The 144,179-nt window shown below is 36.4% G+C and overlaps 1 protein-coding gene and 1 non-coding gene across 4 annotated transcripts; one reads left to right on the top strand and one right to left on the bottom strand.

The window, feature by feature from the left end:
- Nucleotides 1-23,826: 23,826 nt before the first annotated feature.
- Nucleotides 23,827-23,935, bottom strand: LOC116878875. Its single transcript, XR_004384903.1, has one exon. It is a non-coding gene; the product is annotated as a U6 spliceosomal RNA (small nuclear RNA).
- A 50,546-nt stretch (nucleotides 23,936-74,481) lies between these two features.
- AHR (aryl hydrocarbon receptor) lies at nucleotides 74,482-129,704 on the top strand. Of its 3 annotated transcripts, none has more exons than XM_032873845.1 (12): nucleotides 74,482-74,689; nucleotides 85,872-86,059; nucleotides 103,076-103,179; nucleotides 106,042-106,131; nucleotides 108,509-108,632; nucleotides 109,346-109,476; nucleotides 111,084-111,286; nucleotides 112,045-112,154; nucleotides 112,902-113,043; nucleotides 113,448-113,474; nucleotides 125,612-126,854; nucleotides 129,446-129,704. In XM_032873845.1, exons 1-12 carry the CDS (start codon nucleotides 74,625-74,627, stop codon nucleotides 129,590-129,592), a joined length of 2,574 nt encoding a protein of 857 aa, XP_032729736.1. In that variant the 5' UTR covers nucleotides 74,482-74,624; the 3' UTR covers nucleotides 129,593-129,704. The 3 variants fall into 3 exon arrangements, with proteins under 3 accessions (XP_032729736.1, XP_032729743.1, XP_032729753.1); XM_032873862.1 differs by lacking the exon at nucleotides 74,482-74,689 and adding an exon at nucleotides 85,542-85,619; XM_032873852.1 differs by lacking the exon at nucleotides 113,448-113,474 and having other exon boundaries at nucleotides 74,483-74,689.
- Nucleotides 129,705-144,179: the final 14,475 nt, after the last annotated feature.

Raw genomic sequence — 144,179 nt, 5'->3', positions numbered from 1 at the left:
CACCATTTGGGCTGGAATGTACTGAGCCGGGTGTTGTGTCATATTACATTACGGTAGAAGACAAAGCTAGCTCCTAAGATTTGGTTTAATATCAAACTCAAATGACAACAAATATATTTTGTTGGCCTTCCCCTTATCTTAGTGTAATTGTGCATTGAAGATTTTTTATAAAATTAATTTCATACCAACCAGCAAATTACTCTTTTTGATGCCCAATATAGTGAAACATTGTTAATGGGAGCCCTTTCAAGCTTTTCTCTGCTTTTAAAATGACTCCATTAAATTTTGAAAATTGTCTCAGTTTCAAAACATTCAACTTGATTTGTTTCCAGTTTTATTGAGATATAATTGACAAATACCATTATGTAAGTTTAAGGTATATAGTGTGATGATTTGATAAATAAATGTATTTTAAAATGATTACCACACAAGGTTAGTTAGCATATCCACCAGCTCACATAGTTACCTTGTGTGTGTGTTCATGTGTGTGATGAGATCACTTAAGAGCTATATACTTTCAGCAAATTTTAAGTATATAATTCAAATTGTTACCTATAGTTACCGTGCTGTACCTTATATCCCCAGAAGTATTCGTCATAAAATTGAAAGTTTTTTTTTTTTTCTTTTAAGATCTGTTTATTTATTTGAGGGGGGTGGGGGCAGAGAAGGAGAGAGGGTCTCAAGGAGAGTCTTCATTCAGGATGGACCGGGCACAGTGCTTGATCTCACAACCCTGGGATCATGATCTGAGCTGAAACCAAGAGTCAGACACTTAACTGACTGCATCACCCAGGTGCTCCTACAATTGAAACTTTATAACCTTTGACTAACATCTTCCCATTTATCCTGTTCTTTAGTCCCTGGCAACCACCATTGTATCCTTTCTTTCTATGAGTTCCAGTTTTTTTTTTAGAGTCCACATATTTGTGACAGTATACAGTGTTTGTCTTTCTCTGACTTATTTCATGTAGCATAATATCCTGAAGGTCCATCTGAGTTGCCCCAAATGGAGGATCTCCTTTCTTTCTATGGCTGAATAATGCTCCTTTGTGTGTGTGTGTGCGTGTGTGTGTGTGTGTGTGTGTGGTGTGTTTATACATATCTCCACACTTTCTTTATCCATTCATTAGTATTTGGATATTTAGGTTGTTTCCATGTCTTGGCTATCATGATTAATGAATAATTTTCTTCACATATATATATGTAGGAGTGGGATTGCTGGATTGTATGGCAGTTCTATTTTTAATATTTTGAGGAACTTCTATATTGTATTCCATAGTATCTGTACCAGTTTACATTTCGACCCACAATACACAAGGGTTCCTTTTCTCCATATCTTGAGCTCAAAATAACCCAGGCTTAATCTATACCTTTTGTGTTCCAGATTAAGAATGAATCACTTCTCTAGGGAGCTCTGATTCCTTTTACTGAGGAATGATATTAAAAACAAAATATCAGTCTAAATGAGTTCATTTATACTGAAGTGAAACTATATTAAGGCCATTTAAGTGGATGAAACAAGAAAATGTATTTTTTAATCATGGGTTTCTATTCAGATTTTGAATCAATTGCTAACAATTCATCAATTTTATATAACTTCTTTGATTTAATAATTATACTTATTTTTCCCTAATGCTGATAATCTTGATTTCTAATAAAATTAATAATATTTCCTAGCTTCAGTACTGGTCTTTAGCCTGTTTACCCCCAGATCTGTTTCCTACACTTTCCATACTCTGTGACGTTTGAAGGCTTCTATGTCAGTCAGTAGTACTCACTGATGGGAAGTTTTGGGTGGGGGGGTAATAGGGAGAAGGGTAAAGCCAGAGTATTTCTACCATTTCCTTCTTGTCCTGGGAGATGTCTCCAAATGTGACTGCTTTGTAGTTCCAGGACAGAGACACACCAGTTATAGCTACCAACAGGGGACCTGGTCCTCTGGACTCTAGAACTACATCTTTTATCTTGTCCCTCTAAGTCTAAAGTTGGAACAGCTTCCAGTTGGGTCTAAAATCTGGATTGCCTTACAACTTCTTCCGCATGGATTTTCAGATCTTCCATTACCTGTTGAAGGTGATTTTCTAATTTATATTCCCTTAAAAAAAATTACTTCCCCTGCTTTGGTGGGACTTTAATGATAGAACTTCTTAATAGTTTATAAATAAAGTAGTTACCAAAACAGCAACAACAAAACATCTAAAGGAAGTCTAAAATGTCTTTGTGTTTCTTTTCTCCCCGCTATGGTTTACATTCCTGAAGATGTACAGTTAAAGATCTATGTGCCCAAGTTACTTGGAAAAAAACTTTCTTTGTGATTATGTTACCCATCTACATAGTTATATGTAATCACTTAAGTTTGTTTCTAGTTTTAAGGATTCCTTTTTCACTTTTATCTCTTTAAAACAGAAACATCTATACGTTTACATAGTATGAAAGTCAAAACTATACCAAGAATGTATGCCTAGGTGCCTCTTCTGGTCTTTCTCTGTAACTTACCCCTCCCTGATCTCTGTAATTAACTCTTTTCATTAGCTTTTTGCTCATTTCTCCAAGGTTCTACTTGCAACATACATATTTCCCCATTTCATATATAAAATTCTGTGTATATACATATAAAAACAAGGTACAGTGTGTGCGTGTGTGTGTGTGTGTGTGTGTATCTTGCTTTTCATTAGGGAATATATCCCAAAGATCTCTCCTTACCAGTACATAGATAGTCCTCCTTACTTTTTATTGTTGCATATTACTCTATTGTATGGATGTATTACAATTCAGGCAACTCCATAATGTTAATACTTGAGTTATTTCTCACTTTTGTTGCACAAATAATACCCAAATGAAAAACTTTGTTCATATGTAATTTTGGACATGCATGGGTGTATTTTTAAGTTAGATTCTAAAAAGTAGGATTGGTTCAAGTATAAACGTATCTATACATCTGAACATTAATTTTGCCAACTCTCCTCCACAGCATTGTGCCATATTTCATCCTACCAACAGTATATGAGAGTACCTTTTCCCCTATAGTCTCACCAACAGAGTTTGTTATTATACATTTGGTTTTGCCAGTGATGACTGAGAGAGGATACCTCTGTGAATTTCTTTTGTTATACTGAAATCAAACACCTTTTCACATACATAAGGGGCATTTGTGTAATTTTCTCTGACCTCCATGTTCATATAATTTCATAATAACACTCTTGGAAAAATAAGAGGAACAACACTGACCAGAAGTTGGGAACCCGGGTACTATCATGACTTTTCAATTATATGGTCTTGGTTCTCAAGCACACCATAATGTTTATTGGAGCCTCAGTTTCACTCTACCACCTGGGGTTTGAGAATGAGATAAATATAGTTTAGGAACATGGTTTGGGGATCTGTAATACCTTGTGCACTTTTCTTCATCACTCAGTAATCTATATTTCACATATGACTCAGTATTCTTTCCTCTCTCATAATATTTAGACTCGTACCCTACAGCTTAACGTCATCAAAAAATCTGGAGTGAAAGCTTTCCTGACTCTTGCATGTTCAGCTTCTCAGACAACTAGTTTCTACTGATGACCATTTAAATTGGATAGAAGTCCACTACTCTAATCAGCAGTAAACAGATGTTCCTTTTACTTTTTAATGTTACACCTTTTTAGTTATTTAGATAAAAATCGAGGTTTGCCTTTCAAATATTTGATGGAGCATGTTTGCTGGCCTTCTGAAATCTGAAGGTTGGTGTAGAGATGCTAGAGGAAGATAAAAAATAAGAATCCTAATCTTAGTTAGATACTAAAAGAGACAAAAATTAGAAAAAGTATTGAACTGGCTTTTCCTGAAATTTCCATGAATTTGGGCAGTGGCTAGAGTGCATGATGTTGCCAGACTTCCTCAAAATACATGTTCTTTTGGATTACCCTTTTAGGAGTTCTTCCTGAATCAAAAAACAAACAAACAAACAACAACAAAAAAAACCACTAGATATGTGGGAAAACACAGTCTTCCCTTAGGAGATGAAATTTTCTGATAGTGGTAAACAGGCAAAGTTCTTTGTTGAAGAAGAAATGACCGCTATTAACATAAACAGCTTCCATTCATTTTAATTATTGCTTTGGCAAGGTACAAAGAGTTTAATGTTTCCAAATCCCACTGTAATGTTTGCTGTCTAAAAGATTCATCTACCATAGACAAAATCTTCATCAGCTACTTGCTATGCACTGATGGCTACTTGATATGGATGGCTAAGCTAGGTGAAAGGGTAATTAAATTAATAACCAAAGAAATATGAGATACATGCAAATCCAACTCTTAAACAGAGATTCCTAACAAATATTTAGATCATTGACTTAATTTTTGTTTGTATTTCCTGATGTAGGCCAAATATTTCATCATAACCAAAATTTCCTCATTTGACCTCTTCAGATCTAGAAGAATTAAAATACATATGGATTTTCATGTATATATAACAAAAGGAATTGCCTAAGTAAACTGATTGGGCCTTCAGGTCTTTTATATATATATATATGTTATTTTCCTGTATTTATATTTGCATACATAATTTTATAGAATTGCCCTTTTGCATACTTTCAAATTTTTAAAAAATGTTATGTAAAAATGAAAGCCATTGTTTCAAATTTGACAGTCATCAGTTCAAATAGTGAAAGAAGAGCCTTAATTTCTCAAACTTCTTTCCAAATTTTTTTCATAATTTTGTTAAACACTTATATGGAGCTTTGTTTTCTTTACTCAAAACAATTCCACTAAATTCAATGTTCTGAAAGACATATATGATATTTCTTGTAAGATTAATAAGATGAAGGAAAAGGACAGGAAAAATCCAAGAGTCTATTATACAATTTGCATTTTTTAGAGACTTGCTTATAAACCTTAACTAAAAAAATGAGTCTTAGATTAGATTAACTTAATATTCATTTAATGGAGGAAAACCAGAACTTTTTCTTTTATGTTTCATGTTTGTAGGTCAGGCAGAAATCTGCTTTTTCTTTTTCTACTTCTCAAATTCTCTGAGGCTTACAACATGAACTTAGTATCAAGAAGAAATGTGTTTGCAATGAATAAAGAGATGCGGTGTTTTAAAATTGGTTTGTTTTAATTCCAACTGATGTCTATAGGTGGTTTGGCTTAATATATTGAATAATTAGTTTAAAAAAAAAAGCTATTGGCTATGTAATTAATGAGCACACAAGTGGGGATAGGATCAGAATATAATTAATTGTATACACAATACTTAAATAAGAATGTACATGAAAGAAATTGACTCCTTGTCTTGAATGGATTTTGGAGATTAAATATTATAAAGGAATTCCCACAATAGCAAATATTACCAACATAGCAATATATTTGAATATAATGATTTAGAAATGACTTTTCTTTTTTTTTTTAAGATTTTATTTATTTATTTATTCTACAGAGAGAGAGAAAGAGAGACAGAGAGAGACAGAGAGAGAGCACAAGCAGGGAGAGGAGCAAGGAGAGGGAGAGAGTAAAGCAGACTCTCTACTGAGTAGGGAGCCTGACTTTGGCATCAATCCCAGAACCCTGAGATCATGACCTGAGCCAAAGGCAGACACATGACTGAGCCACTCAGGTACCCCTAGAAATGACTCTTAATAGAATATTAATTTGCATTATTTTCCAAATATTAGTTAACTATTTAAGCATTTCCAAATATTAGTTGAGACACAATAATGTAAAATGAAATTTACAACTTTTATCTCCATAACCTCCTGGCTTATTTCCTTTGTCCCTGTGATATCTTCAATTCCTTTTATCAACCAACCAATCAACCAGTGAAGTGGTTTATTAAGTGCCTATGACAGACTCAGTACTTTGCCAGATATTGAGGGTGGGGCATGTATAACACATGGTCCTTCAATTCAAGGGACTTATAATTTAATTGAAAGTGCAGTAAGAAACAAAGTGAATAAGTGGACATGAAAAATTACAAATCAAAAACAAGGTAGACAACAAGAATGCTAAGATAATTCAGTGAGGAAAGAATAGTTGTTTCAAAAAGTTGGTGCTAGCACAGCTATATATGTACACACAAAAGAATGAGTTAGACCTCTACCTAATACCCTCTGCAAAAATTAACTCAAAATGAAGCAAACATCTAAATGTAAGATCTAGAACTATAAAACCCTTAAAAGAATATGAAGTGGTAAATCTTCATGACTTTGGATTAAGCAATAAATACTAGGATATGACACCAAAAGTATGAAAAAATACATAAATTAGACATCATAATTAAAAGCTTTTTATCTTTCAAAGGACACTACTAAGAAAATGAAAAGACAACCTATAGAATGAAGAAAATGTTTGCCAATCAGATCTTTTAAAAGACTTGTCTCTGGAATATATGAAGAGTGCTTCCTATTCTATAATCAAGACAACTCAAGAGATCAGCAAAGGAATTGAATACAGATTTCTCCAGAGAAGATATGCAAATGGAAGATAGGCATAAGAAAAAAATGCTCAACATTATTAGCTATAAGGGACATGCAAATCAAAACTGCAATGACATGCCACTTTATACCCACTAAGGTACCTATAATCCAAAAGACAATGACGAATGGTGGGAAGATGTGAAGAAAATGGAACTCTCCAGCTATTGGTGAGAATGTAAAATAGTTCAGATGCTTTAGAAAATACACTGGCGAGTCCTCAAGATGTTAAACATAGAGTTACCACATGACCCAGTATTTCTCATGGATGTGTACACAGAGAAATGAAAATGGCTCACATGAAACATGTACATTTATGCTTTTAGCAGCAATACCCAAAGAGCCAAAAAATGCAAACAACCCAATTATCTATCAACTGATGAATTGATAAACACAATGTGGTATACCCATACAATGAAATATTATTTAATATAAAAAGGAAAGAGTACTTATTTAAGCTATGGAATGACTGAACCTTGAAGATGATATATTAAGTGAAATAAAAGGTAGTCCCAAGAGGCCATATATTGTATGATTCCATTTATATGAAATTTCCAATGTAGGCAAATTCATAGAGACAGAAAATAGACTGTGGTTGCCTAGGGCTGGGTTTCAAATAGAGGCTGGAGGGGAAATGGATTTCTTGGGGTGATAAAAATGTTCTAAATGGATTGTGGTGTTGATTGCACAACTCTGCAAGTATACTAAAAACCATTGAATTATATACTTTATATGAATTATATCTTAGTAGTTTTATTAATATTTTAGCATTATTAATATAACTAGGAGGTTTAAATGACATCTTCAGCCCTTACTGATTCTGTGAACAGAGAAATGTTCTTTTTCTTTTAAAAAGGTGGGGGAGGAGGCAAAAGAAAAGGTAGTTTTAGAGTTAGAGGGGAATTTAGAAAACATGTAGTCTAACTCCCTAAATGCTCCCATTTTTCAAATGAGCTACTTGAGCCCTAGTTAAGCCCATGGGTTCTGGAGGTAAACAGGCAGTGGGTATCTACTACTCAATGACTCAGTGCTGCTGGACTAAGCCTATGAACGCTCACCCCCATCTATAAAAAGGGGGTGGAGGATACAGAATAGGATCTACAGATATTATAGGATTAGATGAGAATGCACGTATAGGCTCCACAAGGCTGAAGTAGAAGAAGTGCTAAATGAAAGTTAGCTGTTGTTACTAAAGTGTGCCCACTCCCCCATGTCATTTGTACTGGAGCTAGGATACTAAACACTTCCTGACTTTTCTTCTTATATTCTTTCATTATACCAAAGTTTGAAAATTACTAGATTATTCTACCAATAAACAATATCCAAAACCAAATCATTTGAGAGCAATTGATTTCCTATGATTTTGACTCTACAGCCAGAATGAACCTGTACTTAAGGTTTGAAACAGGTCTTATAATTAATCTGTCATGTCTAGACTTCAAGTCTTGCTAAGACAGTTCTTGTATCTTGACCCCAGGGATCATTTTTCTTCCCTCTGGATTCTCACTCTTGCCCAACGTTCAATCTATTACGTGTGTTAATGTGATGGGATGACTCATTACATCTGCATGTCTTAGGTAATCAAATTTGAAAACAACTTCACAAAGCAACTAGCTTTTCATCTTTATCCAGAGTTTATCCTCCAAGAGAAATAGGGAATAGCTGCAGATCTTTCTTAGAATTTTAATAGCATTCTGTCCACATGGTGAATATGAGTCGGCTCCTCTTGTGTGGGTGTTTTTGAGTTTATATGATTATTTTTATTTTTTACCTCTCTAGATGTCATCATAGTAACATTATGATTAGCAGCCAAAGAGGTTCTTTCTACAAAGTTGCTATATAAGATTATCTAGATGATAATACAAAGCACTGAGGTATTCATAAGGAACACCTTATAAGTGTATACTTAAGCATTGCTGATGAGAGTGTTTGTTCACACAACCATTTTGGGGGAGATTTTGGCAAAATGTCTCAAAAGCCTTCATCCTTTGATCCAGCATTCCCATTGCCAGGAATTTACTCAATAGGAATCCTGAAACATATGCCCAAATATTCATTTATTTAAAATTGATCAAAAGTGTATAGATAGTCATGAAATTTTAAAAACAAGTGTCCAATTAATAATGGCTTAAAATTCAGTGCATTTTGTATTCTTAAAAATTCTTAAAATTCATGATTTAAAAGGATGACTACTTATAATGTCTTATGTGAAAATAATAGAATTCAAAGTGGTATGCACAGCAGGGTTACAGTATTATAAAAATGATTATGTATATACATGCATTAAGCTTTTTTTAAACTTAAATTCAATTTGCCGACATAGAGTACACCATTTGTTTCAGATGCAGAGTTCAGTAATTCATCCGTTGCATATAACACCCAGTGCTCATCATGCTTCTTGATCACTTCAACCCAATTAACAAAGCATCATTCATACACTTATTTATTCCACTAATTCATTCAGGCTCATGAGATTTGCAAATCTGTGGATATCTCAACTGAATGCCTTTCTTCAGAAACTGCTGCTATCAGAATATGAACTGTGAAGACAAATGGGAATACTTTTGTGCAGTTAATTATGGCTTGTTAGGATTACTAGTGAATTGTATTAAATTCACCCTCAGTATTCAGACTGTGACAATGTAGATGTCGTGGCAGGGTTTCTGCAAAAGTTTTTATGAGTATTTTCAATGTGAGCTATTATTAGTGTTCATTCCTTTTCATTATATCAGTCCTTGTAAAATATAACAGTTTTAAATGAAAGTAGACAAAGTGGAAAGTTTTGTCTGCCTGATGTGCTGTCGTGTGTTTGAAAGAGATCCAGATGTCATCAAGGCTGTTTTCCTAGTAACTCTGCCAACTTGTCATCCACTCTAGGCTTTGTGGCTTTGCAGCTTTGCAATCCCTTTATGTCCCATAGTACTGAAAGCCTTGTATTGGACCAACTATGCATTAGACATGACAGAGAACAGTCATTTTCTAAGTCTTGTATCTCTTCTCTGTTTCTACTTTGAGTAAAGTCTTTTGTGCTCTTGGAATGCCTGTCTCATAAAGGGTTAATGTAAGAAGGAAATTTACCTCTTGGGATCTAGTCATTTTATCCAGCTCTATTTTATCCAGCAGGGTCCAGCTCCCTGCTCAGCCTCTGCCTGCCACTCCCCTTGCTTGTACACACTCTCTCTCTCAATCTGTCAAATAAATAAAATCTTGAAAAAAAGGGAGGAAGGAAGGAAGGAAGGAAGGAAGGAAGGAAGGAAAGAAAGAGAGAGAGAGAGGAAGGAAGGAAGGAAGGAAGGAAGGAAGGAAGGAAGGAAGGGAGAGAGAGAGAAAGAAAGAAAGGAAGGAAGGAAGGAAGAGCCCTAAACTATACCTACTTCTTTCCTTTGGGCAAATTCTCCATTATGATTGAACACTTACTATGTTTGATTTGTCCATTACTTTATATATTGTGTATATAATTCTTTAAAAAAAAAAAACAGTTTCAGAGAAGCTAAGTAACTTGTTGGACATCACATAGCCAGCAGAGGTAGGATCAGGATCTGAACTCAGTTCTGCAACACCACAAGGCTCACTCTCCTTTCACAAAAGATAGTACTAATCATCCAAGAGGAAAATAATGTTATCTTCAAGTAGATTTGTAAAAAATGGTGTATGATTAAAAATCATTTTAAGAACTTTAGTGTTCTTGTGTATTTAGGACTACATGATACATTTATGCAGTCAACATTTTTTTGAATGTTTACCATTTTTAAGACATACTTAGATAAAATTAAAGAGTTGAAATTTGTAATAATAGATTCAAATTTTACAAGCAGCTGCCTTCATATTTTGGAATGAATCTCCTCTGGACTCATTTTAAAATTATGCTAAAATGTAAGAATCCCCTGAAGCTGGAATATGCCCCTAAATGCAAATGAATTTGGTTATTAGTATTCTTCATCTACTAGCAGGCCGCATAGTAGAGCAATGAAAAGAGTGAAAACATGAAAGAATAAAGGAAAGGCAGAAGGGTTATAAATGAAGCCATGAAAGTAAATTGTTCTTCTACCTTTTACTGATGCTATGTGATGTACTAGGCAGAGTACAATTTGCACTCTTTAAAAACTATCTCTACGTGAAAACATCAGAGACTTTATCTTTCCCAGTAAACACTTATGACTGTAGACCAGGATAAGAGACAAAACTGTTTATCAAAGACTAGTCCTTTTATGGAGAAAGAACAAATAAGAGGTTTCCTCGCATTGAACTGAATCAAACAAAGTAGCTTAAATGTAAAGAGTTCCAACTGAAATAAATACTTAAAAACCTTGATTAGGAATGTAAATTCACATAGTCTCTGACCACTTAAAGCATATACTCTTTCAAAGAAAAAGGAATATCTTACTCAAAAATATCGTGTGTAAAATAAGACAAGTATCCTCTTATATCAAATACTGGATGTTTTCTAAAGTATTTGGTCTGAGAAATATCATGAAATGGTATTTTAACTTGTCTTTCCAGATTCTAAATGTTTTTAAACTGATTGATTTTGGATAGTATTTACAGTATTTCAATTTTCTCAAAATGTGTGACAAATTATTTTGATAGCTACATGCCATATTATTTTTTCTAATTTATTCATTTATCTTTGAATTTAGGTTTCCACTTCAAAATCATTTAATTGTATATGAACTAGTTTATGTTTATCCTTGGTGATATGGTCAGTCATATTTATACTTGATTAAGGATTATTATTCTTTGGTCATATTTCAAAATGCTTCTAACAAGAGATGGGATATGGAAATAGAGGATTGTAATAAATGGCTATTTTATGACTGGACATAGTCATCCATAAGTGATTCATATGAAAAATATTTTGATCTTTGAGAATTGTGCTTCCCTTTTAAGTTCAAAGCTAGAGCTTATACCAATAAAACAGTTTGATGGAAAATACAACTATAAAGCACTTTACATTGACCTTTGTATGAAGAATGTGCTCAAAAATATTGAACTGACTGAAACATAATTACGTTTGACATACTAAAACCTCTCTAGGAATTTTCGTTATGATCTTTCCTTTGGGCAAATGGAACAAGTCTGACCTTTGGTACATTTTAGTTTGAATCTTATGTCATAACTCATTATTTCAGAGCAAACTGGAAGTACAATAAGAGTATCTCTTCCAGTGACATGAAATGATATAGAAGAGTTAAAACTAAGTTATCCATAGATTAAAACCTTTCAGCATTCCACCACCAAAGCTATGATTGAAAATCTTGTTCAGAATAACTATTATTGTTAGATTGTCCTTTCAGTCGTCTTCTGGCTTTGGCCCTTCAAGCCAGGCCACAGATCAGCTTGAGACAGCAGCAACACCTAAGGCCATTGTTTGGGGTTCCTCTCCCACTGCTCCCTATGATCCCCAGCTGCTTTAGCCCTTTGGTTGACCTTTCTTGACTTAACATACCAACATGCAGCTAGTAGTATTTCCGCATTTTGCTTTGGTCAGTTGTAACCAGTTTTAGCTGACTATTTTCTTTTTTTTCCTCAAGGATTTTTCTGGGCACAATGCCTTTCCGGGGCTCGGAGATCTTGCTAACATTCTTGGGTGTCTGCCTCTCAGTTTTGATTTTAACAAATGTGAATTTAAAATGTTCTGAGAATCAAATTCACTTCACCTAGTGCAAGCTGAATTTTGGGGGGTTAGGACAGATCCACACAAAGCAGTATTTCCAAACTTGAAAAGCAATTTGGATCACCAGCTGTATTTTTCCTTTCCCTTCAGAATAGTAAGACCATCTATCAGTAAGACCATCTATCTTAAAACGAGATATAGGTTTAGAGATATTGAAACTAGGAAATTCTTACAAAAAGATGGCTTGTTCCCCAGGTTTGTGGATGCGAATTTTGATAATAACAAGTCAGGTTGGGTTGGGTAATCCCAGAATGGGGTATGGATAAATGTTATTTTTATTTCTCAGAATACTATAATCTGACCTTTTCTGAAGAGTTTCATGTACTGAGTCAAATTGACAAAGTGGGAGGTCGGTAAAATACTGATGACAGCTGAGGACATTTAATAGCCACTACATATCCTTGGGTATCCCGGAGTTACTCCTGTTCACAACTGTTAGTACCACGTGTAGTATTGATGATGAATTGAAACACACCCAGAATCATGGAAGTTGGTCTAGAAATGGTACTGTGTGAGCTTGCCTAGGTCTTTTCTATAGCTTCTATTTCTTTGTTTTCCTTAAATTTGTATCTTTTCATGTACAATATATGTTATATTGATATATTAGCATTGACATATATAATGTAATTATATAAGATAAATTTATATACAATATATCCCAACTGCTCTATTCCCTTATCTATTCATTAGGTTCTCTCCCTATCTTGGCAGTTATAAATAATGCTGCTATGAACGTGGGGGACTAGATAACTCTTTAGCAATGTTTTCATTTCCTTTGGATATATATCCAGAAGTGGGACTGCTGGATCATATGCTAGTTTTATTTATTTATTTATTTATTTATTTTGGATTGTCTGAGGAAACTCCATACTGTTTTCCACAGTGGCTGCACCAGTTTACATTACCACCAACAGTGCCCCGAAATTCTCTTTTCTCCACATCCTTGCCACTGTTTGCTATCTCTTGTCTTTTTAATAATAGCCATTCTATGAGGTGATATCTCATTGTGGTTTTGATTTGCATTTCACTGATGATGGGTGATGTTGAGTACATTTTACTGTACCTGTTGGCTCTTCATATATCTTCTTTAGGAAAATGTCTAGTCAGGTCCTTTGCCAATTTTTTAATTGGATTATTTGGGGAATTTTTTTGCTGTTGAGTTGTATGAGTTCTTGATATATTTTGGATATTAACCCCTTATCAGATATATCATTTTTAAATATTTTTCCTCTTCCATGGGTTGCCATAACATCTATTTCTTTGCTAAGATTTTCTATTTTTTTTTCATTTAATTCAAGATGATTTGTATAATTGATTATGATGAGCGATTTTCTATTGTATTCTGGACATTTGGGTTATTATGTTAGAAAACTCTTGATCTTTTTTATACCTTCTGTTTCAGAAGGCAGTATAGTATAGGTTGAGCTTATACGTTCTGGGCTACTTTTGTGCTTTATTTCCAATGGCAGTTTGGTTTTCTGAACCCTTGCAGTGTTATTCTGATCAGCTTCCTTCTCTGGTGCTGTTAAGGTTATTGCTCAATCTATTCTAGTACCACTTGTGGGGATAGAAAGCACTTATTTCCTTGGGCTACCTACTGTTGCTGGGTGATTTTCTGGGGAAGATGTCACTGAGAAGTAGGGAAAAATGAGTGTATGCATACAGAGTATATACATTTGCCTGCTGCAAAACTTCCATTTGAGTCAGATAATCAGAATCATGAAGATAGATGTTAATGTTGGTTCCATTCAGAGTCCATGGAACAATCAGAAAAATTATGTCTTAAGTTTTCCACCAGCCAGTCCCAACATCAGAGATGAAGAGGGCCTCATTGTTACTGTTCTTTGTTGAACAAATATCTCTTTAATTTACATCCACCTGACTTAGATACTTTGACCTTTTCCTTGTTTATTCAACAAGGAGTTTTGGACACAGTTCTCTTCTATAAGGCATTCTAAGGCACAGGTATACAAAGTTTATTTACATGTCACTAATATTTTCTAGTGATGCATTTATTTTAAATTAATTTTCCTCTAACAATAATCATAATGTTTGCCACATGGAAAAAGATTTCAACAAAGTTACAAACAACTTAATGTATACTGGGCACTGTGCAAAATGCTGGAAATGCAAAGATCAAAAAAATAATAACAGGGATCTGGCTCCCAAGAATTATGAGTGTAACAGAAGAAAAAGTACCTGTACACATGAGCAAATTGTTACATATAGTATTATAGGTACAAATTTAAAAATACAGACAAAGCCAGAGGTTCTACATAAGATTGCATTTGATAGCAGTTGAATTAGGAAAGACTCGCTAGAGCAACTGATATTTGAATTATGCTGAGAATAAATAGGAATTAATCACATGGGAAGAGAGGGAAGGCATGCTAGGTTTAGCAAGGTTCATGTGCCAGGTCACAGAGGTGTGGGGCAGTAATGGGATTTGGGAGTTACAAATAGCTCTGTGTTGTTCAAGTACCAAAGGATATCAGAGGAAACCATGAAGGGCTCTGCATTTCATGAAAAGGAGCTTCAACTTCATTCATTAAGAAATAGGAAACATAGGATAGATTTTAAGGTGAGAAAATATGGTATGATCCAGTTTGCATTTTCAAAGAAATCACTGTTCATTACAAGTAATACTTAACACCCATTTAACACGTTTAAATTTATAAGCTCATATTTAATCATACTGCCCCTTCAAAGAGCAGAAGAGCTCTAATACCATATAAATTTAAACATAAAGAACCCCCCACTTAAGTGTCAATTATGTGTCCCCACCCCTTAGGTGGGGCTCATGTAAGAATAGCTAGAAGTGGAGAGAGAACATGGGTTCTTCTGAAAAAGAGGAAATTGCCTTTTTTTGCAGATTTTCTACTAAGCATTGATGCAAATGAAAGGATTACTACTTGGTTGCTTTCAGTTGTCTTGTCCCCCCAGCCCTTCCTAATGGAGGGGAGACCCTGCCCTCTGTAAGCATAGAGTGTGGTTGTTTGTGCTGTTAACTTAGGTTTCAAATATGTCTTCCTGACAACTCTGCATTAAGGCAGGCTTCATGCCCTATTTCCAGATGAGAATTGAATGCAAAGTACACATTAAAGGGGAAAATTTAGGTGATATGTGCAATTAAATGTATTCACCCATCACTGGTTTTTTCTTATTAATATTTAACTGTAAGGATATTTTTATGTTGCTTGATAACAGTGATTGTCAGAGAAAGGTCAACGGATCATGGCTTACAAGGTATATAGGACCTTGTAGGTGGGAGGCAACCTCTCTCCTTCCCGGTTTCAGTACTTCTCTTGCCCTCCTGACCCAGAGAAGCAGTCAGGCTGCTGACTGTATGAATGTGGGTTCTACCCCTGGTTGACACAGATTCCACAGACCATAGCTATTACTTCAAAAGCACATCAGCCTGGATTTTATGCGGAGAAATATAATTTCTGTTGGCATCTTTAATTCTGTATACAAAGTACCTTGCTTGAGGAAAGCAGCAGAACACAAGCAGTTGATAAATAGAAGAATATGGCATCTCTGTGCCTCATGGATATGACCTCCATAGATAAAATGCAAATCTCCTTTGTGTAACTGACATTTAGTCTGTTAGCCATTTTTAATAAAAGAGTAGAGAAGTTTCTCCCCTGTGGCTTTTGCTGGTACTTTTTATAGCCGTGGTGTGGTAGGAAGTAGGCCCCAAGTTCCCTTGGCAACAAGTAGGGTAGAAGCGATACATAGAAATCTGAATCATCAGTGAATCATCTGAGGATTTCTGTTTCCAATCCTTGGAAATAATTTATTGATTGTTTTTAACTATGTGATGTTTGCTGACTCTAAGTGAACATGCAGAGAGCATAAGAGTTTACTTTGGTCAATCATTTAAGGAAAGTTCTGAATGTTCCAAGTGGACCTTCATACTGATACCCAAAAAACACTTTTGTTTTTTTTTAATTAAGAGAGTACTCACATTGGAGGGGAACAGATCAGTACACCAAGGCATCAGCAGTGGGGGACGGTCCCCTTCTACAAAGAAAACCAATGTCCCCAGAAAGATGTTTCAGGACACTGCTCCAAGAAAACTAAATTTTTCTTTGTATCAAGGAAAGGTGATGTCTGTACAGTTCGATGTTAGTCATAGAGAAAATCTGCAGACACTTGAAAAGAGAATTGACGTGGCTCACATCTGAAATGTGTGCACACATACCCACATGCACACGCACAAACTGAAACTTCTGGACATCAGTTACTCAGTTTCTCCTGCCATTTTTCCCCCACTGATACATTTCTTATATGATCTCTTCATCTCCCTTTTTGTTTCTATGACCTTATTTCTGTTAAACACTTTGTCTTCTTGACTCAGATTGTCCTTTTCTTGATTCTTTGTGCAGAGAGAAAAACAACCTCCCCCCAAAATTTTTCTCGTGTCAGCATCCAGTAAAACCCATTAATGGTTCAGTGGTTTCTTGAGGACCATGGCTTACTTATCATTATATTTGCACCTTAGTGGGGGTGCCTAACCTGTAGGAGATGTTCAATAAGTAGTTCATTGAATGATTTATAATTTTTGTATTTTTGCTTCTCTGCCTCCCACATTAAACCTAAATCTACTCGGCAGTGGAAGTCTGATGTCATATCTTTGTTTCCCTCACTCCTACCATGGTCTCCATGTTCATCCAACATTTATTGAGACAGTGAATGAAATTCAAATCCTGGAAATCTTCAATTGTAGTCTCCTCTCCCTAGATGATCTCATTTGCCTACCCTCCTGTGAGGTGAGCGTTTGTAGCAGTCAGGCTCCCCTGAATCTCTGCTACCATTTCTCTCAGATGAATTACCACCACCATTGTCACTACCTACTCTTGTTCTAACCTCTTTCTGAGCCCATCCTGTCTCATTGTATCCACCATTGGAGAGACTTCTTGATCCCTCCAGTCCTTCCAGTTCTCATGTTTGTCAAACTCCTCAAGTCTGAGGGCTTTATTCAAATGTTGTCCCTCATGCATTCATCTCTAGTTTACCTCCTGTTTGCCTCCTGTTTCCTAAACCTCTATTTCTCACATGTCGATGACACTAATATCCTTCATCTCTAGCTCTATATCTCCTCAGTGCAACAAATCTTGATGTTTTATAAGCTCTTCAGTCCCAAAAATGTTCCAAAGTTGGTTCATATTGTTAAACATACTGTTAAATTTTATGGGTGCGTTAATTATTTTTAGGGTTTTGTTGTTGTTGTTGTTATAGTGAGTCCTTTTGCCCTTAGGGATACATATTAAAACAGTTAAGGATGAAATGATGAGTGATTTCACATTTATTTCAAAATAATACACAAGGTAATAAAAAGGAGTTATACTATTCTATGTACTATGTGTCTGAAATGTTTTTCTAATACAAATGCCTTAAAACTTAATTCATTGTTTTCCTTTCTTATTCCCTTCAGCCACTTTGAACCCACTCCTCCTTTGTTTTAAAGCACTCTTTCCCCCCTATTCCAGTCCCAACCTTCTGGGACATTCTCTAGGGTTTGGGAGCAGAGACTGACATGGGAAACTAAGCCAATTTAACTGCTGATGTGATCAGTGCCCAAATTGAAGATCCTGGTGTCAAGCCAAGTGGTTAAAAAATTTTTAAAGCAAAAGCAGAGAGCAGCTATGTTCTAAAAGAAAACAGGAGAACTGGGAGTTTACCCCTCCACCCCACCATGTTCTCAGTTTTGTGATTCTCTAAAAACACGACTGAGAAAACATCCAAAAGCAATGGTCATGTTGTGGTCTTTGCCTGAAGTATCTTTCCCTTCTCTTGTTATCTCTTTGGAAATTACCTACTTAAGCTTCATTTGAGACTCCTCAACCATCACTTTTTGTAGTGCTCCCTGGACTCTGCCTCCCACAGGCAGAATTAAATGCTTCTTCATCAATATTCACATACAACATTATACCTACTTCCTTTTTTACACCACTACCGTGGAGCGAAGTTATTAGCTACGGGTGTCCTTCTGGCATTGCACTGCTCTGCAGAGAGAACTCAGACTACCTGCCCCAGACTGTAAGCTCTGTCTTCCTCTCCTTGGTTCCACAGTCAGCACAGAGCTTGAAAAGAGTAGATGTTTGATGAAAGGTGAAAAGTGATTGAGAGAGAATTTACTATTTTTTAATACATGAAGCTCCTCTTTTCTGCTACTATTCATATATTGGAAGTCTTCTTTTCCAGTCTCCCCATCCAAAAGTACTCCTTCTTCCTCTGAGTTCACTGAACCTTTTCCCTCTAACAATATGTACCACGATCTGATTTGGTTTTGGTCTTCTCTCCTTTGCTGTCCATGACTTGTGAGAGCAATGACCATTCCTTTTCCTCCTCCTGCTCTCTACAGAGCCCGCTCGGGGTTTGGTTCCAGAGCACACTTGAACAATTCATCGAATTAAATATCGAAGGGTAAAAGACATAGGAAGAGTCTCCATTCCCACCTGAGGTCAGCCATATTGCATATTTGATGTCCCTTATTTGCTCAAATAATTTCATGACCTTCATTATTTATAGAGGGAATAAAGATGTCTATAAACAGACAGCCACAATTCACAGAATACAATAATTGTCCTTTAAGGCTTCCAGAACTAAGCAGCACATGCCTCCCACTTAATCAGCTGTTGCTCACAAAAACACAACAGTGGTGGGTTTGCATCTCCACTTGAGAGTTAAGGAAACTAGGGCCGCATGAGCAACAGGTTCAGGAACAGAGCTCCGAATTTCATCACAAGACTTTTAAATCCCACTCCAATGTCCTTCCCACTTATACCACAGCTTCCTGTGTGTAAATGACAGAAGAATGAGCTCCTCTGGTACATCTCCACCATTACAGGTCTTTAGAGAAGCATTATGATGGAGAGAGCAAGGAGAAAAGGTCTGATGCCAGGCTCTGTTTCATTGCCGGCTCCGCTGAGCCGCAGGACCCTGGGTCAGCCAACAGTCACGGTGGAGAGGAAAGAAACCTGCTTTATAAAGTGAAGCCTGGCACTTGATGGAAGAAACTCAGAGGCATTGCTGTGGAGGCTTCTTGCCACCTAATGTGCTTACTCTGTGCCTCAGTTTCCATATCAGTAAATTAAGCATGATAATGTTCCCTATCTGATACAGCTGTGCCGCAGATTACAGGAGCTAATAATATACACAAAGCATTTACAACAGTGCCTGGCACATAGAAAGCCCTATATGTAATGGTTTATTTTGTCCCCACTTTGATCATTTATTTCGAAATAGAGCACATGCAATGCATTTTGTACAGTATGAAAGGCAGAAATACTAAGTGACTTTTTGGGGTCAATTTTTGAGACAAGTCCCAAGATATTTGTGGTATTCACATCTAAAATCTCTCTCCTGTTCTCCACAACTTTTCCAAACACAGTTTGCAAAATCAGATTGGACATTGTACAGGAATAGCTTTTCTCCTAATATTTCAGTACTTTCGGTTCCATTCCAGCTGGAGTTAGAAATAGTGTTGCATGCAGAAATTTAAAATTATGTGAAAACAATGTGATCCAAAACTTTTTTTTTTTTATTTATTGTCAGGAAAAGTGATGGTTCATGTGTGAAATAAAAACAATACTGACAGTTATTTGATATCTCTGGAGTTTGAATTACTCACCTCATCATCATCTTGGGAGCTATCCTGATGTCTGGTTATAAAACAAAAACTAGCTGAACTATAAAAATGCTATATAACTTGTTGAATCATTGAATATTTAACAATCAGTTGAGGACTTTCTTACATGAGGCAGTATTCTAGAAGAAGGACACACAGCCCATGTGCTCTGCAGGAAGCTACTTTACAGGTGTAAGGAGACAGGAAACAAGCAGTAAACAACATAATGACAGATCTGATGGTGGAAGTTAGGGAAGAAATGTACAGGGTGATATCTACTAGATTAGTGGGAAGATGGAAGAAGAACATTAAGGTAATTTCGGACGTTTTCAGCCAAAACCTGAAAGATCAGAAGCATAATATCACGACATTATATCATGAAAGACATAGTACAGAAATATCAACCATAGAGAGGTAACTTACCAACAGGATTTTGTTGTTGTTGTTCATCTTACCTACGTATGTGTTTCCTATCAGTAAATTTGATTTGGTTCAAATGTAGTTAGAATAGCTTAGACAAAGTTCAGATATGACCCATGATGTATATCTCTTTCTCTCATTTAGTATGTGAGTAATACTCATTATTAAAAAAAAAAAAACTTTGGAAACTAAAAATTTTAAATAAAACTTACCCACAATTCAAAAACTTAAATGTAATTTTTACTCATATGTTTATCTATTCCTAATGCAGATTTTTTTGTGTGTGTGAAGTTCTGTTTGTGGTTATTTAACCTTTGTGAAATGAGGTTAAAGTAGGTAGCTGGCTCCACGTAGAAAAAAAGAGAAACAGAAGCAGAGGTCATGCTGATATTCATAGTTCACATGGTAAGAAGCATATTTTGGTTTGAAAGTTAGGATTGATCACACACACACACACAAAAACGTTGTCGTGGTCAGAACAGTGGGGACGGAGAAATGCTTTGATTTCAACTATTGCCAAGTCTTACAACCCCCAAGCAATTGAGCAAAAAAAAAAAAAGATACAAACCCATCCCACTTAGGAAGTAGTAAGCTTGAAGGAGAGGGACCTGGAGAAACTAGCCTTGTTCTCATAAGCAGAAGCTGGAGTGGGTGGTGATGGTGTTGACAGTGACATTGGTGATGAGCTTCCTGGCCTTTACACAGTCCCAGCTGAGCCCCAGCCAATGACAAGAGCAAAGCCGTGAATATCTTTGTCATTGGCGTCATTGAGACCCAGTTCCTCCTTAACTGTCAACATGCTTTCTTCCTTCTCCTCTCTCTCCACCTTTCAGACTGAGGAGAGGAGAGGTTACAATTTGCTTTTCAAGGTGATACTCATCTCACAGACTTCAGTACCACCTTCTATCGGAAAGTGTCCTGTTGGGCTTTAGGGGCTCAGAGTACACACACAGTCTCCACTTTGGCCTTGAGAATAAGCAAAAAAAAAAAAAAAAAAAGGAAAAGGAAAACCAAAGTGCAGGAGCAGTCAATTCTTCGAACAAGAGGAGCCCATAGGAAATCAGAGGAGAAATGATTGGGCTATTGTTAATTGTTCTCTCATTTTTAACTTTCCACAATAAAGAGATTTTTCACTTTAGCAGTATCTACTGTCAAAGAACCAAATTAGGCTAAAGCGCTGACATAGGGTAGGGCAGGTGAAAAAAAGTACATTGTTTTATCACAGGAGTCATTTGACAGTTATTTCTTTCCTTTCAAATAGAGGTTGGCAGGTAAGTAGGTAGAAGGCGGATGGACGCAAGTATTTATATATACGTGTGCGTGCTCATTCGTTAATATAAATGGAATCCTGTATCTTGTCTTTTTCACTAACCATAAGCATCTTCCCGTGTCATGAATTCATCTTCAAAAACATCTTACTGAATAGAAAAAAATCTATTATCATACAGATGTACTCTACAGATTGTTTAACCAAAAGTACCCTATTGCTTGGCCCTGTTGCTGGAATGTTAGTTTGTCCATGATGTTGTAAATGATGGTATAATGAATATCATGGGATATTAATCTTCCAGCTGCTACATTTTTAGAATAAATCCCTAGACATAGAGCCATTTTGAGCAGTTATTTGAGTATCTGTCAAAATTCTTGATCCACACTGTTAAACTGCTCTCCCAATAGCAATGTGAAGGAAGACCCTTCTTACTAACCCAGCAGTATTAGCTATTTTCCAAAAAAATCTTTACTGGCATTAATTTTAATAAAATTTAAGCTCTGAGTCACAGCTACTTTTCATTTTCCTTTCTATTTTTCCTATTTCTAACCTTTTGGGCATGAGGAGATCAAAATAGGATTCCTGGTAGAGCTAAAACATGCACAAAATGATCAGCAAGTGAAAAAAAAGCATTGAGTTCTAAAAATATACACAAGATTGGTCTGTGTGTTTACTTTTAGGAAAATTGTTTTCTTAGGGCCATCTCAGTGACCTTGGGTTAATACTGCTTTTGAATCCTGCACAGCCAACATTAGCTGATTTTGAGCAGAGACATTCCTAGAACTTATTTAGGCACTAAATATACTTAAAATAATATGGATCCAGGGTTAACATATGCATTTAAGCTACAAAGAAGAACGTTTGGATAAAAGTTTGCCTCTCATTATAACACAAAAATAGCATGGTTTAAATATTTTGATTTGCACTATAAATTATGCTTATTTAACTAATTTAAAATGAAATAATTTATCCTTTGAAATATTTTGAAAACATTTTATTTTCCTAAAACATAGAATAAATTAAACTTGCTTGAATCTGTAGGATTTCATCTAAACTAGGTAAAACAAATTCATTCTTTCCCATTGTTGTCAAATCAGATAGCTGTTCTATTTCTAATAGCATTTGATCTTCATATTTGTCATTTCCTTTGTAGAAATTATAAATTTGATTGATTATCCTTTCCCCACAATGTCTTTTTTAACTTATCTACCTATAATTTATCCATTCTTATACATCCTTATTTAAAATTGAAGTATTATCTACAAGGCTAATGGACCTATAACAGTAATCCTGAATTTAATCCCCTCTACACACTAACCATTGCCATCAGGCTAATATGGGTACTTTAGACTTTGTGTTCTGCATTTGAAAAAACTGATAATTATAGAGAAAATGTATAGAGGTGTTTTGGTCTTTCTTTTTTATAAAAATTGTATCATCGTATCACTACCGTGACACCAAAACCTGATTTTTTTTCTTTATCAGTGCCTCTCTCCTTCAAACTGCTGCCTTATATGCCATTCCATAGATTAGGAGTCCCTCTATGTATAGATATTGAGTCTCCTTCCAGTTCTTTGTTGTTAGAAATTTTTTATTTAAGAATACATTCCAGATCCAAACATGAAAAAGATATATATAATATAGTATAGTACTCTTATAATATTATGTTTAGATTATAATCATCTGAAATTTATCTTTATGAATGCAAGATATGAGCTAACTGTAACTTTCTAAATGAGTAAATAATTCTTCTAAAATTTGTATTAAAAAATGTACCCCTGGCATGCCTGGGTGGCTCAGTCAGTTAAGCTATCAACTTTTGGTCTGGGCTCCCATTATGGTCTCATGGGCAATGAGCTCAGGTTCCACATGGGGCTCCACCCTCAGCAGGGAGTCGGCTTGACGTTTCTCTCCTTCTGCCCCTCTCTCCTTGCACGCATGCACAGTCCGTCTCTCTCTCTTTCTAAAAGAGAATATATTTTTTAAAGTACCTCTTACCCCATTTATCTAAAATGCCACTTTAATCATGTTTTAAATTAGCATATGCTTTTAGGGCACCTTGGTGGCTCAGTGGGTTAAGCCTCTGCCTTTGGTTCAGGTCATGATCCCAGGGCCTTGGGATTGAGCCCCGCATCGGGCTCTCTGCTCAGCGGGGAGCCTACTTCCTCCTCTCTCTCTCTCTGCCTACCGCTCTGCCTACTTGTGATCTCTCTCTCTGTATCAAATAAAAAATAAAATCTTTAAAAAAAAATTAGCATATGCTTTCATTTATTTTTTAGACTCCTATCCCACTGATCTACTTATCAATTCCTATCCCACTAATATAATGTTTTTATTATTATAATTCTATTTTTCATATGTAGTAGACAATGCCATCCCTTCATTTTCTTTTATAGATTTTAATTGGTTATTTTTGCACAGAGGCCATGCTCATCCTCTCTGTATCATTCTAACTTTAGTATATGTGCTGCCCAAATGAGTACTTATTATAAGTATTTACCTTTAAATATTCACTCCTCTTTGTGGATTTTAGAACAGGTTTTAAATTCCCACAAAAATAATTTTTTACTAGTATTATACTAAAATAATAGGTTATTTTGGAGGTAACAGACATCATTAAAATATTAAACCTTCTCATTTATGAACAAAGTATTTTCCCCATTTATTTAGGGTTTTTTTTTATACCTTCTAGTGAAGTCTAATTAGGATTATTCCTAAGTGTTTGATATGATTATTACTATTATAAATAGACCTCTTGTTCTATTTTATTTTATAGTTGGCTTATGGATATGAATAAAATATGAATATGAATAAAATATGGATAAAAGCTACAGGTTATTATATGGTGGGTTTGTATTTGGCCATCTTGATTAAATTCCCTTATTTACCCCATTGAGGTTTTCATACAAATGTTGATACTCTCTGTATATTGCCACAGTTTTATAACTTCCTTTCTAATATTTGAGTCTTGTTGTATTACATTGGCTTGGACCTCAAGTTGAAGGTTGAAAACTTTTCTTCTTTGTCCATATAGGCCTGCTTCTAACAGTTTATCACTGAGGATAATTCTTGATGTGGTACTCTGGTAGATCCTTTTATAAAGTTGAGGAAATTACTTGACATATTTTTTTATTTTACCAAAAGCTTTTAAAAATTGTTATAAACATCTTGAATTCATTTAGAATGCTTTTTTCAAATCAAGTAAGATGATTAAATGGTTTTTCAATCTATAATACATTAATGTAGTGCATTCCATTGAAAGATTTATAATGTGAAGCCATTTTTGCAGTCCCAAGATAAAGCCCTACTTGGTTATGCTGCTTTTTTTCCCCATATAATACATTGTTGGATGTAATGTGTTAGCATTTTATGATTTTGAGTCTATAGTCTACCTTTTTAAAACAGAAACGAGAGGATTTGTTAATGCTTGCTCATAAAATAACCCGGGTCTATAGCTGTTGGTGAGGACTAATAGAGGGTAAGTCATTATTCATTACCATTTCAATGTCTGTTAGTACTTTTTTGTCTTCTTAGATTTTCCAGGTCTTCTTTTGCTAATTTTAGTAATTTTTAAATCCTGTATAACTATGATGTTATATAGTCTTATTTTTAAAACCTGTGCTTTATTTTTCTTAATCACAATTTTCAAAGGTTTATCCATTTCATATGACCTTTTAATGATTTTTTTTATTTTTGAACCATGTCAATTCATCAATCATTTTAACTTGCTTTATTTATTAATTGTTATATTTATCTTACTTGATTCCTTTCTTGGATTTATTTTTGTTCTTGTTTTAGATTGTTGGATTGATTGCTTGGTTCTTTTATTTTAAATCTAATTTTTTAATAAAGACATTTAAGATGACAAACTTTTCTCTGAGTACAGCTTTGTCGACATATCACAAATTTTTACATGTTATGCTCTTATTTTGAATCAGTTCTAAACATACTTTTTTCAGACTCTGCTATTAACTTCCATTTTCTTCTCTTATTTAATATGCTACAGATTAGGAGACCTTTTTATTCCTCTGATACTCAGGAGAGGTAGGATACTTACTCCCTAAAAATATAAAAGCCCTGCAGACTAGATCAATCACACAATGACTAGAGATAGAATGATACACAATATTTATGAATATGAACCCTTAACTTGCTCCCTGGAACAAATATTATACATTTAATGGTCTTTATTTTCCCCAAAAGACCTAACACTCCTTTGAGAAAGAAGAACAAGGAGCATTTGAGACTGGAACTGAATTCAAAGAGCAGCACTTAGCAAGGTCACATTATTATTATTATTATTATTATTATTATTATTATTTTCATTTCTAGGCTTTAGAAAAAGGCTGCTTCTAAGTATGCTAAAATCCAGTACCATCCATGTCATTGATTTTATTCATTCATTCATTCATTCACTTTAGGTTAATGGTTCCTTTGCATTGCCATGAATGAATTCAAAGCCCGAAATTGGTAAGGAAGTCTACTGGACTGATAGGAAGTATTTCTCAGCGCCTGGGAAAGGAAGACTTGGTTAGATGGTGTGAAATTCAACTGTGGGATTCATATCTCTGGTAGGTTATGCTATTTCTAACAAAACCATTGTGCACACTCATATCCTCTTCTTACACCACCTTAACACAGGATTCTGCTAACGTAACTAAGGTAAGTGTTTCACACAAAACCCAGTTTTGCAGACATTTTATTTTTTGATGCATTGATTATCACCTTTCAGCTCACAAGGTTTTAGAAAGCTAGAAACTCTTTTTTTGCAGTGCACAGACTTTCTGTTTCCCTTACTGCTCATACACATTTTTGAAGATGATTGGCTATGAATCTAATCTTGTTAGCACCATGACCTTTTCACCACCAAGTTTTAAGAACTACCTGTTAGACCATGGCAGGCATAGTACCATTAGGAAGTAAAAGTCATGGGGTGTATGAAGTTCTCAGGCAGAACAGTATTTGTTCCCCATTGATATGGATCTAACAAAACATTACGTAGAATACTTTCTACCGGCCTTAAACAATTCAGACTAATTCTCCTTTTCACTTTAAGATAAATAATATTTACACTTCAATTACAATTTAACTAAATTTGGCAATCTGAGGAAGTTCAGAAGTTTGTGAGAGGAGAAACCTTCATATTTTACTTGGACACTGACTTTTTAACCTTAGCTATAAAGCTACATTGGTCTGGTTATTTCCCACTTAGAATTTACTGATTCTTGCATCTTATAAAAGAATTGAGAAAGTAAATGTGACACTGGAGTTGTTGATGTGATGTTGTCCCTAACTAAAGAGAAAGAGAATACTTCACAAATAACTCACCATGCCTGTAAAGAATGTTTTGGGTCCCTGGTGGTAGAAGTAGATTGTAACTACATTTACTGATTTTTAAAAAAATTTTTTTAAATGTCCAAAATTCATTGTTTATGCACCACACCCAGTGCTCCATGCAATACATGCCCTCCTTAATACCCACCACCATGCTCACCCAATACCCCAACCCGCTTCCCCTCCAAAACCCTCAGGGTTTGATTCTCAGAGTCCACAGTCTCTCATGCTTCATCTCTCCCTCTGATTTCCCCCAACTCACTCTCTACATTTACTGGTTTTAACTGGAAAATTACTAAGCTCTCTACTTAACCCTTGACTGTTTGGTTGTATGCTGGCTTATAAGAATTAAACAGGTTTAATTTGTAAACTTTAATAGTCATTACAAAAAAAAAAAAAGACTTCGTTTTTAAGAGTGAATTCTAGATAAGAAGTAATAGCCATCATCTGGCAAATAATAAGGTCCTGACAATGAAATACTAAGAGTTCTAAGGAAAGAGATGTGTAAGAATTCTTACTGAAAGTTCTATGTTTGTATCTACTGTTATTCTTTTATGAGAAAAACAGAAACTTCTTTGATTCTTAATTAGTAAATATTATAGAATATTAACTTAAACAGGTTTTTTATTTCCACTTACGTAAAACATTTTGCTCACTTAAATTATAGTCAAGGCATGACCAAAGATCAAAATTCAAATATAGTTTTTGTCATCATTTGGTCCAAATCAGAGTAGTTGATCTTCTTTTTCTTCAGGGGGAATTTTCAGTGTGAAAACAAATTATCTTAAGCACAATCACATCCTCTTATCATGGTAAAATTTGCCTTACTTTGAGGAGAGAGGTTGCTGTGGTATCTCAGGAAATTTCTAAGTGTAAATTAAAAAGTCTTAACTTCCTTAATTTAAATACGTCCTCATATTTTTCCATTGTCAACTTATTAATAGAGGTGGTATTTTTCAAAAATGGCTTTATAATTAAAATGTTAGCCCATCTGATCTTCCCTTCACTTGCTAGTTTTATAATAGATATTAAAAAAAAAAAAAAACACCATGGAAGATAAAGTGTGAAAAAGCCTAAATTTCCTTCCCTGACATAATGAAATTGGGTTTACATATGGAAAGTAGTTCAATTACTTTGGTTAAAAAATCTTGAAGTCTCCCCAGGAAGAGAGTGCTGTGTCAGTTGAAAAGGTGGTACGGTTGATGAATGTCATCTACGCAAGCAGGTGTCACAGGAAAGATGGATGTGGTCATAACAGCCCTTTCTGTGCTCTTTGTGCATGTAGATTGTCCTTTGATTGTTGTTGTATTGTTATTGGTGATGCCTGTAGCTCCTTGTAACCCACTCCTGGAAATGCTCACTGACCCCAGTCTTGGCTCTTTTCCTCTGGCTGCCTGCCAGCTGGTATGCCAGCGGTGGTTTCTCGGTTATCTACATTTCTCTCACAAGCTCCCCCCGGAGCATCAAAACGTGTATTTTTTTTCTATCTCCATACTTAATGACTATTCCTCTGGAGTTCAGTGAACAACTGTCTGGACAGCCTGTTCACATGCAATTATTACTTGTAGGCACTCCATCAAAAGTGGTGAAGTAGTTAGCTTTCTTTCATTGATAAATCTGTCTTCTTCTCAGCAAGTAAATCATGGAATAGACCAATTAATAATGACAAGTCATTCACTCTCATAACTTTAAAATCATTCAGTTAACTCTTTTGTTCTATGTTCTTTTTGGATTTAAGTTACTATCCTTGGGAAATTCCCTGAGTGACCAAACTCACTCAGAGTTGCTAGAATCCAGGCAAATTTAGTTTGTATCTTTCTTCCCCCTCCCTTTTTTTTCTTATTTTTCTTATTTTATTTTGGAATAGATCATAAATAATTTAATCGTGTTCCATTTTTGGAGATACATCACCATCAATCCTAAAAGAAGAGCTAGTTTTAATTTCGTGTGCTAACTGCTTCATATGTACTCTTTCAAGGCAAGTCTGTGAGGAATGAATGCTATAGTTATGAGTCCTGTTTTTGCTAATAAGCATGAAGAAGTTAATAAACTACCCAATGTCATATAAATATTAAGTAGTAAAACCAGGCCTTGAATCTACTTGTCTAACCCCAAGCCTCATCTCTCTCACTCTCTCTCTCTCTCTCTGATTCTCTCTCTCTCTCTATATATATATATATAAATGAACTTAATATCTGCTAGCAACTCTTCTAATACTCTATATGTATTAACTGATTTAATCTTCATAATAACTTTTAAAGTACATAGATAAGAAAACTGAGGCCTAGGGTGGTTAACTTGCTCATGTCAACACAACTGGAAGGTAGACAAACTAGAAGCCTAAGCATTTAGTTGCAGAATCTCCATTCTTAACCTCTATGCTATATTCTCTTTCATCTGCAAAAAAATGCTCACAGTAAAAAAAATGCAATTTCTAATAATAAAAACATATCTCTATGAGGATAGACTTGCAGAAATAGAATATCTTATTTTTCATAATGTATCTTTATTTTCTACGTCTATTGCTAATATTGTTTTAATCATCAATTTACCAAGTGATAAAACCTATGAATATTTGTATTCGACATATGTTTCAGATTCATCCCCGTTAATCGTGATTAATGTTTTTCTAGTCCTTCCATTTACATTTGGCTTATTAATTTTAAAAAGGAATCAAGTAAAAAGAGGGGAGATATTTAGGTATGAGAATGGAATTAAGGTAGATGGCAACTTCAGTTTGGGGAAGGATGAAGAAATCTGTTAGAAACATAAAGAGGAGTTAAAACACCCCAGCCCTACCCGGGGTCACTTCTATAGTATGAGGTGCTAATAGATACAAACAAGTCCCTGATGGCCAAAGAGTTATTCTGAACACAGTCCTCATAAAGCCACAATTAATAATGTCTCATAATAGTAGGATCAATAATGAACTTGACATTGTTATTGTGCAGTGGAAAGAAACATCCTAGTTTCACTCAACTGTGCCTCTTTGATTCATGCTTGTCATCTCCTCCATTCTATAAATTCTGTCATTTCAGACACTGGGCCTGCTTTAAATCACTAGTGTATACCTATCATCGGTGCGTGCTCAATGTTGAGCACAGAAAAGGCTCTCAGTAACTACTGAAGGAGAGAATGAATGAATGCAGATATAATAATGACTAAAGTTCAAGTGCCCATAAGCCTGAATTCAACCCTTGTGTACCAGCCACAAAACTGACGGCACCAAGCATAAGTCCATCTCACCAGATAATGGGTCAGTGATGCCAGGAGGCTCTTCCTTTGGTGGAATGGCTAAATCATGACTAGGAAAAAAACTGACCAGAGCTGGTCGAGTCTGGGGACATTTGTCCCTGTTTACTCCTTGATTCAAACTAAAATAGTTACTGTCCCTTAGTAGATTTGACCCAGTAAATGGCTCCTTCCTTCTTAACACCATCTCTTTACTTTGTATCCAGGACCCTGTTCTCAGTTTTCCTATCGCATTAGCCATTTATTTGTAGATTGCTTGGCTGATTCCTTCTCTTCTCAGCCTCTCATCTTTTTATTTTTAAAAATAGAGTTTGTCTTTAGAAGAGCAGACTTGTAAAATTTTGATTAGATCCAGTTTGTCAGTGTTCTTTTAGGGAATATGCTTTTAGTGTCTCACCTAAGAAATCTTTGCTTAATGTGAGATCACACACATTTTCTTCATTATTGTCCTCAAGATATTTGTAGTTTCAATTTAGCAGTTAGGTCTGTGGTGTCTTTTGAGTTAACTTTTGTTTACGGGAATCTAAGCTCATTTTTATATATGGATGTCTACTTATTCCAAGACTATCTGTTGAGAAGATGGTCTTTTCTTTACTACATTACATTTGTATCTTTCTCACAAATCAGTTATCGAAGAGAGTGAAGGAAAAAACTCCCAACAGAGAGAAAATATTTGAAAAATCACATATTTGACAAGGACTCACCCCAGAATAAAAAAGGAACTCTCAAAATACCACAGTAAGAAAACAACCCTATTAAAACATGGCTTAAAAATAAAAAAGGCCTAAACTACCAGACCCTTCAGCAGAGAGAGTATTTGGAAGGCAAAGAAATACATGAAAAAAATGTTCAACATCATTAACCATTGGAGAAATGCAAATTAAAACCATAGTGAGTTACTACTGGACACAGGTTAAAATGGCTAAAATAAAAATTACTAATAATATTAAATGCTGGTGAGGATGTGGAATAACCCATACATTGCTGGTAGGACTGCAAAAATGAAAATAAGAATTTTGCAACCCTGTTCAATTTTCTTTTCTTAATTTCTTATGACAACAGATGTATCATTTTTCAAAACAACTTTAACTTCATAGCATGTACTGCCTTATTTGCAGTATTAGGCTACAAAGATAATCTATTTTAAATAGGAAGATATAGCACATATCAAGATCTATTTAAAAAAACAATGTCATATTTTGGATGTGATATAAGATAGAATAAGCAGAGATATTAAGGAAAAGAACGAGATTGATTAATTTTTCTTTGTGCCTTACTTACTGGAATTATTTGAGAATGAGTAGTTCTTTAGAACTAGCAGGACAAACGAGATCCTCCTCACGGCCAAACTCTGAGCTTCTCAAGTTCAAAAGGACTATTCGACTATTGCCTGGAGCCATTTTCCTCATTGTTGATGACAGCACATGAGTGGTTCATTTTCTCTTTCACAGTGTTATGCCCTTTAGCTAATTCTGAATAAAACTGCTACACTTGTTTGGTGAGAATTTTTTCAACATTCCTTGTTGAACATATCCATTGTTGACACCCAGATCATAGTAAGTTCAGAGTCTAAAGGCAGCTTCCAAAACACAAATGCAAAAGAAAATAAAAATGTAATAATGAGAGAGACCTTAACATTAATGTGCCACTTGGCCTTGAAGTGTGTATTAATCTGACCTTCCCTTTCCAGTGCCAGCTCAGCCTCTGTAAAAAGAGAATTAAGATGAAGATTCTGAAAAATTCACTTGTTTCACAGGCCAAGGGCCAACTCATAGTTTAAAACTTATACTTGAGACCTTACAGAATTAAGTAATGTTTTTCACAGGTCAAAATATCTGTTTTGGATGTTTTGGTGTGCTGTTCACATTCTGGTAAACATTTGCCTAACATGTAAAGAAAAAGGTTGATGAAACATAAAATAGTCATGACCTATGCAGCACCATGAGGATAAATAATCAATATTCACCACTTTGCCCGATTCTATTTGGTGCTGTTTCTATGAAACAAAATAACTTCCAGACATAAGGTTCTGCTACTTAAAATTCAGGCATAAAAACATTTTCCTGAGACTGATTCATATCTAAACTTTCCACCAATGTCCACATGTCAGTGCCCGACCATGACTTCAGTTTATTGTCAACACACAGATAGGAAAACTCATGCATAGACCATATTTATTGAATTATTTCCTATCATAGTCTCATTGAAATGCAAAATGCTTACTGCTTAGAAAAACATATAAATCAATTACCCTAATCTGGAACTTGCAGGCAGGATATCAAATGAAAATTTAAAGGTCTTATTTTATCTGGATATGAAGTTGAGTGCTGAGAAATATGAGTTTATCAAGGACATGTTTTATTTATTATAGAAACAATACAGGCTCGTGAAAAAAAATTCATATTTTTTTATGTATAGGTAACTTCTGTTGACTTTCTCATCTTTAGCTCATTTATAGTAACTCCTAACTCCTGACTTGGAGTGTAAGGTAGGAAAGAAGATGTGAGAAAAGAGAAGGGGAGTTCAGATTTGAAACGTTTGAGTGTGAGGGGCTTTGGGGACTTTAATTGGAGTGCTCAGGGAGGACTCAAGACTGCGGATATGGTGGTATTGGGGAGAAACCCAGGCTAAAATTGCAGATCTGTGTCAAAAGCATATTGGTGCTACAAGGAGCTACAGAAATGGGGAGAGAAAATCCACTATATGTAAGTATAAAGAGGTGAGGAAAGCAACCTTGGGTGCACCAAAATTTATGGGATGGAGGGAAAGAAAGAAAGAAAGGCCAAAGGAGGAAAGAGTTCAAAGAGGAATGATTTGCCCATAGTTTCATCAGGTGATGCTGAGACATAGGATAAGATCAGCATCTTAAAGTCTTCATTTATTTTACAAATTAAGAGATCATGGCTGAGGTGGGCTGGTAGATTTCAGCAGCATAGTGTGACTGGGCAATGAGTAACAGGAGCCAGTCTTTCACTTGGCCTTATGGTGTAGAGAAAGAAATACTATAATCACAAGGGGTAAAATGCAAGTGGAAGATATTTTTTTTTTCTTTGAAAGAACAGAGAGCTCTAAGCTTATTCCCTTAGAGTGAAAGGTAAGGGAGAAATGATATTCCAGGTTCTTACCTTATGTGTCCTGGGAAACAAGTTAGGCTTCCTTTAAGAAAATTTCTCTAAATAGTGTAGGAGGAGTCAGACCAAAGGAAGGCATAAAAGACGAATCTACAGTCCCTTCCAAAGAAAGTGGTGTGAACTTACTGGAAAAGGGAAAATTCTGACAGAGTCCTACTTTGGAAAGGCAAAGGTGGGATAAGGTAGAGCTTGGAAATATTTCCCTCGGAGCTTCTTTGTCAGTCTAGAGAAGCATCCTGGTGTGTCAGCCCTAGGAAACCTAAGAACAGTCAGAAACTCCACAAAATAAAATTTATGAACAGCTGAGTTTCTCCTGACACAAGGTATTATTTCTTCCTCAACTTTTACCACCACCATCACCAAAAAACAAAAAACAAAGAATAAAAAACAAACAAAAAAACGTTTCATCTAATCTTATATTTTTATTTGAGACAGTTTTCAACTGGACTTAGGCTCAACACATCATCTTTCCCAAAAAATCTTTAAAAAAAATTTAAAGCTACTTTAAAGTAGACACCCATTTAAAAAAAATAGTCCTGACTCAGGTAATTTGTATGCCGGTGTATGGCACACTATTTGATAGTATCCATGTTACAAATAAAAATCTGTGTCAAAAATAATTTTTCCTTTTAGCAACTGTAATGTAAACATAATGTTTGAAAGACTATTTTATTTTGGGGTCCCTGGGTGGCTCAGTGGGTTAAGCCTCTGCTTTCAACCCAACTCATGATCTCAGGGTCCTGGGATCAAGTCCCGCATTGGGCTCTCTGCTCTGCGGGGAGCCTGCTTCCCCCTCTCTCTCTGCCTGCCTCTCTACCTACTTGTGGTCTCTGTCTGTCAAATAAATAAATAAAATCTTTAAAAAAAAAGAGACTATTTTATTTTGTCTTATAGTACATCCTCAGTTTCTTGCATTACCGATGGATGTCTTCTAAATAAGTTAATTCTCCAGATGCTTAGCTACATTGTAAATGCCCAAATTTATAATATGGTTCTTGAGACTGCTTGTATTCTAGTAACTAAAATCTAACAGGAATAGAAGTCATTAAGATAACAGATGGAATGTGTCAGATACATAAACGTTTGTTGTGGCTTTCGTTTTTAAAAGCAGAAAGAGGGGCACCTGGGTGGCTCAGTGGGTTAAAGCCTCTGCCTTCAGCTCAGGTCAGGATCCCAGGGTCCTGGGATTGAGCCCCGCATCAGGATCTCTGCTCAGTAGGGAGCCTGCTTCCTTCTCTCTCTCTCTGCCTGCCTCTCTGACTACTTGTGATCTCTGTCAAATAAATAAATAAAATCTTTAAAAAATAAATAAATAAATAAAAGCAGAAAGAGTTGAGCTCTCTTCTTCAGGAGTGGTGCACATTCAGAATAACCTCCTGATTCATAAGATGCTGTATGAAGTGTTCTTCTGTTTCCAAATGTTTTTGTTACAATTATTCTTTTTTTTTTTTTTTTTCACACTGGCAGAGAATGGTAAAACAGGATAGGATGTGCTGATCTCTTGCTCATGGGGCCAGTTTTAAAAGTGAAGGTCTCAGGAAATGGAAGGCTTAACCCTCATAAGAGAAGCTGGCATTCTCCATGTGAGCCAACCCTCATCACAAAGATAATGTGTTCCTGATGATTAAAGAAATTGCATGGATTTTTCTGTGCTTGGAATGACCTAGAACTATAAATAGAACCATGAAGATGGTATGTCCATAGCACAAGAAGAACATCTACCCTAGTCTTTTCTCATGGCAGTAGGAATGTTTGTTTATTCAGTGCTTCTTAGTGGGGTAACTTATCTCTGATCATCTAGATAAGCTTTTTTTTTTTAACTTTCATTTTCTAAATTGTGGTAAAATACATATAACACAGAATTGGCCATTTCAACCACTTTTATATGTACAATTCAGTCTCATTAAGTACATTTATATTCTTGTACAACCAACACCATCATGCATCTCTAGAACTTTTTTATCTTCCCAAACTGAAACTGCGTACCCATTAAACAAAAACTCCCCTCCTCCCATCCTCCCAGACCTTGACAACCACCCTTTTACTTTCTATCTCTATGAATTTGACTCTAAGTATCTCATATATGTAGAGTCAGACAATATTCATCCTTTTGTGACTGGCTTATTTCACTTAGTGTGATATCTTCAAAGTTTCAACAGTGTTACATGATGTGTCAGAAGTCCTCCCATTTTAAGTTTGAATGATATTCCATTATATGCATATGCCACAAATAATGTGCTCCTTATAACTATAGATAAATGGACTTAATACCTAAAAACAGTATTAAAAACTGAGACTTGGGGCACCTAGGTGCCTAATTTGGTTAGGTGTCTACCTTTAGCTCAGATCATGATCATATGGTCTGGCAATCTAGCACAGCCTGGGGTTCAGCGCTCAGTGGAGAGTCTGCTTAAAGGTTCTCGCCCTCTGCCCCTCCCCAGGCTCATGCGTGTGCCCAGGTGCATATGTTTCTCTCAAATAAATAAATAAATAAATAAATAAAATCTTTAAAAAAAAAACCCACAAACTGAAAATTGAATTGTTGAGTTGTGTGAAACAATTTGAAGGTACAAGTCCTAAAACTACAGATTTAACTTAGATAAAAATGCTAACTTAATTTCTAACAAAATTGGAACTTTCTTTAGCTTGGATTAATTATTAGGAGAGATAGAATGATAATGAGTTTAAACTTTATAAAGTACACGATCATTCAGATCATTTTAGTCTTTTCTATAATGGCTTTAAAATGAGAAACGGCGCCAATGGCTACAAGCGTCGTGAACAGCACTGTGTGCCGCTAAATGGTACACTTCATAGTGAACAATCACATGTTAATTTTAATGCATTAAAGAAAAATGCTATAATGATGGAAACTTTCTTTAACTTTATACTGGGATTGTATTTTTCCTATAAATATACATGTGTTGGTAGACTGTTGATACATGTGTACTACAATTAAAAGGATTATTTTAATATTAATTATTATTCATAAAAGCAAAGAGGCAGGAAACGAGCTTTGTGGGAATGCCATTGTACATGCGATTCTCTCTGCTTAGAGCCCTTCTCAAGGTCTGCCCATCGGCAGAATCCAACTCATTGACCATTTTCTTATAGAAGGATTCCCCGTTGTGTAATAATTGGTTCCCCTTTTTGGTACCTCTGTATAGCATTAGGTTCTTCCTTGTTCCCCCTGCTAAACTCGAAGTTCTTTGAGGCCAGTATCCTCCTTTCTTCCTCTTTGTATTTATCAGTCATATACTACATGCCCAGTCAATGCTGGTTCTGTTGAAACTCTTTGAGTTGAATTAATTAAAACTGATGCTCTTGCTCATTGGATTTTGCAAGCCATTGTTTCACTGTAGTTTTTTCTCAAAGGCTTCTTCCATTTGAAAAAAAAGGAAGTGGACATAGAAACTTGAAATTGGCCCTGGCTACTTTCCTGAGATCCTATGAAACTTGAGTGGAAACACGTATTTGTCAGCACATTCTCTTTAAGGAGCACACATTTATTGCTTTACTTTGAAATCAGTTGCTAGCCATTTGTTTTGTTTCTTTCTGTTTTAAAACAAAAATGTTTCTTGACTTCTTTTCTATGCCTCTTTGGTCTACTCATTATAACCAGAGCAGTTTAATTTTCTAATAACTACCTGTGGTATATAAAGCATTGCCCGATATCCTGTTGATGACAGTCACTGTTGTTGGAAGACTGAGATATGGTCAGTATAGATCAATCATACACACATGAACTCATTTAAAGACAATGGTGAAACAATGATCCAATACAAAATTATAGATGATAGAAGAAATTGGTCATAGCACAATTATTTTTAAAATACTTCCTTCCATGCTATATATGAAACTATTTCCTATGGAACAAAACATCAAAGAATGAATCAATACACCATCCTCAAATATGAGCCTTGAGAAGTGGTTGAGTTCAAAGACCTGCAGGTAAAGACAGGTGGAACAAGACATCCTGGTTGGCGTAGGAAAGATAAAGAAAGAAGGTCAATGTCATGGGAGCCAAGGAAGAAGATTCTTATTTGAAAACTGGACAAGGATAATCTAGGCCACCAGGAAAAGATTAGAAAGCTCTGAGAAGTAAGTAATCACAAGGTGGTTGTTATGGAGTTGTAAATTTACTCACATCCTCAGATTTGAAAAGAAATCATAGCCGCCTTCTCATCTGAAGACCATATTAGATGGTCTCCATCATACGCACCCAGGAGGTAGGAAGAACTACAAGAAAAAGAAACAGTTTAGTCTCATCCCCAAACTAAATCCGCTGTAATAGGAATCTCTAGTAAGATGAATGGTATCTTAGATCAGGCTCTCTTCTGAGCTTTTCCTCACAGAGTTTCTGCACTTTGGGAGTGGGTGGGTTTTTTTTTTTGACCATTGTAGAGGCTGTGGGAAGGGGTCGCCTCTGGAACCTCTCAGGCATCTGATGTGTGGTGGTGGTTCGGTTTGCTGCCTCAGCCAAGTGACAATGGAAGGGCTCCTCGAGTATCTGCGGAGTGTTCAGGCATCTGCTGTGGAAGTGTGAGCTAGTGGAACTCGGGCCTGGACACTCTGGATTGGGTCAGGCCACAGTCATCTTCCTGCCTACTCAGCCCCACTGTAGTCTTCATAGGCACTTGATTACTCAGCTGAGCCTTGACTCTGGAGCTCCCTGGCTCAGCCCCCAGCCTAACTCTCACCTTACTTGCACATGTCCTCCTCACGGAACACAGGCACTGGAGATCCTATCTGTGACACAGAAGAAGCTGATGTAAGAGGAAGCCAGACTCACCTCGCCTCTCTGCCACCAAGTTCACCTGCTACATCCAGCCCAGATTAATGAGAGACTTTGGGAGCATCTCCTCTCATGTCACACAATTTTCCTAGTAAGACTTGAACCTGGAAAGGGGACATGTAGCCATGTGTGTCTCTACCTTCCTCTACCTGCCCCTCCTCTTCTCTTCCCATCAACCCTTGGGACCACAAGGGTAAGATTCTCTTTCTTCCTCTTTCTTTCTGGCTAGAAACTTTTTATTTCAAAACTATATGATCCATCTGGCTAGGCCAGGTTCTAGAAATTTTAAAGAGAGAAATGAAATTCTAGAAACTTTAAAGGGAGAAATGAAGGAATTTAGAAAATCCTCCCTGAGGTGGCTCTCATAATCTCCCTCAAGTTCCTAAGTCTGTCTAAGAAAACAACAATTTTGCAGGGAAATCCAAAGGTATAAACATATTACATTTCTTAAAATATTATATTTGCTATCTTTAGTCTCCTATGACACTATTCTTTCTCTAACAGGAGAATACTTAGATGATACTTCTGTGCTCTATGAAATTTTCCTGAAGAAAAAACTGAAGTTTGTTTCATTTCTGAACTTCTAATGCCTTCTCTCTCTCTCTCTCTTTTTTTTTTTTTGAAGAATTTACTTTTAAAGCAGTTTTAGCTGTACATAAAAACTAAAAGGGAGATCCAAATTTTCCAAATATTCCCTGCTCCCACACATGCATGGTCTCCCCCATTATCAGCATCACTCACCAGAATGGTGAGTTTTCTCCCAAGAATGAACCTCACCTGACACATCACAGTTCCAAAAGTCCATAATTTACTTTAGGATTCAGTCTTGGTGTTGTACATTCTAAGGGTTTGACAAATGTATTATGACCTGTATTACCATTATAATGTTAAGGAGAATTTCCAATGCTCTAAAAATGCCTTACCTAAAAAGTATTTTTTCCATGTTTACGTATATTTTTTCTTTCTTGGTAACTATTGTTACATTTCCTAGTTTCCTAATGTTCTAAAACCACAATGTTTATATTTACTTATTAATTCATATTAATTTCTGCATCTCAAAGATAAAACCTAATTGAGTTTGTGTAAGTTCTGAACCAAATGCACCAGCACTATCACCTACCTTACCTCTTCTAAGAACACTGCTGAGTGTTCAAAGTGTTCAAAGAACCCTGCCAACTTCAAAAAGATTCTTTTTATTTTCCTGATGGTGTTTGATTATGCTGACATGTTGACTTTTCCAGTGTGAGGCAGACTCTATGAATGTGTAGAGAAATGTATGTTTCATTTTTCTGAACTTTTAGTAGAGTTGGTAGCTCTATTCTAGTTGTTTTTAAACACTGAACTATAGATGTATTTTTGACAAAAAAAAATTTAAATTTGAGGTTATACACTGCAAGCTTCAAAAGAAGTGAACCAAAAATTCAAGGGTGTGATTTAATCATTGAAAAAGTGGTAGACACTATTCTGACCACAAGTACCAGTCATATCAGTGGGAAAGGACTAGAAGGGTACAGACATAAACTCATTTTCATTTCTGTGCATCTTCCTTGAGTATTTTATCAGATTGCCATGTATAGCAACTTGCCATTCTGTGGTTACTCACTTCTAACACTATAAATGTCGGGAAATGTCAGACTATCACCTTGGACTTTAAAGCATGATTGTTTTGTGTGTATGTGGTTTCATACCCAAGTGAGTCATTCTACCAAGAACCTTGAGAATATCAGTCTAGTCTAGACATTTCACCCTTAATGATTGATACACCAGTGTTGGCATAAGATTATGTATCCTTACAAAGAGGATGTAGGTGTAAAATGATTCTGTGTAAATACAAATATTATATTCTTAAACCCACAAAATCTTGACTAGTCATTTCTTCTGCTAAATCTTTCCATCCCTGCCATTTCCATTTATTATCACTCATATCAACAACTGTTCATCAGGAAACCTCATATCTGTAGAATAATCTCTTCCTGTCCTATTTGTATTTCCAGTCTGCCTTAGTAGCTTCAGTAAAAATCTATTAAGTGAATGAATCCTGACTTACAGGAAAGCCCATTGCAAAATATGCACCTCTGATGCTCTTATCCAACTCTTTGTCTTCTCTGTCTCCTCCCTAAAGATTTTTTAACAGCATCTAGAAATTCTTCACTGATCTTCAGTGTTCTCCTATTCTACCAAATAGCAGGTATGACTATAGCTGTGAATGATCATATAAATATTAGTGTTAACAGATTTTTTTGTTTTATAGGAAAATCAAGTTTAATTGCAGGATATTACTTGGGAAAGTATCTTTAGGAATATCAATCATTTTAGCATGAATAAATCTGTTTGTGGGGGTCATAACAATTAAAATGGAAGTTTGGAAAATTGGATGTTAATTTTATCACATACATTCCTTTGGGTCCCAATCTTCAAAAGGTTTTAAAATCAACTGGTAAATATACTGTGAATCCTGTAAGCTTCTTATGAGATATTTTGATAAACATAATATAAAAGGAGGTATAGTGAAAATAGAACCTACCAAAAATTACTTGTATGTATTTTTTCTTTATTGAGAAAAGGGATAATTCTTCCTGGTATAAAAACAGAATATTCTTTTAGTATTACTAAGGGTGGCATCCTTAAGAAGGATAAATATGAGAAGTTCCTATTTGCCTAGGAAGGAACATGAGAGTATCTCCTGGGTTTTGAGAATTGAAAAGAAAACTACCCAGTGCTTTGGCTGAACCCCAATCAGAGCTACTATTCAGATGATAGGTCCCTTATCAGTTGTTAAATTATAAATATATCTGTACTTGTTGGTATATAGCTTCCTCCCTGATTTATTTGCCCTGTTCCCTTCCAGAAACAGCAGTCCTCCTTACAACCAAACCAATACCTCATAAATGATCTCCAGGATACTTCCTGGCCGTTAGGGTCTGCTTCCGTCCTGATTCACCTGAGTTCATACAGCATCACCTGCCAGGTTCTTTTGAATTTAGGCCTGTGGGACATGATGCACTGGAGTTCCCTTTATGGAAAACCTGAATGAGGGGCCAGCAGGACCCATGATAACAGGCAGAGCAGAGGACCAAGTACCAGTCACTATGCCCAGACCCATTCTTAAGGTACAGCTTCACCTCTCATAACTCAGGTGCTCCACTAGAGGGATTCCATTACCTTGGTATTCAGCCATAACTGCCATCATGCTTTGGAGCTCCCCGCCCCCAGAAAGTAGCCCCTTGTGCCCATGGCATTAATCTACCACATACAAATCCCATGGTTTATGCTCTATTTTTCACATCCATGAAGCAACAGAGAGTAGAAAAATCTTCAACCTGAATGTTCGTGCTGACTTTAGGAAATGTTTCACTGTGCATAATGCTGGGGAGAGATCTGCCCCACAGAAGAATAAGCAGTGCTGATAACTTGGCCCACAATTTGCTAAGGCCAATGTTTATTCTCCCACCAGAGTATCTCTTGAGCAGACAAGGTATTGAGACAGGAACAAGCTCATCTGGACTGCCCCAGGAGACACACAAAAGTACCAGAAACTGTGGACAATTAAGGCACATTATTTTTTTTTCCTGAACTATACTTAAGTAAAATACTGAAAAATAAATTAACATGCTCTCATTTGGGAAAGCATTTTTACCCTCTCCTCTTTAACATTTCACCCTCTCCTCTTTAACATTCTCTCAACTTGCCTTCTGATTAATTGTCTCAAGAACCTATTGCCTTTTCTTTGTGGGTTTTTTTTTTTTTGGGGGGGGGGTGTCCAGTTTTCACTATAATATCTATGTCTTCCTAATTCTTATTTAGCTAGCTCCTTGTCTTTAACCAACCATAGTAGATGGAACAGTGACCTCTCAAATGTCCTAGTCCTAATTTCTAGAAGTTATGAATATATGTTACAAAGCAGAAGGGAATTAAGTTTGCAGATGGGATTAAGGTCACTTCTCAGCAATTTTGAAATGGGGAGATTATTTTGGATTATTTGGGTGGGCACAATCTCCTAGTCCTTAGCAGAGAACCTTTCTGGCTATAAGTCAGAAAGAGAAAAATGATGAAAGAAGTGCCAGAAAGATCATACTTCTAAAGAGTTCAATCTGCCATTGCTTGCTTTAATGATGGAAGAAGAAGGCCGTGAACCAAAGAATGGGAGCAGCCTCTAGAAGCTCCACCAGTGAATACAGCCCTGTTGATGCCTTGATTTTTAGCCAGTGAAACCTATGCTGCACTTTTAATCTGTAGTACTATAAGACAATACTTTTATGTTGTCTACATTATTGTATTGTGGAAATTTGATATAGCAGCAGTAGAAAATTAGTACGCCAACACTCCCCACACACACACACACACAAAGAAACAAAACTAAACAAAAGAAGTTCATGACACAACTCTCTTGGGCCACATTCTCTGGAGCCAAGAAAGCAGAAAACTCCCCCTCAATTTCCTTCCAGTTTGACAGACTTTTGCTTAGTTATTGGACTCTGTCTGGGCTTTCACTGACAAATTTTCTGAAGTGACTGAGAAAACTCAGGGTGAGGCATGCTTTGGCACACAACAGAAACATAGGAGACCCTTGGATGCTCTATAAGTCATAGGGTGAAAGCCAAACTTCTTGAAAGATAAATTCACACTCTCTGTCCCTGTTTCTATTCTCAACATCTGTCTGTTGGTATTTGTCCCAGTTATTAGTGAAATTCATCTAAGGCCTTCTTAGAAGCGAGGTGAGCTCAGTCTATAGAGGAGTCTAGGCCTGATGCATATTGGAGTGAGGCTATGTTTAGAAGCTACAGTTTGTTTGTTTTTTTTTTAAGATTTTATTTATTTATTTGACAGAGATCACAAGTAGGCAGAGAAGCAGGCAGAGAGAAATGAGGAAGCAGGCTCCTTGCTGAGCAGAGAGCCCAATGTGGGGCTCGATCCTAGGACCCTGGGATCATGACCCAAGCCGAAGGCAGAGGCTTTAATCCACTGAGTCACCCAGGCGCCCCTAGAAGCTACAGTTATAAAGTATACATATTTCTCTCCTATCATCTCTGATCCCTTTTGTTCAATATTACAATCTAGTGTCAGGTGTGGAGAATCAGAAGAAGACCAGTCTGGACATCTTCACAGAAAGCCAAAAGGAGAGTACCGTATAAGATCAGAGTGATGGTAGCTATGACCAGTGAAGACCAATTCACTAGGAGAAAGGTCAGGGTGGGAGAGACAAAGTTTCCATTTTTTAGTACATATAAATGTATCCTTAAAGGTCGGAGGAATACTTGGGACTAGGGTATCAGGGTTGGAGGGCTAATTTCCCACATTCAACCAGTGGAGATTTAAGTAACTCTAATTCAGATATTTAAAGAAAATCTAGTGGAAAACTCAAAAGACTCCACTCCAAATCTGTTAGAACTTGTACAGGAATTCAGTAAAGTGTCAGGATATAAAATCAATGCACAGAAATCAATTGCATTTCTCTACACCAACAGCAAGACAGAAGAAAGAGAAATTAAGGAGTCAATCCCATTTACAGTTGCACCCCAAACCATAAGGTACCTAGGAATAAACCTAAACATAGAGGCAAAGAATCTATACTCAGAAAACTATAAAGTACTCATGAAAGAAATTGAGGAAGACACAAGGAAATGGAAAAATGTTCCATGCTCCTGGATTAGAAGAATAAATATTGTGAAAATGTCTATGCTACCTAAAGCAATCTACACATTTAATGCAATCCCTATCAAAATCCCATCCATTTTTTTCAAAGAAATGGAACAAGTAATCCTAAAATTTATATGGAACCAGAAAAGACCTCGAATAGCCAAAGGAATATTCAAAAAGAAAGCTGAAGTCGGTGGCATCACAATTCCGGACTTCAAGCTCTATTACAAAGCTGTCATCATCAAGACAGCATGGTACTGGCACAAAAACAGACACATAGATCAATGGAACAGAATAGAGAGCCCAGAAATAGACCCTCAACTCTATGGTCAACTAATCTTCGACAAAGCAGGAAAGAATGTCCAATGGAAAAAGGACAGTCTCTTCAACAAATGGTGTTGGGAAAATTGGAGAGCCACATGCACAGGAATGAAACTGGGCCATTTCCTTACACCACACATGAAAATAGACTCAAAATGGATGAAGGACCTTAATGTGAGAAAGGAATCCATCAAAATCCTTGGGAAGAACACAGGCAACAACCTGTTCGACCTCAGCCACAGCAACTTCTTCCTAGAAACATCGCCAAAGACAAGGGAAGCAAGGGCAAAAAGGATCTATTGCATGTCATCAAGATCAAAAGCTTTTGCACAGCAAAGGAAACAGTCAACAAAACCAAAAGACAACTGACAGAATGGGAGAAGATATTTGCAAATGACATATCCGACAAAGGGTTAGTATCCAAAATCTATAAAGGACGTATCAAACTCAACACCCAAAGAACAAATAATTCAATCAAGAAATGGTCAGAGGACATGAACAGACATTTCTGCAAAGAAGACATCCAGGTGGCCAACAGACACATGAAAAAGTGCTCTATATCACTCGGCATCAGTGAAATACAAATCAAAAGCACAGTGAGCTACCACCTCACATCAGTCAGAATGGCTAAAATTAACAAGTCAGGAAATGAAAGATGCTGGCAAGGATGTGGAGAAAAGGGAACCCTCCTATGCTGTTGGTGGGAATGCAAGCTGGGGCAGCCATTCTGGAAAATAGCATGGATGTTCCTCAAAAAATTGAAAATAGAACTACCCTATGACCCAGCAATTGCACTACTGGTTATTTACCCTAAAGATACAAACATAGTGACCCGAAGGGGCACGTGCACCTGAAGGTTTATAGCAGCAATGTCCACAACAGCCAAACTATGGAAAGAACCTAGATGTCCATCAAGAAATGAATGGATAAAGAGTGGTATATATATACAATGGAATACTATGCAGCCATCAAAAGAAATGAAATCTTGCCATTTGCAACGATGTGGATGGAACTAGAGGGTATTATGCTGAGCAAAATAAGTCAATCAGAGAAAGACAATTATCATATGATCTCCCTGATATGAAGAATTTGAGAGGCAATGTCGGGGGTAGGGAAGGAAAAAATGAAACAAGATGGGATCGGGAGGGAGACATAAGAGTCTCTTAATCTCACAAAACAACCTGAGGGTTGCTGGGGAAGAGAGGTAGGGAGAGGGTGGTTGGGTTATGGACGTTGGGGAGGGTGTGTGCTATGGTGAGTGCTGTGAAGTGTGTAAACCTGGCGATTCACAGACCCGTACCCTTGGGGCTAATAATACATTATATGTTAATAAAAATTAAAAATTAAAAAAAAAGAAAATCTAAATTTATTTTGTGGTCCACAGTGTAGTAAGGTGTAGACATTGGTTATATTGTTGGAGACACAGAGGGTTACTGTGCCTAGTAGAGTATACATCCTTATTAAAAACTCTGGAATAGAATATGTGTGTGTTTAGACAGAGCATGCATGTGAGCAGGGGTGGAGTGGGGGTGTGGGGAGGGGCAGAGGGAGAAAGAGAATCTTAAGCAGGCTCTACTCACCACATGGAGCCCGATACAGGGCTCCAACTCATGACTTTGAGATCATGACTTGAGCTGAAATCAAGAGTTGGACACTTAAACAACTGAGCCACCCAGGTGCCCTGGCAGGGATTGTTTGGAATGTTGTCCTGATAAGGATGGAGGACATCAAATGGATGTGGATTCTCAAACATCAGTTGTGCTTTGAGGGAACCCATACTGCTATGAGTCTGAAATGAAAGAAATCAAACCTAAGGGTTCGTTTCGTATCCTGACCCGGTATATGGAGAGCTCAGGAGATGGTTAGGAAAAAGAACATGAGGAATGCATTCTTACTAAAGCTTGCTGACCAAATAAATTACTTGAAATCATCGGGTAGATGCTAACAATAGAAAGTGGTCTATAAATCCCCTACCTGTACAGTAAATATTTTGAAAGATTAAATATTTTTTTTTAGAGACTGGAGAGTGGGTACTATGACATGCAGCCTGAACCTAGGCCTGATAACATCCCTAAATCCAAAGTTAGGTATGTGTCCTGTTACAGAAATCATGTGTAAAATCCTTACCTTCCTTTTCAGTACCCCTGTCTCTGAGCTGGTCATGGCCTCCTTGACCTCTTTTCCTTGACCTCGTCTTTTTCTAAACACAGATCTGACCTTGTCTTTCCCTTGCTCAGAAGCCTTCAATTAAATCCCAGTACATAAAAAATAACCCCTAACTTCTTAGCATTGAGATGTAAACTCCTCTAATGGGGGTTCCTACCTAGCTTTCAGGCATTATCTCCTGCAATAATGCTTCCCCGCTGCTTCATCCCCAATACATCTAGTCCAACTGTAAGTGTCCACACATTTCTTGTATCTAACTGTTTCCATAGATGTAGAAAGAGCTTGATATTTGAAAGATTCAGGTCTCAACCCATCACTCACTAATGTCTTTGATTTGGGACAGGTCTCTTTGCCTTTCTTTTCCTTGATGGCATCATCTGTAAGATAGGAAACTATGACAGATGCTCACTTCCCAGGGCGATGGTCAGGGTCAAATGAGAATGATGGTGAAAGCACATTTTAAGCTGTACATTGGCATCTGGAGGAAAGTTATAAATAGGGCCATTCTTTCCTGTTAGATACACAGCTCCTATAGATAGCTCCCCCAACTTCATTTTGATATCTCCAAAATCTCATGGTGATAGGCTTTCAGCAAATGTGTTTTGAGCTAAAACACTGCACATTTTAGGTTCAAACATTTATAGTATGTATCCTTAAAAGTTTATGCAGTATAGGGATGGGGGGCAGTAGAATTCACCCACTCTTCCAAGTAAATCTGAAAGTCAGAAGCCTACAGAGGAGAAAATCTATTTTAATAATATATATACTATGTATTATAGTATACTATATATGTATTATATAGTATATATCAGATATATAATATATACTTGGTTTTCAAAATTTAATTATGTCAAAGAAATTAACATCACAATGGCAAGTTTTATTACTCCAATTTTTCTGGTATTATGGCTGATAGTAATACTATTTACAAGAATCCTAGGGACATCTGGATGGCTGAGTCGGTTAAGCGTCTACCTTCAGCTCGGGTCATGATCTCAGGGTCCTAGGGTTGAGCCCAAGTCAGCTCAGCAGGAAGTCTGCTTCTCCCTCTCCCTTTGTCCCTCCCCCCTGTTTGTGGTCTCTCTCTCTCTCTTTCTTTCTCTCTCTCAAACAAAATCTTAAAAAAAAAAAAAAAAAAAAATGAGTGCTGGGGCACCTGGGTGGCTCAGTGGGTTAATTAAGCCTCTGCCTTAGGCTCAGGTCATGGTCTCAGGGTTCTGGGATCGAGCCCCATATCTGGCTCTCTGCTCAGCAGGGAGCCTGCTTCCTCCTCTCTCTCTACCTGCCTCTCTGCCTACTTGTGATCTCTCTCTGTCAAATAAATAAATGAATTCTTAAAGAAAAAAAAAAAAATGAGTCCTAGGAGCCACATGATAGGCAAAAGATAAAAGTTGAGGACCACTTTGTAGAAACGTTCATACCTTTCAGCATTCATCAGCTCTAAAAGGCAATGAAGTTTTCAATACGCATTTTTTAAGTCAAAGGGGTAATCTTGGATAAGATTGAAGAGATAGGGAAGAAAGAGAAAAAGAAGAGAGAAGCTCCCTGTGTTCGTTCTTCATTATGTCTCGGCATCTTGTGTTATGGATACCCTTTTTCTCTTTAAGGTAACAGTGTCCGAGAAGTAAAAGCATCAAAGAACATCGAATTTGAAAGCTAAATGATTTTTTGTTTTGTTTTTTTTTGTTTTTGTTTTTGTTTTTTTAATAGATTATCAACTCCAAACTCCTTCTTTTACAGGTGAAGAAACTGAGATATGAAGATACAGGAGGAGTTCAGTGGTTTAAAATCTGATTGTACATTAACTGTTTGCTGAAGGATTTGACAGTTATCCATAAATTTATCTTCCCTTTAGAAAAACAGACCCTGCTGCTGCCGCTTCTTATAATGGTATCTTTATTTCCTGCGGAGTCTCTCCATTGTGACAGGAAGTGCTTTTCCTAAAGCTATGAATAATAGCCTCTCCCCTTTGTCAGGCTCTGCAGTACAAAGCAGGAACAATACCCTGGTGCCCTCCCAGAGTTAATGAGCCTCCCAAGGCTACTAATTTACTTTGAGGGAGTAGCTTAGAATTCAGGAAGATTAGATTCCTCTTTATTATATCAGTGCCCTTTCATTTTGTTAATCTAATGCCCCTAACATTTCCCACCATTATACTTCTTTCCTTCCTTTTATATCCAGAGTCCTTTACAGGAGGAGTGTGTGCACACCTCCTCTCTTTACCTCTCACCTCTTCATTTGTTTTTTTGGTTGCTTTCTATAAACCCATAAATATTCTGCGCTTCTGGAACTTTGCTTCTAGACAAATTCAGATGTCCTTTCTTAATCTTCTCCTTCTTGATTCCTTTGTCATTTTAAACAAGTTGGACTGTTGTCCCTCTTAAAACTCTTTCATCGCTTGAATTCCATAATCCTAAAACAACAAACTTCCTGGCCACCCCTGACCACCCCTCTAATTACATTTCACCCTTAGGTCCCTTTCCTCTGGGTATTCCTGAGGCTCACTGGTTTTCCCACTCTCCCCTTAAGACCAGTTTACCCAGTGGATGGCCTCATGATCATGTCCATGCGATGACCCTCAAATCTCGGTCCTAACGAGCATTCTAATCTCATGATTCCAGCTGTTCTTCTCGTAGATGGTGCCATACCCTAATTTAATATATCGAAAACCAAACTTATCATTCGCCTAGCCAGATTGTAGCTCTTTCCAATATACCATTAAAAAAAAAAAAGAACTAAAAAAGTCTCAGCTTTTGTACTTCAAAAATAGTTGTTTTTGCCCCTACTTTAAAAACATATTTGAAGAATTATGAAATTGCTGTGATTTTTTTTTTATTGTGTTTTCTTAGTGACTGCTTTCAGTTCTCTGCCTGCTGTCATCACCTGAATCCATCCATCCATCTCCTCACCATCACCCCTGGTGAATTTTCTTCCAGACAAACCGACTTTTAAATTGTCTGCACAAAAAAACTCTCTGTGTCAGTTTTCACTGAATTATATGTATTAAGTGTTCCTGAGTACTTTAAGCAGTTCTACTTGGTAGAACCACTAGTTTTCACCTGCCTTTAACCTGGCTTCTCTCTAGTTTAAACACCATGCACTTAACTTCTATCTTACAAAAAAGGTGGGATCCGTACAGCAGAAATCAGCCTACGGTTTGTTCTTATTTGGTTTGGGAGAAGCTACGTGGGGAATAGAGAAGGTGAAGAAATACACACCCCCATAATGATAGTTTATTTAATAATGTTCCGATGTTGAGGTCATCATCGATTTTAAGAACTTTTCATTCATAAGCTCTAGATCTATCATTTCGAGATTATGCCAGTTACTTTCCTTCATGCTACACAGTGTCCAAGAGCATAAACTTGGAGACTCTACTTAGCAAGACCAGTTTCTGTGCCTCATATATGTGTCATTCTGTGGATTTTCCAGCCGCAGACTTTTTTTAAAAGCCAGTGTGAGGGGCACCTGTGACTCAGTAGCTTAAATGTCTGCCTTCAGCTCAGATCATGATTCCAGAGTCCTGGGATTGAGCCCCACATTGGGCTCCCCACTCAGCAGAAAGCCTGCTTCTCCTTCTCCCTCTGCCTGCTGCTTGCCCCACTTGTGCTCTCTCTCTGTCAAACAAATAAATAAATTTTGAAGAAAACAAAAAATAAAAGTCAAGTGTAGGAAACCGTCACAGGGAATAGGCATCTACGTGGTAACCTTTGAAGAACATTAGTAATCCATGATTTGTGTCTATAATTTTTAAGTCCTACAGTTTCATAAGTTTGTTGGTTGTTCAACTGCGGTGACATTCATTTGACAAATGTTGAGCCACTACTACTGGGCTTCTGGTATTTTGGTTCTGAGAATAAAACGATGAGTTTGATAGACCAGACTCTGCCTTCGTGGAGGGGGGAAGACAGATACTATACAGGCAGTTATGAAGAAATTTGAGGAGTATCATGATGAGGGAAGTACAGAGCTCTGTGAAAGCAGGTGGTATTAATTTTACCACCTCAGCTCTGCTACCTGTTGGCAGTGAGATCAAAATAAAGTTAAACTCTCAAAGGCTCATTTCCTCATAGGTAAAACTGTGGCCAAAAATAACAGCTGCTTCACAGATTTGTTATGAGGATTAATTTTTTTTAAAGTACTTAGTATAGTGTTTGACACCTACTAAGCACCCAATAAATGTTAACTGCCATAATAAAATAACGTTAATTTTATGTTACAACACTATTTTACTGTGTTCACTTTTATTTCAACAACTTAAAATTCTTATTCCCCCCCCTCAATTTTCGGCAGCCATATTTTTCATTTCTGACTTAAAGTTTCTAAAGCTTCTATCTGTTTGACCATTCAGTCCATTTCTCAGGCCATTCTTCTATTCAGAAGTGTTTATTGGGTGCCCAGTCTGAAGCAGACTGTGTCAGACACTGATAACAACATACTGAGCACAACAAGCAGGATTCTTTCCCTGAGGGAGCTTACAGTCTCCTCCTCAGACAGATTGGTGATGAACAGATCATCCCTTGAAGAAGTAAGGATGGCAAGCAGTCTCAGTAGGTGCATAAGTACATTTAAGGATAAAAGTTAATGGTCTTTGAGCAGAAAACAAAAAACAAAAAACAAAAAGAAACAAATTTAAGCTATGAAATTAGAACAAACTAGTCCCAATATCATGGAAATGGTGCTTCCTTCTAGAGTTCTAGATCCTAAAATAAGCCAAGATTAATGTTGAAACCAAGAATATTATGTTTCCAATAATCTTCTGTTTCCTTGCGCTAGGAGATAGCTGGCAAAAACACCATTTATTACAGTTTAGAAACGGGCTACAGTATACAAATAATGAAAATTTAAATATGGTAATTGTCTTTAGAATGTGACCTATGCTAACTGTTCTGTTAACCTTAGAAATGCACATTCTATTTCCATCTAACGGTGCAGTATACAGCGTACATGTTTGGCCAGTGAGCAAACAAGGCAACACAAGGAATATACTGCTTTGTTATTTAACTTGTTTCAAGGCCCTAGAAGTACTAAAAGATGTGAGTACAGGAATCTGTCTTATTTGGGAGACCCGGATCCCAGTACCTTAAGTCCTCAATACCTTGTTTCTTACTTAGTGAAGTGGAGCTAATAATAGTATCTTCCTCAAATGGTTAGAACGTGGCACGTACAGAGAACCCAACAACACTGTGATGACATGTCAGCTACAGGATTTGGCTCAGTTCAAAGAAAAATGAATTATTTGAGGCCATTTGGGGTAGGATTTCAGGTGCCCAGCTTTCCTGGTTTGCCAGGGATGTAGCTTCCTCTGACACAGGACTTTCAGCGCTAAGGGGACAGTCCCAGGCTAAAAGGGACAGTTGAGTACACTAGTCTGAATTCACATATGCAAATGATAGTGTGTGGCGGACCCGTTTCCATGACACCGTTACCCCGCAGGAGGAGTGACTAATCCTGGTTTCTATCAGCTAAATTGCATGGACCGGTGATGGAGCAGTGAGGAATCAAGGCTGGTGATAAATCTAAGTCGGGGCCCCGGAGGTTCTTGAATTTTAGTTCTTGAATTTTGATTGGTTAACAGTGCTTCGGGGTTTTCTGGGTCCCACAGCAGAAAGCCAGGGAGTAAGGAATAGTTCCTCAAGCGCACCTGACCTGGTTACCAGGGAGAACTGCTTTTAAGTCTGGTTAAGTATGTGACCTTCTGATTCTACTTCCTAAAATGGGTTTGAAAGGTCAGAATTTAGCATCTGTGCTTTAACAATTGCTTAAGTAGCAGTTCCTGCAGCTGAGGAGCGTCGAAATAGAGACGGAGACCACAGGCCTGATCCCTAGGCATGTGCTCAGAGCCCCAGCCCCATAGTAGGGAAATGAAGAAAAATGCTAAAAATAGTGCCTGAATTCTGGCATTCTGCTTTTTTTTTCCTTTATTTTTTTTTTTTTTCTTTTTCTTCCAATGGAAGGTCTCCATATTATTTAAACACCCTGCTCATCCTGTAAACCTTGAAGGTCTTAATATGATACCTGGCATTTGTTAGGTTCTCAACAACAACCAAAAATTGTCGAATCGAATTTTCATTAAGACTGGGAGATTTTTTTTAATATTCTATTTTTTTCTCCCTTCAAGTCAATACTTATTGTCAATTTATAGAGAATTGCAAAGTTCCAGAGTTGGCTGTCATACTGATGAATTTTTAGGTTGGCATTAATTTGCTCTAATATCACTTAGGAGCCCTTAACAAATCTAGCTTTGGGACATGACATTGCTGATTTCCTGAGCTCATGCTTCACTGTGAACCCAGTTACTGCCAATTGTTATAATGTTGATATGGAAAAGGCAGCTACTGTGTTTAGCAACTGTTGCGCAAAGTCATTCTCCAGCTGTCTAGGAGCACAATCCATAGTCTTAAATAGGTATATCTGTTGTCAGTTTTATGAGCTTCAGGTTATATGAGTCATCTGTTGGTTTTGAGTATAGTAAGTGGTGTGGGCAAATGTTTTCCTCAAAACATATATATTTTTTAAACACACAATTATTGATTCATTTTTGTTCCACACATACAGAATTCATAGACAATTTTGTATTTTAACTGTATGATCCACCACATTATTATATTTTCATTTTGTGTCTCAGAGTCCAACTGAGACTACTGGAGATGGAGAGAGGCCTGTTTGCCCTAAATTCTGACCTGGTTACCTCCTAGCATGTGTTTTGTGGAAACTTCCAGTGGAGGATGAGAAAGCCTCTCACTGTTGGAGAAACTAATTCAGTCTATTTCCCTCAAATCGAGACAATGAATAACCAGATTAATATATGTACAATCAACCTAATGGATGTGAGGTAGTTTCACTCTAAGCACAGAAAAACGAACTTGAAATAATTACAGAAAACAAAGGAGAGAGGAGAAATGGTGTATTAAGAGATCTTGCACTAGGAAATGTATATGAAAAGACACACACCTTGGTTCTGAGCTTCCCACTTTACAACTGGGGAAACAAAGAAACACAATGATTACTTCACTTTAATCATTCGCAACAATGACTCTCAAATTAGTGCTCCCTGAGGAAGGTTAAACACAAGTTGTCAGTGTCTGGGCCTTTCAACTGTGAGTCAATTAGAGCAGCACCGCATTCATCTGTGTTGCATATTGGGCTAAGGCACAGGTTTTGGATTGACTACAGTCTGTATAACTTTTTCTCTTTTTTAAATTAGATGTGATAAATAACTCATATAACTGGAGGAATCATATTGTTCAAAAGGAGATTTCTTTTTTCTGGCTCAGAATTCTGGGAGTAATTTTCAAGCTATAGACTATTAAAAAAATACTAGTGCTTTAGAAAAATACAGAAGCATATAAAACATGGTTATTTCTAAAATTGTTTCCCAGTAGAAGTCCAAAGCATAACAATTAAAGTGTGATCCCATAAGACGATTCCAAATGGGACTGGAGTGATGTGATATAGGTATGTGGTTTCTAGTGATCACACAGTATCTTATAGACCTAGAGGATTAATTGTAATACAGTTTTATTTTATATTATTTTTTATTAGTTTGAAGGTTTGTTCTATTAATGTATTTATTTTTGAAAAGATAATGTGTGATACAAACTCCAGCATCTTCAAAAGGCATATGGAAACTAAGACTCTTTGCCCACACCGTTCTTTAGCCTCTCTTGACACAGCCATCTTACCAGTTACTCATGTTCCTTTTTAGAAGCATGAGAGGAAACATTGGGTGCATTTCTACTTAGGGGATAAGATGCATGCATGAATAAAGTAACATATGATGAGTGCTAGGTGAGTGATTCAAAATAAGTGCTTTAATAGTTGAACAGGAAGAGAGAAAAGATTTGACTGGTTTGCCTAGGGAAGTCTACACTGGGGAAGTGATATTTGAGAGGACTCATAGTGTGAAAAAGTTGTTGGGCTTTTAGGGGATTATTTAAAATTTTAAATTCTTTCCTCATTGGGTTCAAAACTAATTGAGAATGAAGACATAGGAAACAGACAAATAAATATTGGAATGTCAGTTATGTGCTTGTTAAATCCTTAGAGAACATGGTTGTACATCTCTGGCAAAACAGCTTGCCAACTCAATTTCCTCCCAATTCTCTTCCCTAGTTTGGTTTTGGGACACCCCAAGATGCTCAATTTTGGGTATATGGAATAGACTGTCCCACACATGCTTCCTTTCATTGGTCCAGGGCAGAGAGTAAGGAAAAAAGGGTGAGGTTTCCTAATACTTCGCCTCTTGAGGAACATGGGTCAATAGAGGTTATGTCATCATGTAACTAATTTTCCATCTTTCACCAAGAGAAAGAGGCAGAGCATATCATGTGATTTCATTCATATGTGGAATTTAAGAAACAAAGCAGAGGAGCATAGGGGAAGGGAGGGAAAAATAAAACAATATCAGAGAGGGAGACAAACCATAAAAGACTCTTTATCATAGGAAACAAACTGAGGGCTGCTGGAGGGGAGTAGTGGGAAGGATGGGGTAATTGGCTAATGGACATTAAAGAGGGCACAGGATGTAATGAGAACTGTGTGTTAGATAAGACTAACACTTAACTCTACCTCGGAAACTATTAATACATTATATGTTAATGAATCAAATTTAAATAAAATTTTTTAAGAGGCAGAGCAAGAAGCCGGGAGTATTGCTCAGATAGACGGTGCTCCTTCTTCATGGGAACAGTAGATGTGAAGAAAAAAAGTTTCTGTATACACACACACACACACACACACATGATGAAGGAAATGTGCAGAACTCACTCAAAAAGACAGAATTTCTTCCAAGTCAAAAGCAGAAAGAGTAAGATATTACTATAATCTAACTGGTGGTAGTACTATCCAAGGGGAAAAAAAATGAATCCAAGGGGAAAAAAATGAAGTATTTGGTCAAAGAGGGACACAGAGATAAAAATTTGCTACTTTGTGCCGTGTTTCCAGAATCAAGAAGTGGTGGGTGGGGAAAAAGAGAAAGAGAGAGAAAGAAGGAGGGGAAGAAATGCATTGGTAATTGGTTAACAGCTGTGGGGATAGGAGAGTTCTAATTTGTAATACTTGCTGATTTCTACGATATAAATACATGTGCTTTGGCTGATTTCAAGCTATAGATGTGACATAACTGAATATGAAATTGGGAAGTGGTATATAATCAGCTCACAGAGGTTGGTCCAAGGCAGTCCTAGTGCACCCCTGGAGGAGGAAATACTGAAGTGTGAAGACCTGAGCACTTCAGTAATGAGAAAGATGTTCTTGGCAATAGGATGGGTATGGTGCACCTCCATATAGGTCATCATTTCCAAAATATGTTCTAGTAAAACCCAAATGTTTATAGAAGACCACTTGTAAGTCACCCTGGACAGTCAGCCTTAAATCAGCCAGAGCTGATTTTTATCTCTTTTATGTTTTGTCTAAAAACGTTCTAAGAACCACAGGTTCTTATTTTCGTTGTTGTTTTACATTGTAAGAACCTTCCTAAAATGTAGTGCTCATTGTGCAATTTTTTTTAAAGATTTTATTTATTTATTTGACAGACAGAGATCACAAGTAGGCAGAGAGGCAGGCAGAGAGAGAGGGGGAAGCAGGCTCCCTGCTGAGCAGGGAACCAGATGCTGGGGTCGATCCCAGGACCCTGGGATCATGACCTGAGCCGAAGGCAGAGGCTTTGACCCACTGAGCCACCCAGGCACTCCTCATTGTGCAATTTTTTTAAAAAAACTATTTGCTCATCATCCCAAGTTCAGGTTTGGTAGAGCTGGCATCTCTACCCCACAAAGCTGAGTTTGCAACTGGCAGACTGTCCAAGTGTATATGAATAAATAAAGCATGGAAGTATTGCCAAAAAAAAAGGAGAGAAAAATTGTAATACTTGGGGCAAGCCCAGAAGCTGCCCCAGGTTCCCCAGACTGTGTTTATGGCATTCATGCATGTAGAAGGTAGCCCTTCCTGGAAAGGATATTTACTTCTAAATACCTCAGAGCTGCTGGAGCTGCTATATGGGTTAAGTATGAACCGAGGTGAGCCAAAGCCTGACATGGGCCCTTGAGAAAGACAGAGAACCAGAGGCCCAGTCTCAGGCCACCCTGAGGGTCTCTGGTAGGAAGAGGAACCTGTATGTTTACCCAATCCTGTCTCTCCAGTGCACTATTCATCCATTTTGCCATGGAAGACCCCAGGACTTGACAGCAGCCCCTGCCCAGGCTCCCTCAGACTGTGTTGTTTGCTCACACACAACCCAGTGGTCTATACTAAGGCACAGCGTACAGTCCTCGATCTTCTGAATTCCCTTCCCTCCACCCTCCTGTTCATTTTGCAGAGTAAAATGACATACATGGTGTTTTGATAGGAGTGGGAGGGTGAAGGGGTTGATTTGGAGGACTCTGAGGGACTGTCACTGAATTTTCCTATTCAGTGTGACCAAGCCCCACCCAGAAAGGGAATTGAGGACTGGCATCAGAAGACATCATTCTTGAACATATTGTAGGGTGAATTGATGCCTCCTTCCACCACACACACACACACACACACAAATCCCATACATTTCCCATGCTGAATTTGTGCAACCTTGCCAAAACCATGTGCACCACTAAGAGCCTGACACTGTGACCATGGCCTCAACCAGGGCAGAGCCAAAACCTTACCTGGCCCCTCTGCATCCCAGAACATCAAATGCTTTGCTGGGGTCCAAAGACAAAGCCAACTCCAAACAGCTCTAGGACTCCCCTAAGGACCAGGGCTCTACTGTGGTCCTCATTCCCTCCTAGGAGCTGGGATTTTACTAGCCATTCCCAACTATGTACAGTCTGTATAGAAGGCATTCTCTCTGAAAATACTGTTGGTGAATCATCCAGCCAAATTTATATCTCTAAAATATTTAGCTTTTTCTATGTGCTATGAATTGAAATAACATGCTCAACTTATAAATAAGTCTTTTTGAACATTAAAAAATCAATTTTTGATGAAAAATTTTTTGCTTATAATGGAAACTTTAACAGGGAAAAATAATCATTGAAGACAGGATGCAATTATTTTATTTATATAAATTATTTATTCTTGGGGATCTAAAAAACTGTGAAGCAATGACAAATTTTCTGGTTCTTCATAGTTAAAAATCAAATGGTGACCTGTGATGGTGAATGCAAAGTAAAGCCACTCTTTAAATCTTTGTCCAGGTGACTAGTTAGCTTCTTTAGTATATCTCTTCCACAAAACATGGTAGCTATAGTCTAATGACCCCAAGTATGTGTCACTGGCATATTCCTCGTTCCTTAGCCTTCAGAAACATTTTCCAATGGCCTATCAGATATCTGTGTTTTTATGTCCAGCCTACAGTTTTTACTCAGGATGTCCAATACCAAATCCAGCTGCCTCCCACCATATACTCTTTAATTCCCTCTCTCATTGATGGTATCACTATCTACCCAATGACTAAAAGGAAAATATGAAAATTATCCTATAAAACTTATCCCTCCACATCTGTCAAGTATCAAGTACTATTTACCTATTAAATATTTGTCAAATCCATCCTGTTCTTTCCTTTCTCGTGCCTTTAGGTAAGGCATTTACCTTACCTAAAAAAAAAAAAAATATATATATATATATATATACGAATTGAACTTCATTAAAATTAAAAGCTTTGTGCATCAAAAGTCACTATCAGGAAAAAAAGATAACCACAGAGTACAAGAGAATATTTGCAACTCATATACCTGATAAAAGTCTAGAAGTCACAATATATAACTCTTACAACACAACAAAATAACCTAATTAAAAATTGGGAAAGGATTTGAATAGATATATCTCCAAAGAAGATAGACAATGCCCAATAAACACATGAAAAGATACACAAGATCATTAGTAAAGAAATGAAAATCAAAAACCATAATCAAGTGGCTACTAAGATAGCTATCATAAAAAGAAGAGGAAGAACAAGTGTGACATGGATACAGTGGAAGCCTCAGATCTTGCTGATGACGATGTAACATGTTGCAGCCACTTGGGAAACAGTTTGGCAGTTCCTCAAAAAGTTGACTGTACAGTTGCCATATGTCCCAGCAATTGTACTTCTAGATGTATACCCAAGAGACATGAAAACATATGTCCACACAAAAACTTGGACATGAATGCTCATCGTAGCATTATTCAAAATAGCCAAAAAGTGGAAACAATCCAATTGTCCATCAACTATGAATGGGTAGACAAAATGTAATCTATCAACAAGGCAATATGTCTTTCAGCCATAAAAAAGAAAGAAATATAGATACATACTCCACATGGCTAAAACTTGAAAACATTATGGGAAGTGAAAGTAGCTAATCCAAAAGACTATATATTGTACTATTTCATTTATATGAAATGTCCAGAACAGACAAAGCCCTAGCGATGGAAAGTAAATTAGTGGTTTTCTACGAGCTGGTAAGAGGGGACTAGAGAGTGACAATGAATGACTACAGGTTTTTTGGGGGGGGGAAGAGTGCTGAAAATGTCCTAGAATTAGATAATATTGATGGTTTCATAACCTCATGGATACACTGAAAAACACTCAGTTGTACACTTTTAAAATGGTGAACTTTATGCTATGTGAATTTTATTTCTTTTTTTTAGAAAGAATCTGTTTCATAGGGTTGTTGTAAGGTTAAGTAAAAGAAAGTATATAAAATGCACAGGGCCTATATTTGATAAACACTAATTTTCATTTTTTTAAAAGGACTTAATGGAAAAGATAGACCTTATGCATTTTTGAGAATTGAAAATTTACATAAATAATATGCAATTTATGTAAGCTGTATGGGAAGTAAATGCAAATGTGTTAAAACTTTATCAAAATACTTGTTACAGCTTACATATCGAAAGACAATGGGTCATTTTATCTACATTATCCTGACTAGTACACTTTGTGCTAATGTGAATTCACTGAGGTGTTTGTGCTTCTAATAAGTATTACCACAATAACTAGGATAAGTCATTAGCCTCGGGATAGACACAGCACCCCATCCAACAACTGAGTGAACCAATTACTGAACTGCCATTGTAATTAGTATTTTCATTGCTACCTGAATATCTACACAACAGATACTTAAAAAAATACAATGTAATCACAATTATGTCAGAGTTTCATATAATCATTAACAGAACCACTATTTGGGAACAAAAAGCATTTTAAATTATTAGAATTAAAGTAAGTCAGCCTATAATCTTTACTTGGGTGTAATATGTAGTGGTGAGCTTTTAATTTTCAACAGTAGCATTTCACATTGTGAAAGTCACCTTATGTCATGAGAAGCGTATGCAACTAATTGCTTATGGGTGTATCTTCCTGAAAGTTGTGCATGCTGCATTAAATGTTTAATGTGTCCTTGACCAAAAAATAATGCAATATTAATTTTGTTTTGATGATAAGTTGACTTCATACAAAAATAGATAAATAACCTAGCCAAGTACAATGGTTTTAGGAAATCCTTGCTCCCTGGGTTGTGAGGTCTCTAAAGAATTTCTTTCATAAGAATGTCATTTCAAAGAACCTTCTCTAAATTCAACGAAGTTTAATGACAAAGAAACAGAATAAATGTTATTCAATTTATTGAGCCAGATTTTGAAAGTGAATGCCAAACATTAAAATTCAGAGAAGACCACAGTCAGGAAGTGATTCACAGTTTTAAGTGAATTAAGAATGAAAAACCAAACAAAAACAAGCACATCTAATTTCCTGAAAGAATATGTTTCTTCTGAGTTCTAAGTTGAGCTTTAGTTATCCTGTGACAGGCAGTTCACAACACGGGCAAAAGAAAGGAAAAAAAGGAGGAAAGATAGGAGAAAGGGAGAGAGAAAAAGAAGGCAGGAGAGGGAGGGAAAGAGAGAGAAATGAAAGTAAAAGGGAAAAATAGAAGAACTAAGAAAAAGAAAGAAAAGTCATAGGAAGAAAAACTACAGGAAAGAAACAGAGGTTTTGCCTAAAACAAAACGAAACAATAAAACAGCATCACGGTGTGACTGTTATTTTCCAAATTAATGGCTAATGTCTGTTGGTGCAGTTTTCTAGTATATAATAAAACTTAGAAGAAATGACTATAATCTCACTAAAACCGAATTCATCATGTCATACAGATGTGTCATAGCCGAAATGCATAGTACATAACTTCATTATTCTCTAAACGATTTACATATCTAAGAATCAACAAAGCCAATTAAGTTTCGTGATCCATGAAACTACAGTAGATGTCTGAATAAGCATTTTTTGTTTGGAATTCAAAATTCCTAAAATGGAATAACTATGGTTTAGAGCATCCTGTTGGTTCCCCACCCAATTCCCCAACCACTGCCCCCAGCTGCACCCATCCCCTAAATGCTCTGTTGGCTGACCAGACTCACTGATTTCCCTTTTTCCTTAACATTTCCTTCTGCTCTATGGAAGTCACTGCATTCTGCATCCAGGGGGTTATCCTTCCTTCCCTTTTCTTTAACCCAAGCCAGACCTCTTACCTCAAGTTGGGACCAACTCTGGATGCAGTTCATGCCCCAGAGGTGCCCAGAGGAGCAAAGCTAAAGCTGGGCTCCTGGTGTTTGGTGTGCCTACTTAGCTCCTTCTCCTACCATATCCTACTTCCCACATTCCCTTTTCTTGAGAACACTCCCTCTGCAAAAGCTCTTTGGAAATGTGAGCTGAAACAGAAGGGAAAGAATGTTCCCTTGCAAACATTTTGGAAATAATAATTACTTATGAAATATTATTTTAAAAATGTATTATTCCCAGAATGTTCTTTCAGTTTGAGGTAATTTTGTTAAGTTTTAAGAAATGACCTGGAATCATATGAAATCTGAATCAGAAATAAATATACCAGCAGAAAAATTTCATTAAGTACTTTTTCCTATATCTTTAACCTTCACATGCCAAGTAAGAATTTCTTTCTTTCCCAGCCATTAGACCTTGGCCCAGGTTTCCCCTGTCTTCCCCAAGCCCTCTTTGCTGGAATAATGCCTACTTTTCAGGGTTTAGCTTGTCATTTCAGAGTGCCTGAGGTTAGATGCCCTTTTCATGTGCTTTCAGAGTATGTTGTATTTACTGTTATCTTCAGTTCATCACACTCCATGGTGATAGTCTGGTCACTCTGTTAGCCCTGCCTGCCCGGGACATTTTCTGAAAGTAAGGCAAGGACCATATCTTATTCTTTATGCTAACCCCATTGCTCAGCACATTGCAGATACTTGAATATTTGTTGAATGAATGCATCCTTATAACTATTGAATTAATACTATACTGTACAATTAATGAAATTATCTGGTTTCAGCCTATAAACTATCTCATAGATCATCTTGAATTACAAGTAATATACCAAACTGGTCACTGACATCTGAGAATAAGAGGCACAATAGCTGAGAAAACTTGCAACTGATTACACCCAGATAAAAAATCATGAATGTAATTTTTAGAATGTTTAATGTCAATAAAATGTCCAGGGTCGCAGCACCTGGGTGGCTCAGTTGGTTAACCATTGGACTCTTGGTTTCAGCTCACATCACAATCTCACAGTCATGGGATCGAGCTCCATGTCGGCTCCACACACTAAGTGCAGAGTCTGCTTCAGATTCTCTCTCCCTCTGCTCCTCCCCTGCTCTCTCTCTTTCTAAAATAAATTAATAAAATCTTAAAAAATAACATCCAGGCTATGTTATAGTAAGTGTATAAATTCAACTCAATTAAGTACATATTGATTAAGCACTTAACATTTCACCAGCACATTCTTCAATGACGTGGAAAATATGGAGTGTTAACAAAAATTATAAATAATACAAGATACAATATAAGTTAATGTGAAGAACACATGGCACAAGCCAGTATTTTATGAAATTAATGGGTTCAGATTGAGTAAGTGGAGAGTAGGTTTTCCAACTAAATACAATGCTGAGGAGAGAAGTCTTAATTTGTCATATTTAGGGAATCATAAGAAAATTGGTCTGATTGAAGTGGAGGGCATGTGTTAGGGAATGCAGGAGATACAATTAGATAAGAAAGTAAAGTTAGATTAGTTGATGAGGTTTCTTAAGATGGCTATTTAAAATTGATTTGACAGAAAAGGAAAAATTATAGGTTCTTGAGAAAGGATGTGGAGTATGTATTCAGACCAAACTATTTTCAGAAGAAAGTTGTGGTAGTATTTAAGATGAAATGGGGGTTGTCTCCCTCCCGATCCCATCTTGTTTCATTTATTCTTTTCCTACCCCCAAACCCCGCATGTTGCATCTCCACTTCCTCAAATCAGGGAGATCATATGATAGTTGTCTTTCTCCAATTGACTTATTTTACTAAGCATGATACCCTCTAGTTTTATCCACGTTGTCGCAAATGGCAAGATTTCATTTCTTTTGATGGCTGCATAGTATTCCATTGTGTATATATACCACATCTTCTTTATCCATTCATCTGTTGATGGACATCTAGGATCTTTCCATAGTTTGGCTATTGTAGACATTGCTGCTATAAACATTCGGGAGCATGTGCCCCTTCGGAACACTACGTTTGTATCTTTAGGATAAATACCCAGTGACTTTTAATCTCACAAAACAAACTGAGGGTTGCTGGGGGGAGGGGGTCGAGAGAGGGGGGTGGGGTTGTGGGCATTGGGGAGGGTATGTGCTATAGTGAGTGCTGTGAAGTGTGTAGACCTGGCGATTCACAGACCTGTACCCCTGGGTATAAAAATACATTATATGTTTATAAAAAAATAAAAAAAAAATTAAAAAAAGATGAAATGGGGGTTTCTTAGATAAATATAAAACTTAGGAGCTAATAAAGGGTAAAAATGGGAACTAATTAAGGTTAGAACTGGCTATTAAAAAATGATAGATTTAATCTTGAATATAGGGTTAGATGGTGGAAATAAATAAGCTTAAAAGGGGTTATATATGGAAATAAATAAGCTTTTATTCACAGAGCACTAGAAAATTCAATCTAGTTTATTCTGTCCAATATTTAAAATTATGTAAGAAAGTAATGAGTACTCGGTGTCATTCTCTTGTTCTTTGAATTCACCTATTGAGGAGAACTAGAAGGTCTTTATCACAATGAGGTCCAAATGAATTTAGGTCCTGAGGGACCAAGGTCAATATAATAAGACCAATGTAATAAGACTCTCCCTGTATATATCATGATATATATATGATGTATATTCTCTAAGAAAGTCTCAAGGGGGAAAAAAGTGAATGGAATAAGTCCTTTTAGAAGAGGCAAAATTAAAAAAAAAAAAAACAAAAAACAAAACTCATTGCAAGTCTAAAGGGTACAGAAAAAGACACCAATAGAAACGGAGACAAGAATTAGGGGCCAGGCTGAAACTGGAGAGCAGTGAAATCAAATCAAGAAATTGATTTGGAGAGAACTGGTGCCTTAATGGTGGTTAGGCATCTGAGCGGATTTAAAGGTAAAATATGTCTTGGTGCCACATTCACAACAGCGAATGTTTCCAAAAAAAAGGTGAAAAAGATTTTATTTATATTTTATTTTATTCCTTTAGAAAGTATGAGAAAACTGCAAATTTTTCTCTTATCTGTTCAAAATCTTGACAGACTTGGATTGATATCTGTCAATACATTTCCATTTACGGAATTAGTCATAGTGCTTCTAATTATTACCATCAGAAAAATTTACCTTTAGCAGGAAACTATAAAATTGAAGTGAAAAGTATTCATTTCAGTTATAAGAAAGGCATCATTCAAACTCAGAGACATTCTTAGGAATTAGAGATTTCTCATATCTAGGTATCTAAGTACACAATTGGTTTTTTCTGTGTTATTTGCCAAACAAGACTGATATGTCACAAAATATTGTATTATATGAGTAAAGTTAATGACAGGAAAATACGATGAGACAATGTTAAGAGCTGTTGGTCATATCGTGTCTACCCATCTTTTTAAAAAGAGGAAACAGTATAGAATATACTTAGGTGGTACAATTTGGTCTTTTCAACCGCCCACACGATATGAATGAAATTTGTTGACATGTATTAACTAGGTAGGGTTCAGTTCAGGAAACAGAATAAGGTTGAGATTCTTCAAGTAGACAGAAATTTACTAGAGGGAATGAAAAGCTTACAAAGTAATTGGAAAGGCTAGAGATAGAGGCTCTAGGCTGGGCACTGAGGAACATTTCCAGAATTTAGTAGCAGAACTACTCCTTCAGTCAGAAAGGTGAAGAATCCAGATGTCACCTCAGAATTTATTGAGTTCAGAGACACAGTACTGTAGCTACCAGTAAGGAATCAAGAAACCACCAGTGCGTGGCCACCAGAATAACCTCTCAAATCCCACAAAACAAGAACTTGGATGCTGGAAACTATCATGCAAAAATCGTGTCTTCAGAATCTCGATTATTGGCAGAAAACAACACAGCAGCAGGAAGATGACCTCCACTTGACTTCTGCCTTTCAAACCTCAACAAGTGCATCTAATTGGCTGAACCTAATTTGCATCTGCAGCTTCAATTGCACAGGAATCTGGGGACTCTGAAGTGCAGAAATGCACACTATAAAGTGGAGAAGAGTTGCCAGTTGGCCCCATCCACAATACTGTGATTCAAAGACTTTAGAAATTTCTCATCCAAGGTCACAGAACTAGCGAGTGTTAGAGCAACAAACTTGAATTCAAAGATTCTGGCGACTTGCCCAGTCCTCTTTCCACTACATCAGTCTACAGCACTGATTACTCTCTGAAGACATTTGCCAAAGGAGACATATTTTCAAATCTTGTGCTAATTATATTTTTCACTGAAGCATTAATTCAGGCATCTGTGAATACTGTTACCTTTTAGTCTTATGTCAAATCTCTTTCTTCTTCCAGATTCAGACTTAATCTTATTTTACAGTACTTACAGTTAAACCAACACTGCAAGGGCTTAATACCTTTGAGTATTTTTCTCAGCAGGCTTGCTGCTTAATCCATTTAATGTCAGAACAACACAGACCTTCTTATTAAAATGGGAGAAAGGACATTATTAGTGACTACATCAGTGGTTTTCTTTCTGCGGGGTAAAACCCACCAGTATGGCAATATTTGTACCTTATCTTTATTTTAATTTGTGTTTTCTGCTGACTATGTAAGAAAAACGTTTAAAAGGAAAAGATCTGGGGTATCAAATCCTCTTGAATTTTAATCATACATAAAAGAAAAACAGAAAAATAAAAATCCTCTTAAAGAAATCTTCCTAGGCTGTGCTTCAATATTAAAATTAAAAATAGAGAACATGTAAATAAAACATTTGGAATATGTGGAAAATTTATAATGCATCAATAATATCTCAGTAGTATCAATTAAATTGTAACTTTCATGCCAAAAGCTTTTTAAAGGAACTTTGGGAACATATTTTTATTTATACATTTAATGATCTAAATACAGAAATTTCTTATCTATACATTAAAAGAATATAAATTGCTAGATATGGGTCTGTTTAGAACTAACAACACAACGTTAAAATGAAAAGAAGGGGTTAAATTCATGTTACTATGTAAAAAATTCAGTTCTTGCAAAGTGAACATGTAACTCAGAAATATTCAAGGATAACTAAAAAGTCAAAGTTTTCATTTTATATCTTTTGTCTACTTTCTGTCTATAGTGAAAGTTCTTTATCAGGATTCAGATGACCGTTTTTACTAATATGAGCGTGTGTTGACTTTAGTTTTCTGTTGATGGCAGTGGTGGCGATTTGTTTCAAAGAATCGTGTGAAAAGTTGGCAGAAATCTGAGCGCTCATGAAATGTGAGTTTAAGCAATATGGAAAAACACAACATCTAATAAATTAAATATTTGAAAATCCTGGTTTCTGAAGATAAGGATTGTTTGCATTACAAAATAATCTAGTTGGTATTTTTTTAAATACTGACCAATTCCAAAATAATTGTTTGATATCCATGCTCTTTTTTAGAAACACATTTGCTTTCCGTGATTCTCTATTTGTGATTTAGATAATCTCCAAAAGGATTCAACCCAAAGCAGGGACTAAAGGAATTGAAGAGATCTGTTCAAAACTGGGAATGAACTGAAACCTTCCAATCAGTTTCCATCAGGACTCCTTACCTCTTGTAAAGGCATATGGGAAATCCATCTATATTCAGACAGGAAAGAAACTCAACTAAAGTTTTACAAGGGAAATTCTTTCCCCCTGCCTTAGAAGGGAAGGGTGGGGAGCCTGCTATTATATGAGACTCTCCACCCTTAGCCATAGCCCCTTGATTCATTATGTAACCAGATCTCCTTTATCATTGTCAATTTACCAGTCAGATGATGGCAGATTTTTACTATGCTTGGTATAAGGTTTGACTGAGAAGAGTAGTCCTAAGAGCCTTACTTATCATTCTTGTTCTGCTAGCATTAATGTGAAAAGATTTAGCTTGGTGTGCAAGCTAACATTTTTCCCCAAAGATTTTTTTAAAACCTATTATTTTAGCATATAAGACTTATAGATATAAATCGTGGCTATTGGTGCATTATAAAGTCATATTCAGGGAGTATATGCAAGACAATTGATAAAAAAATTTCAAATTTATAGCATAAGAACAAGTAAAACAATATTTTGAGGTATTAGAAATTTAGAATAGACTAGGATTAGGATAGAAATGAAATTATTAGCATTTTAGTATGTATAACTAACAAATACAGTAAAATGATCTGTAGTTAGCATAAACCAGCTAAATTCTTGGAAAGCACAACTAATAACATATATTCCTCAGGCCACAGATGCTACAAAATGGGGATCTTAGTCTTCGAGGTTTGTTCTCACACTGAAGTGCAGAAATTTCATGTGAGTCTTTTTTCACTTATCTTCCAACTGTTTCCTGGACTATCAAGGGTTAGAACAAGATCTAAAGCTTTATCTTAGGAGGAGCTGAGTGATTAATATATCAGTCTTGGCTTCATCTCTCACTGAAACTATTATTAGGCTTCAAATAATTATTTTGTTTCTGAATTCTGAACTTGAGAGTAAAAGGCTGTTTTTGTCCTTTTTCTTTTCATTGTGAAAATTTTCAACATATGGGAAAGTTGAAAGAATAATACCAAAAATAACTATATACCCTTCACAGCTGTATATGTGTATGTATAAATATGTGTATCTGTGTATGTGTGTGTGTGTGTGTATAATTTTCTTTCTTTCTTTTTTTTTTTTTTTTTTTGATAGATCATTCTTGGATAAGTTACAGACAGGATATTTCACACTTAAATGTTACAGCATGCATTTCCTGAGAATAAGGATCTTCTCTTACATACAATACAGCTATTATTGCCCCAAATCTTGATACCCATGCCACAACCTACACCATGAAATCAAAATCTGTGTAAAGAAACTCTAAACATTAGTATTTTTTAAAGTTTCCAGGTAATTACGATGTATAACAAAAGGTGAGAACCACTGTCTACAGATGAGTAAATCCAAGTTAAACATTTTCCAGAAAGAAAACACTGTTTTTTTCTTTTTAATTATGCATAAGAATAAGCTAGTCTTTCAAGTTCAGCAGGTCTAAATTATAGATTTTAGATAAGAATGGTACAATAATTTATATTTCCTTAAGTTTTTCTTAGCATATTTAATATAACTTTAAAAATATGTCTTAAAAAATAAAAAGTAAATAAAAATATCTCTTTAATATAAATGTATTTGATCTTCATTTCAATTTCTTCTATATGATCATTTAAAATGGATAAAATACATATCATTGTAGGAATCCAAAATATATTTATCTGTAAAGTTAAATGGCTTTAAACAAAAAATATTTATATATTTGTATGTTATTTAATAAATATTATAAATAAGATATGAATCTTAGCATATGAAATATAAAACTTCTTCTTAACCTAACCTGTAGTCAAATTTCACATTTGTCATGTTCCAACAAGCAAAAGTCAAAATCTAAATGGAATGTTTGTTCAAAATAAAAAAATAGAGGGGTGCCCGGGTGGCTCAGTGGATTAAGCCTCTGCCTTTGGCCCAGGTCATGATCTCAGGGTCCTGGGATCAACCCCCACATCGGGCTCTCTGCTCAGCAGGGAGCCTGCTTCCCCCTCTCTCTGCTTGCCTCTCTGCCTACTTGTGATCTCTTTCTCTCTCTCAAATAAGTAAAATTTTAATAAATAAATAAATAAATAAATAAATAGAATACATGTCAATGTTTTAAGAATGTTCTTTCATATACCAAAACTCTTATTGTTTCTTACAATAAAACATTATCTCTAAGTAAACAAAAATAATTTTCACTCATAACAAATTATTCCTACATTTTCTTGTTGGTGTTAAGATTGGTAGTGGTCCAAAAGGTATTTCAAAAATTCTTTAATACCTGTTAATTACTTTTTGTTTTTGGCTTCTACTTATGACATTGTTGTGGAATAACCAAGCAAGGAAAGAAGGCATAAAACATTTAGAAATAGCCATTAGATATTTATGTCTGCTTTCTGGTATTAGAATCAAAACACTTGATATATATACTGATTATTTTTAGAAATGAATCAAACTGGTTCACAGTGACTTAAATATTTTTTATTGGAATAGAAGTCATAAGACTTGCATTCTAGGCTATGACAAGCAAGACATAACTTTATCTCTCTGGGCCTGCGGTTTCTCCTCTGTTAAATGAAGGGTTTAGCTCTGTTACAGATTCCCAGACTTTCCCAGTTCATGGTATTCTTAGTGTGTCAGTAATTTTTTCACAGCATCACAGGGTAAAAGAAATACCTTATAATTCCATTTATTAAACAGTTTGTCCAAACTTATTATGTATGTCTATCCTAACCTCTTAGTAATTATTTAAAAAAAATAATGCACATATTTTTTTAAAATTTTTATTTCATTCTTTTTTAAAAAATTTATTTTACCTTTTTTTCAGTGTTCCAAAATTTATTGGAACTCACCAATTTCAACTCACATTGAAACTCACCCAGTGCTTCATGCAATATGTGCCCTCCTTAATTTTATTTCATTCTTAATGAGATGTGCACATCTATCAGACATGTTACACATTCTTAAACCTTGGAATTGGGCTGGTAACCACTACCCTCATTTCCTATTTCACAGTCATTTCTTGAGGTCCTTGTGTTTTATAACTACAATTTACAAATCCCAGCATCACAAAGATATGATGTCATTGAGTGAAAGAAGTACTGAACTACATGGGTACTAGAGGCTTGCATGGTGTCCAACCGATGTCATTGTGTTGGCGAAATGAAATGAATGAATACATGTACTGTGACAGAATAGGGTTAGCATTCAATTTAGTTATTTTCCTTTATTCTAAAACAGCTGCTATTTATAATACCATTCCTAAAACTTAGTTTGTTTTCTTAAAGTACTTAGCAGGAAAAGGGAACTCATAGACCTATAGCTGCACCTGAAACCTCGGAAAGTAATCTCACATAAACTAAGTAAAAGGCTAATGTCACTTTGGATGAAGCAGTAAAATATTCATAAACTCTTCCAGGCAAATTATTTATTATAAGAAAGAAATCATGTTATTTCATAAAAATTGCTCACAGAAAATTTTAAAATCTGACTGATGGCTATAAACCACACTTTGAGAAATATGTTCAACAGTGGTCATGTTAGAGGTAGAAAGTGATAGTTTCTAGAAAATGGCTACTCTTTTTTTAATTGAATTATACTACACGAGACTGATTTCATTGACAAACTAAGCAAAAATTGCCAAAGAAATGAATGGTGTTACTATTAAAGTGAAATAAATTCTGATAATCTTATTCTTATGATCTATTATACAAAGATCAGTTACTAAACTAAGACTGTAATATGTATAGCATCACAGAATTTCTGCATAATGAAAATAGTCCTGAAGTCAAGCAGAAAATTATGGTATGGAAGTAGGACAAAATAAGAGAATGATTATGCCAAGTAACTAACAACATTAAACAGGGTAGACATTTTGTAAAAACACTAAATTAATGTCAGTTCATGGGAGTTAGTACATTTCATTTATCTCTTTTCTAAAAGAAGTTTTAAGCTACACAAATAAATTAAGTTTCAATATGCATTTTTACCCCTGAGGTTCTTATGCTAGGAGGAAATGATTTATTTACACTTTATACATTTTAGATAGAATGGTGATGGACAGGAATACAGGGATGAAGGAAAAAAAAAGAAGGTAAAATAGAGACATCAAAGTTCCCTGTATGCACTGTCATCTTTGGTTCCCTCTTTTGCCTTAAACTGAAAGTTAGCTATCATTGAGGCAATCATCTTCAGAATGGTGCCTAATTATTTTCTTTCATCACACATCCAGGATATAGGGTTGATGTCCACCTAGTTCCCTGTTGCCACTTTCCAAATTACTTTTACTTCCTAGACTTGTAAAATTAAAACAAAAACCATCAACCACAAACACACCTGGCTTGTTTGTAGATCCTGCTAGAATACCAGCCTCATCACATCTCCTTCATCTTTCTGATCAAAAATTACCAGCCTACTACATTTCACCCACTGTCCTCCTTTCCCTCAGCTTCTGTGGACTAGTGGTTCTCAAACTTTATGTACACTTAAATTACCTGAAAGAACTTGTTCAATTCAGATTCTGACTCAGTAAGGACAGCCAGAGAGTCTGCCTTTCTTATAACTCTCTAACAAGCTGTGGACCACTATGAAGAGTAAAGCACTAGAGGAGCTATTTCCACTATTACCTAATCTTCTATATACTCCTAATTCCCCTATTCTGCTGTGGCACTCATTCCTTTCTGTCTTTACTATTTTTTTTTAAAGATTTTATTTATTTATTTGTTAGAGAGAGAGAGCACAGGCAGAGGCAGAGGGAGAAGCAGGCTCCCTGCTGAGCAAGGAGCCCGATGTGGGACTCGATCCCAGGACGCTGGGATCATGGCCTGAGCCGAAGGCAGATGCTTAACCAACTGAGCCACCCAGGAGTCCCTGTCTTTACTATTTTTAATTGCTCCTTATCTTTCTTACACAGTCAATCTCAATCTCTCCTCTCTCTCAATCACTTGAGTATCTCCCATTAACTAACACACACACGCACACGCACGTGTGCACATACACACACACACACATACACACACATTTTACTCCTGTCCTAGCTACCATCCTAGGTCTCTCCCTTTCACAGCCAAACTTAAAAAAAAAAAAAATTGTGTTTGCTTATGCCCTTTTCCATCACAAATCCAATTCTGTGTCCACCAACATAATGCTCACTACCAACATAATGTTCACTAAAGTCATCAATGACTCCACACTGAGAAGCCAACAGACATTTTTGGTTCTCATCTTATTGTGACCCTATCATCATCATTCAATACTGTGAACCACTCCTGACATTTTTCCACTTTGTTCTCCATGACATGGTGATCTGCTTATTTTCCTGTTACCATTCTAGTGACTCTTTCAGTTGGTTTTTTAGGTCCATCATCTTCTTTTTAGCTATAAGATTTTAAATAGAAATTATTTAGAGACTAGTCCTTCTTTCCCAGCATATATTTGTATCCTAAAACCTCCATGCTCTGTCAACTAAAAGCAAATAACTTCTAAATTTATGTCTCCAGCTTAAACTCAAAACTGCTTTGAGTTACAAACTTGTATATTCTATGGCCTACCTGGCATCTTCCCTTAGATATCTCAAAGGTACCTCAAACATGAGAGATCCATGCTAAATTAATAATTTCCCAAAAATACATGCTACGTAACATAGCCAGATACATAGTCCAGAAAACTATTAAGTTTTTGATACTTCCTCTTCCCTCGCTGTCATATGTCCACTCTATCCTCCAAGACCTCCCAAATATCTATGGAATCTATTCAATTTTCTTCGTCTCCACCATCCTCTCCTCTAGTGTCAATAGTTGTCATCTCCGGGGTAGTCTACAGAAAATGGTTTCTTAAGGAGTATTACTTTCATCCATGCCACTCTGCTCCTCCCCTCTTTAATCTGTTCTACACCCTGTAGTTATGATGATACTTTTTAAACACAAATTTCACCATTGATGCCCTGATATTTTATTAGTCCCTCACACCTCCCAAGCTCCTTCTGACTAAAGGGATGTTGCTTGTACTGTTGCATTGGCTTGGAATGCTCTTGCCCTATTTTCTCCTAGGTAACCCTGTTTCTCCTTCAGATCTCAGCTCAATTACCATTTTTTTGGAAAAGCCAATCTTTGCCTTAATGAATAGGTCAAATTCCCTAAAAGATTACAAGATTACAATATTCCTGGAAAGCATGGTACCTTTCTGGTTTTTTGTTTTTGTTTTTGTTTTGTTTTTTTAAAGACTTTATTTATTTATTTGACAGAGAGAGATCACAAGTAGGCAGAGAGGCAAGCAGAGAGAGTGGGGGAAGCAGGCTCCCTGCTGAGCAGAGAGCCCCAGTGGGGCTCGATCCCAGGCCCCCGAGATCATGACCTGAGCTGAAGGCAGAGGCTTTACCCCCTGAGCCACCCAGGTGCCCCTACATTTCTGTTTTTGTTCACCATTATCTCCCCAGTACTAGCACAATTCCTGACACAAATTTGTTACCCTCAAAATAACTCTTGATGAATTAAGGTGTGGAGAGGTTAATATCAGTTTAAGAATCCCAAATAGTACACCATTTGAGTTGGGCACTCTATTTCTGTAATTATTGAAGAATAAAGTGGAGGGAGATGAATTAGGGATATTGCAAAGAATAAAATGTAATAGCATTTGCTGTAATAATTAGAACTGGAAGGGAAGTTGGAGATATTTCATAGGGGATCTACAGAACGGCAGAGCCAATGATAAAGCAGTTTCAGCTAAACCAAATGATAAGTTCAGTTTATTGATGCACCGAATTTGAGGTTACAAACTCACCAGGTGGAAAAGGCTTGAGGACATATCAAACTGTAGGAATGGATATGGTGGGAGATACCATCTAGACATCTTAGTCTGGATATCCTTCTGTTCCTGACATGTAAACATATTTCTCTCTTTGTGTTCACTATCCTGGTTATCAGCACAGAGTCAGAAATCTTGAAGACATTTGAGATCGATGTCTTCTTCTATTTCCTTATGCCTTTCTATCATCATCTATTTTTTTTCTTCTTTCTGTCCTACTGCCACTTCCCTGGACTTTGACCTGGACTGTTTCAGCAACTCTCTTACTACTCCCCCTGCATCCAGGCTTGCTCTCCTGTAATTGAGTTTGCACGTTCCTCCCAGAGTGACTTTGCGAGACACCACACGGTCACTTCCTGCTGAGCATCTTTAAAAGGCTTCCATTGACTACAGGACAAAATCTAGAGTCTTCATTAAGGCTTTGTGATTTGGTTTTAGAATTCCTGAACTTCACTTCCAGCTCCTCTCTCCAATCTACCAGATTACTTATCATCTCCAAATGCTGCGTTATTTCCTTCTTTCTTGCTTCCTTTCCATCCCACTGAAATCTGACTGTAGAATAATGTTTTTCTGGCTGCGGAAAAGATACTATATTGTCTAGCATGCGGACAAAACAAAACAAAACTAAAGGCCAGGGAAACTCTTAGCCTTCAAGTTCAACTCGTATGTGGCCTCCTGAATGAAGTCTTCCCCTCTAGGAAAATATTTAGAGTCCCATTGGTTATCTGCCAACTCGCTCTAATTATTAGCCAAAAGTTTGCTGAGTCACTCTCACGTAGGTGAAGTTAAGCTCACTATTTGGTATGTCTGTGTTGCGCTACTCTAGCTACAAAGAGTTTGGCTACTACATAATCTGTTGTCACACCTCTTTTCTGGACTGCAAATGTTTCCACAGTGTCCACCCCCTTGACCTCAAGAAGATGGCTACTGGAAGGGAGGGCGGGGGCGCGTCCTTACGTCTTCCGTCATCACACGCAGGGAGGGTGGGGCCCTCAAGGGAATGGAACAGAGGGGCGGGGCCAACAGGATGGGGCGGGGCTACGATATGTGGGCGGAGCCCGAGAGGGGTCGGGGGCGCGTCTGCTCTTCAGCCGGTGTGTGCCGCTGCGAGAGGCGCCGCAGGAGAGTCTACTCGACGCTCGGTCCCGAGAACGTGACTAGGACCAGAGACAGCCGCGTAGCCGAGCGGAAGCTGGTGGCACCGGAGTGCTGCCGGAGTCCGAGTTCGGCAGGCGGGAAGCACCCGGCATAGGGGAAGCCCCAGGAGCAGCGCGGCAGCGCCTCCCTTACCCAAGGGGCCGCGGCGACGGTCACGGGGCGCGGCGCCACAGCGCGCGACCCAGGCCAGGATTCCAAACCGGCGGGCCAGGCTCCTCCTCCACCCGGGCCGCCTCACCTGCGGACAGCGCAGCGCCGCCTCCTCTCGTGCAGACGACACCTGCGCCGCTTTGCTCTCGGGTCTCCGCCCCTCGCCCCTCCGCTCCAGACCCGGTAACTCACCTGGCCGCGCTGGGCTGCTGGAGCCCCCATTCAAGGCGCTCGGCGTCTGAGCCACCGCCTGGGGAGGACACAGGTGGAGCGGGCGTGATTTCGTGGAAGCCGGCTCCGGCTACTGCAGTCGTCCCGGTTGCTGCCGGATCCCGGGCACCGGGCAGTCTCGCCCGCTCCCGGGAAGGAGCCGCCGCCGGCTGGGCACCATGAACAGTAGCAGCGCCCACATCACCTACGCCAGTCGCAAGCGGCGGAAGCCGGTGCAGAAAACGTGAGTGTCCGGAGCGCGTCCCCTGTGCTGGTGCGGGGGGCGGGGGGGGCGCTACCCCGCCCCCAAATCCTCGCGGTCTGGAGATTAGGTTCATTCGCGATACAGTCTGTGGAATCGAGATTTGGAGGCCAGCGGAGAGACCCAGGCCTTGGATTTTTCCATTTTTAATTACTGCATTTAAAAAATTGCGCGCCTCCCCCGGTCCCCGACGCGCACGCACCCTCTCGCACCCCCATCCTTCTGCACCCCTGTTCTCTTTTCTGTGTTCCTAATTTGTTGACAGGTCTAGCCTGCCCTATGGGGCTGGTGGATTAGTTAACATAAAACCGCCTTGAAATCCCCTTCCACTTTTAATATCCTCATGGGTTAGGTTAAAGTGCGGTTATTATTCCCATTCCTTGGTAGGGCCAGATGTTTTAAAGAGCTAAACACGTGCCGTCTGTAAGAAAGGCTCTGAGTTCCTGTGAAGATATATTTTGGGTCCCTGCAACTGGGTTTCTGCTGCGCTTTTATTTACTTACTTGGCAGTAATTTTGTAGCGCTCAGCGTGATCTATCGGTAAAATATATAGAGGTGGTAGCGGGGATGAATGAGTGTGGTGGACAGGATATAGTGGGGGATTTGTATGTTCAGCCACCCTTTGGGGGAACTTCCTTACACTTTCGAGGTGATTTTAGGGTGTGTGAATTGAAAGATTTGGAGCTGGAATTATTGAGACAGACGTTTGCATTCCTAGCATCTTTCTTTAATTACCTTTTCCTCCTGCTTCAAAGTTTTGTCAATTCTAATAGAGCTATTAGAAACTTAGATATTTTGTTTGTTTTGGTGAGATATTTGTGTAAGATGGTAAATACTTTAAGATAACGTTTCAGAAAACAATCTGTGCTTGACACAGATTGACTGCTGGGAGTTGGCTGTATTCATGTGTTTATTATTAATGATGATCTTTGAGTTACTTAACATTTTTCAAATTTTCATAAACCATTTTAAGAACACAAACGTTTACTCAGCACAAATCAGAAGTGTGCATTTTGCTTAAAACTTAATTTAGGTCATTAATTCAGCTCAGAAAAGTAACAGTTTAAAATTTTGATTTGGAACCAGTAACTGGATTTTTCATTATTTTCATTGTGTGTCATTATTCTGGAGTTTTAATTTCCTTTTAGAATTTCAGTTATCATAGTTCTTCAGATTTAGGGTTGGGATTAACAGAGGATATTAACCTATAAATATACTGATTAAAATTCGAAGTCTTATCCTGCAGTGGGGCTGACATTAGGAATACTGCCTAGTCAGCAGTTTTGTGTCTTGGCAGTTCTGTGACATGCATTTTGTGGAGTGGTTTCTTATATAAAAATGTATTCGCCTAACTTAACCTTGTCCTTGATGGTTATTTAAAATTGAGAGGTATCCCAAATGCCTGTTCTATGTATTTATTAATACAGTAGTACACTTAGCATAATATAAAATAGAGACATCATGGATTTTATGTGTATGGTTAGAAAACTTGAACATCTCCGTGGTGAATTTTTAGGTTTCAGTTATTGTTGTAACAAAGTATCTAGATGACTTAAAAAAAAAATCAAAAGCCTTAGTATTGTATTCATTATAAAGTTTAACAACTTTGGCTTTAATTAACATTTTATTAAAGATCTTCCCTTTAAATATACTATTTTTTATTTGTATAAGATGTACCTTTCATTATTTTATCTTAACATTTTAATAGACTTCCTAAACCTTTTAATATATTTGTATTTAATAATCTCTCATAATACAGTGTAATTAAAGCATTTTCCACACTCACCTTCATTTTATTTTAGTTAGTATAGATGTTTATCAGATCTTTGTTGAGCACCATGCATTGCTTCTAGTCATATAAATACCTCAAAATATCACTACATTGCTTCTGAAGAAAAGCCTACTCCGGGCATTTACAGAATCAGGTGAAATTGATTATAACTTTTTACCTGAATGAAAAATGGTTCACTCTAGAAGGCAATTAATCAAAGTTTATTTTAGGAATGTAGCCATTAAACCTAATATTAAATTTAATATGAATTTTTAGTTACTAGTTTTTAGCTAACGAAGTCTAAAATAGGCCAGCATTGTCAGAAAAATAGATCCAGTCTGAGCTGAAAATGCTATTGAGATCTATTTAATTTTAATCCCTTAAGTGAGAGTCATTTTATTTTAATGAAAAAATGTGCTATTATAATTATAGGACTGTTACTTAGACAGTCATTTTAATATACAGTTCCATAAAATTTTGGAGTTAAGTAGGTGATAACTTTAACCTGAAGTTCTTCCAGTCCATCTTCAGGTGAATTTATCAAACAAGATAAACTCCCTCTAGTGGCAAATCTCACATTGAAAATTATCTAATTGGTAGGAAATACAACTTCTGTGTGTTCAGTTTAATCCCACTGAAGTATCTTGTACATAGTAGATGCTCAGTAAATGTTTCCTTTCTTTTTGGAGTAATTAAATTAGGAAATTAAAGCATATGAACCAACCTTGCACCAGACCCATATTCCTAAAGGCATTTTCATAAGATACCCTTAGCAATGGATTTTTTTGTAACTTTCCTTAAAGTGTTGCTCTATATGTAATAAACCTGCTTGGAAGGCAGGCAGGTTTGTTTTTTTTTTTTAAACTTAAATTTTTCCTGTTTTATTTTCTTTGGAGATGAAAGTATTTTCATTTGCTTACTTTGCTTAGTTAACTTTCTTAATTTGTCTCATCAAGATAGGTTAAAAGCACACTATTGAGTTAAACCGAATCTTTTTTCTTAATAATAACTTTATATATTTTTATAGTTTTAAAAATTTTATTACTACAGAGAAAGTTTTAGTGGAACTTCAATTTACTGTATTTCTAGGAAGGTATTACTGATTGTTGGTAAATAATAGGTGTTGAGTAAATACTATCTACGCTTAAAAATGATAATCACAGTAATGGTGGTCAAGATAGCCATCATGAAATGTCAGAACTGGTAATAACTTCTTAGTCTTAGATGATCCTTTTTCCTTTATTAACATAATAATAATGTTATATAATACAAAAGAATGGTCTTTCCTGCAATATTTGCTAAATTGCTGTTCTATTTAAGTCCAATGAGCCTCATTTATATAATACTTAGAATAAAATTATGTATTGTTTTACTAAAAATGTTTTATATAAATGTACTATGATACCATTCTAAATAGCTTTTTTTTTTTTAAAGATTTTATTTGTGTATTTGACAGACAGAGATCACAAGTAGGCAAAGAGGCAGGCAGAGAAAGAGGGGAAAGCAGGCTCCCCGCTGAGCAGAGAGCCTGATGTGGGGCTTGATCCCAAGACCCTGGGATCATGACCTGAGCCGAAGGCAGAGGCTTTAACCCACTGAGCCACCCAGACGCCCCTCTAAATAGCTTTTAAAATAAAAAGATAAGTCTTTTGAATTACGTATTATTGCTTCACCATCATTTTTCTCTCAGATGGTTTAACTTAGTTTGTACATAGTGACTGTAAAGACTCTTACATATTGGAACTGTGAAATGAGTAAGTGAAAGTGTTCAGTTACCAGCATTTGTGGAAAATAATGGCAAATAGAGGGAAAAGTGAGAAATAAATTGAAGGAGCTTTAGGTCTAAGTTAAAGAATGAGGTCTAGTTTCCTTGCTTTTGTAGATCTGAGCAAGTGATTGACCAATAGAGCAGGACAGTCAGCACCTACACTGCCACTTTCACAACTAAACTTAACAGAACAAAAGCTTGTTATAAACTGTAAAGGTTGTTGATGATATAAATGAAACAGAAATGTAAAAGTCTATTCTTTAAAGAATTTCAGCTTATGTTATCACAGAACAATCAGTTCTCCTGTAAGAGGCAGTATATGATTATGTTCTCAGTTATGGTTAGGCTGAAAGGTGCTACTCCACTGACAAACTTACATAGTACGCTTAGCATTGTATGGAGTTAGGACAAGGACTTAGAAATCAATACCATGCAAATCTCTAACAATAGTACATTTCTACTTCCACAGTTCTTTGAAAGTGGATTTTTTTGCACAGTGGTTTAATTATCAAAAAGCTACTGTTTGTTAGGACTTACTGTCATATTTGTGTGCATGGTGCTTTATATACATTTTATTTTAAAATAAATATGTTTTATAGATGGAAATCTGAGGTTTAGATTCGGCATTGTCAGGTAGTAAATGAAAAACCTGAGTTTGAATATCAGATTTCACCTTTTTATGTCTCCAAAGCTTATGTTATTACCAACTTCACAGTATTGCTCATGTGAATAAGTTTAGTGATACATAGTGTATATTAGGGATTTCCTGAATGTCCAGTGTTTCTCCTTATGTACTTAGTGTTCTGAAATAAATGACTTACCATTTACCAGACTTTTGTTTAACTCCACACTTGCACTCATGCTCTTTCCTCTTAGTCTTTTCCTACAATCTTCTTAATTTACTACCTCCCTCCCTCCCTTTAAAATACTGTTTTCAGTGGCTGCATAGTATTCCATCATGTGAATATTCCATAACTTAACTGTTTTTCTTTGGGGAGTAAATTCTGTTATTTCCAGCCTTTTAATACTTTAGTATTTCAGAGAACACTCCTGAGATATATGAATTCCAGGCAAATCTTAGTTGTTTCCTTAGGAAAAATTCCTGTAAGTGGAATTTGGAAGTTCAAAGTTTTATATGTATACTTTCAAGGTGGAGCCAAATGTGTTCTGAAATATAGTGTCAAATTACTCTACAGAAAATTTATTCCTATTGGTTATATGTGAGAGTGTCTGTGCCCTTGCATTTTTGCTTTAAAATGTGGTTTGCCAATTTCATAGGCAAAAAAGACAGGAGGGATAGGTAATTGAACATAAATGTTGGGAATGTAAATGTGTATGTGTATGGTATGTTGTAGTCATAGTAGTTAGTAATAGTATAAGTGGAGATTTTTCTTCTTGACGTATCCTTTACATATTGCTTTGCTTTGTCTTATATTTTTCAGTTGTTTGTTGGCTTTCCCCCCTTTTTTTGATTGAATTTTTTTTTTTTTGGCAATATATTCCTATTAACACATGCATGGTTAAGAAAGTCAGTAAATTTAAAAAAAAAGTAAATTGTGTATAATGCTTTCTTCTTTTTAGCATAACAGGTATTATCTGTTGATCTTTTATTGTGATAGTTATTAATTAGTGTTCTTTCATTTCTCCTTTGCCCTCATCTTTCTTTACCCTCCCAATACAACTTTATTACTATTTTAGATTAAATACACTTTTGATGCTTCATTATTTTTTAACTGTAAATATTGTTTACTGCTGAGCTAAGTAATATGCTATGATCACATTTTCCTTCCTCCTGTTCTATGTTATCATTGATTTTGTTTCTACCTATTTTTCTTCTTATTATTAATATCTGGGTTTTAGTTCTCTGTTAGGTTTATTGTTTCTGTCTCATGTTTTCCTTGTCTGGCACGACTTGTTTGAAGAGAAGGGTCTTTATAGAGGGCTATATGCTCTGCGGTCATGAAGCTGGAAGTGAGTTACCTGTCTTTTAAGATCTGATTTACATGTCACATCTTCATGAAATCTGCCCTCATTACTCTACCTGCTCTTACTTTTTTCAACTCTTGGGCATCACTTTTGTGGCAACTGGATTATTGTCTGATACATTGTGTTTGATTTTGCCTTTTTACCGTGCATCTCCTCCTAGTAAAAAAGATAAATTCTTTAGGTTAGGTCAGTCTTTTATTTGTCCTTGTGGCAACAAGAGCTTCCTAGTATCATGCACATGGGTATTTGAGCATTCTTTACTAACTTAATGACTGACCACTTACAATTTTTGTTTTAGTGCTTTATGTATGGTAGATATATTTTATGTGTGTTCCAATGGAAATTTTTTTTTAAAAAAGTATATTAACATAAGAAGAGGTAAAGGACAATATTTTCAGTAACTTTTTTTCAGGATTTTGGGAGTAACCATGATTTCTAGGGCATATTTCATGGTCTGGTTTTCACCTATAAGGTCCTAGAGACTGTAAAGTATTTGTGCGTTATTGCTTCTTGCCTCAGAAAAAAAGGACTTACCACAGCTATAGAGTGACAGCAAGAGAGTGACTGAAGAAATATGACTCATTAAAAGTGGCTTCCAGCTAGAATTCTCTGAAGTTTTTATAGATGATTTTCCCCCATCTAGGGAAGTAAAATATTCACCTATATTCAGCTTGCCAATGAAATTTTACTTCATTTGTGTTAAAGGTCACTTCTCCAACATTACATTAATCATATAATTTAAGACATTACACATTCAACATTTACAGTCAGAGATAAATAAGTGCACACTGAAGCCATGGGGTGGAAATGATGAATGAATGGCTTGAGTATAGTCACTAACTAGGGTACAGAGAATTACTGAAGAATATTTCAATTGGCTGTTGGCTTGAGTGAAGAGTAGTACCATATCACATGGAGAGAAGGGGGTGCCCAAGTTCTGGAAAATATGAATGAGAGACATTGGAAGTAAAGACAAACAATTTATTAGTATGTGGAATAAGACATTTGGCAATAGATTAAATCACTGAGAGGAAAATGCTGATAGAGCAGACTCAGTACTGCAGTAGGTAATCTCTATTAGAAAATGTTGCTTTAATTTCAAAGGATTACTGAAGCTATATCTTTGTATGTCATTTGAGGTTTTATGATAAGTGTATAAAAACAAACATTTACAGTTAAGGTAATTTTTATGACTAAACTGGGTTAAAATTTTAACTTTGCTTTCCGCACTGGGCGCTAGAGATGCCCCTAAGACGTTCTACACTGGGATATGAAAAAGGCTTTAAAGATGGCGCTCAAACTGGCATTGGCTGTGCTGTTGGGCTTGTTAACAGCAGTACTAACAGCACACAGGGCTTTAAAACAGAAGCACGGCAGGGAGTCAACTAGAGTCTTGATTTCACAACAGTTCTGATTTGCAGGTTGGGACAAGGTTTCTGAGGTAAAGTTTAAAAAAACATAATAAATAGCTCCTTTGCTATATCAACATCAGTGGTCTCTATTTCAAGAGATATCTACTTCAGATCTTTCAAATCTAATCTTACAGGGATGTTTGTTTGTATTTCAGATGTGGCTTTTTATTTAAATAGATGCTTGGCAGTATATTTTGGCATAGATTTAAAGGCGGTAACAAAAGTAAAAGTACTAGTGTAACCAAAGTTGAGTGCAATGGATGTAAGTTTACTCTCTATATTTATTATATGCATCTTTAAAATGTATAGATAAGGTTGAGATAGTTTCACAAAATAGTTCTGAATATTTCTTTTTTTTTTTTTTAAGATTTTTATTTATTTATTTATTTGACAGAGATCACAAATAGGCAGAGAGGCAGGCAGAGAGAGAGGAGGAAGCAGGCTCCCTGCTGAGCAGAGAGCCCAACACGGGACTCGATCCCAGGACCCTGAGATCATGACCTGAGCCAAAGGCAGAGGCTTTAACCCACTGAGCCACCCAGGTGCCCAGTTCTGAATATTTCTTACAAAATCAGTGAAAAAGCATGTCATGTCTGTTACTTTAGCTTTTACAACAGTGTATTTGAAATGCCATGCCCTCTGGATACTTCTCAGCTCTGACCTTACTTCATTTTTCTGTACATTTGGTTTTGTTGTGTAACTTTTAAAATATTCTGCCCTGGATCTTTTCCCATCTTCTTATAATTCATCCTCTGTTGTCTTTGCCTGTGTCTCATCCTCAACCTTATACCTAAATTTGGTATCATCGAGGTCAGTCCTCAAGTCTCTTTCTCTTTGGTGTACCATCCCTTAGGAATACAGTTATTACCTCAAGCTACAAATTTCAGTAATTAGCAACCTCTTCCTCATTCAGTGTTTTCCGCTTCCATACTTTCTTGCCCCATCAGCAAACGTTTGTGTCTTGGTATATAGCAAACTTCGTGGTGGACACAAAGTGCTATGTTTAAACGTCTCATGCCAGATCTTACTATGTGTACTGTCACTGCCTTTGGTGAGGCTCTGATTACTTTTTTTCTGGATACTTCTGATCAGCAGACATTAATTGGAAGTTCACTCTATGTCAAGTACTGTGCTGAGCAACAGAGATACAAAAATGATAAAAGCTACATAGTAATAAGAACAACAAACAAGTATATGTAACACCGGTTATGTAACTTAGGAAATTTGATCGCATGCTAAACCTTCCATAATGTGCATAATAACACACGGGAGCTGTGGGCCGTTTGACATCTTGCCAAGAAGTGTTTTGCCCTAGCTCAGGGTTGAAGTCAGCTGGGAGCCAGCACGAGATAGGCAGCAGTACCACGTGGAGGAATATCTTGAGTGCTCCTTTTCTTCTCTGTGTGTGTCCTATCAGTTTGTCTTGCCTCGAGGTTTGTTACTGTCTTCTCCCTGATGTTTTATAATCATTGCTGGAAAGCTACCAGGAGTGCAAGATTTCAGTTTCAGCTTGTTGGAAATGCTATCTGCACAGGATATTCCTTAATGGAGTGGTTGTATAAGACATTTGCCTCTGATGCCCAAGGTACAGAAGTCGTACAGGAGGGATGCGTTGTGAGTAGGGCAGGGAGGACTTCCCAAAAGTGAGCGAATTGAGCAGGGCTTTGAAGCTGATGGAAGAGAACAGGAGGATTCTGGAGAGTAGCATGTATGAAGTACCAAAGCATATATTGGTAACAAAGTAATTTCTTCCCTCTGGCGAATAATGGACAGGAAAGGATTTGATTGGAGGAATGAGGCCAGACGACAGTTAGGGGACCGTAAAAGATCCAGAAGCCTTTTTTTTTTTTTTTCGCTAGGCTAAGGAACATGGACTGTGCAGAGCCACTGATAGGTTTGAATTGAGGAGTGACATGGATTTGTATTTCAGAAAGCGGTGCTAGCTTCGGTGAGAGCTGCCCTGCATTTTGTCCTCTCCATAGCCAGAGTCAGCTTAGTAAAATACAAGACTGGTCATGTAAATTCCAGCTGAAAGATGAGTCCTAGATACCAAAGTCTAACTTTATACCATTTCTGGGAGGAAATTTGCTGTTTGCTCTGTCTTCAACATTTTTTCATCAGACACCCACAGGGCTCACTCTCTGGCCGTAGCTATGTCAGTGCTGCAGCAGAACACCAGAGACCCTTCCCAGCTCTCAAAACCAGCACCCTTGTCAGTCCTTAATTCCTTCTCTTGCTTATTATTTTTCTTCTTAACACTTACCAGCCCCCAAAGTCTTATGTTTGTTCATTCATTTATTTATTTGTGTCTTCCACTGAAATGTAAGCTTCATGAGAACAGGAACTTTAGTATGCATTGTTCACTGCTGAGTCGTCTGATTGGCTCACGGTAGGCGGTCACTGTTGCAAGAATGTGGCCTAACTAGCTTCCCTCTTCTCTCTCTTGCTCTCTGGGCTTCACACTCCCCACAGGGGACTTACCACAGTTCATCGTTTCTCAGTCCTGCCTCCTCCTGAAACCTCCTTTATCTTTAAAGGCCCATCTAATATCACGTTGTCTATAAAAATCTTTTTTCAAACCTTTGCTCACATACTTTGCTCCTATCATAATTTTTGAATATGTAGGAGAATGTCTTCCTAGACTACCCAAGACATGATAAGTACAAGGAAATATTTGTATTAACAAGTGATCAATCAGTAGAGAATTACTCAGTGAGGTCGGCATTCATTATAGGTAATATTTGGAATTCAGTTGAAATTAATTGAAGAAATTTAAGATAATTTGAATTTGAGTATAAATGTAGTATGATTAGGGGAAAACACCTAGAGAAATAGTCACCAATTTCTGTTAAGTATGCAGTTATACAAACAGTCTGGAGAAAGTACCTGATTTACTTTGAATTAATGCCATATACTTTATCAATTTATTAACTCTTATTTTTGTAGAAATAACAAACTGTAATAAAAATAGAAACAGACAAGTTCTAGAAATTATTTGTTAGGGACAATATTAAAACATTTAAATTTTATATTGACTTGTTAATTTATATATATTCACCATAGATGACATTGAAAACACAGTATCTAGAAATATTTGTGATTAAATCAAATTAATAGCACTATGTTCAAGCCAGTTTCTATTTTTAAGATACTATGATTTGAATTGTTGAAAATCTCTTTGTTTTCTCAATAAAAACTGGGGTGGAAGAGTCTTTGTTGTAAGAATACCCTGCATAATTTTTTATTTTATGGCAAATGGAAAGGTGCAGAACCATGATCTACTTTGCTGTATAATATCTTCTCTATATTTCAGTATGGATGTCTGATGATCTGTAAATTCATTTTAAACAGTGGATATCTGCTATGAAAACCTGGCTAAGCCCTTTGTGGGAAGTTACCCAGTTTCTCATTTCTAAGCTCAAGTTCTACTGCTAACCATAAATATCTTTTCTCTCTTATGAAAATCATGCTAAGTGTTGGAGTTTCATTGAATTTTCTAATTGAGATATTAACTATGAAAGCTAATATTTATTTGGAATTATTGACCAGTCCTAAAAGCAAAATTAGCCAGTAATCACAGTTAACATCTGATATCTGTTGATCAATGAGTATAAATAAAGTCAATTTTTTTTTTTTTTTTTAATGTTGGAGGACCCCATTAGATGCTGGATGACCATCCGAGGTACCAGAGGGCTTTGAATACTTGTCACTGACAGGATGAAAGTGTTAAATAGAGGAAGTTGGGGGTGATAAAGATAAGCTTTTTATTTAGGGTAGTTCTTATCTATCTACATCATAAATTGTTCCAAGATGCTTCTTGTAGAAGATAGCAAAAGAAGCATAATTTTCACATAATTTATTACAGATTTCTTTTTTTTTCTTTCCATAACAATGGCTGGGTTTGAAGAAAAATCCACTAGGATTTGTTATTGGGAATCATGATACCACAAATGTATGAAGTAGAGGAAGTATGAGGTACATAAGATGTACTCAGCATTTTCTTAAGATGGGTCCATAAGCTTTTAAAAAAACATTATGAAGAATTTTACCCACTCCCTTGTTTTTCTTAATTAAGATACGAAAGGAGTATTTTGAGAGGATTTATGTTAACTTGAAGTACATTTTAGGTGTTTGTTTGATTAGAGAAATATTTAGGAGCTATAATACAATAGAAATTTTTGCTCTATGTAGTTTAAAGTATTTTGTGGTATTTTGTTTGTTTTCCAGTGTCAAGCCAATCCCAGCTGAAGGAATCAAGTCAAATCCTTCCAAGCGACATAGAGACCGACTTAATACAGAGTTGGACCGTTTGGCCAATCTGCTGCCTTTTCCCCAAGATGTTATTAATAAGCTGGACAAACTTTCAGTTCTCAGGCTTAGTGTCAGTTACCTAAGAGCCAAGAGCTTCTTTGATGGTAAGAAGTTTTATTTATTAATGTATGGTAAAATTTAAGTAACAAAGCCAAACTTTTAGTATTTCTAAAAATAAGTGTTCCAGATTCATTCATCAAAAAAATGCTGCCACTTAAATGACATGTGGTGTCATCCTTTGAAAATCGTATGTTTGAATGTTATGCCCCTATTAGTTCGTCAGATTCCAGTTCTCTTTCTTCCAATTCAAATTTTGAAAGTTTCTCTCTCTCTTTTTTTTTAATGGACCAAAACACATATACTATGACATATTTTTTGCTGATTTCCTTCAATATGTTTTGTGTAGATATTTCATTCTTTAAAAATTAGGTACACTTCTACTTTATGTTAACTGTGTAATTTACTCCAGGAAAATGTCCTTAAATTTTTTTCCACCAGAAAGAATATGTTATTATAGGAGTCAGTAGAATTGGATTTCACTCTCCATTGTGCCAATGACAAACTATTTGATTTTAATCAAACCACTTAGCTTCCCTATACCTCATTTTACTTAGCCCTGAAGTTAGTGATTTGAGTTAGGTGGTTACCTTTTAACCATATGTTATTTCATAGTATTTTAAATGGAAGTTTTTGTTTGAAGGTAATATTTCAGTGTATCTTCTCATGTAAAATAATTCCTCAGTTTCTCCTTTTATCTGTTTATAAGTAAGACATAGATTTTTTTTTTTTTTTCAGGAAATGTTCAGTCTTTTAAATATATCATGTTATTTTACAAACAGCAGTAAAGAATTAATGGTCGAAATCTCAGTGGCCTGTCAGGGCTTCTCAAACTTTAATGTGCTTACAAATCACATAGGGATCTTGTTAAGATGAAAGTTCTAATTCTGTAGGTAATTTCTGGTGGAGGCCAGAAATTTTGCATTCTAACAAGCTCTCAGATGCCGCTGCTACCGCTGCCCTAGACACATTTACAGATGCTTGAATGTATAATTTGTGTTTAGAATATTGCAAAACAGTTATTTCCCTTTAGGTTTATATTTAAATGGTTTGAGTGCTTAGTCTGGACATTTTTTTCCTTTGCTTGCTGTGTATGTTCTTTATCTTGGATCAAAGCCATGTTGTTTAACAGTTGTGGTTTGGGCAATATACATTGATATGAGGATGATCCTTTCAGGGAAGATTATGCGGTTCAGGGTTTATAGTGACACTTAAATTTTTTCTGACCTATCAAGTCTTTGAGTTTTCCGTTTTCATCTACACCAGATCCTTCATCTTGGAGATGGATTATGTGGTATTCAGTGGTGTGCGTGTGTATGTTTATCAACTACGTAGTCATTTTGTGATAGCGCTGGGACTAGAACCCTGGTTTCTAGATGCCCTGTGTTGTTTTTCCGAACCATATGACAGTTACTTCTCTTTTCTAGGAATCATTTATATAGTGGAGTCCTGAAGACTTTCTGTGGCTCTCAAAGTGCCGTCCCCAAACAAGCAGCAATAGTGTCACCTGCGAACTTGTTAGAAATGCCAGGTCTTGGGCACCACCCTAGACCTGCAGAGTCAAACTCTGGTCGAGTGGTGGGATTAGATGCATGTGGCAGTTTGGGAGCCCCTATTGTAGACTGTAACCTCGAGGCATTCCTGGCTTTGTGGAATGCTATCCGAACCCTCAGCGTTTGTTCACGTGCGGTGCTCATGGCTTGATCTTTGGGTGGAGGGGTTCCATGACATGTAGGATGGGGTCCCTGCCCTTAGAGATTTTACAGCCCAGAAGCCAGAGAGATATTCCTTGACTCTGGTAAAGATGAATTGATGTTAGTCATTTTGCCTTTTTCTTTTTCTGCTCCTCTGTAATGGGAAATCAAACTATAAATGTTAAAAAGTGAAAAAAAATGTATTTTTTGTGCTCTGTTCAAAAGTGATGGATCAGGATTGAAGCAGCTTAGCAAGTAGCCAGCTGCCATTTAAGTATTAAAATCATTGCTGTTTTCTAGGCAGTGTGTGTGTGTGTGCGTGTGTGTGTGCGCACGCGTGTGTACGTGCTAATTAAGATAATATATGCATATTTAATGTATAAATTTATATATATATGCATATATATGTGCATATTTTTTTCATGGTTAGACATGTCTGTCTCAAGTAAAGGACATTCTAAGCCTACCTTATAAAGAATGCAATAGCTTATCAGGGCTCGTTATGGAGTTCTTAGGTGTTAAAAATTATTTCCTTAACTTTTCATTAATGAGTTTATTTTTTATTCTGGTTCAGTGTATTTAACAGAAGGATCTTATTACTCTATATGTGTCATTCCTTCATCAATTATATTACCTTTCATTTTAGGTCCTTTGCATTACCGATATTTTAACTTCATTATGTATGAGAACAACATGGAAAGCCTATTAAAACTTAGCGGATTCTAGGGCATGTTCCTCTTATGCTGATTCTGTGTAGTTCCTATGTAGAACCAGGGAATCTGTATTTTTCGTATGCATCCTAGGTGAGTCTGAGGCACTGATTTAACTTGGCTTTGATTATGTCTGAATTACTTAAAATTTTTTTTCTTTGCCTTCAGAAAGACAAACCGAAATGTATAAAATTTTGGGAAGACTGTAAATGTGTTTGCTTAGGTTTCAGTGGAGTGCATACCCTAAGTAGTTTCTTAGGTTGTTCAATACAGGTACAGAATTAGGTGGAAGGTGAGGGAAATAATCAGTAGAAAAGATCCCATAGTCTTCTCCAGACCTCCATGATCTAGGAAGGCAGTGTGGTAGTTTGTAAGGACAAAGACAATAAATTTTTCAAGATAATTCCTAAGACCTAAACATATACTAAATGATGCAAACAAGGAGACTTGGAGCATGTTGACTGATGAGGATCTTTATGTGTAGTTAAAGCCAGTCTCCCACTATTAGGGAAACAGTATAGCGAAGTGAAGGGAAGCTCTAAGTGAATAACAGGATGCAAACAGGGGGTGTGTGAATTCCTGCGGAAAGAACAATATAAACGAGTAATCATACAATCTTGTTAGAAAGGAAACTCAAGTTTTACTGTAACAATAGATATTTTTCCAAGAAAATACATCTATTTATTGCGAGTTTAAATAATCCAGGTTGGGTGGATCTTCTTAAACTCTGGAGCTGTGACCTTACTGCTCTGACGGTCTGAAAAGAGCACTTCTAGTTTAAGTACAATAATATCTATCCATTTCTAATTAGTCAAAACATTGTGAAATATAACTTTGAAGTACTAGGACAAGATTTAGGCATTTTTCAGTTATGGTAAAGGAAGAAGCAATTTCTTCGTAATTTGATATTGTACTTTATTCTAAACGGTGTGGGTGCTGAATTCACCAAAAAGAAAAAGAGGGAGAAAAAGATTTCTGTTCTCTAATAGTTCTAATAGTGTCTCAGCAACTGTGACAAATAGAGTATGGGAAACCCTTTAGAAATGTACCTATTCAATATTATTAATGCAATACTTAGGTAGCATTTTCAAGGGAAGTAAGAAGATCTGAAGTTTTGTTAGATACTGGTTTTGGTTTGAGCTGAAAAACTAATTGAGAAAATCTTTGGATGTTTAATCCTTGAAAACTCTTGAACTGTGTATCTTCTAGATAATGAAGAGACTGGTCAGGGAATTATTTTTTACTTCATACTCTGTTTATGCTGCGGATGAGTTAATCATTATAAAATGTTTCATTTTTATATTATCATGCTGTGGCTTTTCTGGTGTACTTAAAAGTACTGCGCCTGTTTCACTAAATATAATGGAAACTCCTTGGGGATATTATGTGTACTGCTGTATCTTAAGCACTTAGAGCAATGTCTGACCCATGGTAGGCGGTCAGTAAATATTATCTCAGTTTCACTAACTTACATCTGAAAGACAATGTAAAATGCAAACATTGAAATTCTAGATTATGTACTTAAAAATACAGGTCTGGAACTTACTGTAAGATGTTAATATTTTGCTCTTTCCAGATAATCTGTTAGTAACCAGTTATAGTTATTCATTCCATTAGTTATCTTCGTCTCTATTTATAAATAAACAGATGTGAAAAATATTTTGTGGAATTATAGCAGTAGAATTTTGTACATGGCCTCTGATTGGCTTGCTCGTACAGTGAAATGTGTATAGGGATTTAAGGATGCAAATGTGAAAGCTACATACATCTTTTTAGGACAAATTAGTATCAACTGTTACTATTCTCAAATCAGTACTCCCCTTTGCATTCGTTAGCTATCTCTTTGCTCCTTTGCCTTCTCTTTACGGGTATTATCTTGTTCGTGGTTCACTGGTTGTTTTCTTCTTCGTTGGATGCTCCTTTTGTACCTCCCAGCAGTCTGGCAATCTTGGTACATTTAAAATTTTTGTCAGCATAGATGGAATGTGCAAATAGACTCAGTGTTTTAAAAAAAAAATCATTCCCTTTGTAAATTTGATAGGTTAAAAATTCCAGAATAAGGTGATACTTTATTATTAGTTTCTGCACAGTGGAAACATGTAGACATGTTTTAAGGATTAATAACCTCAATATATTAATAAGGAGAGACTAATTAAAATAGCAAAAGCTGTTTAAGTTCTATTCAGTTTCCACAGTAACACTGCTCTTTTATGTTACCTACTTTTTTCCCCGGAAGACTTCTCGAAATTACGTATCTTTGAGGTTTCTCCGTAGAGTCTTTAGTGTTTTTTTAGAAAATAAATACCCCAAATCCAAAATTGATGTTTTCTGATGTGGGTAATTAAACATGGTAAAGGGCCATTTTTGCCTCTCAAGACAGATCAAGTCAGTGCAGACCTGAAGACAGTTAAATGACCAAATGGAGCTGTGATCTGACAAGTCAGTATGGACTTAGGTCCTGGAAATATGGGCTGAAAGCCTAAAATCTTTAAAATTATTTTCAGACTTTTTCACCAAATTCTAGCATGTTAAGATTAAACCTTGCTTTGTTATAAAAAGAAAAGTGGAGCCTTAACGTCACAAAATAGGTTTTGTTTTTGGTTTTGGGTGTTTTTTTTTGTTTGTTTGTTTGTTTTTTGCACAAAATGAGTATTAAACTCAAATATCATGTTACCTCTGAGAGGGAAGATATCTAATAAGTTTAAATAACTTAATGACTATGATCAATAATAGTTTATTTGGGGAGACTAGGATTTGGGTGGTTATAGCCCAGCCTCTGAAATTGGTTGATGTGAAGGGAAAGGCTTGTTTCCTCCCATATTGTGTCTCTTAGTGCCAGGTCAAACAGCGGACATTGGGCTTGTTGACCAATCGGAATCAGTATGGTAATGTTTTATTCTTAGAAAGAGCAGTTGCAGCACATAAAAAAAATTGGGTTAAATTTCATTATCACTTTTTAAAACATGCATCATTATGTAAGTGTTTGTGTTTAAATTATTTTACCTTTGGACAACATCCCCAAAATTAAAAACATGGGTATGGTTAATTCATATCTCTGCTGAGACCCAAGTATCTAATGAGGTAGAAAAGGCAGAAAAGTTTTCTTTTAGTGAGGCAATAGTAGGGATCAGTGGCATGTAATATTTGTTATTTCGGTAAAATATTCATAGTACATATCATACCACTAAAATTTGTTAACTGTGAGGTTTTTTACTTCCTCCATTATATCTAAGTCATGGGTTATTCTTTGTGGCATCTTTAGAACTGAGGTCTATAAATTTAATCTGTGGTAAGGAAACTTAGAAACAAGAAAGAGTTAATTTTGTCTAGGTTTTAGGAAGCCTGATGGAAGTGAGTTTGGGGATCTGAGTTTCTAATTCCCAGCTCCTGCCTTTATAGGGAACAGTTTCTGGTTAGTTTAAGAACTAGGTGACAGAGGAGAACGACATCCGATTCTTGAATCATTACACATACTTAAAACAATCATCATTTTATAAAGTGTAGTAATATTTACATATTGGAATGTTCTAAATTCACGAAGTCAAAAAATGCTCTGAGAGGGGATGATGACAACAGGTAATTTACATGATGTGATGAGCTCACATTTATTCGATCTCATTGTTTACCAGGGATCTTTGTTGACTTTATTTTAAATTTAAAAATTATCTGTGCTCTTTTCTTCATCTTCCTTTTTTTAGTTATTTAACAGTTCATTTCCAGTTAATTAGGTTTTCAAAAGAGAGCTGTTGTGTTTATTCATCTTCAGCTTGTGTGTTTCTCTGGATTTCCATCCTGTTTTGCTGCCTGTGTAACCCAGAACACTATCTTGAGAAACATACATGTAAAAAATGAGTTTGAACAAGCAGAGAAATATATAAAAAGCACTTGTGAAATTGAAGCTTTTTAAAGTTTGGTGGTTTTATATGTATGCTTTTCATTCATGGGATTTGTATGCTACTTTTATCTGCATTGCTATACTTTAAAGTCACTGTATACCAAGTAGTTTACAAAAATTTTGGTATCAAAGTATTACAGCAAATATGATTTCTTAATTCTAGAAATATCTGTGGTGGTTTGCCTAAAAGATGAGCACATTCAAAATCATCATATAGTATTAAGTTTCTTTTATCTCTGGTATTATCTACTTTTTTATAATTGAGCCTTTTTTCCCCCAGAATTCATATTCTAAAGCATGTAACTAATTATAACATTCATGATAGTTTCCATAACTAAAGCTATAAAATTTATAAATTCTTTTAAATTTTAATGCATGGCCTTTATTCTCAAATCTATGCAAATTGAAACATGGTTGAATAAAAAGAATAGTAGAATATTCTTATTGAGTCTAGTTGAAGTTGTATTTAAATCCTGGCTCTTACATTTAATAATATGATCTTTTTGGATAAGGAATTTAATTTCTCTTTTCTTCAAATATTCTAACTTAGATTCATTAGGTTCTATGAACTTTTTAACATTTATTTTTAGAGAGAGCATGAGCAGGGGTGGAGGGGCAGAGGGAGTGAGAGAGAGAGAATCTCAAGTAGGCCATGTGCTCAACACAGAGCTGGGATGCTGCGGGGTTGATTTCATGACCCTGAGATCATGACCTGAGCTGAAATCAGGAGTCAGATGCTAAACCAACTGAGCCACCCAGGTGCCCCAGATTCTATGAATAAATTTAGTATTTTATGATATTTTATCTAGGATATTTTCATCACTGAGTATTTATTTGCTTTGACAAGTATTTCCAAAAAACAAGTAGTTAATTTGTTTGATTTTTTTAATGTGGCTTTGTGATCTGGTTAGTAGAAATCTACATCTTCCTGTTACAGTGTTTTAGAAACTGTATTCACATAGAGCACAAAATTGATCACTTTAGAGCCCGTGATGAAATGCAGTTATGTTACCACTAATCATTTTATGTAGTAATCATGTTTATGTCTTATTTTTAAATCATGCTCTTACACAGCTTTTCTACTTTTTGATCAACCATTTTAAATCAGTAACTGAAATTCATTTATTCATAGGTGGAGATTTAGATTGGAGTCATTGTAATATAGTGGGAATAATACTCTAAATTATGAAAGTGAATAAAATATTCCAGAGGAGAGCAAATAGAATAACAGGAAAGATATCAGAGATGAGATGTTTTAAGTATGAACAGAGGTTGAGGAAAGCAAATCTGTGTGTATATAGAATATAAAACTGCTGAGGTGATAGTTTGCATAAAGATGCCTTCATTTGGTGTTTCAAGTTCTTAAATTAGGGGGTCAAAAGAAAATTGCACTTGAAAGTATAAACTAAAATGAAATTAAAGTCCATACAAAAAAATCATAATACTATAGGAGTAGTTATCATGGTCCTTGATTGTCCATAGAAGCCAGAAAACCATTTAGGTGTTTGCAGTAGGAGGGTGAGAAAGGAAACAAGCAGTCACATCTAATCAATTTAGCCTAAAATTGTATTGGATTATTCTGGTTTCTTCTAGCCTCAAATTTTCTCATATTAGGTGGGGGTGCCTTTTATGATCACTTTTACAGATATTCTTTTGTCAGCTGGATTGTTGATAGTGCCTGGTGTCATATGTCTTGGTCTATATGTTACGGAGGCAGCATTCCTTCTCTTTAACTTAGCGTGGTGGAGGGAGATTGTCATAGAACAAAAGCACTGACAAGCAGGAGACGTGGAGGCTAATCCTGTGGCCTTAGAGATGACCTCTAACCTCACTGTTGCCCAGGGTCTTCATCTTATCAGCATGGACGGTAAGAATGCTTGTGTGCCCCATGCTTTAAGTTTGTGGTGGATTTATCCTAAAAAATGAGATGTGTGAAATCAATTTTATAATTAAAATTGTTATAGAAATTGTAATTATTTCTTGTGGAATACTGATATTTTACTTGTTTTAATGGATAATTTTGTGGTCATTGTGGAATATGCTTAGAGGCCTTTCAGACCTGGTCATCATATCATCTGACAATCTCTTGAATTAATTTTGTATTTTGATTTAGAGATGGAAGTTTGCTAATAAACTTTTTAGCCTTTTAGCATAATATGTAATAACTTATTCCCCCATGTTGTTTCCTTTTTCAGAAGGGGCACACACTTAAATCTTGACAATTTATTCAGGGAGAGGTGACATGGCTTGCTTTGGTGAGGCTATAAACGCTGGGCAGAGTGCCTACTTGCTGTATTTGTATACATACAGAATTCTAATTCTTTGTGTCAGTCTTAAATTTTGTGCTTCTCTTTTGATCTTTGTAAAATTGGCATTGAGTTATTTCCTGAAGACATTCATATTAATAAGAGCACTCTTTAAGTAGAGGAATGATAATTTTAGAAAATAATAAACCAATGAGATCTGTAACATTTGTAAGTTATTTCCAAAACTGTGAGTTTCCAAGATCATGAATTTCTGAAGTGACTGATTCTTAAAATATGGCACCTGGTCCTCAGCATCACTTGGGAACTTCTTAGCAATGCAAACCATAAAACGCCGCCCTAAATCTCCTAAATCAGAAATTATTTAGTTATATGTTTTTTATTTTATTGTGTTATGTTCGTCACCATACAGTACATCATTAGTTTTTGATATAGTGTTCCATGATTCATTGTTTGTGTATAACACCCAGTGCTCCATGCAATACGTGCCCTCCTTAATACCCACCGCTGTGCTAACCCATCCCCTACCCCGTCCCCTCTAAAACCCTCAGTTTGTTTCTTGGAGTCCACAAGTCCACAGTCTCTCATGGTTAGTCTCCTCCTTTGATTCCAACCCCCCTTCATTTTTCTCTTCCTGCTCCTAATGTCCTCCATGCTATTCCTTATGTTCCACAAATAAGTGAAACCATATGATAATTGTCTAGGTAAAGCAGCAATTTTAGAGTGAAGTGCAGTAATGTGTTTTAATAGCCATAGCCTTCCTGTTGATTCTAATGTCTGGAATTTTGAGAGTCACTGCTCTACTTGATTAAAGTCTGCTGCAGAATGCAGTTTGAATTCCACTCTTGTATATGTGGAAAGCTCAGTGCAACTCCCTCCCCACTGAAAAGGTAAACTAACTGCTCTTGTTGGTTCTGTTAATTCAGTGACCTAACACAGTTGCATGGAATTGTGTATAATGAAATGTGAAAGTGGGAAAATGTTAAATGTCTTTGGAAGTTGGTTTCCACTTAATTGAGAGCTGGAATAGGTCTAACTTTTAAGCACTTACTCAGCTTTAAGATGATGTTTTTTTAGATTTGCTAAAAAGATCATAAACTACGGTTTTGCAACCTATATTCAATCATGAAGATATAAACAAACATTTGCACTTTTAAAAGCCTGAATTTAGTTTCATTCTGCCTTGGTGATTAGAAATTTCTAGGTAGGAAAAAAAAAACAAAACTCTAATATCATCAGAAACTATTGTGTAAACTGTGTAGACCTAATCTTTGTGTTTCAGAAAACTTAGGCTATAGTGTAGTCTTCTTTAGTTTCAGACTCTTCCTTCTTCCCCTCAAAAGAACACTATATTTACAAATAAATAAAAACTTTGTGTTGAAATGAAATATCTCTCTTACCCCAAAGCACATAGAAAAACCTCTCCTTAGGTACACTTAATATATTATTGTAAATACTAATTCATCCTGGACTAAGCTGGGACTGTTTATTTTTGAGAAATATTGTATTACTTAACTCTTTCTAATTTATAGAGGTTTATGTGGTTGAATTTTATAGTGATAGCTTTGCTTTCCTTTATGCTTCCTCAGCTTCTATCACTGAGGGAATGGAATTTAACTTTTTCTGCCAGAAGTAATAAGGGAGATGATAAATATTATTATAAAATAAATTTAATTTGTATCAACACAAAGAGATTTAGAAGTCTTATGCTTTTTCCTGGCACAAGATATTTACCATGTCATCTTTCTGTTTAATTGAAAACTATAGTAACATTCAAAATATAGTTTACCACATGCCAGTATTTCTCCCTTATGAATTTCTCTGTTGAACGATTCAGAGCATGTTTTTCAAAGAGGAAATAGTTGGCTTATAGGGAGAAGTGGAAATCCAAGCTTAGATGTATAAGGAAGGAAAATGCCATATAGCAAATGGATATGGTTAAATACTTGTGGGAGAAAAACTTGAATCAGTCGGTAAAATGAACATTTGATAATGCTCTGATAATATTTACATTCTAGATTCTTTCATCAGTTAGATCAAATTCTTGTATAGTTGCTTCACTGATCTCTCAAAGAGGGGAAATAGTTGAAATATTTTAGTGCTTTATTATCTTAATATTCCACAGGCTGTCTAAAGTCAGATCTTCATATTTTGGAAGGTATAGTGTTCTTGCAGATGGGGAGGATTTTATCACATGTCTGTTTGTTATAACAAATGCTTCTCAAGTAGCAGAATTGGCTGTGACTTATTTTCAGATACTACATTTTGTTCCTATCAAATGTGAATTTAATTCTAGTGATATAATGTTTAAAGTATCCTGTGCAATCTGATTATGCATATAATTTTTATAATAACTTAAAATTGTGAAGTACTTTCAAATCTATGTTGTATAGTCATCATAGCAGTCCTAATAGATTCTCATTTTTAGTGTCAGCTTTTCTTTTTTTTAAAGTTTTTTTATTAACATATAATGTATTATTTGCCCAAGGAGTACAGGTCTGTGAATCATCAGGCTTACACATTTCACAGCATTCACCGTAGCACATACGCTGCCCAATGTCCATAACCCCACCACCCTATCCCTACCCCCTTACCCCCAGCAGCTCTCAGTTTGTTTCCTGAGATTGAGAGTCTCTTATGGTTTGTCTCCCTCCAGATCCCATCTTGTTTCATTTTTTCCTTCCCTACCCCCAACAATTGCCTACCCTGCCTCTCAAATTCCTCATATCCCGGAGACCATAAGATAATTGTCTTTCTCTGATTGACTTATTTTGCTCAGCATAATACCCTCTAGTTCTATCCACGTCATTGCAAACAGCAAGATTTCATTTCTTTTATGGCTGCATAGTACTCCATTGCATATATATACCACATCTTCTTTATCCATTCATCTGTGGATGGACATCTAGGTTCTTTCCATAGTTTAGCTATTGTGGACATTGCTGCTATAAACATTAAGGTGCACATGCCCCTTGGAATTACTATGTATGTATCTTTAGGGTAAATACCCCGTAGTGCAATTGCTGGGTCATAGGGTACCTGTATTTTCAACTTTTTGATGAACCTCCATGCTGTGTCTGTGTCTGTGTCATGTGTCTGTTGGCCATCTGGAGGTCTTCTTTGCGGAACTGTCTGTTCATGTCTTCTGCCCATTTCTTGATTGGGTTATTTGTTCTTTGGGGGTTGAGTTTGATACGTTCTTTATAGATTTTGGATACTAGCCCTTTACCTGCTATGTCATTTGCGAATATCTTCTCCCATTCTGTCGGTTGTCTTTTGGTTTTGTTGACTGTTTCCTTTGCTGGGCAAAAGCTTTTGATCTTGATGAAGTCCCAATAGTTCATTTTTGCCCTTGCTTCCCTTACCAATGGTGATGTTTCTAGGAAGAGGTTGCTATGGCTGAGGTCGAAGAAGTTGCTGCCTGTGTTCTCCTCAAGGATTTTGATGGATTCTTTTCTTACATTGAGGTCTTTCATCCACTTTGAGTCTATTTTTTGCGTATGGTGTAAGGAAATGGCCCAGTTTCATTTTTCTGCATGTGGCTGTCCAATTTTCCCGACACCATTTGTTGAAGAGATTATCTTCTTTCCATTGGACATTCTTTCCTGCTTTGTCGAAGATTAGTTGACCATAGAGTTGAGGGTCTATTTCTGGGCTCTCTATTCTGTTCCATTGATCTATGTGTCTGTTTTTGTGCCCGTTTTGATGATTTACATACTGTTTTGATGATTTACAGCTTTGTAGTAGAGCTTGAAGTCTGGAATTGTGATGCCACCAACTTTGGTTTTCTTTTTCAACATTCCTCTAGCTATTTGGGGTTTTTCCTGGTTCCATATAATAAATTTTAGGATTATTTGTTCCATTTCTTTGGAAAAAAAATGGTATTTTGATAGGGATTGTGTTAAATTGTGTGGATTGCTTTAGGTAGCATAGGCATTTTCACAATATTTGTTCTTCCAATCCATGAGCATGGAAATGTTTTCCATTTCTTTGTGTCTTCCTCAATTTCTTTCATGGGTACTTTATAGTCTTCTGAGTATAGGTTCTTTGCCTCTTTGGTTAGGTTTATTCCTAGGTATCTTATGGTTTTGGGTGCAATTGTAAATGGGATTGACTCCTTAATTTCTCTTTCTTCTGTCTTGTTGGTGTATAGAAATGCAACTGATTTCTGGGCTTTGATTTTATATCCTAGTGTCCACTTTTCTTAAAGATATGAGGGTATATCAACTCAGCATATAGCCCATTATCTCTATTCTGAGCTGTAAATTGTGGCTTCCAGGCATTACTTAGGTGCTGTACATCTTATTTTAGCTCTAACAAGAATTTGGTATCATTGTCCTCACATTCAGATGAAGACACTAGAGGTCACAGGTGTTTGGCATGGGGAAGAGGTCCAGTAGTTGGTTAGTAACTGTGTGAACATACAGGATCAGGCTACCTGAGTTTAATCTAGGCTCAGTTACTTCAAACTCTGTGACCTGGAGACAGTTTCATAACCCAAGTCTCAGTTTCACTGAAAGGACAAAATAATACCAGTCTCATATGGTATTATTATAAAGATTAATAAGCTCTAATATATGGAAACTTGCTGGTATACAGTATGTGCCCAGTAAGTATCACATATTATTACTAAAGAAATTATTTAAAGTCACTTAGATGGTAGGAAGGATATTAGTGACAGTACCCCACGTCATCTTACTCTTCTTTTCCTTTCTAATCAAGGCAAGAAATGTATACATGAAAGTGGCTAGTATTAAGGTGGTTTTAACGATTTCAAGAAGGTCAAGACATAGAGGAAAACTTCAAGGAAGGGCAAAAATTGCACAGTTTGGGTCAAGAGGCCCCAACATAAAATAAGATTACTTAAAAGTCACATTAGTATATTTTTAAGATGAGAATGCAAAGGGAATTCATCTTTCCTGGACTCTTCTTTGCACAGTATTTACCTAAATCCTTTACTAATTATTAACCTTGAACATAAGAACAACAAGTATTTTTAGAAGAACTCCGTAGTGATCCTTCCTGAGTATGCACTTGTCACTTTTCCTACTTAACATGTTAAATATTTAACCTCCCAACATTTACACCTATAAGCACTGTTGTTTAAAAAGTTTGTTCCCTTTATTTTTTCATTCAAGTTCCTGTGATACTTTAATTAAATCCCATTGTGCTACTTAATGTATCTGACTTTCTTTTCTAGTTCTTTATTTCCTAACTTATATTCCCAACTAAAGGCAGAGTCTGTCTGATGTCTTATTATGTTGGCCAATATCCCCAATACAAGGCCAGAAACAAATCATTAATTACTCTGAAATGAATGGTCTTAGTGGTCCTGTAACTCTAGTTGGAACTGACATCGATTCTATTAACTAAAAATTAATTTTAAACGATTCCTAATAAGATAATTTCAACATTTTAAAGTTTGATACTAGTAACGTCTATCCATTTTTACAATTACTTTGCTGCTTTTTGCAATGTGAGGGTTTGGGTTTTGTTGTTTTCTTTTTAATGATAAATCTTACTGGTATTTGCTATAACTCTTAAATGTTGCCTCATACTGGAGCTTTTGGAAAAGTAACAGTGTAGTTAACCCTGACATTGTGAGGTTTTAATGGATTCAATGAAATTTGCCCATTAGAGAGCAAGCAGCAGCAGAACAGGAAGGGAGAAAAGCTCTTTTTCTCTTCTTTTCAGTGAGAAATATTAAGCATTTCCTTTGGTCTTGATTAACTGTTAGATCAATTTATGTACTTCAAACTATTTTTTTGGCCTAAGGAAATATGTTCTCTGGCCTTTTGAAATTGTTACATTCAGAGGCCAAACTTTTGGCCTCTTCTTTAAAAGCGGTGTGTTTCAGGTTCTGCAAAGGCAAGAACTTGGCATAAGATTACAGTGTGACACATGCACTGATTTACCAGAAAATAGACTTCAGCATGAACATGTGTTATATGTGAGGCTTTGCTCAAACTGAGAGAAAATCTTATTATTGGTAAATCTCGTTTTTCACCAAGCCAGATTATCTTTGGCACAATAAAAATCTAATGAAATAAGTCTTAAAAGGAATGTCAAAGTCCATTTCGTTTAATGATTTCTCTTATTTAAATAGTGAAGGTTAAAAAATAGATAAGAAAACTGGAAATATATTGTAATTGTATTGAAAAAGTTATATTTTATAACAAGATAGTCTACAGGATCTGGGAAACACTGCTAATAATTAAAGTTACCATTTATTGAACTACTGCTGAACTGCTGTATGCCAGGAACTTCACATATATTCTCATTATTTTTCATAATAACCTGGCAAGATGGTTTTTTGCTGTTTGTTTTCAGTTACCAGTTCAAATATTGGAACATAGGCTCAGAGAGCCTACACATTTAGTAAGTTGCAGAACTAAGATTTGAACTTAATTCTGTCATTTACCAATATTAAATGAAATGATATTTGAGAGTGCTTAGGAAAATTCTAAGTAAGTACACAGTGGCTGTTATTACTCTTCAGAGATGTTGCCTCCTAGACTAGACACACACAAGCGGGTACACACATCCACACACATGTGCAATGAAGAAGAGAGATGGGAGGGGAGGAGAGAAAGCCTTACAACCTGCTACCTCCAGAGGCATCCCTCCATGACATCAGACTTTCCCTTACATACACAACCCACAAGCAGTTAGAAGATAATAATGAAGAATAAACCACTTTAGAAGATGGAATATGTAGGAATAATCATAAAAATTAATGTTCAAATCTGTTTTGAGAACAACTTTAAAATACTCTGGTGGGACAAAAAAATGCAGATTTGAACAGAAGGAAACACATACGTGTTCTTTGATAGATGATTCAAAATCATAAATATGTTAATTCTCCATGAGTTGCAGCCATCAAAGGAAATGAAATCTTTCCATTTGCAATGACATTGATGGAACTAGAGGGTATTATGTTAAGTGAAATAAGTCAATCGAAGACAAACAATTATCATATGGTCTTGTTGTTATGTGAAATTTAAGAAACAAAACAGGATCATAGGGGAAGAGAGGAAAAAATAAAACAAGATAAAAGTAGAGAAGGAGACAAACCATAAGAAACTTTTAATCATAGGAAACAAACTGAGGGTTGCTGGAGGGAAAGGGGTGACTGGGTGATGGACATTAGGAGGGGACGTGATGCAGTGAGCACTGGATATTATACAAGACTGATGAATCACAGACCTGTAACCCTGACACCAGTAATTATATAAATAAATAAATATAAAAACAAACAAACAAACAAAAAAAAACAAAATAAATCCACCTTTAAAAAAAAAGTGATACCAACACTTTGGAAAAAAAATTCTCCATGAGTTGATTTATAAATTTAACAAGCTTCTAGTAACAATACTAACTGCTTTGTACTCTAAGCTAGACAGGAGGATTCTAAACTTAAAGGAAATATAATTCATAATAAGGCTGATGGTTGATTCTTTCTCCTCACCACTACAAGTTCACTGTTTAGATCTATATATAGATACTTAAATCTTTTTTACAGTTTATGTTCTGAGGAACCTTATTCTCATAAGTAAAGGAATAGGAGCGGGAAGAGGTTTTTGTTTTTTTTTTTTTTTTGATATTTACATTTTATTAGTGTTATTATTTGACATAATTATATACAAAAAATTAGCAATGTTAATTAATGCTGCACTAATGCAATCATAATTACTTCCATTTATTCTAGAACATAGTGAATTTATAAATTTATTTATTTGGAATTTGAGTGACTTATTGGATTCACATTTTTTTAAAATTTTTTTTTCAGTGTTCCAAAATTCATTGTTTATGCACCACACCCAGTGCTCCATGCAATACGTACCCTCCTTAATACCCACCACCAGGCTCACCTAACCCCCAACCCCTCCCCTCCAAAACCCTCAGTTTGTTTCTCAGAGTCCACAGTCTCTCATGGTTTGTCTCCCCTCCGACTTCCCCCAACTCACTTCTCTTCATCTCCCAAAGTCCTCTGTGTTATTCCTTGTGCTCTTTCAGAAAGTGTTTGATTTTCTGTTTCTAGAATTGCTATTCTTCTTTTCGATCTCCGGCTGGATTTGTAGGTGTTTGCAATCTTTAGATAAGCTATCTAGCTGATCTCCTGCTACCTGATGTAGTCTCAGCCTGCTACTTCTCCGCCATCTTGACTCCTCCCTGGGAAGAGTTTTTATAGTGTCACGATGCAGTTCTTTAAAAACTCTTAAGTTATATGCCAGAAATCATAATGAACTTATCACCAATGATTTTTAATAAATTATTTTATTATTTTTTATAAATTAATTATTTGTAATTATTTTTAGCAATCTGTCCACTGATTTGGAAACCACTCATTGACAAAGGATTATTTACTTAGTACTAACGGGCAACAATATTTTAGATTGTGTCTTCGTGAGGTATATAGAGATTTTCCATGATAGTCCTTTGAAATCAGTTATTTGGGTAACTACTTACTATTATCATTGCTTTTCCCTTTTCTCCATAGTTGCATTACAGTCCTCCCCAGCTGACAGAAATGAAGTCCAGGAAAACTGCCGAACCAAATTCAGAGAAGGCCTGCATTTGCAAGAAGGAGAATTCTTACTACAGGTAAATTCTGGTAAATAGAGTTTCTCATAATAAAGACATGGTAAATGAAAGATTAATGAATCAGTCTTTTAGTTACTCCCTTTATTTAGAACTCACCCAGTGTTTCATGTCACTTTATCCTAACTGCAATAGTGGTGTAATGCTAGTATATGAAAAAATGTAATTGTATCAAATAGATTAGAAGTCTACTTACCAATTTCCCTGTTCTATTTCTTTAACTAGCAAGACCTCCTAGATTATTTTAAAGGTTCTCATTTAAGACATTGAATTTATATATGCTTTTTCAGGAGCAAAGCTTTATTAAAGGAGTTAATTGTATTTAATAGTTCAAAATTGTTCTTAACCTGAATTTTATTTTTCAATGCATTTTGTAACTATATTGTCTCTTAGCTATGGGGTCTGTCTTATCAACATGCTAAAGATTTTCTCAATAACTAGAAGCCCTAATTTTTGCTTTAGAACTCAGAGAATATTTTAATTTTTTTAATTTTTAAAAATATATTTTAATTTTTTATGCTCTATTTCTTGAAACAAATATGATGCTTGATTCTGAACTAAAATTCTCAGGTATTTACTTTATTGAAAAAAAGATAGAATGGAGATATGTGCTGTGATATATGCTATTACTCTTATGTGATCATTTTTGGTTCCACCCAGTGAATGGAGTGAAGAACCTAATTTGCCATCGTGACAAAAGTAGCCACAACTTTTAGTAACTCCATTGATGCTGAAAATGCTTATGTGTAACCCCAACAATTTGTAACATTTTTTTATTATTTTTGTAATCGTGAAAATTAATTCTTGTCCTCATTAGGTTAAACAAATTAAATATATTCAAGCATGAGTCTTCTTTCTATCCCTGGCTGAGGATTTTTAAGCATATAATAGCTCGAAACATAAAGACTCTTATTCAGGTCATAGGAAAACATTTTTATAATAGCTGCTTTATGTGATTAAACACACACCTTGGGTTATAAAGTAATAAGGAAGTCCTTTATTTCAAGTGAAAATAAACAAATATGGAATGCTAAGCATTTGGTAAAGCTGTTTAAATTATGGGCCAATGATTTTTTTCCCTCCTAGAATATTTAGGCAAATTATAAACATATTCTATGTCAAGGACAGAGAATAAAAATATGCTAATGCAAGACTAGTGTCTTTTTTAATTATCTAAAAATTGGAAACATCTAGGTATTTAAAATAAGTGCATCTGTTATGAATTATATTGGTTATCACTTGTAAATTGGTTTCCAATAGGAAGCATCGCATATTATGTGATTTGCTAGGACCATGGTTGGCTGGATCTCTTCTGGAAGAGATGATCAGAAACACTGTAGACATATGAAAATGGCATATTTCATTACATGCAGTTGCCATAATGGCATCTAACTTCATACTTTCAACACATGATTATCAACTGAGTATCCCTGATACTTAGAGAATGTTTCCAGAGATACAGTATACCACTTGCATTAAACTTTAGATGACAAGTCATTTCCTTTAGTTTTAACAGAGGAGGTACATGACGAAAATGTTAGAGTTTTATTAAGAACTTAAAATACTTTCAAGCTTAGCTTAAATTTATTGCTATTATATAAAGAATAAAAATGAAAATAAAAAGACTTTTGTATCTTTTCGTTATCCACTATTTATTTTAGTCATTTTCATTTATTTAACCATGTTCTGCCCAGTGCTGTTTACTGCTGTGCCTAGCAGAATCCACAGCTTCGTTTTTGAGTTAACAGCAGTTGAAACTGTAAATAACACTATCAGTTGCAGTTTATTTCTCTTATATTAAATAGTAAGTGAGCCTCATCATGACGTTCAGCTAAGTAGGGCACATCTTTTTGACTAAGACTAAAGAATGATAATCTCTTTAATATGTAATGACCATATTCTTTCTGTTCATTTACTAATAATTCAATATAAGTAATAACCTTGTTCCATATGGTGTTTAAGATCATTTGAGATATACATAAAATTGGTGTATGTATATTCTTTTTAAAGGCTTTTTGGTTAATTTCTGACAATTAACATTTGTCTAAAAGTGTGCAGTATTGTACCTTAAATTATCTTTGTGCTTTCTGGCATGATGAGCTTATAGGAAAGTACTAAATTCATTTGACTATTTGAACAAGAATCACACTTCACAAAATAAAATGCAGAGACGCCTGGGTGGCTCAGTCGTTAAGCATCTGCCTTCAGCTCAGGTCATGATCCCAGGGCCCTGAGATCGAGGCCCGCATCGGGCTCCCTGCTTTGTGGGAGGCCTGCTTCTCCCTCTCCCACTCCCACTACTTGTGTTCCCTGTCTTGCTCTCTCTCTGTCAAATAGATAAATAAAATTTAAAATTAATAATAAAATAAAATGCATACAATCAGGGGCTACTCTTCTCTACAAAGAAGATATTTTCAGAAGGAAAAAATACAAAAATGGGTGTAACTGTTACTGCCAACTGAAATTTAAGACAATTTCATTGTGAAGGTGTTAATTATTAAAGACTTGAGTTTCCGGTGGGTGCCACAACCATTCATCCTGGGGGGACTCACCAAGTACTACATTTATAACTGCTGAAAATCCAAGGCAGGAGGAAGAAGAAACCAATTTTTTATTGAAGTTACTGTGATTGAGCATGAAGTTGAGCTGTAAGCTTTTCCTTCTCTAAATCAAAAGGTATGAATAGATTCCTCTCATTCCACAGTAGATGGGTATGTTTGTGTTTATGAGATGTAATCATTTTAACCATTTCGAAGAGAAGAGTTTCCAGCAGTAAAAATAATAGCCTTAACTGAAGTCACTATTTATGAGTGGCAACATTGTTATTTAGTCACATCACTAATTTTACAGTTTTTTTCCTTGTAGGCTCTGAATGGCTTTGTGCTGGTTGTAACCACAGATGCTTTGGTTTTCTATGCTTCTTCTACCATACAAGATTACTTAGGGTTTCAGCAGGTAAGCATCTTTTTCTCAAGCCATGTGAAAAAAATTTTTTCCAGAAAATTAACTCTCCTTTTTATGTATCATATGTTTTACAGATATGAATGATAATTTGTATATATAAAATATCAATTAAAATATGCTGTAGAATAAAATTATATATTTGTAGCTGATAATTTTTATATTATTAATAATTTTCTTAAATATTTATGAGATTCATGGATATTATGTTTCATATATATAAGAAACTTTCATGTTAGGGGCAGATAGGCTCTGGATGGGCGGGGCGGGGGAGAAGGCTGGCAGACAAGAGAATATTTGCTGTCACACTGGTTACGGATACCAGAGGGCATGTGGCCTCAATGAAATGAGTGAGGTCATATGTAAAGGTGCAGGTAAAAATATCATGGCTCATACCTTTCATTCTGACTTAAGCTGATTAGGGAAGCTTTCCTGAAGGAAGTGGTATTTAAGCTAACCAATTGAAAGCATAAGATTCAGATGGGTAGACAGTTGTAACAAGAACAACAGGAAAGAAAGGATATAAGTATTGTAAACAGTAGACTGGAAAACTTGAAGAGATGAACGTGTTTGGTTTGTTTAATGTTATTGAATAAATGGTGCATATATGGAGTGGTAAGGTATGTGTTGTATTTAAAGGACAAGAACATCTAATCTGAGAACAGTTTTTGTAAGTACACCTGAGTGCTAGCTATTCTTACATATCAGTTATTTTTTAAATTCTAATGTGTGTAAGACTCATTTGAAGAACTTCATATAAAACTCTAAAATCTTTGGGCCTCACTTCCAGATATTCTGATTTGGTATGTTGGAGTGGGGCCTATGATTTTGTATTTCTGACAAGGTCACAGGTAATGCCAAAGCTGCTGGTTTAAATAGCAGTGTCTACTATGATATATAGTCTGATGTTTATAAACTATCTGATATACACAGTAGAAACCTACAAGAGTTTTTGTTAAGGGAATGTGTGTGCTGCAGTCTGTGTTTTAGATGAGGACTCTGGCAATTGGGTAATGGGTAGCATCGAGATGGTTTAATGCTAGATTAAGTTCACGGGGAGGTTTGAGTCTAGATGGCTAAACTAGGTAGATAGTAGAACCTGGCCTGCTACAAAGCCTGACTTGCTGAGAGGCAAGAGGTGCAGGAGGGTTTCTGAGCTTGTCAAGGCATAATCCATCACTCTTCTGGAGTCTACCAGAAATAAAAATTTAATATAAAGAAAATCATTAGAGGACAGTTAAAGAAATACATAATACTTCTAAGCTTCAGAGAAGTTTAAGATGACTGGATTTTCAGACAAAGTTTTGTGAAAGAAATAGGATTTAGAAGAAGTTAAAAATAGAGCTGCCCTACAACCCAGCAATTGCACTACTTGGTATTTACCCCAAAGATACAAATGTCATGTCTGAAGGGCCACATGCACCCCAGTGTTTATAGCAGCAATGTCCACAGTAGCCACATGGTGGAAAGAGCCCAGATGTCCATTGACAGATGAATGGATAAAGAAGATGTGGTATATATATATATACAAAGGAATAGTACTCAGCCATCAGAAAGGATGAATACTTAGATTGACATTGACGTGGTTGGAACTGGAGCATAACATGCTGTGGGAAATAAGTCAATCAGAGAAAGACAATTTATCATATGTTTTACTCATACATAGAACATAAGAAACAGTGCAAAGGATCATAAGGGAATGGAGGAAAAACTGAATGGGAAGTCATCAGAGAGGGAGACAAACCATGAGAAACTCTCTTAATCATAGGAAACAAACTGAGGGTTGCTGGAGGGGTGGTGGGTAGGGGGATGGGGTAACTGGATGATGAACATTAAGGAGGGCACGTGATGAGCACTGGGCGTTGTATGCATGTGATGAATTATTGAACTCTACATCTGAAACTAATGATGTACTATATGCTACCTAATTGAATTTAAATTTTAAAAATAGGTATTTTTAAAATATATAAAATATATATATTATATATATATTTAATATATGTTATATAATATATATTATATATTATTTATAAATGTATTATTTATATATAAAATATATATTTTTTATCAATAAATGGATAAAAAATGAGAAGTTAATGTGTTGCAAGTAAGGAATAAGGAGGTGACCTACTTGACTGAAAAGCATTCAGGTAAGGAAGTGATAGCAGATAACTTTTGGCTGACCAGTCACAGTGCTCCCCTCTCTCTGGCTGTTCCCATCAAGATGTCTGGAGAGCTTTGTGACCATTTGATGTGCGTTCCTCACCATTGACAAGCACCCAATAATCTAGCTACATTTTGAAATTAATTTAGTAAGCTACATTGTTTTAATCAGTACTTTAAAAAAGTTTCCTGGTATCTTTTTCTTTAGTCTGATGTCATACATCAGAGCGTATATGAACTTATTCACACTGAAGACCGAGGTGAGTTTCAGCGTCAGCTACACTGGACATTAAACCCTTCACCGTGTACAGACTCTGGACAAAGAATTGATGGTAAGAATGCAAAGGAAGAGCGGTGATTTTAAAAGATTTATTTATTTTTTCTAGAGACAGCGTGCCAGTTGGGGGAGAGGCAGAGGGGGAGAGAGAGAGAGTAGACTCCCTGCTGAGCATAGAGCTGGACACATGGCTTGATCTCACACCCTGAGACCACGACCTGAGCCGGTATCAAGAGCCGGACACTTAACGGGACTGAGTCATGCAGTCGCCCCTCTCAGTAGTATATTTTATAAAAATCACTTATACTATTGAGAGAGATTGGAAGAAATGTATAAGGTTGATACTCAAGTATGTATAAATTGTTCTGTCTATAAAATGGACCAAATACAAAAGCAAACTAGAATGTGCAAGTATACAAAAACTTTTCTCAGTGCAATGCTTTTACTTTAATTTTTTATTGAAGTATAACTACCATACATACAATGCTTTTAGAAGTCTCTGAAAGTCTTAAGATGAAAGGCATTGGAAAATATGGATATTGTTGACAATAGAAATAAAAACAAAACTGAATAAAGTTCTGTGCAGTAAAAGTGATACTCCGTACATTTTGGTTTCTTTTCATTGGCTATTCTTCTGAAAACTTGTGATTATTCATTTTTGTATTCAGAATAGAATCCAGTTTAGAAATTAACACAGATTTCAGCTATCCAAACACTTGATTATACAGCAAAATGACATGTAAATTTATGTTGGTATTATTTCTACAGAGGCTAATGGCCTGCCACAAACAGTAGGCTGTTATACCCCAGACCAGCTTCCTCCAGAAAACTCTTCCTTTATGGAAAGGAGCTTTGTGTGCCGACTAAGATGTCTGCTGGACAATTCATCTGGTTTTCTGGTAAGGTACAAAATCTTATGATACTGGCAATTACTATTAAGTTTCCAAAAGCAAAAAAGGAAACCGAAACCATTTTCTTTGGTTAGATTTGAGTTTGGTTTTTAAAACTCCTTTATAAAATAATTTCATGATGGAAAGCAACTTAGATTACTTTTTTCAGATTTCTAGTGTCTTCCATATCTCAAAATCTCAATCGTTGGGGATGTAGTAACAAAGACTAAGTGAAATAATGTAGAACCTTGTATTTTGCCTATTTTTAAGACTTTTTATTGTATAAGACCGAGAAGTTTGTAGCCCTGTTTAGCAGCAGGTGCTTACTCTCTTTGGATTTAGTCCTTGCCAGACAGAAAAATCACCATGGCCTTCTCTACACAGCTGCAGTAACTGGCATCTAGAAAAATGGTTGTATATTCGTGGTTGCAAGATTGCCATACGGTGTGAGCTGCCGGCGTGCAGCCTGAACCGCGTCATCAGAGAGCCGCTGCAGCGGGATACTGGCAGTGGGAGTGGTCTTTGTCTTTAAGACAGTGCTCTCCACTGGGTGCAGGAGAAGACAACAGCAAGTGTGATGCATATTACTTTTGTGAATTATCAGGAATTTGAGATCTCTAGTAAAGTCTTAAACATTAGCAAAAAGTGATTTTGGTGATGTGTTTATTTCTGAAGATAATTTGGCTGACCCAAAGGTACAGTTGTGCTTGGAGATAGTTTTCTTAGATCAGTTAACAGATTCTTCTCAGATGGAATTTGTAGCATCGGGTCTTGTCTTCTTTGTGTTGCTATCGTATACTGAGGTCAGAATCATTCGTTAGCCTGGTTAATACATTTTTAAACAACTAAACGGATCAAGTTCCCATTTAAATTATTTTTGTTTCCTCTGTCTTCTAAAAGTACCCTTTAACTGTCAATAGAGTTCTGGATTCTTGGTGTGATTTTTTATTATTCATTGTAGTGTTTTAATAAAATTACATTTTTATCTCTACATAAAAGTTTACCATGCGTTATGAAATAGACAGTGAGCTCTGGACTATAGCTTATCTGACTTTGAAAATTAATGTGTACTTGATGACTTTATCACCATTCATTCATTGAGGAACAACGTACTGAATGCCAAGTGTGCGGGGACTATGCTAAGTGTAAAGGGCAGGGCAGTTGTGAGCTCGGAAAATGACAGGTGATTTTGTTGTGGCAGTTCCCTCGTCGGCCCTTTTTGGATAGTGTTCGGACTACCTTTGGGGATAGTTGTAACGGGCTTCGTGTGGAGGAAGTCATTTATGACAGCATTAGTCAGCCTCAGGAACTTCTACGGAATCACCAAGAATACTGGAAATGGCCATGATTGGGCCTTTTGAAATGAACAGGTTTTTTTTTTTAAGATTTTATTTATTTATTTGACAGAGATCACAAGTAGGCAGAGAGGCAGGCAGAGAAAGAGGAGGAAGAAGGCTCCCTGCGGAGCAGAGAGCCCGATGCGGGGCTGGATCCCAAGACCCTGGGATCATGACCTGAGCTGAAGGCAGAGGCTTTAACCCACTGAGCCACCCAGGTGCCCTGAAATGAACAGTTTTAAAGTGTTCATTGTAATGAACTGGTTTTGGTTTTTTAAGGCAATGAATTTCCAAGGGAGGTTAAAGTATCTTCATGGACAGAACAAGAAAGGGAAAGACGGATCGCTACTTCCCCCGCAGCTGGCTTTGTTCGCAATAGCGACTCCCCTTCAGCCGCCGTCCATCCTTGAGATCCGGACCAAAAATTTCATCTTTAGAACCAAACACAAACTAGACTTTACACCTACTGCTTGTGATGCCAAGTAAGTAGAACTCTTGCAGTTTCATTTCACTAAATATATATTTTGTTGCAGTAAATCTCTTAGCATGTACGACATAGAGTGTAGCTTATAATGCTTGTTTGTTATTATGTGAGCTGTTCCTTCTTACTCTCTCAGTATAGGCTTTTAAAGTAATTTCATCAGGTATATTTTTATATATATTATATATATATAATTTATATTATTTTATATATCAGTATAATTTTTTACAATACTTGTCACAATTTCTGTATCATAGAGATGATTTGCTTATATTGGTAAGATTCAGTATCCTCATGACTTTTATTGTTGGTTTGTTTTACATTTTTAAAACATACAAACTTTATTTGATTTTTAGCCCTAGGAGTTTAGCAACTTCCCGAAAACTATGAAGTGGACTGTGATAGTAGCCTTCGTATCATATAAAAAATGTATCATTGTTTTTCTTCTAATACGGGATTGCAGACAAGTTTTAAAAATTTTGCCCCTCAATATGGAGTATAAGCATTGTCCATTTTTGTTAAAGATTTTGTTTTATCTACGTAATCTGTTCTGTTAGATTTATCTTTGACCGTGCTAATTTTCATTTTCTTTATTCAGAAGAAAATCATCTAAAATTGAAATTAGCAGCCATAAACAGAAGAAAGTAGTTACATGAATGAGATTGACTGCTTGTACCTGCTAATGTAAAATTCTGAATGTCAAGGGAAACATAGTGCAGAAAATTGCATATAACCAATTTCTTCTATTTTTTTAAACAGAGGAAAACTTGTTTTAGGCTATACTGAAGCAGAGTTGTGCATGAGAGGATCAGGATACCAGTTTATTCATGCTGCTGATATGCTTTATTGCGCTGAGTACCATATACGGAGTAAGTTGTATTTCCTTACAAACATGCCTGAAGACTGGCATACATTCTTGTACATACTTCAGAGTATTACATACAGTGTTTTAGGCAACGATTTGAATAAACTTACACTCTGTGTCATACCATTATGATTAATCTAAATTACACTTGTTATTAACTGCTGTACACCTGCCACACAAGAATATATAGTAGCTTAACTACTTTGAAAATGACCTTTTTCCTAGGTGACGTGATTGGAAGTCTATATACCTAATTAAAGGTCATACAGCACGAAAAAAAAAAAAAAAAAAAAAAAAAAAAAGAAAATGACCTTTTTATCCAACGTTTTTCTCCATTTTAATAGTATTTTAATGGTATCACTAATTTATAAATCTGCTAGTATATATTAATATTTTATTACACAATTTTAAAGCATCAATGACAGAAATGTTCCCTTTTTAAAATGAAAATAATTTTTATCTTTTTATTTTCCCCAAACTGGATACTCTCTCTCTAGTTTCATGTGTTAGCAGAATTTTCTGACCTAATCATCCCTTTAACCTACTGAATAATAAATTTAGTCTGAAACAGAAAAAAACAGTTCTGAAGAACTGCTTGCATGCATTTTAATATGTTGTGTTTAAAAGTTGTCAAGACATTTATCATCTTTGGTGATAAATGAAATATATTCAAAAATATATTAGGCTTTGCTTCAGAGATTTTCTTTAATATGTTGATTTTGGTTTTGATAATTTTTGTATTTGATTTTAGTGATTAAGACTGGAGAGAGTGGCATGATAGTATTCAGGCTTCTTACCAAAGATAATCGATGGACCTGGGTTCAGTCTAATGCACGCTTAGTGTATAAAAATGGAAGACCAGATTATATCATTGCAACTCAGAGACCTCTAACGTAAGTATGCAGACAGAATGTTTCACATCTTCATTTTATTTTTAATAACACTTTGGTTTATAAATCCTCTTACATGTAAACTTCCAAATAAATTCTATGAGAATTTTCTAGCAAGTAAAAACTGAAAAGATAATCTGTATAGAAAGAAGGCATAATGAAGGACATTGACAAGAAAGAATTGACAAACGTTACTGAACAACTAAATATATAGAATTATAGAAATAAACAATGAAAACTTTAGGGTTTTACTCTATGAAAGAATGAAGAAAAGCTAGTGCCAAGTGAGAAATAAAGAATGCTGTGTCTACTATATGCTTTCTAAGCAAACAGTAGTTTCTAAGTTTCTTATTCTGTAAATGAGTGTTTTGTCAAATACCATACTGCAAATATTTTCTCCACTCTAGAGAGCTGATGTTTGTATTTGCCTTGAGGTAAGTATCAACATTGATAAATTTTTTGAAAAGGCCATCTTTTCCCTGCTATACTGTGTTTTAATTAGGGGATTCTGTCTGTGGTTCTGTTTCAGGGTTCCAGGAGTCTAGTTGTCTTTTTTCACACCAACAGCACATGGTTTTCATTGCTCTGTCTTTATAGTAAATCTTGATCTCTCAGTGTATGCTCTCCATCATGTTTGTTGAGGATTTTTTATTGTTCTCCTTCAAGATTGTCCTCTCTGTTCTTTATCCTTTTTATTTCCATATATATTTTAGAAATCAGTTGTCACTTTTCACCAGAGTACCTGTTGCGATTTTGAATGGAATTACATTGAAACTATAGCTTATTTTGGGAGAGTTAACAGCTTTATAATATTTTTCCAACCTGTGAAGATGGTGAATGTATGTATGTATACAGACATATGTGCGCATGAGTATGTACCTATCTTTGTTTCAATAATGGGTTGTATTTTTCCTACCCGAGTCTTACATATTTTTCTTAATTTTACTTCTAGATATTTGGTCTCTTGTGATAGTATTCTAAATGCTCTATGTGTATAACAATTCCTAATTGTTGATTTTTTAAAATATTGGCTTGTATTCAGTGACCTTTGTAAAATCCACTTTTTCTCCTAATTTGTCTGGATTATTCCAGATTTTCTAACACATACTATGTATGTAATTTTTTTCTTTTTAATCTTCAGACATTCGTTATTTCTTAAAATTCCTTTATTGCACTGGTTAGGCCCTTAGTAAAATGTAATAGAAATAATGATACCAGGTTTCATTTTGTCTTCTTCCAAGCCTAAGAGAGAAACCCTTTAATATTTTACTGTTGAGGATGATGTGTGTGGCAATGCTTTCTTTTGCTATTTATACATACATATTTTTTTTAATTTAAAAGTTTTCTTTCTCTCAAGTTTACTAAATATTATCATGAAAGAGTATTGAATTTTGTCAAATACTTCCTCTGAATTCATTGTCATGATGATTTTTCTCTTTTGTACTCTGTTTTCTTTTTACTTAAGACCTATAGTGATTAGGAAACATTTCCTGATACTAGAAATTTGTGCTTTATCTCTTAATATTGCTAGAAGGCCATTGTTTTTAGTCTTCTCAAGGATCCAAATTTGTTGATTTTTCCTATTTTATGTTTGTTTTCTACTTCATTTAGGTCGTCTTCTTATTTCCTTCCTTCTCTCTTTGGGTATAATTTGCTATTTTTCCAACCTTTTCTTTAAGTTATTGATTTCCCTTTAAGTACAACTTCAACTATAGTCTTAATGTTTTCATAGGTCTTCTTTTTTCTATTTGTGATTTGTTTAGAAATATAAAGTGGTATGTACTTTATACATTGGGGATTTTCTAGTCTTTTTGTTACTGAATTTTAGGCCAATTTCACTGAAGTTAGACAACATTCTCTGATCTCATCTCCTTGAAATCTGTGGTAGCTTTTTTTTATTTTAATTTTATTTTTTTTAAACATATATATTTATCCCCAGGGGTACAGGTCTGTGAATCGCCAGGTTTATACACTTCACCGCACTCACCATAGCACATACCCTCCCCAATGTCCATAACCCAACCCCCCCAAGCCCCCCTCCCCCCATCAACCCTCAGTTTGTTTTGTGAGATTAAGAGTCATTTATGGTTTGTCTCCCTCCCAATCCCATCTTGTTTCATTTACTCTTCTCCTACCCCCTTAACCCCCCATGTTGCATCTCCTCTCCCTCATATCAGGGAGATCATATGATAGTTGTCTTTCTCTGATTGACTTATTTCGCTAAGCATGATACCCTCTAGTTCCATCCACGTTGTCGCAAATGGCAAGATTTCATTTCTTTTGATGACTGCATAGTATTCCATTGTGTATATATACCACATCTTCTTTATCCATTCATCTGTTGATGGACATCTAGGTTCTTTCCATAGTTTGGATATTGTAGACATTGCTGCTATAAACATTCGGGTGCACGTGCCCCTTCGGATCACTACGTTTGTATCTTTAGGGTAAATACCCAGTAGTGCAATTGCTGGGTCATAGGGTAGTTCTATTTTCAACATTTTGAGGAACCTCCATGCTGTTTTCCAGAGTGGTTGCACCAGCTTGCATTCCCACCAACAGCGTAGGAGGGTTCCCCTTTCTCCACATCCTCACCAGCATCTGTCATTTCCTGACTTGTTAATTTTAGCCATTCTGACTGGTGTGAGGTGGTATCTCATTGTGGTTTTGATTTGTATTTCCCTGATGCCGAGTGATATGGAGCAATTTTTCATGTGACTGTTGGCCATCGGGATGTCTTCTTTGCAGAAATGTCTGTTCATGTCCTCTGCCCATTTCTTGATTGGATTATTTGTTTTTTGGGTGTTGATTTTGCTCAGTTCTTTATAGATTTTGGAAACTAGCCCTTTATCTGATATGTCATTTGCAAATATCTTCTCCCATTCTGTCAGTTGTCTTTTGGTTTTGTTAACTCTTTCCTTTGCTGGGCAAAAGCTTTTGATCTTGATGAAGTCCCAATACTTCATTTTTGCCCTTGCTTCCCTTGCCTTTGGCGATGTTCCTAGGAAGATATGGCTGTGGCTGAGGTCGAAGAGGTTGTTGCCTGTGATCTCCTCAAGGATTTTGATGGATTCCTTTCTCACATTGAGGTCCTTCATCCATTTTGAGTCTATTTTCGTGTGTGGTGTAAGGAAATGGTACAATTTCATTTTTCTGCATGTGGCTGTCCAATTTTCCCAACACCATTTCTTGAAGAGGCTGTCTTTTTTCCATTGGACATTCTTTCCTGCTTTGTCGAAGATTAGTTGACCATAGAGTTGAGGGTCTATTTCTGGGCTCTCTATTCTGTTTTATTGATCTGTGTCTGTTTTTGTGCCAGTACCATGCTGTCTTGATGATGACAGCTTTGTAATAGAGCTTGAAGTCCGGAATTGTGATGCCACCAACTTTGGCTTTCTTTTTCAATATTCCTTTGGCTATTCGCGGTCTTTTCTGGTTCCATATAAATTTTGGGATTATTTGTTCCATTTCTTTGAAAAAAATGGACGGTACTTTGATAGGAATTGCATTAAATGTGTAGATTGCTTTAGGTAGCATAGACATTTTCACAATATTTATTCTTCCAATCCAAGAGCATGGAACATTTTTCCATTTCTTTGTGTCTTCCTCAATTTCTTTCATGAGTACTTTATAGTTTTCTGTGTATAGATTCTTAGTCTCTTTGGTTAGGTTTGTTCCTAGGCATCTTATAGTTTTTGGTGCAATTGTAAATGGTATTGACTCCTTAATTTCTCTTTCTTCTGTCTTGTTGTTGGTGTAGAGAAATGCAACTGATTTCTGTGCATTGATTTTATATCCTGACACTTTACTGAATTCCTGTACGAGTTCTAGCAGTTTTGGAGTAGAGTCTTTTGGGTTTTCCACATATAGTATCATATCACCTGCGAAGAGTGATAGTTTGACTTCTTCTTTGCCGATTTGGATGCCTTTAATTTCCTTTTGTTGTCTGATTGCTGAGGCTAGGACTTCTAGTACTATGTTGAATAGCAGTGGTGATAATGGACATCCCTGCCGTGTTCCTGACCTTAGCGGAAAAGCTTTCAGTTTTTCTCCATTGAGAATGATATTTGTGGTGGGTTTTTCATAGATGGCTTTGATAATATTGAGGTATGTGCCCTCTATCCCTACACTTTGAAGAGTTTTGATCAGGAAGGGATGCTGTAGTTTGTCAAATGCTTTCTCAGCATCTATTGCGAGTATCATATGGTTCTTGTTCTTTCTTTTATTAATGTGTTGTATCACATTGATTGATTTGCGGATGTTGAACCAACCTTGCAGCCCTGGAATAAATCCCACTTGGTCGTGGTGAATAATCCTTTTAATGTACTGTTGAATCCTATTGGCTAGTGTTTTGGTGAGAAGTTTCGCATCTATGTTCATCAAGGATATTGGTCTGTAGTTCTCTTTTTTGATGGGATCTTTGTCTGGTTTTCGGATCAAGGTGATGCTGGCCTCATAAAATGAGTTTAGAAGTTTTCCTTCCATTTCTATTTTTTGGAACAGTTTCAGAAGAATAGGAATTAGTTCTTCATTAAATGTTTGGTAGAATTCCGCCGGGAAGCCGACTGGCCCTGGGCTTTTGTTTGTTTGGAGATTTTTGATGACTGTTTTAATCTCCTTACTGGTTATGGGTCTGTTCAGGCTTTCTATTTCTTCCTGGTTGAGTTATGGTAGTTTATATGTCTCTAGGAACGCATCCATTTCTTCCAGATTGTCAAATTTGTTGGCGTAGAGTTGCTCATAGTATGTTCTTATAATTGTCTGTATTTCTTTGGTGTTAGTTGTGATCTCTCCTCTTTCATTCATGATTTTATTTATTTGGGTCCTTTCTCTTTTCTTTTTGATAAGTCTGGCCAGGGGTTTATCAATCTTATTAATTCTTTCAAAGAACCAGCTCCTAGTTTCGTTGATTTGTTCTATTGTTTTTTTGGTTTCTATTTCATTGATTTCTGCTCTGATCTTTATGTTTCTCTTCTCCTGCTGGGTTTAGGGTTTCTTTCTTGTTCTTTCTCCAGCTCCTTTAGGTGTAGGGTTAGGTTGTGTACCTGAGACCTTTCTTGTTTCTTGAGAAAGGCTTGTACCGCTATATATTTTCCTCTCAGGACTGCCTTTGCTGTGTCCCACAGATTTTGAACTGTTGTGTTTTCATTATCATTTGTTCATTTGTTTCCATGAATTTTTTCAATTCTTCTTTAATTTCCTGGTTGACCCATTCATTCTTTAGAAGGATGCTGTTTAGTCTCCATGTATTTGGGTTCTTTCCAAATTTCCTCTTGTGATTGAGTTCTAGCTTCAGAGCATTGTGGTCTGAAAATATGCAGGGAATGATCCCAATCTTTTGATACCGGTTGAGACCTGATTTAGGACCGAGGATGTGATCTATTCTGGAGAATGTTCCATGTGCACTAGAGAAGAATGTGTATTCTGTTGCTTTGGGATGAAATGTTCTGAATATATCTGTGATGGCCATCTGGTCCAGTGTGTCATTTAAGGCCTTTATTTCCTTGTTGATCTTTTGCTTGGATGATCTGTCCATTTCAGTGAGGGGAGTGTTAAAGTCCCCTACTATTATTGTATGATTGTCGATGTGTTTCTTTGATTTTGTTATTAATTGGTTTATATAGTCGGCTGCTCCCACGTTAGGGGCATAGATATTTACAATTGTTAGATCTTCTTGTTGGACAGATCCTTTGAGTATGATATAGTGTCCTTCTTCATCTCTTATTATAGTCTTTGGCTTAAAATCTAATTGATCTGCTGTAAGGATTGCCACTCCTGCTTTCTTCTGATGTCCATTAGCATGGTAAATTCTTTTCCACCCCCTCACTTTAAATCTGGAGGTGTCTTCAGGTTTAAAATGAGTTTCTTGTAGGCAACATATAGATGGGTTTTGTTTTTTTATCCATTCTGATACCCTGTGTCTTTTGATTGGGGCATTTAGCCCATTTACATTCAGGGTAACTATTGAGAGATATGAATTTAGTGCCATTGTATTGCCTGTAAGGTGACTGTTACTGTATATTGTTTCTGTTCCTTTCTGATCTACTAGTTTTAGGGTCTCTCTTTGCTTAGAGGACCCCTTTCAATATTTCCTGTAGAGCTGATTTGGTTATTGCAAATTCTTTCAGTTTTTGTTTGTCCTGGAAGCTTTTAATCTCTCCTTCTATTTTCAGTGATAGCCTAGCTGGATATAGTATTCTTGGCTGCATGTTTTTCTCGTTTAGTGCTCTGAATATATCATGCCAGCTCTTTCTGGCCTGCCAGGTCTCTGTGGATAAGTCTGCTGCCAATCTAATATTTTTACCATTGTATGTTACAGACTTCTTTTCCCGGGCTGCTTTCAGGATTTTCTCTTTGTCACTAAGACTTGTAAATTTGACTATTAGGTGATAGGGTGTGGACCTATTCTTACTGATTTTGAGTGGGGTTCTCTGAACCTCCTGGATTTTGATGCTTGTTCCCTTTGCCATATTGGGGAAATTCTCTCCAATATACCTTCTTCTCCCCTCTCTCTTCTTCTTCTGGAATTCCAATTATTCTAATGTAGTTTCGTCTTATGGTGTCACTTATCTCTCAAATTCTCCCCTCGTGGTCCAGTAGCTGTTTGTCCCTCTTTTGCTCAGCTTCTTTATTCTCTGTCATTTGGTCTTCTATATCGCTTATTCTTTCTTCTGCCTCATTTATCCTAGGAGTAAGAGCCTCCATTTTTGATTGCACCTCATTAATAGCTTTTTTGATTTTAGCTTGGTTAGATTTTAGTTCTTTTATTTCTCCAGAAAGGGCATTAGTATCTTCCATGCCTTTTTCAAGCCCGGCTAGAACTTTGAGAATCTTCATTCTGAAGTCTAGATCTGTCATATTACCATTGTCTGTATTGATTAGGTCCCTAGCCTTTGGTACTGCCTCTTGTTCTTTTTTTTTGTGGTGATTTTTTTCTGCCTTGTCGTTTTGTCCAGATAAGAGCATATAAAGGAGTAAGTAAAATACTAAAAGGGTGGCAACAACCCCAGGAAAATATGCTTTAACCAAATCAGAAGAGACCCCAAATCGTGAGCGGGCCGAAAGGGGATAAAAAGAGTTTCAGAAAGAAAAAAAAAATTAAAAAAAGAAAACGAATAAAGAAGATATAAAAATGAAAAAATACATATATATTAGTTAAACTGGTTAAAAAACGTTAAAAAAGAAAAGGGTAAAAGTTAAAAAAATTTGGCAGAAGAAGAGAAAAAAAATTGAAAAAGAAAAAAAAATTAACTGCAAGGCTAAAGAATCATGGGGAGAAAGCCATGAGTTCTGTGCTTTGCTTTCTCCTCCTCTGGAATTCTGCTGCTCTCCTTGGTATTGAAACTGCACTCCTTGGTTGGTGAACTTGGTCCTCTCTGGATTTCTTGTTGATCTTCTGGGGGAGGGGCCTGTTGTAGTGATTCTCAAGTGTCTTTGCCCCAGGCGGAGTTGCACCGCCCTTACCAGGGGCCGGGCTGAGTAATCCGCTCGGGTTTGCTTTCGGGAGCTTTTGTTCCCTGAGCGCTTTCCGTAGAGTTCCGGAGGACGGGAATGAAGATGGCGGCCTCCCAGTCTCCGGCCCGGAGGAGCCGAGAGCCCGGGGCCCCACTCCTCAGTGCTCCCTCAGAGAACAGCGCCCAATTACTCCCGTCACCCTGGCCTCCGGCCGCGCTCCGAGCTGACCGAGCCTGCGACCGGTTCAAGGTAACCCCGAGCTGAGAGCTCACTTCTCAGCTCTGTCTCTGTAGCCGGCTTCCCCGTTCTAATACCTGTAAGCTCTGCGACACTCAGACACCCCGATCCTTCTGTGACCCTGCGGGACCTGAGGCAACGCTGACCCCGTGTGGGCTTCACCCCGGTTAAGCCTCTGGATCGATGTCCCTCAGCGGAACAGACTTTTAAAAGTCCTGATTTTGTGCTCCGTTGCTCCGCCGCTTGCCGGGAGCCGGTCCCTCCCCCCGCGGTCTATCTTCCCGTCGCTTTGGATTCACTTCTCCACCAATCCTACCTTTCAGAAAGTGGTTGATTTTCTGTTTCTAGAATTGCTGTTCTTCTTCTCTTTGATCTCCCGTTGGATTTGTAGGTGTTTGCAGTCTTTAGATAAGCTATCTAGCTGATCTCCTGCTACCTGAAGTAGTCTCAGCCTGCTACTTCTCCGCCATCTTGACTCCTCCTCTCCTGTGGTAGCTTTTTTATGATCTAACATATGGTCATTGTTGGTAAAAATCCCATGTGCTTTCATTAAGAATGTATGTTCTATTGCATGTACGGTGTTCTTCATGTATCAGTGGTCTAGTTTGTGTTCATATTTTTATTATTTGAGTTTTGTATTTGCTTGTTCTGTAAGTTATTAAGAAGTTAATTGTTGCATTTTCTCATTACTAATGAGGCAGGACGTCTTTTTATATCTTTCTAAGGCATTTTCCTTCCGTGAATTTTCAGTTCCAATCATTTGCCTGTTTTGTACTGGGTTGTTTGGCTCTCTCTTGGATGTCATTGGAGCTGTTTACTTAATAATATGGATATTAAATTGTATATATTTATACATATACTATAGTATAAATATATGAAATTATAAATATGGCATATTTTCTCCATGCCTTGAACTTGATTTATGAATTTTTTTGCCATGCAAGGTTTTTAATTTTTCGGTCAGTTACACCACAATTTTCCTTTAGAGAGTCTACTAAGTTTTTTACTTAGATATGACTCTGCCCACTCAGATTTCTAAAAATTTAAGTATAATTAACATGCAATGTTAGGTTAGTTTCAGGTGTACAACGTAGTGATTCAACAATGTGTTATACATTGTGCAATGCTCACTGTAAGTGTACTTACCACCTGACAGCATATAAAGTTATTACAGTATTATTGACTGTATTCTCCATGTTGTACTTTTCATCCCCATGATTTATTATACCTGGGAGTTTATACCTCTTAATCCCATTCATCTGTTTCTCGCATCCTCCTACCTCTTTCCTTCGGACAACGACCAGTTTATTCTCTGTATTTGAGACTGTATGTGTTTGTATGTGTTTGTATGTGTTAATTTTGTTTTCTAGACTCCACATAAGTGAAATCATGTATTTATCTTTCTCTTATTTCGTTTAGCATAATTCCCTCTAGGTCCACCCATGTTTTCACAAATGGCAAGATTTCATTCTTTTTTAAGTCTGAGCACTATACCATACCTTTCATGTAGTGATGCACACTAGGTTGCTTCCATAATTCAGTTACTATAAATAATCCTGCAGCAAACATAAGGGTGCATTTCTTTTCAAAGTAGTGTTTTCATTTTCTTTCGGTAAATACCCAGCAGTGGAATTACTGAATTGTATGGTATTTCTGTTTTTAATTTTTTGAGGAACCTCCACACTGTTTTCCACAGTGGCTGTACCAATTTACAATCCCATCAACAGTACACAAGGGTTCCCTTTTCTCCACATCCTCAACACTTGTTACTTCTGGTATTGCTGATTTTAGCCATTCTGACAGGTGTGAGGTGATACAGCATGGTAGTTTTGATTTGCATCTCCCTGATGATGTTATGCTGATAATCTTTTCATGTGTCTGTTAGCCATCTGTAGGTTTTCCTTAGAAAAATGTCTCTTTGCCTCCTCTTTTTAATCAGATTGTTTTTGATGCTGAGTTGCACAAATTCTTTATATATTTTGCATATTAAGCCCTTATTGGATATATCATTTGCAGGTATTGTCTCAAATTCAATAGGCTGCCTTTTCCTTTTGTTGGTGGTTTCCTTCGCTGTGCACAAGTTTTTTTTTGTTTTGTTTTGGTATAGTCCAAATTGTTCATTTTTGCTTTTGTTTTCTAATTTCTTCTACTAGTCTCTTACAATCATATGTATATTGTCTGCAGTTACTTTTATTTCTGTAGTGTCTGCTGTTTATTTCTGATTTTTTTTTCCTTGTTCCTGGCTAAAGGCTTATCAATTTTATCTTTTCAGAGAATCAGCTCTTGGTCTCAATAATCTTTTTTATTATTTTTATAATCTCTATTTCATTTATGTCTGCTCTGATCTTTATTAATCTCCTTCCTTCTACTAACTTGGGTTTCTTCTGTTCTTTTTCTAGTTGCTTTAAGTGAAAGGTTTTCTTGAACTAGGCCTATATTGGCATAAACTTCTTAGAACTCTTTTGCTATGTCCCACCATTGTGTTTCCATTTTCATTTGTCTGTAGAGAATTTTCTTTTTCCTTTTATTTTCTTGGTTGACCCACTGGTTGTTTAATAGAATGGTGTTTAGCCTCCACGTGTTTGATTTTTCTAGTCTTTTCCCTTATAACTGATTTCTAGATTCATTAAAAAAATGCTTGATTTCTGTCTTAAATTTATTGAGCCTTCTTTGTGACCTAACATGAACTTGGAGAAAGTTTCATGTGTGTGTTTTGCTTCTTTTGGATGGAATGCTGTGTGTATACAAGAAGTCCATCTGGTCTAAGGTATCATACAAAGCCAGAGTTTCCTCATTGATTTTCTGCCCTAATGATCTATCCACTGATGTAAGTACAGTGCTGAGGCCCCACTACTATTTTATTACTGACAATTTCTCCTTTTAGGTCTATTAATGTTTACTTTATATATTTTAGTGTTCTTATGCTAGGTACATAGATGATTACAATTATTGTATCTTTTCTTTGGATTGATCCCTTTATCATTATGTAATGCCCTTATGTCTTGCTCTAGTCTTTGTTTTAAAATCTATTTTGTCTGGTAAATATTGTTACCCATCCCCCCTTGTTTCCCTTTCATTTGCATGGATTTTTTTTTTTTTTTCCCCATCCCTTCACTTTTAGTCTGACTTTGCGCTTAGGTCCGAAGCTAATCTCTTGTAGGCAGCATATTGAAGGATTTTTTTTTTTTTTAATCCCTTCAGTCACCAATCTTTTGAGTGGAGCATTTAGGCCATTCTGTAATCAATAGGGATGTACTTATTGCCATTTGTTCATTTCTTTTCTTATTGTTTGTGTAGTTGTTCCCTCTTCCATATTTTCTTGCTCTCTTCCCTTGTGATTGATACCTTTCTTTAGTGTTACACTTGGATTCCTTTCTCTTTTTTCATGTGTATCTAATATACATTTTTAGTTTGTGAGGACCTTCAGATTCACATATAACACCCCAAGTATATACCAGTCTATATGAAGTTTGAACATGTCATATAAGCACTATATGTACTACCCCTCCCATTCTTCCATCTTTTGCAATTCCCTAATTTTATAATTGATTTTACCACTTTTGTCTTTTAACAATCATAAGGTTAAATCAATAATTTACAAATGATTGATTGATCAACCTCTACTATAGGTTTCTCAGTGAAATTTTTTCCTTGCAAAATTTTCTTCTGCTTATGCTTTATTCTTTTTTTACTTAAAGCACTCCCTTTAACATTTCTTATAAGGCTTGCTTAGTCATGATGAATTCTCTGAGTGATAACCTTGTTGGGTATTCTTGCCTATAGGTTTTTTTTTTCTTTTCAGCATTTTGAATATCTCATGATGCTCCCTTCTGGCCTGCAAAATTTGTGCTGAAAAAGCAGCTGACGGCCTTTATGGGGTTTCCTTTGTATATAAGTAGCTGCTGCTACTCTTGCTGCTTTTAACTTTGATAGGGCTTGGTGTGGAGCTCCTTGGGTTTATTGTTTTTGAGACGCTCCTTGATGCCTGTTTCCTTCCCCAGCTTAAGGAATTTTTCAGCTATAATTTCTTCACATATGTTCTCTGCCCCTTTCCTCTCTCTCTTCTACTGGGATCCCTATACTGTGAACATTCATGTGCTTGATGTGGTCACAGAAGGCCCTTAACTCATCCTCTTTTTCTTTTTGCTGTTCGACTTGGGTGCTTTCCATTGCCCTGTCTTCTAGGCCGGTGATCTATTCTTTTGCATCTCCTACTATGTTGCTGATCTCGTCTATTTTTCATTTTCGTTATTGTATTCAACTCTTATCTCTTTGTTGAACTTCTCACTGAGTTCGTCCATTCTCCCAATTACCTTGAAGTCTTTTCAGACTATTTAGTTTGTTACTGCTTTTGCCCTACTCTTTTATTTGGAGCATATTCCTCTGCTTTCTCATTTTTGACTTGCTAATTAGGTAAAACAGTTCCTCTCCCAGTCATGAAGGACTAACCTGTAGGAACCTCTCCTATGTAGATTGCATGTCTCTGGCACCTTTCACGGAGTGACGGCTGCTGTAGTGGGTACAGAATCCTGGATTGTTCTGCACAGGGGGCACCCTGGCCAGGATGGTTAATTCTTAGTTTATTTTTATATTTGGATCTTTATTCCATTCAATTTATTTTTTCTGCAGGATGTCAGGGATGAACATTTGAGTGTGGAAATAATGACTGTACTAAGTTTTGGGGCAAATTCTAAATCACTTCAATTTGTCTATAAAGTTTTATAGCACTGGTCATTAGGAAAAATGTATGTCAATATTAAGTTCATGCTCCCTACTATCAAACTCCATTAGAGTGGATTTTGCTTGCTGTTTTTCTTTTAAATTTTTTATGTTAAAAACTTTTCCTAATATATACCAATTTCTTTATACCCAATTTTAGAGAGGAAGAAGGAACAGAACATTTACGAAAGCGAAATACGAAGTTCCCTTTTATGTTTACTACTGGAGAAGCTGTGTTATATGAGCTGACCAGCGCCTTCCCTCCTATGATGGATCCCTTACCAATAAGGACTAAAAATGGTACAAGTGGCAGAGATTCTGCTACCAAATCAACTCTCAGTAAGGATTCTCTCAATCCCAGTTCCCTCCTGGCTGCCATCATGCAACAGGATGAGTCCATTTATCTCTATCCTGCCTCAAGTAGCACACCGTTTGAACGAAATCTTTTTAATGAACCTGTGAATGAATGCAGTAATTGGCAAGACACTGTCACACCAATGGGAAGTGATAGTATCCTGAAACATGAGGAAATAGGTCATTCTCAAGAAATGAACCCAACACTCTCTGGAGGTCAGTCAGGGCTCTTTCCAGACAACAGAAATAGTGACTTGTACAGCATTATGAAACAGCTAGGCATTGATTTTGAAGATATCAAACACATGCAACAGAATGAGGAATTTTTCAGAAGTGACTTGTCAGTTGAGGATGACTTCAGAGATATTGACATAACAGATGAAATCCTGACATATGTCCAGGATTCTTTAAGTAAGCCTACCTTCGGGTGCTCGGATTACCAGCAGCAGCAGTCCGGGGCACTGAACTCAAGCTGTATGGTACAAGAGCACCTGCGGCTGGAACAGCAGCAGCAGCTACAGCCCCACCAAAGCCACAGAGCAGTGGAGCAGCAGCAGCAACTCTGTCAGAAGATGAAGCACATGCAAGTGAACGGCATGTTTGCCCAGTGGAGCTCTAACCCGCCCGTGCCTTTGAGTTGTCCTCAGCAAGATCTACAACAGTATAATGTCTTTCCGGACTTAACTGGAACCAGTCACGAGTTTCCCTACAAACCAGAGATCGATCCTGGGCCATACACACAGAACTTGATTCCCTGTCATCAGTCTGTGTTACCACAGCATTCCAAGGGGACACAGTTAGACTTCCCCATAGGGAATTTTGACCCATCCCCATACCCTACTACTAATTTAGACGATCTTGTCACATGTTTACAAGTTCCCAAAAACCAAACACATGGACTAAATCCAGAGTCAACCGTAGTAAGTCCTCGGTCCTGTTATGCCGGGGCCATGTCCATGTACCAGTGCCAGCCAGAACCGCAGCCCAGCCATGGGGCTCATATGCCCTACAACCCAGCAATGCCGGCTCCACAGGCATTTTTAAACAAGGTAAGGGTTTTAGCAGATTCTGAATAAACCCTTTCTAGGATTCTTCTCACATTAGAAATACATAAGAGTTATAAACTTTTTATGTCGGTGACTACTTTTTTATAAGCCAGGATTTTTCCAGTATTGCTATATTACTAATACTAATAGATTTTTTTTTTTTTTACCTGAATTGTAAAGGAGAAACAAGTCAAGGGCTAAGGCAACGTGAATATGTCCCTAAGTTACCAGGTGAAGTTAGTGAAAAGTTTTTGTTTAGGATCCTTGGGTTTCTCTTTCTTCTTTTTAATTATATGTCCTTTAAAAATTCAGAGTTCAAAAATATATTTGCATTTTTTTAAAGTAATTTCTCTAGGGGCACCTGGGTGACTCCAGCTCTTGATCTTGACTCAGATCATGATCTCAGGGTCACGAGATTGAGTCCGGAGTTCCACTCCATGCTGGGTGTAGAGCCTGCTTAAGATGCTTTCTCTCTCTCTGCCCCTCCCCAGCCCCTTACACTCATACCCTCTCTCTCTCAAAAAAAAAAAAAAAAAATTTTTTTAAGCTCAATCTTTTTAAATGGGTTATCATCAGTATAGTTGTGCTTTCTTCAAATGCTTTTGTCCTTGGTGATCCCTGAATTCCGTCCTCATTTCCTCAGTATTCTCTGGCAGTATGCTCATGTTATCTGCCAGACCCTCAGTTTATCCTTTAAGATGGAATGTTTTCTTCTGACATTTTTAAAAAAAGCCTAACTCATTGGTTTTCTCTCATGTGGTCGAACTTGAAACTGTATTTTCATTTTGTTTTTTAAATTTTTATTTTTTTTAAGTAAGCTCTATACTCAACCTGGGGCTTGAACTCACAACCCCGAGATCAAGAGTTACATACTCCACTGAGCCACCCAGACATTAAAGTGTCATTAAACTCTACTGGCAATCACACTTTAGTAATCACTTAAAAAAAAAAGTTAACAATGATGATAGCTGCTCTCTATGGCTCCCTGGGAATGTAGGTTTACATTCATGCTTTTCCATTAGAAAATATTTAGTTGATTTTAAAGTTTAATTAAGTAGGCTTCTGAAGAAAATCCTGATCCAAATTAAGTTCACTGGTCTCTATTTACTGTGTATTAAAGTAATAGATTAGCAACAAAGATTCAAGTTCATATTTGTAATCATTTTTTTATGACATCTTTCAGACATTTGGTCTGTAGATGAGCTTTGTAGTAGGAAACAGCAGTGGAAGTTTTTCCTTTGATATATGTCCAGTATATCCTCCTTCCCAACATCCTTCAATTACCTCAAAATTTAGTTTTCGGTTACAGTCTACCTCACAACCTTGCTGTGATGTGGCAATAGGTGGGTAACTTGAGTAAACTGTTGACAAGCTGATCATTGAGTTTAATTTTTAGTTAATCATAGTTTAAAATTTCATTACCACAGGTTCTTCATTTTCTCCCTCTACTTGGTATTACTTCTTGATGAACAGTAAGGTAATAGGAAATCTCTGGACCTGTATATTCCCCCAGGGAAGTTTTAAACTTCCCTATGTGGTTCACATTATGTTTCTATTGGACAGCACTTCTTATGACAACATATTGAAAGAGAATTGCTGACATGCATCGTGTTATGACTGATAAGAGTCATTTATTCAAAGCTTACCATTCTCTGCACAGTAGTGGCTTCCATTTGAAGACACCACATGGCTACCATTCATTGAAGACCTAGATAATGTGACTTTTACTGTATATTTAATATATGTTCTGGAGGACATTTTAAGTCTAATGTTAACATCAAGCCTAATGTTACATAGGCTTTATTTGAAGCAACTGAAGGTATGATTTCAACCTATTTGAAAGTTTCCACAACTTTCATGATATACTAAAATACAAAGGTTCTAGAATACAAAGGTTCTAGAATCTATAAAGCCATACTGAACTCTCCCCCCGCCCCCAAGAGCATTACGGACTAATTAGACTAATTTTATTGTAAGAGGATGAGAGCGGGAATTTTATTTGGGAACTTAATCTGTAATTAGGACCATTTTAATAGTACTTGTTAAAAGCATGTAACAAAAAATTGGTTTCAGAACTCCTACCCCTTTCTATAATATTTTAAGAATATTAAGACATCTCCATCAGAGCTGACCTCTTAACGGGAAAGTCCTAGTTCCTTAATTTTGAATGCAGTTCATTCATTGGTACCCAGAACTTGACTGAGATGAAAGCTGGGTAAAGCAAACCTATTTATGTCAGAAAAATATAACTGTGAGTCATAGCTGGTATTCTCTGATCCGTCAGTTCCTATCCAAACCAAAGGCAGTTTGTTCGTCAAATACTCTTCTAATGTATGGAATGCCACATCTGAGCTGAGACCAGTGTAGCACACATCTGTACCATCTAATGGAGAAGCCAAAGGTTATAAATGTAACACATAGTATGGGCTCGGTTGGTCTTCACTGAATGACTTAAAATGTAGCAACGGTAAAGAATTTGAAGTTTAACTATGCCAGGCAATTATTTTACAAATGCATTTCACTGTACCATTTAGTGGCTTAAGATGCTTGAAAGATCTAGTCTAATTGATTGCATTGCTATTTTTGTTTTGCAGTTTCAGGATGGAGGAGTTTTAAGTGAAACCTACCCAGCTGAATTAAGTAATATGAACAACACTCAGACTCCCACACATCTTCAGCCCCTTCATCACCCATCACAAGCCAGACCTTTCCCTGACTTGACAACCAGTGGATTCCTGTAATTGCAAGTCCATTTTAAGCACCTTGGGTTTTGGATGAGTTTGCAGAAGATTACAGAACAATGAAACTGTCAGTGTTGGTCATCAGCAAGTTTACATGGAGGCACTGTTGTGTGTTTTTAAGAGTTAAAAAAATTACCAAAAATACATATCCTACAGTCATTAAAATAGAAAGTGTGCTGCCACAGAGGCTGAGATTCCATCTCTATGTCACGTGGTTCGGAGAACCAGAGAATATACAAAACTTACTTAGGGGAACTTTAGGACACTCTTTAAAAAGTATTTCATTTTTTTCTCCTGACAAATTTCTGAGTTTTCAACTTCTAAGTTATCAAAACACCAAATACAAAATTAAACTCCTTTTATCTTTAGCTTCGGCTTGTATCTCAGATATTAAAGTAAGTGGTTTGGTGCTGTTATAAAAGATAATCTCAGTGCTTCCCTCCTTCATTTTTAATGTAAGTGCCTCACATTTTTTTATACCTGTAACACTGTAGGATGTATATTTGATAGAAAATATACTTTTTTAAATAACATTCTGCACACAAATATTATTTGTATTTCTTAAATTCAGTCATTTTTATTATTCCAAGCATGTTTTAACTGCACTACTCACCCACTTTCTTCAGGAAAAGGGCAAATAATGATTAAAAAGGTATTTATTTTATAATCTAGTTGCTTCTAGACTCTAAATGTTGCTCTGTGCCTTATGTTGAAAAATTTTGGAAGTCAAATGTGTTTCCAAATTATAAACATTTAGACCGCAGCACTAAAATTTCAGCAGTGTTTTCAGATGAAAGAGATATACTACCGTTTACCTTTACTAAAATCTCCATGATCGTTGAATGTTGCAATGTGGAAAATCTGCTTGAATGCAACGGTGTTTATTAACTTGCAGTGAGAAGAAGTAGCTTTATTTCTAGCTCTTTAATTAATCCCCATTTCAATGTGTATAAAACTATTAAAAAACTATTAAAAACTATTTTAGATCTAGAATGAGCTTTAAAGTATAGTATATTGACTTTATAAATTTCACTTCTTAGTACAGTGGAAACTGTTTTTCTCATATTTGAGGAGTGTTAAGATTGAATATAGCAATGTTTGATGCAAAGTATTGTTATGAGTGAAATGAATGGTGAATTTATAGTGAACAAAATTATTTGTAAAATATTTTCAGTCATTCATTTAAAAAGTCTATACCATACATATGTACCTAATTTGGGTCTTACATATTTTCTCGGTGTGTCTTTTTAAGACATCATATAATGAATTTTACTTCTGTATTAAGACAACCATGCAGTTGTCTAAACTTCAAACATGTTGTTTACATGATATAATGACTTATTATCAGTAAGGCAAATTAATCACCCTACTAACTTTACCGTCCTCAGGTTAATTTTTTTTAAAATACCCTTTTATTTAAATGTGACACCTGAAGGGCAGACACAGATTGCATGTATAATATAAAAACATTACAGAATCTCAAGCTGAGATGTAGTATTAAAATACAATATTTTTCATTTTTAGTAAATTAATGTATATAAAAGTGGCCTCAGATGAAAAATGTCAGTTCTATGCATTTTCAGTCAAAATTTTCAATCTGTAGAATCAATTTAAATGTTGAAAAAAACCAAAATTATTTAAAACATTTCATAATTTGTTTTCAGCATGAGGTATCATTAAAGATTTAGACCAGGGTCTGCATTAATATTCCATTTTTTTACATTTAAGCCTTTCGTTAAGAGTCTTCATGTAACCATTTCTGTTAGTCTTTTCCACGTTATTGGTTGAATTATTTAGCAGAAAAATAGGATTTTAAATTGTGAGTAGAATAACAGTTATGCACTTATACAGTTATAAAATGTAAAGCAATAGTGTATATTTTTATCATATAAAATGACTAAAATGTACCTAATAAAATCACATTAAACCAAGTACACTTTTGTCTATATTGCTAAACCAAGTACACTTTTGTCTATATTGCTAAACCAAGTACACTTTTGTCTATATTGCTAAGTGCCAAACAAAGGATGCTCTGTGTGTACCTGCTCTAACGAGGGATTCGTTTCTATATGATGTGCACTTCGGAGGATATGGATGTGTCTAACTTGAACTTCTCCAATACCAGATTGTTCTTAGAGTATCTCAAGATTTGCCAGTGTTCCAGTGTATTAGGAAGCTTTCAATCATTAGTATGCACCAACTCCTTTCTCAGTATTACCAAATTCTATGTAGATGTTTTCATAGCTTTTCTCTTTTCTTCAGAACGTTACTGCTTACCTATGCCATGCATATGTTTTTGTTTAAAATATGATTTATAACATCCTTATTAAAATTGTATACAATAATATATGGTAATAAAATAATCACTAAGTATAAATAATATGTTTTAATGTAAATTCTTTCTGGTCCATATAGAGGAAATGAGCATGTTAGAGTATTCTAACTATGTTAGCTGAAAGCAATCTACACTATTTAAGGATACATTAAACAATAATTTATAAACTTATTAGGTTCTGCCCCTGGATATTTTAGCCTTCACCTGAATTTATATTTTTTATAAATCACTCTTCAAATAACTTCATAGATTAAAGTACTCCTGAAATAGAATGTTCTTTTAAATCTTGTATTAGTGTTATGGATATAGTGATATTAATAGCTCAGATTAAATTTTAAAATTCCATTTTCATATTTTAAGAATATTTGACAGATTTTTAAAACAACTTGTCATGTGCTTAAATTAGAGTAAGTATGGCTCAAGCCTATATCCTCCAACAGACACAAATTAAACTCCTGACTGTTAAAACATTCACCAAGAATTCTGCGGTTAGAATTACTTGAAGAAAAAAGCATGAGAAAATGAAGTCTTCATTCTAACATTTTTTTTACGTTAGTCTTATGTTCAGCCTTTCTAATTATTAGGTTCATGTATCAAGATGTTGACAAAAATCCCTAACAAGTTAGTACCATACTTAATTGTGAACATTTTAGAAAGACTGAATCTTTTACCCAAGGGTGACATAAAATAATGACTTTTAACCACGTGACTTGAGAACATCCAATACAAATCCAGATAATCATCTTTCTCATCCTTGCTTTCACTCACATGGCTTCTGTTAGCAGGAATGACTTCAGCTCGCCTTTCACCACGCCTACCACACACTGACCCGGCAGTTAGCTACTCACAGGACTGGGTAGATACACCTCACTATTCTTCCCCCAGTGCCTGCAGGTGACCTTGCTGGCAGTTTTACTAATAAAATTGCAACCACCAAAACCACTCGCACAGCTCCAGGGTGCCTGCAACTTCAGCTCAACCCTCTCACTGTCCTTGATCTCTGAGGCTCATCTCTGGTATGTGAGGAGAGGCGCCCCCAACTCCCAAGGTGAAGGCCCTTCCTTTCCAAGCCTTGTGCACAGAGCATCTACATTTCGCCGTCCAGTCTTGGCTCTCCCGCTCTATAAACTTCCCTGGGTGCAGGTTCTCCCTCTGTCCTGGAAAGAACTCACTTGACCCTGCCACGTTTTCTTACTAAATTATTTTCCTCTTTTCTCTAAAACAATTTTTGATCTCCTGAAATTTGGTTTTATTCTCCACCCTTCTTTTACACTGCTTTGTGGAAATTCACTTCATTCCCTCCTTGCTGTAAGCTGATTTGCTGTGGCCCAGCAGCCAAATTGAGCCCTCAGTGAACTTTTTTCCTTCCTTAGTTTCTGTGATACTTAGTTTCCGCAACCTCCTATCACTCCTTCTCTTTCTTTTTTGCGCTACTCTCCCCACTTCCCATTTGGCAACGGGCTTAGTTCTGACCATTTGTGATTTTGTTTCTCTTTATACTGTACCTTTGGAAACACATGTATTCTGCAATCCCTGCCTTTATGAATTGCTTCCAAATCTGTTACTCCACCTCTAAAAAAGGGGGTAAAAGACACCTCATAACTGACTGACATTTGTGGAACATCCTTTTTCTCTGAAAATGTAGCAAAGCTAAGCACACAGACCCTGGAGTCACTTTCCAGGCTTTCCACATGTATGATAGGAATTGTTGGGAAGGTTTGTTACTCTCTGAGTCAGAGTTTCTACAAAATAAGGGTAATGGTAATACCTGCCTCCCTGAATTGTTGGAGGACTCAATCAATAATTCGTGTAAAAATATTTAGTTCCCAATGGCCAAAACTGGAACAATTTGACCAACAAATAATAGCATTGGATTAAAACCTAAAGAATAAATATCCATGAGTCCATCTTCCTATATATAAGTGATTAAATACATAAATAAGTGAGCAAGAAGGGATAAATCTTCCTCATGAAGAAGCCCGAATATTTGTAGATACGATACTTTCCAATCAATGGAGATTAATACCTCCTCCTCCTGGGTAGGGACTAAACTCAAGAACTTGCTTCCCAAGAACAAGAGTAGAAAAAGGGGGTGACATCATGAGTTTACTTTATAGAAATCTGGCAAGCACTGCTTAATGATGGAGGTAGGCATCACCAATGGTTGAGTCATTGAGGCCTCTCTAAAGGAGGCTATGACACACACACTTATGCTCTATGATAGCTTCAGAAACACATAATCCCAGTCTAATTATGAGACAATATCAGACAAGACACAAATTGAGAGACATTCCACAAGAACTCCTTGGAGTATTCTTTAAAATGTAAAGGTCAATGAAAGCAGAGATGGAGACACTATCACAGACCACAGGAGAGGAAGCAGGCATGGTGACCTAATACAGTATGGTGTCTGGGACTGCATCCTGCCACAGCAAAAGGACACAGCTGCAAACAAGTTTGGGTCCAGCTGCACAAAGAAGGCAACAACCACAGAAATCCCAATAAAGTTTCACAGTGTACACGACTATGAACTAATCTCCTAGTCTCACCCACGTCCCGTGGCTATGGGAGACATAAGTGTTAGAGGAACCTGAATATAGGGCATATAGGAATTCCAGATTTTTGCATCTCTAATGTAGATCTAAAATTACTCCAAAATAGTTGATCTAAAAATCATTTTCCTATTTAAAATAAACCACATCATTTGTTGATTGCCACATAGGAAGTCCTCTTTCCCTGTGATAGTTAAACAATCTCTTCTCAGTCAGAGGTAAATCTTGCCCATGACACCAATCCTTCTCATTCTGTTTCACTGATGATTTACTGACTATCTTGGTTTTTAGTCTCCAGTGTTCCTTTCCACTTTTACCTCCTTACCAATGATCCTCCTAGCCTTATTCCTGAAACTCCTACACATCAACTACGATAGTCTACTTCTCCATGCCAGGCGAGGACAGCCACAAATCAGACTTGCAACGTTTGTGAATGCCTTATCTCCGTGAAATTGAAATTTCCGTTTTTAATCACTATCTTCTCTTCTTTCCCAATCCTGTCTTCTTTGATTACCTAGCCCTTCTGTCTCTAGTGATCTCCAGTCCCCAAAGGGCACATTATTCTTTTTTAGTCCATCAGTCTGGACCTCACTTTCAGGAGTTCAGCAAAACTACCGCTTGTCTCCTGGAATTGCTCACTTCCTTATTCGTAATGGCCACTCCAATCCATAGCCCTCGACAGAATACCTTCTTTTCCTCGTAAGCTGGAAAAAGTGACAATGCTGAAGTAATTGGCCTCACCACAAACTCTAACCATGCTTATGGCAGAGACTGACAGTTACCAACATTAATAGCATTTCCCCTGCCTTCTTAGTCGGAGAACCCCAGCTTTATTCAGATCACACTGAGGGAAAGTGGCTACATTTTCCAGCCTCCTTCATAGAGAGGCTAGCTAATGTGAGTTTTGGCCAAATACAGGAAAGCAACGTGTGTGTGATACTTCCAGAAAGTCTGCTTAAAGAGACCCAATGTGAAAGCAAGGAACTTCCATTGTCTTTTTCCTTTCCTCTGCTAGCCAGCGCATGGCATGTGACAAAGACAAGAGCAAGCAGCTCTCTTGAACTGCAGAAAGAGAAGTGGGAAACTAGAAAGGTAAAGCAAAACTAGGATGAGCCAGAGCTCCTCAAGTTTTGGAGCCACAAAACCACCCCATCTGCCTACCTCTGGACTCCCTCCCTCCTTTTCTCTCCCTCTCTCTCTCTCTCTCTCTTCCTTTCTTCCCTTTCCTTTCTTCTTCTTTCTTTCTAGAGAGCACATGTGCTTGGGAAGGGGGAGTGAAGCAGAGGGAGAGAGAGAGAAAGAATCTTAAGCAAAGAATCCATGCTGAGTGTAGACATGGGGCTCAATCTCACAACCTGAGACCATGACCTGAGCAGAAATCAAGAGTTGGACATTCAACTGAATGAGCCACCCACGTACCCCCAGACCTCTTTTACAATAAAAGATAACTAGACTTCTAACACAGTTAACTCATCTCTCTAATATCTACCCCACCCCCCCACTCAATAGCATCCTCATTTTCTCTCACTACCATGACAATCTCTCTAAATTGACTGAAAATAGTCTGATTCAAACTTCAGTTTTCCACTCTTTGACTTTTACATTTCTTTCAACCATCCTCTCAGATTTCCCTTATTCCATTTTCTCACATCTTCAGGGCACTGGCTTCTTCAGCATACGAGCATAACCCATTCTCTTCTAAGAAAAAGAAATCAAACTACTCTCATTCTCTTGTTTTGTGTTCATTAATTTATATCTGAATAGAGCAGCTAGCTCAGACTCATTTGCTTTACTTCATCACGGACCTCTTATGAAATCTTCATGCTCTGAATTTCATGATTCCCAATTTCATGTGTACAAATGTGCTATGGAGTCACAAAGTTTATCATCCTTGATACTTTCTTTCCTTGGGTTCTATAAGCTTATACTTGATTTCCTTGACTTCTGCTGACTCTTGGTCCTGCTCTTCCACTTTCTGTAACTCTACAGACCTCTCTTCTGAGGTCCTGCCCCAGATTTTCTATGGTGTATTTTGTATAATAGATAGTATAGTCTTAAATACCCTACCACTACATTCAACTGTCTGAATGAACCATGTTTCTTCCTAAGTCTGGTGACTCTCCATCATTTTTGTGTACACCTCCACCTCTATGCTTCTAGTAGCCTAAACCCAAATCCTTACATCTTTCCTGCTTCATTCCCACAGTAGTCAGTTCCACTGGGCAATGGAATCTTTTGCTTCTGTCCTTAAAAGATCTTAGACACTTTTGACTGAAATCTTAGTTAGGAACTCAGCTAGAATGGTGGGCTAATCCACAGCAAGAAAAGGCAGACTAGGGGAGAAAAACATGAGATAGGAAAGGAGTGTATGGGAGTTACAGAGATTGAGAGAAGTTTTAAAATTGAAAACATGTTTTTCTCTATGTGAGATAGGAAAGGAGTGTATGGGAGTTATAGAGATTGAGAGAAGTTTTAAATTTGAAAACGTGTTTTTAACAAGCAAGGATTTAGCAATAGTTAGAGAGGGGGAGCAAGGAATCATTCATTCAACAAACGTTTAGCTAACCAGTGCTATAGGGAACAGGTCTAGGTTGAAGATAAAGCATCCAGTTAGAATAGTTTCTCTGACTCCCTCCTGGTGGAACCCGTCTGTATCCTTAATGTATGGTCCAGGACCTTACGGACTTGCTGTCTCTGACTTCAAAAGAACCAGAAATCATGTATTTTATTATCCATGGGCCAACTTGCATCCGTATCATTTGGGGAGTGCTATAAAAATTATATTTCTGGGGGCGCCTGGGTGTCTCAGTCTGTTAAGCCTCTGACTTTGGCTCAGGTCATGATCACGGGGTCCTGGGATTGAGCCCCATGTCTGGCTCCCTGCTCAGCGGGAAGTCTGCTTCTCCCTCTCCCTCTGCTCCTCCTCCTCCTGCTCATTCCTTAAAAAAAAAAAAAAAATTATTATATTTCTGAAGACACTCCATGCTCAAAATCCTGAGAATCTTATTGTTAATAAGTATCTGTGATGATTCATATATATATATATATATATATATATATATATATATATTAAAATGTGAAAAAACAACATAGTCTTATGATGGAATTATTAGACTATGGAGGCTGCCATAGGCTACATGGTCTTTAAGATCCTGATTGACCCTCTGACTCTCACCTGAGGAGCAAAATCACCTCATTAGGTGTATTGCCCTTTTCTCCTATTGTGTGATCTTTAGGATATCAATACTTGTTTGGATAAAATTTAAGTCTGCCCAATTAGCTTTCCTGTGCTGTTAGACTTAAACTTTGAAAACTCCACCTGAGGCAGAACCAGCTTTGACTTGCTTCCCCCCAACCTCCAGAGCCACCACCAACATCTTGGACAGGATCCATAGCCCCTAATGATCAGTTTCTGACACTATGCCCCCTACCTCCAGCAAAATTTTTCAGCAGGGGGAAAGACAGAATTCTATTTATGGTGTCTGATGTACAGAGTCCTACATGAAACAGCTCACATTTCAAGACCAACTAGAACTGTGAAGGAACATAAATTCACATACTGAAGAATTAATAAGAATCAGCTACTAAGACATTACAAGACAAATGAATGGTCTGTGATATCACTGCCTACTTCAAATAGCTGACATACTAACATGGGAGGAAAGCATATTTTTGTTTTTTATGGTATAAAAGTTAATCGAGGATCAATGATAAGAGTTATAAGTTAATAGATTTTACTTTGATATAAAATGTCTATTATTAAAAGATGTTTGGCAGCACATGGGTGGCTCAGTCAGTTAAGTATCTGACTCTTGATTTTGGCTCAGGTTATCATCTCAGGGTCATGAGATCAAGCCCCACTTTGGGCTCCCTACTGGGCATGGAGCCTGTTTAAGATTCTCTTCTCTCCCTCTCCCTTTGCCCCACCAATCCCCCGCCCCTCGGCAGAAGGAAGGAGAGAAGAAAAAAAGAAAAGGAAAGGAAAAGGAAAAAGAGAAAGAAGAAAAAGAAAAGAATGGATGGATGGATGGGAAAAATGGATGGAGATAAAATAGATGGGTTTGAAATTGAATGATCTTCCCTGTCTTTAAAAATGACAATTTCAAATTTATGCTGAGAAAATAATTCAAAATTCTGATGTCATATAAACTATCACTACTAAAATTCCTTCTGAGACTCTGATTCCTTAATTTCAATGTTGGATATGATCTTTGAGATGATGTATTTCATGGCATCTGTTTTACATCTGAAAAGAACAAAGGCCCAGAGACTATCCTGTACAAATTTCATAGTTGGTGATAAAATGACCTCATGTATCTTGAATTCTGATCCAGTATTCTTTCCCTGACACAAGAAGTTGGCTTTATTTCTACTTAGGAAAATCAAAATTCTCAGGGTACATGGGTGGCTCAGTTGTTAAACGTCAGCCTTTGGCTTAGGTCATGATCCCGGGTCCTGGGATCAAGCCCTGAATTGGGCTCCCTGTTCAGTGGGAAGCCTGCTTGTCCCTCTTCCACTCCTCTTGCTTATATTCCCTTTCTTGCTGTCTCCCTGTCAAAAAATAAATAAAATCTTTTTTTTTTTTAAATCAAAATTCTCAAAAACATTTTTAACCTTGGTATATAAGATTTTTTGTTTTCTTTTATTGAGAATTTAGTTTCAGATAATACTGGATATCCCAATGTTTGAAGAGTGTCTATAAATGCATTCTCAACTCCATTTCCCCAAGATGCTGTATCTTGAAAATGTTTTAAACTCTTTATTGACATTTTAGGGTACTGAAGTCTAATTTAGGGACTTTGGCATAAAGATTTATAACTGCAACTGAAACCTGTGCTGTAGAATTAGGCTAACATAATTAGAAGTTACCATCAATTCTAAGTGAGTATCTATTTTTGTGGGTATGAATTTCTGTTGCCTTTGAAGTCACTTCCCCTCCTCCTTATTGCATCTCCTAATATGTAAAAAATCTAGACTAGCTATCTTTGAATACTGACTGAGTCACTGTATTTAGAAGAAGGAAGTTTTACATTAATGTCATGAACTGTGAGTGGGCTAAGATTTAACCCTACATTCCAACTAACAATTGAGCCCGCCACAGCCTTATCAATGCTGGCAGAAAGACCTAGGACACCTGCATCAGAGGCCAAGGGCAGTTTACTTCTTACAACAATAGCATACCTTCTGTCTGCTGATTCCCCTCAAGAGCAGCAAACCTCCTCACAAGCACTTACAGGAAAGGAACCCTGAATGGAGGGACTCCAAATCATCTTCAATGGTGGTACACACACCTCACCCTTTGCTCAGAAGGGAGACACTACCTGTATCTTTTGAGGCTGGTCACTATTCAGACATCTTGAAAAGACTGTTCAGAACAAAAGCAGTCAGTGCCTTCTTCAAGATGTGCAGAAACATGAGAGATGCACAGAAACTCGTTTCCATCACTTATGATTGGTTCCACTTGCACTTTCAAGCACACTGCCTTCCTTGCTTGACAGCCTCCCCATTCTTAACTGCAGATACAACTGTGTTTTGAGATGGAGAACACGGTAAACAAGAAATATTCTCCATCCTCAAAAAACGTTATTCTAAAGTTCCATGGAAATTGTTCTGAAACCCTAACTTTAATGCTCCATCCCAAGTCCCTATGCCAAGCCAATATGCCAGGGTACATTAAGTTTCAACTGTGTAGATATATGATATGAGGGTATTATTCCAATTTTCTGTGCCTTTGCTCCCTTCTCTGTAAAAAAAAGATAATACAATGAATGACTTTACCTTATAGGATCCTTAGCAGAACTATTGAATTAATATATGTAAAGTGCTTGGCATATTCACTGGCATGTGACTGATAGTAAATGTTAAAAAACTATTAGCTCTTATTATTAGTAGTAAATAATCTTATTATTATATTTGGAATCTGTATGAGCTATGGTAAAGTCCAAACTAGTATAATAAAGAGACCAAAAATGCATTGTGTCAAAAAAGATGTTTGTCAGAGAAAATCCTGAAAGCAGGTCAGGAAAAGAGGTCTGTAACATACAATGGTAGAAATATTAGATTGGCAGCAGACCTATCCACAGAGACCTGGCAGGCCAGAAAGGACTGGATGATATATTCAGAGCACTAAATGAGAAAAATATGCAGCCAAGAATCTTATATCCAGCTAGGTTGTCATTGAAAATAGAAGGAGAGAGAGAAAAAGCTTCCAGGACAAACAAAACTAAAAGAATTTGCAGACACCAAACCAGCCCTAACAGAAAATATTGAAAAGGGTCCTCTAAGCAAAGAGAGAGCCTAAAAGTAATAGACCAGAAAGGAACAGAGACAATATACAGTAATAGTCACCTTACAGGCAATACAATGACACTAAATTCATATCTTTCAATAGTTACCCTGAATGTAAATGGGCTAAATGCCCCAACAAAAGCCACAGGGTATCAGAATGGATTAAAAAACAAGACCCATCAATATGCTGTCTATAAGAAATTCATTTTAGGGGTGCCTGAGGGCTCAGTGGGTTAAAGCCTCTGCCTTTGGCTCGGGTCATGATCCCAGGGTCCTGGGGATCAAGCCCTGTATCAGGCTCTCTGCTCAGCAGGGAGCCTGCTTCCCTTCCTTTCTCTCTGCCTGCCTCTCTGCCTATTTGTGATCTCTGTCAAATAAATAAAATCTTTAAAAAAAAAAGAAATTCATTTTAGACCCAGAGACACCTCCAGATTTAAAGTGAGGGGGTTGAAAACAATTTACCATGCTAATGGACATCAAAAGAAAGCTGGGGTGACAATCCTTATATAAAATAAATTAGATTCTAAGCCAAAGACTATGATAAGAGATGAGGAAGGACACTATATCATACTTAAAGGGTCTGTCCAATAAAAAGATCTAATAATTTTAAATATCTATGCCCCTAACATGGAGCAGCCAATTATATAAACCAATTAATAACAAAATCAAAGAAACACATCGACAATACAATAATAATAGGGGACTTTAATATCCCCATCACTGAAATGGACAGATCATCTAAGCAAAGATCAACAAGGAAATAAAGGCTTTAAATGACACAATGAGCCAGATGGACATCACAGATATATTCAGAACATTCTATTCCAAAGCAACAGAATACATTCTTCTCTAGTGCACATGGAACATTCCCCAGAATACATCACATCCTGGGTGCAAATCAGGTCTCAACTGGTACCACAAGATTGGGATCATTCCCTGCACATTTTTAGACCACAATGTTTTGAAACTAGAACTCAACCACAAAAGGAAATTTGGAAAGAACTTAAATACATGGAAGCTAAAGAGCATCCTACTAAAGAATGAATGGTTCAGCCAGGAAATTAAAGAGGAATTAAAAATATTCATGGAAACAAATGAAAATGAAAGCACAACTGTTCAGAATCTGTGCGACACAGCAAAGGCAGTCCTGAGAGGAAAGTATATAGCAATACAAGTCTTTCTCAAGAAACAAGAAAGGTCTCAAGTACTCAACCTAACCCTACACCTAAAGGAACTGGAGAAAGAACAGCAAAGAAAGCCTAAACCCAGGAGAAGAGAAATAATAAAGATCAGAGCAGAAATCGAGGAAATAGAAACCAAAAGAACAGTAGAACCAATCAACAAAACTAGGAGCTGGTTCTTTGAAAGAATTAATAAGATTGATAAACCCCTGGCCAGACTTATCAAAAAGAAAAGAGGAAGGACCCAAATTAATAAAATAATGAATGAAAGAGGAATGATCACAACCAACACTAAGGACATACAAACAATTATAGGAACATATTATGAGCAACTATCACCAGCAAATTTGACAATCTGGAAGAAATGGATGCACTCCTAGAGACACATAAATTACCAAAATTGAACCAGGAAGAAATAGAAAACCTTAACAGGTTGAAGCAGTCATAAAAATCTCCCAACAAACAAGAGCCCAGGGTCAGATGGCTTCCCAGGGAATTCTACCAAACATTTAAACAAGAATTAATACCTATTCTCCTGAAACTGTTCCAAAAAATAGAAATGGAAGGAAAGTTTCAAACACATATTTTTTTCATGTTGCATAGTATGGCCATTTCACATATTTTTTTAATTAACATATAATGTATTATTTCAAACACATTTTATGAGGCCAGCATTACTTTGATCCCCAAACTAGACAAAGACCCCATCAAAAAGGAGAATCACAGACCAATATCCTTGACAAACACAGATGCAAAAATTCTCATGAAAATACTAGCCAATAGGATCCAACAACACATTAAAAGGATTATTCCCCATGACCAAGTGGGATTTATTCCTGGGCTGCAAGGTTGGTTCAACATGAGCAAATCAATCAATGTGATACAATACATTAATAAAAGAAAGAACAAGAACCATATGATACTCTCAATAGATCCTGAAAATCATTTGACAAAGTACAACATCCTTTCCTGATCAAAACTCTTCACAGTGTAGAGATAAAGGGTATAGAACTCAATATCATCAAAGTCATCTATGAAAAACCCACAGCGAGTATCATCCTCAAAGGGAAAAAACTGAGAGCTTTTCCCCTAAGGTCAGGAACATGGCAGGGCTGTCCACTATCACCACTGCTATTCAACATAGTACTAGAAGTTCTAGCCTCAGAAATCAGACAACAAAAAGAAGTAAAAGACATCTGAATCGGCAAAGAAGTCAAACTTTCACTATAGGCAGATAATATATTTTGGTGGAAAACCCAAAAGACTCCACTTCAAAACTGCTAGAACTCATATGGGAATTCAGTAAAGTGTCAGGACATAAAATCCATGCACAGAAATCAGTTGCATTTCTATACACCAACAGCAAGACAGAAGAAAGAGAAATTAAGGAGTCAATCCCACTTACAATTGCTCCCAAAACCATAAGATACCTAGGAATAAACCTAACCAAAGAGGCAAAGAACCTGTACTCAGAAGACTATAAAGTACTCATGAAAGAAATTGAGGAAGACACAAAGAAATGGAAAAAATTTCCATGCTCATGGATTGGAAGAACAAATAATGTGAAAATGCCTATGCTACCTAAAGCAATCTACACATTTAATGCAATCCCTATCAAAATACCATCCATTTTTTTCAAAGAAATGGAACAAATAATCCTAAAATTTATTATATGGAACCAGGAAAGACCCCGAATAGCCAGAGGAATGTTGAAAAAGAAAACCAAAGTTGGTGGCATCACAATTCTGGACTTCAAGCTGTACTACAAAGCTGTGAATCATCAAAACAGTATGGTACTGGCACAAAAACAGACACATAGATCAATGGAACAGAATAGAGAGCCCAGAAATAGACCCTCAACTCTATGGTCAACTAATCTTTGACAAAGCAGGAAAGAATGTCCAATGGAAAAAAGACAGTCTGTTCAATAAATGGTGTGGGGAAAATTGGACAGCCACATGCAGAGGAATGAAACTGGACCATTTTCTTACACCACACACGAAAACAGACTCAAAGGGCAAGGACCTTTGAGAAAAATAACTCAGAAATTACACACATCACTTCTGCCCACATTCTATACCCATAAACTTAGTCATGTAGTCACACCTGGTTGCAACCACGTGTCCAGCTACAGTTCCATTTCTATGGAAAAAGAACAGATTTTGGTGGACATAAACTATTCAGTAAAAAAATAAATAGCACCTCTTTTTTCCATTTACATTTTGAAGCTA

This window comes from Lontra canadensis, unplaced genomic scaffold, assembly GCF_010015895.1.
Source record: "Lontra canadensis isolate GAN:19392208 unplaced genomic scaffold, GSC_riverotter_1.0 scaffold2, whole genome shotgun sequence".
NCBI lineage: Eukaryota > Metazoa > Chordata > Mammalia > Carnivora > Mustelidae > Lontra > Lontra canadensis.
Note: the sequence above shows the minus strand (reverse complement) of the source record. Positions and strands in the feature narration are given on the sequence as shown.

Bases quoted from the DNA above. Each gene is read 5' to 3' on its own strand.
- AHR (XM_032873845.1), top strand. From the start codon at position 74,625: ATGAACAGTAGCAGCGCCCACATCACCTACGCCAGTCGCAAGCGGCGG. The intron at 103,180-106,041 runs GTAAATTCTGGT...TTTTCCTTGTAG, and splicing joins AAGGAGAATTCTTACTACAG to GCTCTGAATGGCTTTGTGCT. The intron at 111,287-112,044 runs GTAAGTAGAACT...TTTTTTAAACAG, and splicing joins CCTACTGCTTGTGATGCCAA to AGGAAAACTTGTTTTAGGCT.